At 42.2% G+C, this 142,818-nt stretch overlaps 5 protein-coding genes and 1 long non-coding RNA gene across 10 annotated transcripts; 3 read left to right on the top strand and 3 right to left on the bottom strand.

The window, feature by feature from the left end:
- Positions 1–24,110: 24,110 nt before the first annotated feature.
- LOC142065248 (C-type lectin domain family 2 member B-like) lies at positions 24,111–56,072 on the top strand. 3 transcript variants are annotated; one of them, XR_012663322.1, is made up of 6 exons: positions 24,117–24,397; positions 25,585–25,668; positions 26,358–26,542; positions 27,670–27,770; positions 29,393–30,777; positions 56,009–56,072. XR_012663322.1 is itself a non-coding variant. In XM_075111231.1 (5 exons), exons 1-5 carry the CDS (start codon positions 24,322–24,324, stop codon positions 29,396–29,398), a joined length of 423 nt encoding a protein of 140 aa, XP_074967332.1. In that variant the 5' UTR covers positions 24,111–24,321; the 3' UTR covers positions 29,399–31,571. The 3 variants fall into 3 exon arrangements, 2 of the variants coding, with proteins under 2 accessions (XP_074967332.1, XP_074967320.1); XM_075111231.1 differs by lacking the exon at positions 56,009–56,072 and having other exon boundaries at positions 24,111–24,397; positions 27,670–27,741; positions 29,393–31,571; XM_075111219.1 differs by lacking the exon at positions 56,009–56,072 and having other exon boundaries at positions 29,393–31,571.
- Positions 34,540–47,331, bottom strand: LOC142065240 (natural killer cells antigen CD94-like). Its single transcript, XM_075111205.1, has 7 exons — positions 47,152–47,331; positions 41,115–41,192; positions 39,896–39,994; positions 38,952–39,092; positions 37,805–37,956; positions 36,986–37,098; positions 34,540–35,619 (listed from the first exon to the last, which is right to left on the bottom strand). The coding sequence occupies exons 1-7, from the start codon at positions 47,231–47,233 to the stop codon at positions 35,487–35,489; spliced, it is 798 nt and encodes a 265-aa protein (XP_074967306.1). The 5' UTR covers positions 47,234–47,331; the 3' UTR covers positions 34,540–35,486.
- A 5,059-nt stretch (positions 56,073–61,131) lies between the features above and the next one.
- Positions 61,132–72,616, bottom strand: LOC142052167 (killer cell lectin-like receptor subfamily F member 1). 2 transcript variants are annotated; one of them, XM_075081970.1, is made up of 6 exons: positions 72,488–72,616; positions 66,096–66,194; positions 64,863–64,994; positions 63,685–63,836; positions 62,688–62,803; positions 61,132–62,202 (listed from the first exon to the last, which is right to left on the bottom strand). In XM_075081970.1, the coding sequence occupies exons 1-6, from the start codon at positions 72,549–72,551 to the stop codon at positions 62,073–62,075; spliced, it is 693 nt and encodes a 230-aa protein (XP_074938071.1). In that variant the 5' UTR covers positions 72,552–72,616; the 3' UTR covers positions 61,132–62,072. The 2 variants fall into 2 exon arrangements, with proteins under 2 accessions (XP_074938071.1, XP_074938072.1); XM_075081971.1 differs by lacking the exon at positions 72,488–72,616 and adding an exon at positions 67,039–67,973 and having other exon boundaries at positions 61,916–62,202.
- A 12,526-nt stretch (positions 72,617–85,142) lies between these two features.
- On the bottom strand, positions 85,143–96,109 carry LOC142054793 (uncharacterized). Its single transcript, XM_075087877.1, has 7 exons — positions 96,078–96,109; positions 95,374–96,010; positions 93,535–93,709; positions 92,637–92,690; positions 90,734–90,915; positions 88,533–88,636; positions 85,143–87,619 (listed from the first exon to the last, which is right to left on the bottom strand). The coding sequence occupies exons 1-7, from the start codon at positions 96,107–96,109 to the stop codon at positions 87,514–87,516; spliced, it is 1,290 nt and encodes a 429-aa protein (XP_074943978.1). The 3' UTR covers positions 85,143–87,513.
- On the top strand, positions 95,771–101,616 carry LOC142065230 (C-type lectin domain family 2 member L-like). 2 transcript variants are annotated; one of them, XM_075111183.1, is made up of 5 exons: positions 95,771–95,908; positions 96,106–96,195; positions 96,992–97,155; positions 98,761–98,864; positions 99,796–101,616. In XM_075111183.1, the coding sequence occupies exons 2-5, from the start codon at positions 96,108–96,110 to the stop codon at positions 99,926–99,928; spliced, it is 489 nt and encodes a 162-aa protein (XP_074967284.1). In that variant the 5' UTR covers positions 95,771–95,908; positions 96,106–96,107; the 3' UTR covers positions 99,929–101,616. The 2 variants fall into 2 exon arrangements, with proteins under 2 accessions (XP_074967284.1, XP_074967294.1); XM_075111193.1 differs by having other exon boundaries at positions 95,813–95,986.
- A 10,442-nt stretch (positions 101,617–112,058) lies between these two features.
- LOC142065224 (uncharacterized) lies at positions 112,059–122,229 on the top strand. The gene is made up of 4 exons (XR_012663319.1): positions 112,059–112,194; positions 117,537–117,617; positions 120,263–120,406; positions 121,198–122,229. It is a non-coding gene; the product is annotated as an uncharacterized LOC142065224 (long non-coding RNA).
- Positions 122,230–142,818: the final 20,589 nt, after the last annotated feature.

Below are 142,818 nucleotides of genomic sequence, written 5' to 3'. Positions count from 1 at the left end.
TAGATGTCTCAGTATTATTTCTGGGCTGGGCAGGCCAGCAGTGGCAACAACATGATTGAACATTTGAGACCCGGCAATTTTGGTCTGGGAAGTTGCACAGCCTGTGGTGCCCAGTGATAGCAGTATGTCAGTGCAACCGTCCCAGGTTTCTTTCCCTCTCACAGTAAGTCAGGCCCCTTGCATAACATCCCCTTCCTTTTCCTGTAACTGTATATACCCAACAACTATCATCTGAAAATAACCAATGACCCACTGCAGTTTAGAGAGTCACTGAGGTGTATAAGAGAGAAGGAACATCTTAAGGTAGCCAGAAATCAACCTCATAAAATGTTTTGTGTGGACTAATATTGTCGCCCCTGAAAAGGACAAGTCAGGGATTCATTCTTCTGACAGACCACTGTTGTTCCCCAGCTGCTCTCACTGGAGCTCTCCAGACCAGAAAGAAAGGGGTGCACTGCAGATGGCATCCATCTAAAGACACTGCTGTCCAGAAGGAATGAATTTTGAGACTCCACGCTGGTCTCTGGTGATTCCACTGCTGCTCAGCTCTGCCCACTGCTGCCCTTTTCACTAGTACTCTTTTTTTTTTTTTTTCCCTACCCCACACTCATATACAGCAAGGCAATTCCTTATGGACGTTGTCAAGACTAGACTTGGAGGTGAGCACTTGTCCCATCTGTTTTCTACAACCTACAGTGAAGATTAATTAAAGGGGATGTGGTAAAGAATATGTGCTCAAAAGACAGTAAATCACCTAGCCTTCTCTTTTTAACTCCCCTGCAAGTAAGCCTAGAATGGAGGGTAAATAAAGTTCTCTAGTGGACATTTTCCCCTGTATTAGCCTTTAGCGAGCCCTCTGCTGTGTGCTTGAATGTCTGTACTTTTTGTTTTTTACACTTTTCCCCCCTAAACTTTGTATTGTGGGTGGCTCCTCAGGACTGTGCGTAAGTGTAGCTACCTCAGTAGACGAAGAGTTTTTCCCTTTGCTATTTACACCATAAACATTTGAACCGCAGATACTTTAGTCCTGAAATTCTTTGAGGGTCAAGCGAATATAGAACAGAATCCCTTTTTCTTCCTGCTACAGAAAGATCTTTTTGTCAAGAGAAAAAGGACTGTTGAGACTAAGTGTCCACTACATACTTATCTTGCCAACTACTCAGAGTAGAAATTCTCCAGCATCTAATCTCTTCCCAGTTCTCTTTTATCTGGATGATAATCACTATTCCAGTGCCAGTACCTTTCCTCCACGCAGTAGGAAACAAAACAGGACCCTTTATCCTAGTGCCCTGGTGTGGTCTCTGAGTAGAACTGGAAGTGCTTCTTTGCTACACAAGAAGTGTATTCAGAAGAGAAATAGTGCAAGACTCACTGGAACATCTCTTCAGCAGAGATTTCTCTGTCTCCAAAAGTCTCCAGGAAATGCCTTGTGCACCCCATGAGGGAGATGTAGACTAACTAGAGCTTCACTCAGGAATCACAGCCAACCAGCAGGGGATTCTTTATCAGCAATGCGCTGGCATCACCAGCAATTTGAGACATCTCCAAAAGTTTCTCATCAGCTGATTTGATTTTGTAGTTGTAGGCACAATCAACAAAAGCAGAAAAGGTAGACAAAGTTCTAAAGACCATAATATGGCCTAGGAAAGTTTTATAGGAATCATCAGAGTTCTGGCATAACGAAGCAAATAAGAAGATGGTAATCATCAAATGTAAGCTTCCTAGAAGGCAAGCTGATATCCTGAAGATAATACTGACTGATGAACGAGGTGATACCATAGGTCACCTTGTTAATCATAGATAGATTAACAGATAGAATAATAGATACATAGTTAATCATCCACATAGCCTTTCTGTAGACCTCGATACCTTCACAGACTATCTTCAGCTGGTCAGGCAGTGCCTCACTGAATGTGCCTCCTCTCCACCTTGGAATGACCTGATCATTCACTGCAGGTAGGTCCAGGAGGTATTTCCCATTGTAAAGGGATTGAGGGCTATAAGGAACCATGGTGGCATTTTTCATCTCGTGGCTGTGAGTGCAAATGACCTTGATAACTTTATCTAAAAAGTGGATGCCTCTGGTGTCAATAGAAGTCAAATGGGTGAGGTGCAGTAGCACAAAACAGGGCAGCAACATGATGGGGATCACTGGCTTCCTTTCTAAACAGTCTTGGAAGACAGACAGATTGGCTTCCAGAAGGTATCACCTGCTCTTGACAAATTCAGGTGTGAGGACTAAGACAATTTTCTGGCTATCTTGAATGGCGTCAACCATGTTTTCAATGATTGTTTTAGCTCAAGCCCCTCTCATGACAACAAGCATTGAGATTAGGAATCATGGCCTCTAGGCTCTGGATAAACTTCCTTGCCCAGGCTTAATTGGTGTTACTAAAACTGACAAAGATGATGTGAGTCTCATGGGCTGCCAGTGCAGCTATCTCAGGAAGCACCTGTGGTCCTTGAAGATCTGTCATTCCTGCTCTTGCAGATAATGCAGAACTGGTTTCATTAATACAAGTATCCAAAATGGGTTTAATTTCCTCCTTGAAATCATTCTTTGCTGCAAAAACAAACCATGAAGGCACAAATTATGAATCTTGCACCGTAAAACCAGACAGAAATAAAATGCATAATTTTGCAAACTGTTCTGCCTACCAAAGGCACCATCTTGCCTGTCCATGCTTCTTGGGCTACACTATGCACTTGTGGTTTTTCTTTGTCAGACACACTGATAATGATGACAGGCTCTGAGTTCATGAATTGGGGTATCAAGCATCTGGGTTAGTCCCTGGCTTCAACTCAACTTCCATCACATTGATGAGCACTGATTCATACACACTTTTAATTTAACTCAGTGAAATTGTTTCTGGGAGCAAGTGTTTTTCATCTAGCTAGAATTTTAATTAAATTACTGTAGTAATTATAAGTAACTAAATATTCCATTCAAGCTTTTGCAACAGCAAAGCTCCTTAGTGATACATATTAGTATTATCTACTTGGGATTTAATACTAGGAATGGACAGAATATTGTTCACTGCTTTTGATATTATCAACATGGAAAAGCAAGAAGCAGAGCTAGTACCATAAGTGCAGCAGCCCTCTTCAGACAGCTCTCCACAGACCAGCAGAAATTGTCCTGAACCTTCTCAGATAGGCTGTCTTGGCTTCAGCCTGGCTATGCAAGACAAGAAGAAAGCAACAGATTGCCTTGGAGCCCTTTGTAAGAGCTAGATGTAATCACTGTGGGGGGTTTTGTTCTTGGTGTGAAAATCTCTCCGAAGTGGTCCATCCATCCACACTGGAGAGGCTGTATGGAGAATACACTGACCTTTCCAAAAACCCAAGGTCCAAGATGTCTATTCCCCATGGACAATGAAGGTGTAGTAAGGCTCAGGTACTTTCACTCCATATGGCTCCCTGCCTCACCCAAGGCTTCATTAGTCTTAGAAAATATTACTTTTTGCAATTGCAAGTCTGGCATGCAAAATTTCAAGCAACTTTGCCTTATGATAACATAAAGAAATAAGCAGTGCCAAAGTTGTAAATACCAGCTGTGTCTTTCTAATGCCAAATATTCCATCTCACCCAGCATTGGTAAGTCCAGCACCTGAACAAGCCACGTGGCAGCTTGCTGAGAACTGTATGAGCGGTGCAGGGTGTTCTTCCATGTCTCCGGCCTTCTCACTCCCCTCTTTGCCAGCTGATTGCACTTCAGGCACCCCTGTCCTGCCCTTCCCCTCCTCCACCTCAGAAAGGAATTCGCCTCTGTTAAGCTCACATGAGGACCTGAAACCAAAACTAACCAGAGCTGCCAGCACCAGCAGAGAGACCAGGAGCCCCAGCAACAGCCATCTTTGTTTTCACTACATCTCCCACCACTGCCCTTGGCTGCTGGAAGTGGGGCATCACTTGAGGAGCGGGGCATCATCACTGCTGCATGAAGGAGAGCAGCACAGCAAGGAGGAGGGAAGCATTTACTCACTGCCTGTGAAGAGGTGAAACACGAGCCCCAGTGGCTGCCGGTTTCAGTGATTCTGAATTTCCTGCCAGGAGGATCCAACTGCCCACACTGCTTTTCCTGGTGGAGTGGAGACTAGCTTTGTCAAGCATTGGGGAGGTGGGTTAGGAGGTCCATCCCAGCACTTAGTGGGGCCCCAGGTGGAGTACGTGGAGATGAAGATGTGAGAAGACCAGCCTGGCAAGGCTGTCTCCATCACACTGGGAGGGACCTTGAGGGCCTCAGGACAAGGGATAATTCTTTGTTATGTGACTGGAAGAGGAAGTCATTCCATGCAGCAAGAGACATGCCACCATAGGGTGGAGAAATGGGGACAGGGCAGAGGAGAGAGGGCATATCCCAATGGCTAGGGTAAGGCAGGCCACTGACACTCAGTCACAAGCACCCAGGGTAGTGTAGCCTGAGAGCAGCCACCTTTCAGACAAGCTCTGCAGCCCCCTGTGGGATTGCACACAGCTGCAGCTCTCACTACTGCTAACTGATTTGCTGATAGCCGATGCTTTCTGAACGTTTTCTTTTTTAGTGGTTTTGCTTCAACACTTTTGGCATCACTGATCATTTTAGTAAGAAAAAGAGTTATTACTCCTTATTTAAAAAAAAATCATTATAGATAACAAATACAGATTCTGCACTTACTCTTATTTTCAGAGGGAGTTATATAATTGATACGACTCTAAGACTTAGTGGCAGAAAAATGTGCGTAAGCACGCAGTTATTCAATGCATTGCAATAAATCATACATACAGTATGTACAGTCATGTACAGCAGTTCTACTTTTTGAGGAAAACACTTCTATATTGAAGTGAATTAAATAAATTGAAAGGCTCAATAGAATATAGTGATTTTCCATTTTTAGTTGCCAGAGAAAAATCAGACCTTGGAATATATGCACTTGCTACATAACCGGGCAATGGAGCATCATCACAGAGAAAAAGCACTAAGCAGAAGGGTCACCATTTACTTTTGATAAGCAATTTAACAGGAGATACTAGCACATTTAATTGAAGCCAGAAGCAAATCATCATGCTTTCTCTTTTACTTATTCTTCATTTATCCAAGGTAAAGACTGTCTTTCTGTTTTCTCTCCTTACCAGAAAATGAACGAAAACTGCTGCAAATCTTAGCCTTCCACAGAGCAGATCTTCACAATTTATTCCCATTTTGCTTTTTGTTTACAGCGAGATCCAATTGGAAAATGCATAACAGAAGCTCAGCTGTACCTTCCTAAATACAAAATTGTTCCAGTAGACTCTGCCTCTCTAAGTATGAGATTTGTGACCCAAAAACCACTTCCTTAAAGGGATGCAAGGAACAAACTTCATGTAATCTTCCCACTGGAACATCTCACAGCCTTCTACAAACTGACATTAACTTAAACCATACAGTATATATACAGTAGATATACCCTAATCTTTTCTGTTACATTGGCAGGACATCTCTGCGGACTTGGAAATCACAGAACTTCTTTCTTGAAGTTCAGATGCATTTGGTTCTGTTTGCCTGAACTTGTTTTAAAACAATAGGTGATTCCTGCAAATTCTTCTTTGTTCAATAAGGTGCTGCTGCTGTTCATTCCCCTCAAATGTAATTTCCTGGTTTTCTGCTCACTTACCTTGCACGTAAAGCTAAATGCAATCTGTAACAGTGAGACAACAGGCCCTATGGTAAGAGAAAAAAACCCTCATTTTTCATTTTGCACTCAACAAGACACAAATCACAGCTACTCAGTTTCCCCTGCACACCTTTCTTGCAAGTCCTTTTAGTCACCTGACTCTCCTTTGTGACAGCTACATAGGCTGGGTGGGTAGAGGCTCAAATCAGTAACTCAGGTTGGAAACAAGTTGTACTCTGCACCTGGATCATCAGAGTGCAGCTCCTGCAACAAAATACATACCATGGTATGAGAATGTTCAATGCAGAGGGTCCTGGATTTTGCTCGATCCTTTGGAGGAACACAGAATACCCTATCCAGAACACACAAGCAGTTCAGATGTGTAAGAAGAGAGAGCTGTACTCAGAGAGCTTTCAGAAAAAAGAGACAAAAGTATGTTTTTCCACCCCTACACACACAACATTTTTTTCCCTATCTCATTTTTGGGTGGGTTTGACTTTTTCCTTCTGTTTTGCGCACGGTTCTGGTTTGGCTGCTATTCATCCACTTTCTGCTGTACTTGCTTTCTGTGAGCAGATACAACAGCTTCTGGGCTTTGTAATTTTTTTTTAATAACCTTGCCTTCATTCACTGTTTCCTCCTAAAAATAAAAAACCCTTAGTTGTGATTCTGGCCAAGATTCTCATAGCATTTTTTCCTCCAAGTATACACTGACTGATACAGTCATGTCCAGCCTACCACATAAAATATCTGCCCTTGACTTCCTGTTTTTTACTGCATTTATTTAGCACTTACCACAAAACTCAGAATAATCTGTCTGGCGAAGTCTCACAGCTTCCACCTCCCGTTCTCTCTGTATTTCCTTATTGCTTCTTTCCAATGCTACAGCCATTATGCCTAGGACACTCTTCAGAACATAGAGGATCTTTGCTGATTCACTGACAATAAAAACAATGCACAGGGTCTGCTCAGAGCTTCTGCAAGCAATCCAGCCACCATGTTAACAAGATGAAAATAAAAAAGTTGGACTTAGAAGTTGAATCCAGAACTCCACGGTTTAATGAACAGCCAAACCCCCTGCTGGCTTCACAAGCCCACATGTCACAGCAGTTATACTGCCCAGTACAGAGAGGAAGGACAAACTCAAATACAGCCCTGTGCCACCATGGTTAAATTGCTTTCATGCTGCATGGAATGCATCCTCATAGTGCATCCTATAAATATTCACATGTGGACAGTCCTAGCTTGTGTGGATCTGGACAGTGTTGCCTTGCACATTGCAGAAATACAAGGTCCTGAAGTATCAGAGCATCAGGTCCTTGGCTTCCAGTTTAATCCAGAGCATCTCAGCTCCCTACACAGCACATGAAAAGAACTGGGTGCATTTGAAAAGAATGTGAAATACTTTTTGCTAATCACCAGGAACTATAAAGCATAAGGCTTTACATCAGCTCTTCTCTACAAATTAGATGCATGGGTCGGTAACATGAAAGAAGTAAAATCATCTACTCAAGAGCTAAAGCCTGGGTGTAAGGGTGTTTGGGAAAGAAAGAGAGGTCTGCTAGCTGGTACACATGCACCTTGAAGTTTGGACACACCAAGTAGGCTTGCAGAGCAACCGAATATTCCATAAAAGGTGAGAAAAAATGCTGAAGGCATTACCATGATTGTCAAATTTTAAAATGGTGGGTTTTTTTTTTACTATTAAAATCTTTGAATAAATGGAAGACATACAGCCAAGAGCTCTGACATACTAAGCTTTATCTACTGTAATTCTCTCATCCCCTTACAGTTTAAGAAAACATTTTGTAGAACGTAATCACCAGATTACATGTAGAATGTAATCACCAGAAATCTACTTTGCGCGTCTTTCCTTCTCTCTGTTGAACCTTAATTACTATGTCTCAGGCATAAATAATTTGATAGTGTATATTGCAGTTACACAAAATTGACAAATGTCTTCTGCCCAAGGACAGGGTTTTGAGGGAGGACTAGAAAAATCTTCCTCAGTACTATGCAAAGGAGTGAAACATGAGGAAGGCACAGTATTACCATCTACTTCTGGTGAACCTGGAACTTGGGAGAGGAAAAAAATAAGAATTTGAGTTATAACAGAATGTAGAACTCCAACAGGCTGGAATAAGCACAATTATCACTTTGTCAAGTAAGATAAAAAGTGGAGGACAGAGGGGTTCCCCTCCTATTTTACCCTTCAGTTCCTTGAGATCCTGTGCTGCACAGAAGGAATTGCCTCAATTTGAGGCAACAGGATAGTTTCTTCTTCCCTCTTTTGCCCAGAGGAAGAACTGCAGACAGCAGCCAGGCTATCTGCAGGCTCTGCAAGAGCTATTCAACAAGCCAAGGAAAGGACTCACAGCAATTTAGAGCCTTCTGCAGTTTTACTTCACTTAATTCAGCCTTCCCCAAAATTGCAAAGTTCCCCCGAAGTTGCCACCACGTGACTGTTAATTTTGCTTGCATCCTTCACCTATTTGATCTGCTTAGACTGTAACCACAAGGCCAGGTTTTGCTGTCATTTCCCCAACATGAGGACAAAGTCTTGGCTGACCCCTAGACACCACAGTGCCTGCATTTCTGAATGTTCACATTTAGTGCTTCACTTCCTGTGGCTTCTCTGAGAGCGTCTAAGAGAAGAGCCTTGATCTAGGGTTTGATGGCTTTTTTGATTATATGCAGTTCTTTCTCTCCCACTTGCAGTGTCTGGCTGTGTGTTTCTACCCTTAGCACTCTGCCTCCTTCTCAGAGTGATTTTTTTTTTTTTTTTGTCTTCCTTAATCCCCATTCATCCACTGCTTTCTTTGTCCTCCTGTTTCAAAATACTTCCTTTTGTCCTACGGAAGGAGGCATTTTTCAGGCTTGAACATTTAAACATTTGTCAGGCTTGGGTGGGAAAGCCTGCCTTCCCAACATTTTCATATGGTAACAGAAAACATTTCTGGAAATCAAAGCAAGATTGGAACAGGTTTATGATACACCATCTATTGCTTCCCATTTTCTTCTGCATTACTTAAAGGACAACCTCTAGGACTTCTGTATTATCTTAGACAAGATGAGTTTAATAAAACATCTGAGTTTTAATTTAAGAATGGTGCCCATATTCATTCATCTGATACCACTGACACCTGTCTTGATGCTGGCAGAGCTGCATATGCACAAGTCAGGAGTTGTTTCAGATATACAATGCACACATGCAAACACACCAGTCCTTAGCATCAGCCCTCCATGGCACTCAGAGCAAGCACAGGAGAGGATCAGAAGCATGAAGCAAGTCTCATAAGCTTTTTGCCTAAGCTCACACAACAAGCAATGCAGACAGGAACAAAGTATGATAATACAGACCTCAAGCCTATGGGTCAGTTACAAAGCTACTCTGTATAAAGGAGTAAATGTGCAAACCATCACCCTAAAGATCTGTAAAGATTATTCAGGTTAGTCACTCAAGTAAAAGAAGCACAGATAATCAACTAATCATAATGTCTTTACCTAGATTGTTGCACTTAGTTCATTCTTTTGCTGGTTTTTTTCCCATTTTACCAGAGCGTGATAACCATTTTCTGAGCTAGCCTCCTTGCTTTCAGATGCTTGAAACTCAAAGAGAACAACAAAAGAACAACAAAAACTATCCATTGCCTGCCATGTTAAGGAATAAAATCTTTTTCTCCTGAAGTGCTTCAGAAGTGCTTCAGTGCTGCACATGCACCAGTTTACAGCAAAATAGTGACATGGTGGGTGATATTCATACTGCCCAGGTTTAGACAGCAAACTTGGGTACCTGATTCCTGTTGCTGTCCTTTCCTCCTCTCCATCAGCTCTACAGTAAACCTACTGAAACCAGCTTCTTTACTTCATCATCCCCCAGGACTTCAGCTAAATCAGATGTTTGTAAGTCTGCAAGTTCATATGACTAGAATGTAAGTATGGGCTGAAAGAGTTGGATCTCCTATATTTGAAATTGCTCCTCAGCTAAATATGCATGCTATCAAGGCATACCACCTATTAGCGAAAAGGAGAAACAAGTTCAGTAACTGCATGAAAACAAGTCTTACCAGTGTTTCACCTAAGTAGTTTGTACCACCATCTCCCAGTCCTAACAGTCATTGCCTGATCCCAAACTTGCCATTTTCCACACCAGCACTACAAAGGAGGGATGAGGTGCCGACCACTATAACTGTATCATTCACATCTGATCTTCTGTGCAGTTTTGCACATACGCCTCACCTACAAACAGAAAAGACACACTAAGTCTGCAAGAACCTCAAATATTTAAATGCTCTGCCTAATATAGTATTGCAATTTCCATCCATAGCAATGACAGCTAATAAATACTACTTCTTTGCTAATCTCACCTGATGATACTCTCACATCTGAGGAAGGGGGTGAAGCAGGTGGATGCATCACTTTCTTCTTTGGCACAATGTTCCTAGAGGTGACCTTCTGCCTGCACTTCACACATATCCTGGACCTTTCAGGGATAGCAGTCAGTAATACTGAGCTCTGCCGTCAGTCAGCTGGAAGGAAGTGGGACAGGCATATGAACACTGTCTGTGAGCACACCTACATTAAGAAAAAAACAGAACAAAACAAAGCCAAGAGAGGTGTAAGTAGCCTGGCAAGGCACGGAGGAGTATGGAAACTAAAAATGCTGTGGGATTGCACTGAACAGGGAACACAAAGTCATGAAAACTTCCATGAAAAGTGAAACACACTTTGGGCACATACTCCCTCTGTCCAGCAAATACTGAACAGTATGAAAAGATTCACCTTAGCTTTGTGACACCAGGACCCAGACAATTCCTCCCTTGGATCTGGATGTCCCTTGGTGATCTAGACACAACCTTTTAACATATAGCTCAAGCTATAGCTTAATGCCAGGCAATGACACACCAGCATCATGTTTATTTACCTCTTTTATGCATCAAAACTCAGACCAATACCTGTTTTTGGAATAACCAGTACAAAAAGGAGCTGTAAGAAACCACTCCCAGTTTACATTTAATGAATAGACAGGAAGGTCCTATTGATTCTTTAACACAGGCTTCTTTCCCTTCCCAATTTCCTTACTTAAACAGAGGTTAAAGTGTGAAAGTACACAAAGTGGCTTAGAATAAGGTTTCACAATTGGACATGTGCTAATTTAACAGGTCACTGCTGCCAAAAAGAGGAGATCCTATGCTCTCACCCTATGTCCTCCCCTCTTCTTGTCACATACCTCAAGACAGTTCTCATCCTTATCGAGCTACACGGGGAGTCAATCCAGCTAACCACCTCTGGAAATTAACTCAGAAAAAGCAAGGTGTTTCTTCTCCTGTGTTAGCAAGCTGCATGAGTTTATAGCACAATCAGATGAGTCACAGAAGGATCAGTGGGGGAAGAGACACAATTACACCCAGGTGGCTAGAAAGGGAGTGAGACAAATGCAGGCTGGGCCAAGAATGGATTGAGAGCAGCCCTGGGAGAAGGACTCGTGGTGTTGGTTGATGAGAAGCTCAACATGACCCAGCAATGTGTGCTCACAGCCCAGAAGGCCAACCATATCATGGACTACATCAAAAGAAGCATGACCAGTAGGTTGAGGGAGGTGATCTCCCCATCTACTCCACTCTTGTTAGACCCTACCTAGAGTACTGCATTCAGCTCTGGGACCCCCAACATAAGAAGGACATGGACCAGACGGAACAGGTCCAGAGGAGGGCCACAAAGATGATCAGAGGGGCTGGAGCACCCCTCCTATGAAGACAGACTGAGAGAGTTGAGATTGTTCAGCCTGGAGAAGAGAAGGCTCTGGGGGGACCTTACAGGAGCCTTCCAGTACCTGTAGGGGGCCTACAAGAAAGGTTAAACAGTTGTCCTCCCCCACCATCCTCCTCACTGCATGGCCATACTCTTCTGTCATAAGCACTACTTATTTTCCAACCTGACTCAAATCAGGGAACCAAAACCACTGAAACAGGGCAACAGTTATTTTTCCAGCTACCTCACTCCTATTTTCAGCTGTAGCACCATGTGGCCAAGTATACAGCGAGGCCAGTTCATTGGGGAGGACACTATGGAAGTGCAAATAAGAGAAAGATGACCCTGGGGCTCTATAGCCAGCACTGCTATAGACCCAAAAGCCTAAAAGCTCTATCCACTCTTGCAGAAGTAATTTCTAATACTTTAATGAGACCACAGTCCTGACAGTGCCAGTGATTCACAGAATCATCCCATGGACGACAAGGTCCTATGGCTATTGCCAAAAAATTATGCAGGGGAGTCTACACTAAAGGTACAGGTCAACTACTGAGAGTTTACCAAACTGGAACAACTGAAGTCACACATGAACCTAACTAGGAAATGATGGGAATAATTTTTTGGTTCAACTGCCCGTTTTACAGAAACTGAATGTGTTACAAGTACACAACGAAATTGACCACAACTTTTCAAAGTATTGCAGCATCATCTAAGTCACAAGGTCCTCTGGAGTTCTCTAGTCCAGCCTCTTCAAAGCAGGTCCAGTTACAGCAGTATCCTCAATGTCACATCCAGTCAAGTTTTCAGTATCTCCAAGGATGGACACTCCACAACCTTTCTGAGCATCTGTTCCTTATTATCTTCATCGTGAGACATTTTTTTCCCTTTTATAAAACTGCAATTTCCCATGTTGCAACTTGTGTCCATTGCCTGTTGCCCTTTAACTGTGCTCCTTATGAGAAGAGTCCAAATCTGTCTTCTCCACGGTCTATTACCTAGTTTTAGACAGCCTTCTGAAGTCTAAACAAAACCAGGTCCCAAATCTCACTGTACATCATGTGCTTCAGGCCTCCACCCCTCCACTAGGCTCACTCCAGTATGCCAGCTTCTCTTTTATTCTGGGGCATCCCAGATCAGACACAGTACTCCCAATGTGGTCTCAGAGGGATTGACTAGAGGAGGGCCATCACCTCCCCCACCTGGATGGCTATATTCTTTCTAATGCAGCCCAGTATGTGGTTAGCCTTTTTTGCTTCATGGGCAGTCTGGTGACTCAACTTCAGGAGTGTTGGGTCAGAAGAAACACCTACCTGTTTCAGGTTGAGTCCTCTGGTGACCTTAGTGATCCAATGTGTGTTGTCAAAAGGAACTAACAGCAGAGAGGACAAAGAGCTTTTCAGTCAGGACAGTCAGACAAGCAGACCACAGCAACCAAACATCTGAGATAATCAGATATTAAAGAGATGGGGAAATACCAATTTCAATGTTAATTTATTCAAGAAAGGATTGGAAAAGCTCCCGTTATTGTTTCCTCCTCTACTCAAGGGCTCTCTAAAATACTTATCTCTGCTCATCCTTGCATTTCTGAGACCATGATTAGTTGCTACAATAAATGCAGACTGAGGGTATTCTGTAAAACTAATTTGTAAATCAAAAGCTCCCTGTCCATACCATGCACTTATTTAATACACATTACAGGATAACTTTCTCCCAAAATATTTTGTGCTAGCCAGCTGTAACTGCACAGTAGAGCACAAAGTGTTCCTGCAGCCTTAACTTCCCCTGGTCTCAGGCAGACCCAGCAAACCAAGTACTGTGCAGGACACCATCACTGGGAACTGAGAAGTGACCCAGTAGGCCACACCAGCCCCACCCACATTGCAGTATACCTATCTCAAACACCCAATGCCACACAGGAACAAGGTCCTGAATCAAAAGTGTGCATCGCTGCAATATCTTACCATAAATTACACAGCTCCATTCCATTCAGTGTGGTTTTGCACATTTTTGTTTTGATGGGGTTTGGTGGTTTCCCCAACAACAAAGCCAAGGCAGACCAAAGTCAACCTTGATTCCTCCACCCCCCACTTCCCTCCCTGCCCCAAGGATTACGCAGGTCCTCCCTTGAGTGCAGGCAGCTTCAACTCTGCACGTGCTGCCTGCTGCTGCTGGCTCTCTGCTGCACAGCCAGTCTCACTTCCCAAATACTTCATGTGCTACAAGGTGGGGGTTCTTGGATCTCGGGCTGCAAACAGCGGAAGCAGAGATGAGTCTCCCTCCTCCTACGCAACGTGCTGCAGGAGGAATAGCTAAAAGAAGGAGTGAACCCCAAGAGCATGCTGCAGGCAAGGGTGGTCCCTGGGCTGGGGACAGCAAATGCAGTCTGTGGTGTCCCTTGTAAAGCAGGCAAAGCTCTGATTCCCAGATTAAAACCAGTCTCTATGCAGAGGATTCAGACCTCCAGACAGATACCTTTGGTGAGGTCAGATCACAGTCATTATAATATCATATTTATTGTGCAGATTTTGAGATACTGCAGACCTTTCTTTATAGTTTCAGTAACTTCTGACATACCTGTGAGCTGGCACCTTGTCCCGACCCAAAGGGTTACCCAGCCTGCAGGTGTGTGGAGGTTGTGATCGTGGGTTCACAGGAGTCCATAATACACAAGGATATGGAGGCTTTTATCCTCTAAATTTCACTGGTTGTTTACAGATTACTACAAATACCACACACATCACCACTAACAAGTAAACTACCACAGAAAAGCACCACTAGCAAGTATACCTATGTCTATAAAGCGAATATATATATCTCAAGCTATTATTGCAAATTACTACCAGCAACCAATAATACAGTATCAATCAATAGTATAGCAACAATCAATTTTATAGCAACAATCAGTAACAGCAACAACTGTACTCCAAGAATAATGCAGTGACAGCTACCTTCATGGCCGGGCTCTGAATACCAGCTCCTCAAAGACAGAATCACAGATTCACGGAATGGTAGGGGTTGGAAGGGACCTCTGGAGATCATCTTGTCCAACCCCTCTGCTTGGGCAGGGACACCTACAGCAGGGGGCACAGGAATGCGTCCAGGCGGATTTTGAATGTCTCCAGGGAAGGAAACTCCACAGCATCTCTGGGCAGCCTGTGCCACTGCTCTGTCACCCTCACAGTAAAGAAATTTTTTCTCATATTGAGGTGGAACTTCCTGTGTTCCAACTTCCTGTGTGCCCATTGCCACTTGTCCCGTCATTGGGCACCACTGAAAAGAGCCTAGACCCATTATCCTGACACCTACCCTTTAGATATTTATAGGTGTTGATGTAATCCCCCCTCAGCCTTCTCTTCTCCAGGCTAAACAAACCCAAGTCGCTCAGCCTTTCCTCATAAAGGAGATGCTCCAGTCCCCTGATCATCTTCGTAGCTCTCTGCTGGACTTACTCAAGGAATTCCACATCCTTCTTAAACTGGGGGCCCAGAACTGGACACAGTACTCCAAATGTGGTCTCACTAGGGCAGAGTAGAGGGGCAGGATAACCTCTTTCATTCTGCTGGCCACACTCCTTTTAATGTACCCCAGGATACCGTTGGCCTTCTTGGCCACAAGGGCACATTGCTGGCTCATGGTCACCTTGATGTCCACCGGCACTCCCAGGTCCTTCTCAACAGAGCCACTTTCCAGTAGTTCAGCCCCAAGCCTGTAGTGGTGCATGGGGTTGTTCCTCCCCAGGTGCAGGACCTTGCAAAAATCTCTTTGAAGCTGTGTCTTCACAGTGGCAGAAAATAATATTTTGCCTCATGCATGAGCCCTAATGTAATTGAAAAGTGATGTTTACAGTGGCGATTCCACAGTTGTTTGGTACTGGAAATGTAGCTATAGGCTCACACCTCATTAAGAAATACTGTGTCAGATCTTCTTGGAAATGACCGAAAAATTGCAACATCAGAGTTCATGGTTGCCAGGGTAAAAGGCACAGGCACTGCATTTCAAAATGTTTTATAAACTGTACAGTATTGGTATTTACCATCAACAGTGACAGTATTTTCTTTGTAGCTTTATGCATGGAATCTCTTGCTATAGTTCTAAACCTGGCTGGTACCCATTCAGGACGGGAAGTGTCAGCAACTCTCTCCATGCTGGGGGTTGCTGGCACTCAGTTGCCTCAGGTAGCAGTCAGGGGGGCAAGCCCCACATGTCTACATTGCAGAGTCTGCACTGCCACTGACAAGAATATATCATCTTCTGGCAGAGCCTTCTGCTGCTTCAGGGAGGCTTTTCAAAGCTGATAGCTTCTAGTTTGGTGCAGAGTGCTGCACTGAAATGGCAAGGTGTTAGAAAAGAGGAAAACTCTCAAAGCCATGCAGGTTTTCAAAGAAGAGAAAATGTAGTTGTAAACATCAGCGCTTAAGAAGAGGTTATGCTGAGTAGCTCTGCAGGTGATGAAGACATGGGTCACTTGTACTAGGAGCTGACTTGTCCCTTCTGGTCCCTGGCAGAAAACAGCATCATTCATTACCATTGGCACTTGGGAGTCTATGCAGAAATGAATATGGCTCTAAACTCTTCCATTCCTGGACAAGCTGGCCTTCTGTCAGGAGAAAGGCTGCTGTGGGATCCTGACAAAAAGGGAGCCTGTTTCTGTTCTCTCACCCTATTATGTCTCTGGGGGAGCATCAATGGACAATGTCTGCTGCTCTCAGGGTGCTTTCAAGGTGCAGTGAGGGGAGCCCTGCTTGGTGTTCTACTTTAGTTCTTTACTTTTAACCCTCTGGTCACTGCCCTCACTTTGATTTTGTCCTTTTCTGCAATTTTTCTCTCCATGTTCACTCTTTTTTCTTGCTCCCACACCTTTTTTAAGGCAGCAGGCAGCAGGCAGCATTTATTTTTGTTATGGATGGAAAAACCACCCCTGTGGATGGAAATAAACAGTAGAAATAGTGGCCAGGAAATTAAGGACTGGACCCCCACACTTTCTGCAGTTCAGTAGATGGGGTATGCCGAGTGCTACAGTAGCACGAGCATGCACCTCTGCTCCTAGAGAGCTCATTTCCTGCTACCTACCATCCTCCCTGCACAAGCAAAAGCAGAAGAGCTACTGTCGCTACCACAACCTCACTACAACCACAGGAAGTGCCACACTAGTGCCGCAACCCATGGCTCCATCACCATCTGCACCTTCACAGTGATCTCCCGTCACCCCACACAGTGGGAGTCATGAACCACAATTACACGCTATCACCTTGGCCCACCTGTCACCTACAGAGGGGGGAGCTGTTGCCCCTTTCCATCATACCCCATGTCACATCCAACAAACACTGACAGTGAAAGAAGGAAGGACAAAGTGGAGTCCCTTCCTAGCACATGCTTCACACTGCCCCTGTGCCTTACCCTTCTTGATCCCTTTCCCCTCTCTCTACTCTTTCTTTTTAGCTAAGAAAACAGGATTACTCTGTCCTTACAATGAAGAGATATTATTTTGTACTAGGCAGTTTACTGGCAAACATTTCTTGTTCCTCTCAAGGAACAAGACGTCGCAGGGTAGTACTTGTCTCAGCAGCTTTTCTTCTGCAAGCCATAAAGATACATGTGATGCAGTTGGCTACATGGGCTGCAGAGGAGATAGAGAAAGTGCTGGCATTAACTCCACACTCGCTGGAGAACAGGCCTTCAGACTGCACTGCAATGATATTTCTGTGCATCTGAGGAGTATCACATTTAAAGAAATCATCCATATTCCAGTACAGTTTGCTTTCCACCCCATTCTCTCTTGCTTTAACTTGGTATGTGAGAAAGAGATGGAGGAACAATTTGTTGTCATTTAGTTGCATTTCTTACTTGCCCTCTAACAGTTCTGTTCAATATATTTATCAACAATCTGGATGCAGGAGTTGAATGCACCATTAGCAAGTTTGCTGATGACACCAACTGGGAAGTCCTGTTGACTCACTTGAGCGACATGAGGCCTTGCAGAGGGATCTAGACAGATTGGAGCATTGGGTAATGATTAATGGAATGAAATTTAACAAGAACAAATGCTGGATTCTGCACCTAGGATGGAGTAACGCTGGGCACAAGTATAAACTGGGAGAGGAGTGGCTGGAGACCAGCCCCGCAGAAAGGGACCTGGGGGTGCTGGTTGACAGCAGGCTCTCGATATGAGTCAGCAGCGTGCCCTGGCAGCCAAGACAGCAAACCACATCCTGGCGTGCATCAAACACAGCATAACCAGATGGTTAAAACAGGTGATTACCCCACTGTATTCAGTGCTGTTGTGGCCTCACCTTGAGTGCTGTGGGCAGTTCTGGGCCCCACCATTTAAGAACAACGTGAAGGTCCTTGAACAAGTCCAGAGGAGGGCAACAAAGCTGGTAGAAGGCATGTCCTGTGAGGAACGGCTAAGGACTCTGGGCTTGTCTAGTTTGGAGAAAAGGAGGCTGAGGGGCAACACCAAGCTCTGTACAGCTTCCTGAGGAGGGGAAGTGGAGAAGGAGGTGCTGATCTCTTCTCCCTGGTACCCAGTGGTAGGCTGCATGGAAATGGGTTCAAAGCTGCATCAGGTGAGGTTGAGACTTGATGTTAGGAAACATTTCTATACTGAGAGGTTGGACAAACACTGGAGCAGGCTTTCTAGTGAGGTGGTTGATGCCCCATGCCTGTCAGTGTTGAAGAATTATTTGAACAATGCTCTTAACAACATGCTTTGGCTTTTGGTCAGCCCTGCATTGGTCAGGCAGTTTGACTAGATAATCATCGCAGGTCCCTTCCAAATGAAGTACTATATGCTAACATAGTCTTTTGGATTGCTTTGGAATACTCAAAAAAAAAAAAAAAGGACACAAGAAATGAAAGCAGCTCAAAAAATCATGTCTTTGTTTGCCTCATTCTTGCATTAAAATCAGGAAATGTTTAACATCCTAAGCCAAGAACTTTAAATATCACTAAAATGCCTTTTTATATTAGGAGAGGAAAAAATATTCAAATGACTGGCAGATTGTGACATCACAGTCCTTCAACAACCAATCAACTTTGAGCAACTTGTTCTACAGTTTCCTTTTCATTCAGACATCTGTTTACTGAAATTTATCTCATGACATGAAGGATGACACACAAGACCGTGTCTTCTCCTTTTTTTCTCCTGCCTATAGGTTCTCTATGCAGTCATCAGGATTGCAGCCCTCTACACATTGATTCTTACCCATAAAATGTGGATAACAATCATTTCCCTCTCTGGCCTTATGCAGACCTTTTCTATTTCGACTGCAAGCTCTTCCTGGCAGAGATGATAATCTTCCTGTTGCTTTAAGTATTTACCATATAGAATCTTGCCTAAGACATCAATGTGAAAGAAACAGTTATTCTAGTTTTATAGCTGTCTGGTTTCCAAACCACTGGCAACATTTTCTCCCCACCTCATTAGCCACCCTTATCGAACACAAATATTTTAAATGGAAATAGGTCAAATAGTACTTGTATATGCAATGCACAATTATTTTTCCCCATCTCACTCTGATTTTGAATATTTATGTAATAAGGATACCTTTCAGTTCCATAATATGCCTAATCCATCACCAGACAGAATTTGCTTATGTTGCTAAAATATTTAATATTCATATTGATTTAATATTCTCTGGGGTGGAAGAAGAGAGTACTGACACAGCAAAATTTTCAGACTACCCTGGATTATTTAGGTGATGAAGGATTTTGGCAGATAATGAAGAAATGCAGATGCCTAAACAAGACATGTCAATTGACCCTCAGTGAATAACCATTGACATTTGATGTAAAAAAAAAAAAAAAAAAAAAAAAAAAAGAAGTTAATGTACTATTTATTGCACATGGAAGAAAATTCATAGGGCTCTAGATGATAAATGTATCAATGCAAGGAAAGGACTTCACTGCCAGACAGACATTTCAGTGATTATGTACTGCCAATGTAGATCTGCTGTCAAAACAGCAAGCAGACTTATAGGACATATAAAGAATATGGTAAAGGATAGCACTGGCAATACTACAGTGCTCACAAAAATCAATGGCATATTGGTTTCCTTTTCAGTACATACTCATCATAGCGTGAGATGGTCCGATCTCGCTGCGGACCCATTAGCCCATGCAGGTCTCTTAATGCACTTATACAACATCCATCCCCTGCTTTGGTCCACCAAGGAGAACAGCACTAGTTGCTACAGTACCTTCCAGCACTACAGCAGGCAATGCCGGGAAGAAAAGCTGTTAAACTGATACAAACTAGGAAAAGAAACCTTTCTGAGTGTTATTAAGCATGTCATTCATGACTTTGATGGAAAGTGCTCGGCTCTACTGGCTGCAGCCATGAGACAACTGCACAGGATGCTGAACAGGAAACTGAGTTGAGTAGCTCTGTCAAGCCCTTGTCAGGATGACTCACCACTTCAAAAGTCACAGGTGATCGCTGCGCACTCTTCTTTCGTCTCCTCTTTGGTCGAGAATGGACCTATCAATAGAAGCAATGGAGGGCTCTGGCTGATGATGTAGCTGCATGGTCTCGTTTCAGTTCTGGCCTCCAAGAGCTTCCTGGTGCAGATGCACAGCCTGCAGACATCTTGGGGAGAAACTTCTACGCCTGCTACCCGTATGGGGGACATGATGACACCAAACTCAACCATGAAATCTATGACTAGAATTTTTTAGAACCTTTTTTGGTTTGTGGCTGTGAAGGCTTCAAATGGTGAGTGACTTTTGAAGGTGTTAGATGTGATATTTGCTCTGTGGTGAATCACACATTAGCTATAAAGAAATTCTGCACTTTCCTGGAAGATAACATTTACAGGAAGTACAGCTACTAATAGTTATTATCACATTGAACCAGACCATCGGGTTCTGTAGATAAAGCCAAATAATTTTCTTTATATCATCTGAGCTTCCTACCCTAATCTCCCTGACATGCTTATTTTCGTATTTTTTTTCTGTTTTATTCAGCTTATTAGTGTTAATTGTCTTCATGTCATTATAATTTTGTGGTGCTTTGTCTTCCATGCTCCGACCATCCCTACTTACTTCTGTCCTCCTCCAGCTCATTTTCAGTGTTAAGACTGTCAGTTCTTGAAGTTGGGGCTATGTCTTCTACTACATAACAATGCACAAGTGCCATAAATAAGTAAATAACAATCCTACGGATACTAGCCTTACCAAAAATACAAACAGAGCTGATAATGTAGCTGGTTTCCTTGCTCTTGTGCCTTCTATTCCAAAACATTCCAAAATAATGTTTTGCAAGACTTCTGCAGTGGAATGACTGAGCTTTTTTGGTGTAAAAGACCTAGTTGTCTGACATATGCATCATTCTCAGCCCTGCACTTCATAAAACGCTAGTGCTCCTCAAATACTAACTTCTGCAGTAAATACAATCTGCTAATACCTCTGATAATATTTTCTAAAGGAGACTAATTTTTTAATGTTTAAAACTACTCAGCACACATGATGTCCCATAACCTGCTCAATGTTATTTCTGCTACATTCATCCTTCTTCTTCTTTCATTTTATTGTCTAAAACATGGATATTTCCAGTATTATTTTTACTCATCTGACTAGTTTCAAGTTATACAACAGAAATGTTCACAACTTAAAGATAAGCAAATGCATTTGTCTTTCCAGTCTAACGATTTCACTTTAGGAACTGCAGGAACCTCTCAATATCATCCTGAAAATATATCACCTCAAAAAATAATAGGCAGTAGAGTAGTACAAATTTTATAACTACTAAGAAAGAAATCTGTTTTTGTTCAGCTGAACACAGGACTAATGAAAAATAAACTTCAGGAATATTAAGCAAAAAGCAAATCTTTCAGTACCTTCCTTCTTATTTACTGATAGGATTCCTACAGTACAGAGACATACTGAGGTCAGGAGGCTTTGCAGGACTACAATTGAAACATTACAAATAAGCCATGCTTTTTGCTGCATGAGAGGTACCTATCTATGGATCAGTGGAGTGCTACTAGCTTTAAAACATATAAAAAGGAACACAATGCACTGTAACATTCATTCAGCTCCTTTTCTAAGAAATGGATTGGCCCAGTTCAGAAACTAATACTTGTCTGATATATGTGGACATTACTACAGTTTCCAAAGCACCCCAAAATGTCAGAAGTTAATTTTGTTTGGGGTACAAATACCTCAAGGTTTGACTGAAGATTTTGAACTCAGTAGTGGTTCTCCCCTTGACTGGGGAGGGAGATAGGAATGGACTGACAAGTCAAACAAGATCAAGGTAGGGTAGTCCACCCCAGTCTGTGCAATCACAGCAAGATTGCTAGTAGCATAGGAGCTGTTTAGTGGCAGTCGAGCTCAGGCATCTCTGCAGTACACTGCTGTGGCCACAGCACACATATCATATGTATATATGATATACATATGTATATATATCCTCTACCTCTGAATTTCTGACATGCGGTGTTTTATCCTTGCATAACTTGAATGCAATTCTTTAGAAAAGGTAGAGGTAGCATGTTAGTGAGTGACAAAAGGTAACCAAAGATTATCTGTAGTAGCAGTGAGCAGGGGCTAGAGGCACAGAATCCAACTGTTACTTTTGGTGTCAATCCCGTGAGACTCCTAGTGTTGCAGGGGCTGGGTTTTTTCCAGAGAAAACAAATTATTTTGGAAAATGCCATGCTTTTTACTTGGAATGTTTGCATTTTCTCCCTACATCATGGCAATATTTTGAAGTAATTTTCCAGTGATTCAGTTTGGAAGGTATTTTTGCCTTTTGCTGTTTTCCTTTAAGAAATTCTTATCTTCTTTTTCAGTCTTCATTTTATAAAATGTGGGAACATTTCATGAAACCAAATATGCAGATGAAAGAATAAATATTTGGCCCCTGCAGTGCCTTAAGGAAGACATTTTTCTCCTGCAGAAATAAACATTTCCCTTTTCCAAACAGCTGTTCTCAGCACCCCAACAGTCTCCAGTGATGTCCACAGGAGTTACCTCTGCAGAGGAATTTGCAGACTTACCTTGCTGAGGCCCATGTGCCTCAAGCTGGTAAGGCACATGAAAGGAGAGCCAGCAGCTGAGCGTGGGTTGGACAAGTGCCCCTCTTGCAGTCAGTCTATACACTGCTTTCTGCTCTGGTATGAGGATGAACGAGATCCTCCAAGATCAGCCTGACCACTACACCTAGTGCTCAACTAGTCTATTGGTAGCTGACCTCCCTCACTGAAGCATTAAGCTCAGGTGGTGGGAGCCTGCCAAATCACACATCCTCCACAACAGCAGCAGCCTGCCTGCTCTTCAGGCTGGAGGTGTCTTAGCCAAACCGATCTGGGAAAGTAAAGGTCAAGCGTCTCACCTATAAGCATCTGGGGTTATAACTATGGTAGTTTTGGAGCATCAGCTCATTCACAGCTGAAGATGTTACAGGTTCTCAGGTTTTTTTTGTCAGCCTGGAGAGTGGCCTGCAACTGTCAAAAGTATCTTTTGTATTAGTGGGTGAGTAAATGTGAAAAAGAGTACCCACGAATGCTCTGCGGTTATAAGCCACAGTAACTTATTTTTGACCTCAGTAACAGGCAGGTCTGAATGGCAAGAGAGAAACGCGTGTCTTTGAAGTGAATAAACACTGAATAACCTGTGCTTAGAATAACAGTCATGCACACATTCATATTCCACTATTGCCTTGTATGCAAAATCTCCTCTATATGAAACAGGTATCAAACCTCCCTGATCTCCTAATTCCACACCCACCCACTCTCTGTCTCTCTAGGTTCAGGTCTCCAAAAACTTCTTAAACTGTCTACAGCTTGTGCTGTCTGGACCCATTGCCTCTTCCCTCTCCCTTTCTCCCTCCCCTAGAAACCTTCAGCTCCCTAACTTCCCTGAAGCCACCGTGCTTTAAGCCTTGTTTGTGCATATCTTTTAGCTTCTTCTTCACCCTTCCGCCTTTATCTTTCTTCTCAGGCGTCATCCCGGGCATGCTGGCCTGTCCAGCTCTCCCAGCCCATTGCTCAAATTAACATCTGCTGCAGGCAAAGGCTAAAATCAACTGCAAGTCAATTTATACTTATGGAAGTATAAAGCCTACATGGCTCTTTATTACCTGTAAATATAAACACCTGGAGATAATTTTCAGCAACTGATTACTGCTCAAAATCATTGACAAACAAAGTAATGGGAGACTGCAATGAAAGCATAAAGCGTAACCCTTCATTCTCATGGTTTTCTATGTAAGGCTTCCTCCCCAAGTACAGATGTCTGTCTTGGATAAACTGCCACTGAATTCCTCGTCAGCCTTGCACAGAGCCTGCATGTTGACTTGAAGAGAGCCGTGTTCCTCTGGCGATTTGAACATGCAACGCAGTCGAGATCTGTTGTAAGTAAACCAGTTATTGCGCATAACACACCAGGTGAAATGTCTGTACTGCGTGCCAACCCTTCTGATGTGTATGGCCCTGTCTTACAAGCGATGCTACGACTTCTGATACACCTTCATCCCCACAGCTGGCAAGTCAGAATTGTCAGGCTTTATGCTTTCCTGGGTGAGGCAAATCACTGCCCAGGCATTCCAAAGAGCTCAAGTTTTAAGTAGTCAAAATTTAAATACAAAGGCAGCAAGAGCCTTCTGCCTTTATGTCAGGTCCCTCCGTTGTCCTGAAATCAGCTGATGTCAGATAATCACAGCGAGATGTGGCGGGAGCCAAGTTTTTCTTAAACCATTTCCCATTTCCTTTTTCTATCCCGAAGCGGTAGGGCTGGTACCGATCCCGGGCACTGTCCCTGTGCACCCAGAGGTCCGGCCCCTCCCCGCGCCCCCCGCTGCCGGGGCCGCGGCCGCGGCCGGGTGAAGCGGGCCGGCGCCCGCCGCCTGCCCCCACCCTTCCTACCCCGGGGCCGGCCGCTTCGGCAGTTCCGGCCCCGTGATTTCCCCACCCGGCGGGACGGCCGCTCCGCACCCATGGGACGCGGAGGGGGCGGCGGCGGCCGCGGCGGCCGCAGCGGCTCCCCGGAGCGGGGGCCGGCGTCCCGCAAAGGTGACGGGGCAGAGGGAGCGGGGCCGGGGGAGATGTCACAGGAATGCTGTAGCCGCAGCCGGGGGGTCACCGGGAGACCCCGCCGGCGGCAGGGGCGGAGGGCGGGTGGGCCGTGGCGGGGTGACCCGCCGTGCAGCCCGCGGCCCCGGAGCACGGTCGTCCCCCGGCCCGGGAGCGGAGCCGTGGGGCTGGGAGCGGCGGCTGCTGCCCCGCGGCGTCCCGGGAGCCGCCGGGCCGGTGGAAAACCCCCTGTCCGGGGCGCTCCTCCGGGTGTCCGCCCGGCGCGGAGGGGCCGGTCCGCTGGAGGTCCCGCCGTCGAGAGGCGCCGGCCGCCCGGGACAGCCGTGGGCTGGCGGGGAGGGGGAAGGCGCCGGGCTCCGGGCCGCAAGACCCACCCCAGAAATGCCCCGGGAGGTGCCGGGCGTCGTGTGGGCTGCGGCGTGAGTGGGGCCGGCTGGGAATCAGCCCCGTGCCAGCGTCCCGTGGGGCTCCCATTGTGTGTGGAGGCTAGGTAACCCCACCTGTGTCTTCTGGCGCTTCACAGAGGTAGGAGTCTGCCCAGGCAGACCCCTGTGCGGGCAGCAGAGCGACCACCCGTGAGAGGGGACCCTCCTTTTGTGGCCTTTCAGGGGCACCTCGTCCCTTCCTACTGCCTGCAAAGTTTGACACAAGCCACGGCAAGTTGGTGGGTCCTTCCCACCTCTAAGCCCAGCTCGCTGCTGGCTCCTAGAAGGGAGATGGGAAGAGAAGGAGGCTCTGGAAAGGTGTCATTTTGGGATAAGGCTGCTTGTTCCTCTGGAGTTTTGGGCTCTGGAGCTGATGACTGGTCTCATTTCTCTTATTTGTGCCATGTTTAGGCATCAGGTCAACCTCAACTTACCATCTTCACTCTCATTTGTTCCATGCTCTTTTCTTTCTTTTTCAATCACTTTAGAGTGTCGGGAACTGCTAGAACCACTATTAGGTTAAGTTCTGGATGATGTAATTAGAATTCAGAGTAATTCACGGTTCTTGTTAGCTAAGTAGCTTTGTAATGACAAGCTAAATGTCACACACTTCCCAGTCTTCAGCTCTGTTCCCAGCCTGCTCGCCACGGAGAGCAACTGTTTTTGGAACAGCTTCATGGGTCCTGGGCTCTACTCCCCTTTCAGCTGGTTTTATTTTAAATTCCTGGCTTTTTTTTTTAGGTCTGTTCTCAAATATCTGGTTATGGCGAGGTGTTGCTGGAGTCCTTACTGCTGCTGTAATTTTGATTTTGTGTATTCAGTTTGGTAAGTGTGTAAATAATTTAAAAAGAAAACATGATTAGCTGTAGAAATTACCAGATAAAATATATATTCTGGTCAGAAGTCCCTCAAAACCTCAAAAAGTTTTTTCAGAACTTACCTTATTTCAAAGTTAAATACATGTCTTATGACACAGTGTTTAAAATTGTGGTCAAGTGCTGGAGAAATGACTCTGCTAGTTGCAGTGGCATCAGGGAGTGCTCAGTTTAGTCTTAGTATACATCTGGCATTCAAGTTCATTACCTTACTGTTCATCTTAATCCAAGTTCAAGAAAACAAACAACAAATGGAAGATTGTTCTTTGCAACCAATCTGTAGTCCTTCAAAAAATACACTATAATAAACAAAGCTATTAATTCAGCTGCAAGGAAGCAACACTTGCAAAAACTGTAGTTGTCAGAAATATTAAAGTTGTAGAAGAGTCCTTGGAGGATACTTTCTTATCACCTTCTCAGCTACTTCTACCAGCCTGCCCCGATCATCGCATTAAAGGTAGGTCAGCAACCATAAGGGTTTACAACAGTTTACAGTAGTTTTTTCCGCTGGGCAGAAGTAATAGCACCATGGTTAGACTTAGATGATTTTAGATGATGCAGTCAGAAAGCAAGCTAAAAAGCTCCAGAAACCTTTTCCAGTTGGAAGAAATAGGTAGATTGTTTTTTGTCTTTTTGCAGTAAACCGTTCTTCAGCCAGAGATTTTCCTGTCTGTCCTTTGCTGGAACTCTGTCCATCGGGTTGGCTGTATTTCCAGAAGAAATGCTACTACCTCTCAGAGGGTGAAGCCAACTGGAACTCCAGTCAGAGCCTCTGCTCTTTGCACAATGCTTCCCTCCTGGTGATCGAAAATCATCAGGAACTGGTAAGGGAGCAAATGGGGGGGTCCTTTTTTCACCCCTCTCACTTCTAGGGAGCTGCACAATGAACCAGTGTGTTCCTCCAGCCTCTTAAGCTGAACGGTTTGAAAGCTGATGTAAAGACCATGACAAGTCACAGCTTGCAGAAAGCTGCATGCCTCCTCTCCCTGCAAACAGCAAACATAGTTTTAGCAGTTGATGTTTTAGAAGATGCCCGAGGCTTATCTGAGTTAAGTTAAATGCTGCTCACAGCCATAAATACTCACCTTGAAGGCAACATTAGGGTACCCACTGTTGCATCTCATTTGTCTTTAATTAGACAGCTGTTCTCTCTTAGCAAAATAGGTTGACGACAACCAAGTTGGTAGGTATGTTAGTCTTGACCTTTGGAGTTTGGAGATAGTTATCCTCACCACAGCTTGGAGCATCTTTTTCGGTATTGTACTGCAATGTTAGGAAAGATTCCACCTTGCACAAAGACCTAGGAGAATATATTCCTCCACATCCGTTACATACCTTAGGAGCAGACCTTGATATTTTAAAAGACCCTCTCTCTAGGTCAGGCAGCCCTGTTACAGACACCAGTATAATGGGCATACTGGGTGCAGATGTCAATCCTGTTGCACACACTGTGGCAAGGATCTTCCTTTACATTCTAAAATGTCTCCCACAAATCTTTGCTTGCTGATAATAAAAAGTCAATATGATGAAGACACATCAGTGATGGAGAAACGCATCAGCTGCAAAGGCGTTGATTGTTCTTTGAAACTTTCTTGTGGAGAGGCAGTAAAATGATGCATTTGCAGTTCCAAAGCAGCTCTTAATACTCAGTATTATCCTTGTGTTCTCATAGTTGGCATTTCTGTCACTACAATATCCGAGTGCTGCAGGGATCCTGTCTCAAAACTAATCAAGTTTGATTTCTGATCAAGTTGTAAGTTCTATTTCAGTACATGGATTGCACAAGATACAGATGCTGCAGTACTCTGTAGATTTAATCTTTAATATTGTTTCTTCTGGGAGGAAGGCAAGGTCATTGTCTTGCTTTCTAGCCCTGGATCAAAGACTTTGTATTTTGGTAACTGGACCAAACATGGAAAATTTCTTTTCTCATATGCGTTTATTCCTACAGAGTTTTCTGATGAAGATAACAAAGCAAGACCCTTGGATTGGACTCTGTAAAAGAAATGAAGAGTTCTTTTGGGTAAATGGGAAAGCATTAGACAATAAACTGTAAGTCAACGTTAAGGGTTTTTGCTGGTGATACTGAATTATAGGGGAGTAAGAGAGAATAATGCAGATATAGACAGTGACTTCAGAGAAATATCTTCAATGAAGTTGAAGGGATGACTCTGGAAAGAGCATGGAATACAACAAAGATTTCACATAGCATTGCTAAAACCGTGATGGATAAAAGTTAGGAGATAAATTTTTAATGCCAGGTTCAGAAGCTACATGAGACAGGAGCTCATGGTAAGAGACAGTATAGCAAAGTAAAAGTTAAACCAAGAGACCACCAAGATACCAAAGCAATGGGAGAGGAATGGAAGTAACAATAACACAAAATCCTCATTACAAAATATATTTTGCAAAAGTGCAAACCTGTGGGCAACCTGCGTGAGGTTTATGGCAAAGATATTTGAGAGGCTTCTAAGAGATGGTTTCATACTTCTTATGGCATGTGCCTGCAAAAAAGGCTGCTGGAGGGAAAGGTGAGGCTGTGAATTTGTTACATGAGCTGCTCTGTGATCATGGCTCTATCCTCTGTCCCACTGGTATCAGGTGCGGGGTGGTTTGTTCCTCCCACCAACAGTTGTCCTATCTGCTCAGACTGCTGCTTCTCATTCTGGGGCAGCTGCCAGCAGGAGTCGGTAGAATTACACCAACTGTAATTCTGTTATCATTGAGTGACAGGAATAAGCACTGAGATTTCACAAGTCTGAAATTAACTTAAGAATATTTAAAATTTCCACTTTTTAGGTTGGTTCATCCCCAAGACTCGAGGGATTTAATGTGAGATGCAAGCAGCACGTAGTCATCTCAAATTGAAAATTGCAGTACTTCCCACTCTTGCACCTGCCTTCGATACAAACATCCACTGATGCTTTCATTTTCAGTGTTGAAGGTCTTTACATTCATAGACTTCTGCCTCTCTGCATGCCTCAAACTGCCCTTCCTGTCTTTAGAAGGTGAACACCTTGAAGTCTAAGCTCAGTTTGCTACTAGAGTCGTGTTAATACTGATGGGGATTTGTCCCTTGGCTCCTCGAGAGACCGTACTAGTTTGGTTGGCCTATTCACAGAACGCTGTAACACTTTGAAAACACAGTTGATGAAGGAGACCCTTACCTCTCATATAGGGACACCTACAGTGTGGAAACTTAGGTTTGCTTCCCGTTTTCCACCACCCCCTTAACCATAGTACCATGGTCTGTTCTGAGGAAGAGGGAAATGAGAAAGGCATTTGTTTCACAGCTTCTGCTGGAACATTTTAGCTGAGTAGAAGGATGTGGATATCAGTGGAGCCAGTCTTGATAGCACAGCATCCTTGAGGAGGATGAACCTGAATTCCAATCTCTGCTCTCAGGGTGTATTTCACATTAAGTGACTGCTAGACAAGAGGCAGGAGTGCTGCAAGTGCTAGATTTTGTGTTCTGGGGGCCAGGACCTATTAAAAAAAGATAAACTTCGTGGTGTTCTCTTCAAAGCACAAGCTATCATCCTCCTGCCATGCCTTGCCTGTGGTAAATCAGGCTTTGTACAAAGAGAACCTGTGATCCCTGTAGTTCCCTTTGCTCTATTGCATTATTTGATTGTGGGTGTCAAAGTAATTGTTTCTTTCATTCTCCCTTACAGGTTTGAAGTAAAAGGCTCTGGAAATTGTGCCTATCTTGAGTCAAAAGGAGTTTCGGCCTCTGGATGTTATTTAACCAGGAAGTGGGTCTGTAGCTTGAATGTTAGCTTAGCATGATAAAGGTGGATGAAGGCACCACCCCAGACACTTAAGCTGTGGTTTGATGTCTATGTGGGCTATGTCTGTACTCTGGGATCTGGGAATGTGTCTCAGCTCCTGCTTTGAGGTGAATGACTTTTCTGGTAGCCAGAATTCTCCACCCATGGAGGAAGCATCTGTTTTTTAACAATGTTTTTTAAATGGCTTGGTTCAGCGCCACTTCCTTGCCACGTTTTTCTAGCTACTATGCAGCCTGTAGTTCCCTTTCTTTGTGTCATCAGTATTTCTTCCATTAACTCTTCTCTTGCCGGATCCTAAGCAGCTGCTTTTTCTTTTCCTTTTCGGTGTGCAGTTGGAGGTAATTGTTCTGCTTTTCCCTCAGCCAAGCTCTGTGTGCTGGGTAGGGTTGTGAATTGGGTCCGTCTGAAGGTCTGCCAGTGCCTCTCAGGTACATGGTGATGCAGAAATGAGCACTGTTGTTTTAGACAGGATCACTGCAGATTTTGCTCTCCCGGTTTGACAGGGTGCATCTTGTGTGACTCTGCATTGCATTCAATGTTTTGTTACTGTTGTTTTACATTAATCTTGTTAAATTAGCGTGACAGTATTATGACTGAGATCTATGTAGCTGCACTGCACCTGCAGTTCTCTTTCCCACAGCACTTATATTAGCAAAAAAAAAAAAAAAGTAAGAATAGATATTTATTGACCTGAGGATCTGCACTGATGGGGAAAAGAGTTTGAACTGGAAAAGTATAGGCAAGCTGCAGGCATTAATATTGTAAAGTTAGAAATAGTCCTCAGTGCAAATAGGCAAAATCATGAGTAGAGAATAAGGGAATTAACAGCAAAGGACATTTCTCTCTCATTTTCTCATGTTCTGTGCCTGTCGGAGCATGAGGTTTCTAAGCAAGTGATACGTATCTGGATGGACAATCAGTGTTTTGTTCTCTGTGTGTGTATTATTTTCAGCAGCAACTCCCAGTGCTGTTGGATTGCTGTGAGCCTGAACAGAATTAGGGCAAAATCCTGCTGAACTCTGTCCACTCATGTCTAGCATGAACCCTGAAGATTAAAAGTGACATTTGACCTGGAGGAAGCAAAGCAGCTTATTTTCCTGGAGGGACTATTCCTGTCGGGTTTCTAAAGAAGGAAGAATAGGGAAGTTGCGTGTATAGCAGGGCAAAAGACTTCCCTGTTTGGAATAAAATCGGGAAAATTGGTTTTCTTGTGACCTGGATATGCTATAGAGAGGAAATGACCTCAAGCTGCACCAGGGGAAGTTTAGGTTGGACATTAGGAAAAACTTCTTCAACAAAAGGGTTGTCAAACATTGGAACAGGCTGCCCAGGGAGGTGGTGGAGTCTCCATCCCTGGAGGTATTTAAAAGAAGGGTAGAGGGTATGGTTTAGTGGTGGACTTGGCAGTGATAGGTTAGCGGTTGGACTCAATGATCTTAAGGGTCTTTTCCAACCTTAATGACTCTTTGATTCTATGATTCTATGGACTCTGCGGGACTTCTTGAACGAGCAAGCGCAGCCATTTTTGGAGTAGCCGCTAGAGTGCACTGTAGTTTCAGTGAAGGGAGGATAATCGTGTCTTCTCTTTTTTTGAGAATGTAAAATTGCACCATGTTTGACAGGTTACTTGGAGTGTTGTTGGTTTGTTGGGGTTTTTTGTCCTATTTGTAATTATTTTTGCCTTCACTGTGGTTTTATGCAAATTTAATTCCTGTCTACTTTTGTTCAGTCCTGTTTATGCCTTCATTATCTTCTGTGACAACAGGACTTTAGCAGGACTGTGCAGTATGGATATTGTTAACAAATTATGACTTTAAGATGTCTGTTTATAAATGATCACTAATTTTTCTGAACTACACTTTTTTTTAATTGCTTGTATTCTTTATAGGCACAGGAACAGGACTCTACAGTGCGAATAACCTAATAATCTATGTGTTAATTTATATGTAACTAGGTGGGGTGGTTATCCTGCAAAGTTTTTAAATTAATTAGCTCTAAAGGATATGGTATGTGCAATAGTCCTGAAAAGGTACTCAATAAATATCTTTACAGAGCCTCTGAATTACAGTGGTTTGTGTCTTAATATTGTGCTGTTAAAAGTATTTTTCAGCTCAGGCCCCATTTGGGGAAAAAAAAAATCACTAGACTGAAGCAAAATTATATTTTCAGGTTTTGAATATGAAAAGATCCTTAATCATAACGTTGAGATTGACATGAGACAAGATGTTTGACCCAAAAAAGATTGCATTTCACTTTCTAACACATTTTCAGACTTCAAAATCTGTCAGACTTTTAGCAAAAGCATTTAACTGAAATGCTGAAGTACTTCTCTGGAAATGCTGAGGTGTGCAGTGAAACACAGTACAGTAAGTTTGGAGGGAAACACAGAATTTTTCGCATTTCACTCTTGCAAAATTTCCCAGGTATTTGCATGAGGGGCGTACTTGAAGTAACTTTCACAAATTTAGCAGAAGTTGTAAGGGATAAGACATATTCATGTACCATGCGATGTCTTAGCCTTTCTGAATGAGCTGATTTACCTGAATGTTGCCTTTAACTACAAAATAATGTCACTTATGTTTTTTTCATCAGTGCCATCTATGGATAGAGTCCAAAAATGGGAAATTTTGTTTTTTAAAGGAGGTTTTGAAGAAAATGTGAGCACTTTCTAACTGTGAGTAGGTTATAATGAAAGCTCTCTTGCAATCTGACTCTTAATGGGTGCAATTAGCATCCAGAGTTTGTTGTGCTAAGAAATGAAGGGTCAGGCTGCAAATGCTTTACTCAGAGTGGGGCTTAATGAAGTACTTCACTTTAATGGCCTTTTTTTTTTTAAAACAGTGGAATTTCTCGATATTTAGTGACTACTTAAAATGTAGATAAGAGCTTCAGTAAGGCCCTGCAAAAACATGTTTAATTGCATCAGTAATAGTGAGAATGCTCAAATACTGGATGTACCGTGAATACTGTTAACACTTAAGTGCCACAACCAATTTGAGATAAGCTAGTTCAGGAGTTTTTTCTTGTTAAAGTCTGCATGGCTAGAGAAACATCTGCCATAAAAAACAGCAATTCAGCAGTTGTCTCCAATGCATGGAGAAGGGTATGCTTTAAGTACCCTGAAGTTACCTTTTCTCAGTGGGCAATGTATCTATATGAAATATAGATATATATATGAAATATAGGTATTGTAGATATAGGTAGATCCTACTCATTTCAGACTTTCCTTGCCTTTGCTTCTCTGCTTAGAATAAACAAACCGATCCTCTTCCCCTCACATGTGCTGCACTGAGTCTGGGGGATTTTTTGTTGTTCTTTTAACATGAGAATAACAGTAGTCTTCCAAATGAGTCTTTAGCTGCTGATGCTGCATTTTGTAGGGTAATTCTGTGTTGTTTTTTCATTTGAAATGAAGTCAGCCACACTGAAGGTACAGTTCCCTTTTTAATCTGTAGCCCCGAAGTCCTTTTGAAGAGCCATTGTGCTGTGCCTATGCAACACAGGAGACTGCATCACGTGGATGGTCTCTCTTTCCACAGAAGATCTCTACGCCTTTACAACTCTCACTTATATGCTCCTACTGCCTTCCTGGCATCTCTGTTTGACTATAATGAAGTGAGGTGTCACCCATCAGTGTCTGTAGGTGGAAGGTTGTCAGCCAGCTGGTGCTCACAGTTTGTTCCACAGCTGCAGTCGTGCACGCTGAAGCTGCAGTACTTTACACCAAGAGCTCATGTGCAAGCATGTCTGTTGGTTACTCGTCACAAGTTGCAACACATTAACCACAGCCCTCCGTAGTGACACTGGACATCTGGTGCAGGTATGAGACAACGTACCTAGGAAACTGCTGCTGCCTTTAATTATGTGTATCATAGCAAAGATGACCTAAAGGCTTTACATTTCAAAAGCCACCTTGGACTTGTCTGACTCTGTCATTGCTAATAAGGACTTCAATTCCAGTCTGTACATTTTTTGTTAGAGTAGCACCTTTGATTTTAGCGTTGCCCTTTGTGGGTGCTTCCCTGCCCTCCCACAGCGTCCCCCATATAGCTGGTATAAAAATACATAAAATTATAATAAAACTCTGGGAACTTATAATGTCCCCCTGGCTGGCCCTGAAAGGGCCTTGAGGTCCCTTCTGCTATAAATTATTGCATAATTCTATGAAATGAGATAAGAATTCAGCTGCTTCTGGAACACACAACAGAGTAGAGTTAACTTTAGGGGCATTTGAAGAGGTCCTGCCTGAAATCAAATTATGGTGGTTAAAATGAAAATTTACTTGAGCAACCCTGTCTGTAAGCACAGAGAAGTAGATTTTACACCTTTGCAAGACAGCACTGTGTAAGTATTAGCCTGCCTCAGCTGCTTTGCCCCACAGTCTGAGAATATAAGGCTAGAGTTTAGAAAGGGGACTAACTTTTGATCTCTTTGCATACTAGCTTTTGCATCTGAAGTGTTTGGTAATTTATTCAGTGAAGAAGTTGGTTCAGTTACCAGTTGAATTGTCCAACCTGTCATGTAGGTAGGACTCAGGTGTCCCATCCAGTAGATGGGACAGGGCTGGAGGCAGGTACATCTTTGACAGAGCTCAGGCAGAGGCTGAAGACCGAGAGAGTCTCAGAAGGAGAGGCTGGTGAGAACCCTTAAGGCCTATTAGAGCACTCACAGCCCTGGAAATACCCAAGAGGAGGTACATGATTTGCAAAGAGGAGGAAAACATTTTTATTACATCTCCACTTCCATTGTCCTGTGTTATTTTTTTTAAATTTCCCTGTTTACACATTACTTGCTTTCCTCACTTTTGCAACAAAAGTCACTGGAAATAGGTCTACAATGCTGCAAAGATTTGCTTTGCATTTGGTCACTCTGATTTTAGACACATGCTAGCTACAGATCTAGAGGAGTTACTACCTAAGATGTTTTTAAAAGCTGAAACAAATGGCATGTCTGATTTCTTAAAAATCAATATGTGACATTTGTTAATTTTTTTCAAACATATGAACTTAATAAAGGCACTAAGTCAGACTGCTCTTAGCATTTTTTATTCCAGAAATAGCATGTGTCCATGACATTTGAATGCCCAAGTAATGTATTTACTGAGTGTACCCACAGGCATTAATTTCACCACCCTTTACCTTCTGTACCTCATCATCATACCTTACAGGCAGTACCTGTGGTTCCACGTGAAAGAATTTGCAACATAAAGGGACAAAATATAGGTAGAACAGCAGGCTATCATCTTCATTTCCTTGCACTGCAATGCTGTCCAAGCCCCTTCCCTAGCTAAGGGATTTCTTTCAGATCCCAAGGTTCAGCATCAGAAGAAGATGAGAGCCACCAGCTTATTGACCACAAGTGTTCTGAGTAACTTCGTGCTTGATCTGGTTCTGTATGTCCAGCATCTGTGCAGGTCAGCCCTGAGTAAGTGTAACACACTGTCTAATAAATGCATTTTTCCCAGCCCTCAAGGGGCTTTTGTAAGTCACAATTAGACTGTAAGGAAAAAGCCCACAAACTTCAGAAAACACTGAAATATTAAAACCCAAATAAGAAGTTCCTTCAGCTCAGCAGCAGCTGCCAAAGGGATATGTACAACAGCAGTGGGCTCCAACACACTCTTCAGCACACACAGGGCATCTTTCCTGCACATCACAGTTTGTGTGCACAGTGCTCATCCTCACGAGTACCTCTTCTCCCCTGCCCTTTTCTAGAGACAGCTGCTGCCAACACATGTCCGTGGAAAGGCTCAGCACCCCTGAATCCACACATGCTGACTTGCAGTCCTGTTGCATGACCTTCACACTGACGCCTGGCAACTTCTGAGTTCCCTGTTTGAATCAAAGTCTTAGGGAACACAGAACAACAAAATGCATATTTGTTTGCAAGTCTCATAAAATGATTTACATCACATGTTGTTTTATCAGTAAAATGGGTCTTCTGACAAAAAGCGCTGCCTGTTGTCTGACAATTTGTCTCAGAGCACTAACAAAGTTGCATTCTTCTTACAGATCCACTTCTTTAAAGTCTGGCAGTTATCTACTTGGATCATGTTTTTTCTTCGGTAAACTGCACAGTTCTTGTCAGTCTCTATTCTATTCATAGGTATCCTGGTGAGAGACCAAAAGGAATGCAATAAGTTGTCAGCTTTAAATTCAGTACTAGATAAAAAATATTGATAGTATCTTGAGTGAGGGGTTTGGGTGATGCCCATCCAGTAACCCAAAGAAGCAGAGTTCCTCAACAGTGACATGGAAGTGGGATAGGCACCCACAGCAGAGGCTGCTGGCTGCTGAGGGGTTGATATTCATAGAATCATAGAATCATAGAGTCATTAAGGTTGGAAAAGACCCTTAAGATCATTGAGTCCAACCGCTAACCTATCACTGCCAAGTCCACCACTAAACCATACCCTCTACCCTTCTTTTAAATACCTCCAGGGATGGAGACTCAACCGCCTCTCTGGGCAGCCTGTTCCAATGCCTGACAACCCTTTTGGTGAAGAAGTTTTTCCTAATGTCCAACCTAAACTTCCCCTGGCACAGCTTGAGGCCATTTCCTCTCATCCTATCGCTTGTTACTAGGGAGAAGAGACCGACCCCCACCTCACTACAACCTCCTTTCAGGTAGTTGTAGAGAGCGATAAGGTCTCCCCTCAGCCTCCTCTTCTCCAGACTAAACAACCCCAATTGCCTCAGCTGCTCCTCATAAGACTTGTTCTCTAGACCCTTCACCAACTTTGTTGCCCTTTTCTGGACACGCTCCAGCACCTCGATGTCTTTCTTGTGGTGATGGTCCCAAAACTGCACACAGTACTTGAGGTGTGGCCTCACCAGTGCCGAGTACAGGGGCACGATCACCTCCCTGCTCCTGCTGGCCTCACTATTCCTGATACAAGCCAGGATGCCATTGACCTTCTTGGCCACCTGAGCACACTGCTGGCTCATGTTCAGCTGGCTGTCGACTAACACCCCCAGGTCCTTTTCCTCCAGGAAGCTCTCCAGCCACTCCTCCCCAAGCCTGTAGCATCATGAACATTAGTGTAAGAAGCATGAGAAAACCTCCACATGCAGCCATAATGCTGAACTGTAATGATGAAAGGGAGGGGAAGAACCCCTCAGCTGCACAGATGTCAGCACCCACACTATGTGACAGGCGTCACATTCAGCAGAGGCAATATATATGGTCTGTACACTGAGAGAGTTTTTTGGTAGTGATTTCATGGGAGAGATGTTAATTAATGTCCCTCTGCATTAATACATACACTGTGACTGTGGTTGGTCTTGAAGGCAGAAAACAAATCTGTTTCCAACGTAACCTGGAACTGGCTGTGAAATAGACCCTGAATAAGTGCCTGAAGATGCAGGACTATATCTGTGCTTTGGGAAGTTAGCTTGGATTCAGAGTTGTATTTACATGCAGAGTACTACACCTTAGCTTTTGCTGAAGACACCCTTCCCCCCCACAAATTATCACCTGTTTTCTTTTACTCCAGGATCTTCAACTGAATTCCCTTGTTTCTTTATGTCTTGAATCTTCTGCCCAATCCAGATATATTTGGTGTCTTTTTCTTTATTGTCTATGAATTCCTGTGGAACAAGTAGAAGCATGTTACCCAACAGCAGAGCTTTTCTGCTGTGCTCAGATTGCTGTCCCATCTCATGCACAGCTTTTCAGGTAGTCCCTCATGTGGGGAGCAAGGACAGGGATCCAGCCATGGCGGCAGCCCATTACAACAGCCTATATGCATGTGACCAGCCACAGAGTTTCTGATTCAGGCTGGCACTCAGGCTGACTGGCTTCCTGTCAGCTGTCAAAAAAAAACCCTCAGTGATGCTCCTCACCCAAATGAGTTGGGTTGCAAAGCCTGGTCTTCAAGGTAAAAGACCCATTCCTCAGGGAACAATACGTTTCTCAGAAGAGCCATTCAGTGATACCTTGCTATTCATTTTCCCAAAGGAAAATGAGGAGGTTTGGCTGTCTGAATCTCTGTTTAGTAGTTGGATCAGACCCCTCTTCCCAGAGCCAAGTAGTGGAAATGGGTGGGAAGTCCCCAGCATTTCCTCCTCACACTCATAACTACTCTGGCTTCAACACTTGCATCTCGTGCTTCTCCTCTGTTGACCCTATCCAACCCTATACAGACTCCTGCCCATAGCGGGTCAGATGCTCTGCACTTGATGGGACTCTTGCTTGCCTGCATGTACACCTGACATCTGGGCCATGTTCGCTTGGTGAAATATTTGGCTAAGGCAGATGCCTGTTGCACAATTTTAGGGCTGCTGCAAGACTCACCATCTCAAATTCATCTTCAATGACAAGAAGCTGGGATTTCCTGGCCAGACAGTTTCTCTGGCTGTCATCCCAGCTTACAGCCTCCTCAGAGAAGTAGTAACATCTCCCCTTGTGTAGTTGCCACCCTGGAGGACACAGCTCACATGTTGCTCCTATGGGTGGAGAGAGGGAACCATTAGCTCGTAGCATGACTTGTTCCAGTTGCCTTCTAGCATTTTATGTTCATGTGCCTGCCTGGCTGGTCCAAAAGCAGCCAGTCCCAAGAATGTGTTCGCTTGGTGTGGGGAGAGGTTTGAAGGCTCCAATGCCATTCCTCTCCTCAGCTTCCCACTCCCTTGCCATTGTGCACTTCTGCACTCCCACTGCACATCATCAGGCTCTCCACCGCCCTGTGCACCTGCCCAGTGGAGAGTACCCGGAGGACCTAGAGGGCTATGAAGACACTGTTCCTCCTCCCACACACAGCCCTTGTGAGGAACACACCGTGCAATGTGACATGATGCAGAGTATATGGATCTGAGACATGATGTGACCGGAAAGCACAGCTACTTAATTGACATTCAAACTACATCCATGGAGCTGGAGAAATAACTATGTTAAATAAGGGGAACACTGCTATCCCCAGGTTTACTTCTCATTTCACTCAGAGCATCTGGGAGGAATATCTCCCACATTTTCTGTCTTGGCTTCCTCTAATGTTTCTAAGTAACATCGTTACAATCAATCCTTAGAAAAGCATTAATATTTGCCAACAAATAAGAGTTCCACAATAAAAAGACCAGGAAGGTCTTTCCCTGGCTCTAATAATTCTGCTAAATTACCTCCCACTCTTTGTGAATAATTATTGTCTGGAAAGTGTTCTCCAGGACAAGGGGAGGACATACGATATATGGCATTTCTGACAGCAGCTCCTGGCAGAAAGAAATGCAAAGAAGGTACTGGAAACTATTTATGCTGAAAGAGGAGCAAAACTATTGTCATTAAAATGTTAGTTTAGATCCTGGCATCACTTCTATGCAGGAACACCATGCTCCCTGGGTAGTACCAGTGATTTCCCATAAATTGCAGGGTGTTACAGAAATGGGAACAGAGACAACGGAAGTGTGCACACAACACGTCCTCTATGCTGTGAAAGGACTTTCCTCACCCTGTCCATCTTCACACAGTTCCTCTTTGAGCCATTTCAGGAGCTTGGCCAAGACAGTTTTCTCTGAAGAAATGTGATCACCAGTGCTATTTAGACCATACTGGGACAAACTTTCTGATTTTTCTGCTCTGCCCTTCAAAACTTGAAAAGAAAAGAGTTTATGGTTAACAACAAGGTTGAGGAAATGCAGTCTTTGTGTCCACTGTTATATGTGAATGTGAGGATGCGTGTGTGTGTGTGCATTGGGTGGGTATACAGACTCAGTTACAAGCATACTCAGTGAGTATATCCATGTGGCAAAGGGTGTAGCTGTTGAATAATATGGACAGTCAGGAAAAGCAAATGTTTGTTATTTTTGATATTTGGATATACAAAGAATACACAATATTTTGGTGAGATTTTAAGGAGGGCCGTGAGGGACATGTTTTTTCTGAAGTTTTTCAAGACTGTTTTCTCTTAGGAAATTAATATGTTCTCTGGAACAGCTCTTGTATAACTGGAGTATGTTGTGGATTATGATATTACGAGTACCAGGGAAGTCTGATTAAACGAAATGATCTGAAGTCTGATTTTTATTTGTTCAAATCTACAAAGTAGTTAAGTGAAATGGTCTCAAAGTAGCATCATGGATGCAACTTTTAACTTGTAAGTCAGGAAGACCAAATGTTTTGATTGTCATAATGATTTGAAATCTCCCTCTACAGCCTTCCGGCATCACCGATGACAAGGTAGATTGCAGCAGCTCCCCTTCATCTGTGCTATGTATGTTAAATGACAGGTAGCAGATGTTCCCTTTGGAATGCTACATTTATTTTCCTGTATTTGTGTATGACTTGACACCTTTAATTCAACGCTAAGGGAATTTTTCTTTGGGCCTCACTGTGCTTGTGAGTTTTAACCATGTCTGCAATGAAGAGATGAAGTGGATGGTATGACCTACTCACATTGCTTGGCTAGCACGGCTATGACACCCAGCAGGATGAGCACAAAAACTCCCAGGACCAGCACCACATAGAACCAGGCTGAGTGCCCGTGTCGGCAGCCTAGAGGGAGGCAGGAGGAAGAGCAGCTTAACGTCTTTGCACTAATAGAATTAACACTGCTTTTATGTATGCCAGTTTCTTGCATGCAAACAATCAGAGAAATCATCTGCCTAAAATCAGTCTGCTGTTTGAAGTATGCAGGGACATTTTACTTTTTAAAAATTTGCATCCATTTTGCATACATGGAAGTGAAACCAAAAGATCATTTTGTCAGATAGAGCAAGTGATTTTCAATCAGTCATTCAATTAAGAATTCTCTTTTTCTCCTTTGAATTAATTTTTTCAAGAGTTACCTCCTCCCACCTACCCACCTATGCCCTGCAAGACCCTGCAGAGCAGTTCAGAGAAAGTATCACGGATGTCTGTGGTATGTTCCTCCCCTTTGGTCATGCCCTCCTGTGTTAACATGCCTGTCACATGGCTGAAAGCTAACTTATCTAAATGCACAAAAAAGGCAAAAAATCCCATACTGACACCATAACACCTCTCCAGCCATTCAGCATTCATCAGCTCATGAGGGTGAAACACTCAGGAAGAGGCAGGACCCAAGGAAATTTGGAGTCAAGGTGCCATTTCCACAAGCCACAGAGTTGCACTTTGATCACTGCTCTTTTCCTGACCTTGCCTGTGTGAGATGAGCAACTACCCCATTCTCTGGCTGCCTGAGATGTACTTCGTAAAGTTCCCTTTTAGTTCACAGAGTTATATGGGCCTGACCTTGTCTGGCACATGTTCTTCAGTACAGAGAGGGTGACAATCATCAGTGCAGTAACTGCACATAGACAGCTGGGTATTAGACTACTTTCAAAGCCAAATGTGTCCCTGTGACTGCTCCTGCAGAGACACTTACAGGAGGGTTCCTAAAAAATGTGGAATTTTACTTCCCTTTGCTAAATTTTCAATGTAGGGCACAAAGACATTTTTAAAAGTTATTTTTAAAATCTCTTTCAGTATTATTTTTACAAGGAAAGTATAGTCTGAGAACCCAGCAGAAAAAAAAAACATATGAAATGTCAAATCAGTTCTTTATTGAGGTCTTGATAACAGGTTTTACTGTTGGGTAATAGGAAAGACTAAATCTATAATTAGTAACCAACAACCAAACAAAATAGCACACTACCAGAAGCGGAAGTCTCTGATCTTCTGCTCCCTTTGGGTTTCGGCTTCATGCGCAGCTCAGCGTATGTGATCATGTTTCCTGTAAGGAGTAGGGAAATGCTGACATTTGTGGTTGTGCAAGCCATTAAGTGGAGAAACAATAAAGAATTACACAGAAGACTGAGTCTGTATAAAAATGGGCTTATATTTCCAGAGCTTGATGTTCAGCTTTTTTTTTTTTTTTAAGAAACAACAGGCAAGATGATGACTTATCATTTCCTGCTGCTGTCAGAAAGTAACTGAAAGCATCTTCCATAATCTTTGCTTGAACTACTTGGGTCCTATGTGGCTGGACCAGGAAGCAGACAGACAGACTGAAGGATGGGTAAGACCTGGGTACTACACGTAGCAAACACCCCATTTGTTGCTAAGCCACCTCAGGAGGTATCATAAGGGCTTAAGGGGCATCAGAGCCGTGACCACTTCATGGAGCAGGGAGACCCCAAAGGGGAAACTGCCACTCAGAGAAACGCGTCTGCAGCGAGGTGATTCTTGGGGGCATTCCTGAGTTGTGAATGCATATGCCAGGATATTACATGGTGCCTATAACAACAGAGGAATGGACCTGATGGTTGAAGACATCCCTTTCCAGATGTACATTGACAAAACAAAACAGAAAAGCCATTAAAATAGCATGGTGTGAGATAGATGCACATGGATTCTTTCTGATCACATTTTCAGTTTTGTTCTACCTGGATATTTTGTAGAGCTGCTGGCTAATTTAATGGAAGATTTTTGGACCTTTGGTAGGCTGATCTTCTTTCCATAAAAGGTGAGGTTTTATCCATTGAATAAAGAATAAGCCTCTGTGCTACAGCCCTAGTTTGTGATCACTGGGGCTTTTAAAAAGAAGTAAGCAATTTGTGGTATATAAAATCTCACTGACCAGGAAAAAACTTGGCAGAAGAAGAGACTCTCATTAGGCTAAAATGAGGTAGCATTTGATATGAGAATTGCTGAAGTGTGAAGAGGTTTTAGAGTAAGAAAAATACTGAGGACCTGGTTGGCAAATAAGGTTTATTCGTACACATAAGATGTTCTATGCTTCAGACAACCTGACCTAATACACTTTACTGTTTGCTTTATTACAATTTATTAGTTCAATGAACTACAGAAAATTTGTAAACTATATTTATCAGTATAGATAAGTAACTGTTCTTAAAATTAAATGCTCATAAAAGTTTTTCTTCTTAGAATGTAAATATTTTTCAAAGAAGAGCAGTCAGGATTTTTAGACTTTTAAATGCACTAGCTTGGTAAATGGAGACACTTCTAAAATACATACTAGAGAAAATCTCCTGCTATTACTAAATATTTTCTCTCTCAAATAAAGATCCATTCCTTTAACAAATATCTCTCAGATTTTATGAAAAAAAAATTATTATCCATGGAAATGGAATATTTTAAAAAAAGGATTACTTACAGTGTGTATTGGCACATGGTCATTTGAATGTGAAGTCCTCAGAAGTCAGCAAGCGGTTCTAAAATACCACATAACCTTAATTTTGCCAGATGTTTACACACCCTTACCTAGTTTAGCAGCAAGAAGCTCTGGGTCTAGGTGGAGATCTCTTTCACTTATTAAAACTGAAATTTCACTTCATTTCTATATGCAAATTGTCAAGTGCAGAAAGACACCTCTCTTTACTAGAAGCTTCTACTTGGTGAATGTGCAGACAGGGAGTGTTTCTGGCAGGTCGCCCACTCCAAAGAGTCAGGCTTTACAGCTATCAGGCTCTTTCAATCAACCAGACACCAGGTTGAATGTGAGCCCATGGTGCACCCTCATCATCACAGCTTGTACAAGTTGCCAGCAGAGCTGTCAGGAGAGCCCTGGCCTGCAGAACAGGCGAAGTTTCTGTGCTGCTCCGCTTGCTGTTGCTGCAGCCACACCTGGAATGTTGTATCCAGATGTGGGCCACCCCATTGAGGGGGAATTGGGGGAAGCTGGAGAGGGTCCAGCAGAGGGTGGATAATAAGATGGTCAGGACCTGGAGGGGTCAAGGAGGCTAAGGAGGGAGAAAAAAGCTAAGGGGTAAACTAATAGCAGCCTACAACAACTTGTAGGCTAGTTTGATGATGAAGTTGCGCTCTTCTTAGTTTGTTTTCCTGCTAGAGTAAATGCATTGTATGCAATCATTTATGAACCATAAGCAGGTGACTCTTGAATAAACTGTCCAAGTCTTTTATTAGAAAATGGATTTCCATGCTGTATTTATCCTTGCTTGTATTTTTGGAATACTTTTCTGTTTTTGAACATCTATTTTTGAAGCACATGCACTGTAACAGCATCTGCTAGCCCACCAAAGCATGTGTACAGATAGTACCGCCTACTAACTCTTCCTCAACATGCCCTGCTAGAGCCTCCAAGAATTGCCTTGTCCTTGTCACTCCAGCACCTGAGTGACAGCTGGAGTCCAACTGGTTGTGTAACTTGGCACTGACTTTCCTGTAGGAATGGGATCACAGCAAATCCATTTCAATCATTTTTCTGGATGCAGCCTCCCAAACTTAGGGCTGCAGACATTTTTTATTGCTACATTGTGTTAAATTTTATTTAACACAGTATGTCCAGTCTATCAGTTTATCCCAATAGTTTTCAATGACTGAGCTTTCCTTATCATTCAGCTGCAAACTTTTACATTCTTTCCAACTGTATGTGCCACCAGTGATTTTTATATCTTTTTCTGTATCTTCACAAAATACATTTAATAGACTTTGAGATAAGAAAAGTATTTGGGAGAACTCCAAGAAACTCTGCATAATTTGATGAAACCAAATCTCACAGATAATGAAAAACAAAAACAAAAAAAAAGAGGCGAGCACTGGATCTGTAAAGGGACTTTCACTCTCAAATCCAAATTTAACATATTTAAAACACCTACTCAACTACTGCAGAACCTTGGCAATAGTTCAGTTCCCTACATGTTTACCTTTCGTGTGCACCAAATCTTGCCAGCAGCTATACTTTAGCAGAACAAGTTAGCTATGCCCCTCACCCATGTTGGTTTTTTAGTATCTACCCCAGTAAATTGCATCTAATGATCTGAAACTTGCACTAAATGCAGCCAGGAGGAGGTGGGCACATTCCACTTCACCATAGCCGAGTGACTTGAAGTCTTGCCTAAAGTCTGGGAATCTGCCACTTGGAGCATTCATCTGTCAGATTTGCAGTGGTGATTAAACCCAGCTCTCCGTTCTCTGTGGTGAGAGTTTTAACCATGCAGTGCTTTCCCTCATGCCCATCTCAAAGCTACATTTTTTTCTGCAAGATAGGTAGACATCCCTGGCCAAGAGCAAGATCAGCATGAAATCTGGCAAAGGGAGAGATGTGGGTGCTGGCCATACTCCAGTGGACATTTCAACGTGTCACAGAGTCGGGATAGTGTCAAAGGGAGAGCTTGTGATGCTTGCCGCGGAAAGTCCCATCACCTTCGAGCTGAGACCCTCACTTTGAGAATCAGCTTCAAATTTCTGCTCTGAACTGGAGGAAGCATTGAAACTTCTTCATGCAGGGTGTGATAACAAGCGGGACCTGCGGTAAGCATGTTTGTTATGCAGAAGCTGTCCTGTCTGAAGCAGCCTTGAGCCCAGACCAGGTAGAAGAGTGCTTCTAGCTTGCAGAGAAGGATTTAAATCCCAGAAACAGCTGACTAAGCAGCACCTTGTGTCATTGCTCTATCCTATTACCTAGTTTGGACAGTTCCTAGCTCACCACGCTAGGATCCCAGACTCTACTCCGTTAGCTGTAAAGAAATGCTGGGCATCTCAGCGTTCCACCACGCAGGTTCCACTGTGCAGTGCGGAACCTCAACACTAATCATTGTTATACTTACACTGAGCTTAAGCCTGTTTCGTGAACATTACTCAATGTGCCTGTCACCTTTCAGGTTTTTTTTCAAATTTCCTACCAATTTTTTAAAAATTACAGAAATAATTCTGTGGAAAAAATGTGTTTCTCCCATTCTTCCTATGGTAAAAGTGAGTCTTTTGGTTTTGAAGAAAAGAACACTCACCAGCTGGATGAGTATGTGTGAATTTCAGTCAAAGCATTAAACTTCAAGAAAGGAACAAGCAACTGAAATTGTTCATTTGAGTTTTTAAAACATGATAATATGGCTCAAGTTCTTGTCTATTTTAGTAGCAATAAAACCTGTTAGTATATGTTAATGATGAGTGCAAAGAAATAATTGTTATCAGGGAAATATTTCTGGCATGTTCTAAACTGATATGAGGTCCAATAGTGCTTAATACTATTTAGCGCTTTTTGCATTTGTGTCAAAGTAAGTAGAAGAATAATTGCTAATAAAATCTGAAAATAGTAAACATTAACAAAACAATACATAAAGACAGCCATAATGACAGATCTCTAAGTTCAAGACCAGTCAAATAAAATGTGTTTGAATATGACCAGATATGAGGATGGGGGAAGGTGATAATGGAAGTTATAAATAGTGAAGGAAAAATTATTTAAGAGATTTTTGTCTCTGTATAACTGAGACTTGTGCATACTGGGTGCATCTCTGGTGCATCTCCATATTTTTTAAAGGAAATGGAAACACTGGAGAATGAACAGAAAAACATCCACTAAAACAATTAGAGTTCTTTGGAGAGTTAGACTGAAAGATTTAAAGGCAAAAGGACACTGAGAAATTACTTTATTACTGTGGTCAGTAACTTCATGTGAGAAAATATTGAGTGCTAAAATCTATTCGACAAAGATTTAACAAGAACCATCTAGAGATTAATGAGAACTTTCATTGGAAATTAAAGCCAGGCCTATTCAAATTCAAGCTTGTCCTTTAGACAGCATGATCAAGGGACATTTTTTGATGTCTTCAAATAAAGATTTGATGCTCTTTGCAAACAAATTATATCACCTTAGAAATGGGGTAAAAGTCTAGGCAAAATCTGTGTTTTGTGTTGTACAGGTTACAGTAATACAAACAACATCTGTGGATGCATGAACATACAGTGTAAGGTAGTATTTTCTGTTAGATATATAAGAAAGTGAACTCATTTTGATTTTTTAGATAAAGGTTTTGTGAAAATATTTTTTAAAATCTTTTTTCCGTCATTTAAGTACATGCATTCAGAGCATCATCATCATTATTAATCTACATTGTAAGTAGAACATCTTCAAAAAGTTCTCATTACACAACGTAGTTTCCTTAAGTAATTAAATACTTTAATGAACCTTGAAAGCACAAAAATATCATCTTACTCTGACCACAAGCATTTCCTATTTGCTCATAGTGAGAAGTTGTCATTCATATTAGCTGTGATCCTGAATTTTGCCAAATGTTTTCATGAATGAATTACATTTTTTCCAAATAGTGGAAATTTTATTTCTTAAAAAATATGATTTAAATAACTTCCTTACTGTGAATATTGACTTAAACCTTTGTGTTTTGTTACAGACATATGAAGCAATCCCAGATTGATAATGTGGTTCTGGGAAATTCACTACTGGATAATCAAAGAGGAAGAGCAGGAGGGTTTTAGAGTCATTCAGTACTTCCTTCAGTGGTAGTGACTGCACTTTTGACTGCCACTAGTTTTCTGATCTACTAGTTAATTTACTGCTCCTTTTCCATGAAGACATAATAAAATGCATTGATCTGACTTTTTGACTAGGCAGGAATTTGATGGAGCATAGTCTAACAGGTTTTTTATCATAGCGTGCATATTAAAAAAAAAAAGATTTTGCTCATTATTCAAAAATGAACAATTTTTGTTTCTCATTGTACTTAAAACAAGGGGCCAGAACTGAGACACTACTCTGTGGCAGCACTGACTTAAGAGTAGCTTTTCTGATTTGTACTTCATGAGGATCTCTTCCACCATTTGCAACCTCTCACCCTCCCCATGACTTCTACATGCAGCATTGTATAACATTCTTCTAGCCTTATCCACTGGCAATTTTAAAAATGAAAGAGAGAGAGAGACAGCAAATGAGAGAAAACAGTGTACGTCCAAGAGCTGATTAGCTGTTTTACCTGGAACTGATGTCTGAGAAGGAACGTGTGGTCTTTCCATGGGTAGCATTGCCACATCCACATATGTGATATCACCTGCCATCGATGAGCAAGTCCTCTGACTTATGGAAAGAGCTGGTTTAATACGTTGGGTTGCATCCTGTATTAGCTTTGCCTGCCTCCAGAAGTATACATATGCCGTGCTATGGCTCTGAGAAAGTGTGAGAAACATAAAAGGAAGGAAGTACTTCTTTCAATACAGCTTCAAAGCCTATTTCAGCCACCATTCTGCCTCTGCTTGTGTGATCTCTTGCCCTTCAGAATACAGGAGAAAATGAAGTTTAAAAAACATTCTTTTTATTAATATAAAATTTTTTGGGGGGGCCAAAGCAGAGCAAAGGTTCTAAGGAGTACCCAAAAATGGACTTACACAGGTACAAAACTTTGCTGGTTCTCATGAGAATAGCTAAAGCAGAATGATCTGTGTTGTGGATGTATTCTGCTCATGTGCATGATCTTACATAGCCTATTCACCCAAAAGGAAGATAAACAAGATATATATAAGATGTTTGGGGGCTAATGTAAATGCAATCATACTTAGAGCTATAAAAATGTAACTCAAATTATAACCTGCTCCATCCACCAAGTACTATAATGGTTTAACAACTGAATTTAGATTATATTAATGATTTAAATATTATTATTATCAAAAAATGAAAGAAATGTAACCCAAAATAAAATTAAAAATACTATGGTCAATGCCATTTAAAAGAATATTTCAATACTTTAACAGTAGTTACGAGGACCAGAGCTGCTGTTCCTAAGTTGCTTGAGCTATCCCTTGCTTGAACCAGCAATTCCACAGGCAGAAAGCCTGAGCTGCCTTTAACTCCTTGTTCATGACTCATATGTTTACTGCAGGATATTTTGATGACAGTAGTTTTGTCTTTTATTTTGGCAAAAAAGAAAAAATCCCAAAGAAAAGCCCCACAGATTTGAATTGAAACTTCTAAAACCTAAAAACACATTTCAGAACACACAAAGTCCTGCATGTTCACAGTTCTGACATTTCCTGCTGAGAGCTATGTTATTGGTTTTGTGCTTTATTGCCACTTAGAAAATTCCTTTAGAGTTTGACACAGATAGGCTTTACAAACCTACACGGGTCAATTGAAAATAGTGCTTTTATCCTGTGATATAATCTATTCGCCTTTTCTGTTACATTCAATGGGACGTACAACACTGTAGATTAAATTTAAGAAGTTTGTTTTTGTGATCTTATGTTACTGATCTTTTCCCTTCCTACTTTCAATGTTGGTAACGGTGGTAAGTGCAGAAACAAAAAGGTTTAGGGAAAAAAATGAACCTTTGATAGTCATGGAACAGATTACTCAGACTTGCCACTCAGGTACAATTTCTATACAACATATCTAAATCATTGTTGCTCCATCAGCCACAAAGTGATCAGTACGCAGATGTGGATACTGTTAACTGGATACTGACACAGTTTGTTTCATGGCAACCTACGTACCAAATGACTGGTCCTAATATGAAACAAAGCATTTATCCTCTGATTGAATCAGTTTCCATTGCTTCCCCCTGAACTTCTCAATATCCTCTACAGCAGGTTATTTAGGCTCTGAAACGGGAAAAAAAACCAAAAACAAAAACAAACCACCAACAAAGAAAAAACCAACCACAAACCAAACCCCACTTTCCTTATTTGGGATTTTTTTAAACTTTAGTCCATAAAGAAGAGCTAGAAGGCCAGATAGGTTGCCTGAATTCTCAGTCTCCCCATCACTGCACATACACCTAAGCAGTCTTTTCTCACATCACTCCCTCCTAAATGATTCAAAACCATCAAGATGTAATCATGTATAGTCAGTTGATGTAAGCGCGCGGGTCTTTCTGACCCAGTGGAAAAAACCAGTGTTTCTATTTTAAGGGAACATGTCTCTCTCTCCTCTCCTCTCCTCTGAAAAACACATTTTCATACACAAAAGTAACATCATAAATGCACAGTGCAGACCAGGCAATTACATCCTCTGTGACCTACCAGATTTTCACTTGCCTGAAGAAAAAGGCAAATGCACAGAGTTATTTTCCAGAGCAAACTTACAAAACAGCCATAAGCGGTTCTCATTTTGGATTTGAAGTCTACATGCTGTGCTCGCTGTTAGTGCTGATAATGAAAAAGGAAGGTGGATCTTACTTTCTAGAAGGAATAGGTGAGTAGAAGTCTTTGCAAACCATTTTTCTTTAATTCTTTCTATCCTACTGGAAAACTATGATTTTTTTCTTATTTTTAGAAAGGATATTGCACTGCTACAGAATTTTCATTTGAGAAGTAGTTTCTTTAGGGTTAATACTTTTAGCTCTGTAAGTATTTTCATTATTTTATTTGCTTTCATCTTAAATTCTAATTTTATTTATGAGTATCCAGATGTGGGTCTGACCTGTCAGTGCCAATAGCACTTTCAGAAGAAAAAATCCAGGCTGTTGTAGGAAAAGGACATAGAACCAAGAGATATATCTGTTAGCAAAGTCTCATTGCTCATAAAGATGATAGAAAAACCCCTCTTTCCTGCCCATGTGCCTGGGGTTGGCAGTTCCACACAGATCAACAAGTGTGCTCATTCGCTCCAGGGCTAAGCAGCATTGCCAGCCTGCATATCGCAGGATCATGGAGTCATTTGGGGAGGAAGGGACCTTGAATGCCTCAAGTCCAACCCGTGCTCAAAGCAGGGCTAATTCCACAACTAGATCAGGTTGCTCAGGGCTTTGTCCAGGCAGGTTTTAGAAATATCAACAGAGATCCCATGGCCTCCCTGGGCATCTGTTGCAGTGCTGCACCACTCTCATGATGGAAAAAATTTTTTCCTTCTGCCTGGTCACAGTCTCTGGGCTGCAACTTGTACCTGTTGCTTCTTGTACTTTCACTGTGCCCCTTTGAGAAGAGACTGCCTCTGGCTTCTCCATAACCCTCTTCTTGTAGGTTATCTAACAGAACATTGCAGACAAGATAACAGGCTAATGTTAAATTTAATAAAGCAAGACTCTTTCACTATATACCATGTGTCTAAAAAGAAATTGTTGATATTTCTTGTAAATTCTGTGAAACAGAATTCTTCTGCTTTGTTTAGACAGCTGCATTTTTATCATATGAATATCTCCAGAATCTGAACACACTTTTTGCATCTGACAACACACTGCTGTCTACTGGTGCATTTTGCAGAATAAATGCTTCAGAAGCAGAGCCTGTTCAGCCTAGACATTCCGCCATTGTCATCTTTTCACATCTAATCATTCAGTTGTCATGGTCGTCTTGGTTTGTTACTCCTGGGGAAAATAGTTGCTCAAATATCAAAATGCTTCTTCACAGGCCTAGGTCACAGTTGTAAGCTGGGTTGTGTATCCATGTGGCCTTTCCCCAGGACCCACCATCACCTCATGTCTTTTGACTTCACCAGATAAAGCCTTGCTTCACCCTCTTCTTTTCTACCAGCCACCCAATTAATATGCTTAGCTTTACAGAACACGAATGCTGATGAGGCCAGTAAAACTACAGGGCTTGCTGTACATTAGTCAGCCACATGTCGGGGAGCAGGGGAGGAGTGATTTGGTGGCCTTGAGTTTTCAGACTGTTTGCCAGAGCACAGAGATATCTGGCAGTTCAGACTTCCTTGCAGCATGTGCTGCCTCAGGGAAAGATGGTGGGGTGGCTGTCTAGGATTCCTCTGCACATCATTTAGAGTTTGGCAGCCTGGAGCTTCAGTGGCTCTGTTGAGATAGGCAAATGACTACAAACTCACACTCTTCCCCACCTTGACATGTGCTACTGATTGCACATAGACATATTCTCCACTTCTAACCATCATGCACGAGTAATGCCGCTTAGTAATGTTCTGGTGTTAGCACAGTTACCATTTCCAGTCATGTACAGACTAACTGTGATAACAACTTCAGATCCTGCCACTCCTGTGGATGTGGCAGCATGTCCTTTGTTGCGTGCAAAGGCAAAAGCAGACTGAAAACAGCAACGTGGGCTGCAAAGCAGAATTCAGCACCCTCTGCGACAGAACAGGCAGCTCAGCCCAGGGCTCCAGCTGCCTTGTGGTGCATGTTTTGAAGAACTTGAACTTCTGCTCTGACAATAAAATGGACCTGGAAAGGTCCATTTCAGGAAGTGGAAACTTCCTGAAGGCTGAGCTGCAACACAGAGACTTCCAGCCTAAATTGAGTGAATCCCATGAGTGCATCTCCAGTTTGGGTTTCAATTCTAAACACTGTGTCACAGCAGAGCCTGCATGTACAATGCAGTGCAAAAGCAGCACCCAGAAGGCATGATCAGAGCTAGGGCTACAACCAAAGACACTTCCTGCCATAAATGAAAGTCTGTGTATTGTTATCCCACACTGCAGCAAAAAAGATGTAATCTAAACAGAGCAAACCCATGAATTTACCAAGAAAATTAAAAAAAAAAAAAAAAGAAAAAATACAGCTCAGTGAACCAGCAGTGCCTGCAGATTGCAAGCTAAATATTTTCAAGGTGGGACTTGGAGTAGGTGGGAAGCAAACAGGGTTAGAAGTCTGTGAGATGGGTTTCTTCCCTGTGAAAGGTTTGGGGGTTTTTCTGTGGCATGTCAACTCTTTTTGAATTTCAGGTTAGTTCCCAAAGATGTTGCAGTGGAGATCATTTATTCTGAGTGCCATGTATTCCCTTGGATGTATTTTTCAATGCTAAGCAGTGGTGGGGTGAATATGTGGGTGGAAGAATGTGCTCCATCTCCTTAGTAGTTTGGTGATGGCATGTCAGGAAGGAGCTAGTGAACACCCCTTCCAGCACACTGCCGTATTGCCTTCTCTCCTTTCCTGCACTTTCACACACTGAGTTAGGTTTTTTCAAAGGATTGAAGCAATGAGCCTGCTGGGACCAATTCCCAGTAGGTACAGGTACTTGATGATGTTATAAGGTATGTTCTGGTCTTCTGGAACCTGCATATCTGTGACTTGGAGAATGACTGGTGGGGAAAAAGTGGTGTATCTCTCTGCAGACTGTACATCTACACAACAGCATCTAGTGTTTTGGACAACAGCGGATGCATCTGCAAGATGAGACATAGCAAAGGTGCTGGTACAGTTGCAGAATCCTCTGGCATGACTGCAGCACTGTGGTTGAGCGAGCATGTCCTAGTTCAATGCAAATACACTCTAAAACAGCATGCTGGATATGTCCTTACAGCACAGTGCAGCACTGCACCACATGGACTTACAGGTTGAAGTCTATTTTTTTAGGCCTTCCATAATGTGCTGTATTCATCTGTACTGACATAGCCTGCCTTTCTTCAGGCTGAGTAGACCTCCTGTGTCTTACCCCATGTATGAGCAAGTGTTACCTTTTGGGTAGAATTTTGACCTGTGGGTCTGAGAGCACTTCGCAAAGAAATGCATGTCACTATTCCCAGGATGCAGTTGGAAGGGCAAAAAGTAAAAGGCTGGCCCAAGCTCATCAAGTAGGCCAGTGGCAGAGGCTGGAAGACTGCTCAGCACTCCTGTCCTTCTGCCCAGCACCCTTTTCAGCAGGCCAGGGTGATTATCAATGCATCATGTATTTGCAGGTTGTTGCTTCACAGATTTTAAGACCTGAATCCAGATACATGAGCTTCCTTCTTTCCATGTATTCCAGAGCTCTTTCTGTAAGTGCACTTATATGTAGAGTTAGACATTCCTTGGCTACTAATGTATTTATTTACTGTGACAGTACTTTTTGGCAGTAATTTTCTTTCTGCCTATGAAATTGGAAGCAAAGCTGTTGTAAAAGCCTGATTGCCTATAAATTGTTGCACTGAATGAACAAAAGGTGGCTAGATCACACGTCTTACCATTCTTCCAGAAGATGTTCTTCCAGAAAATGTTTGCAAACATTTTAGGTTTGCCGCTGAGCTACATTTAAGTTAATATTCCCAGTATCTGCAGACGATAGGGACAAATGTATCTATAAGCAGTAACAGCATTGTTGAATCACAATACAGGTACTGTGTCAGTGGTATATATGCTAACCTTCCCCAGACCGCAGCAATGAGCAAGCCTGTATGGGAGCATCTCACCTAAGTCTAGTGATCTGAGTTAAGCCTTGGTTAGATTAACTGTCATGCTGCCTCCTGGAGTTAAGTGAAAGCACCTAGGCAGTCTAGGAGGAAATTTACCACATTCTAACTTGGTGTCTGAGATAAGGAGCCCCCTGGAGCTGCCTCTCTCTCCATCAGTTACAAAGAGAGTATCAGCTTGCAATATAAATTAAAAAATAGGGCAGGTGAGCATTTCCCCCCTCCGCAAGTATCTCTGGATGTGCTGAAATTGTTAGAGCAGAGACCTGGAACTGAGATGAGATCTGACTGAGATCTCATTGTAATAGGATGGTTCTGCACCAGCAAATCAGGAAATGGGCTATTAGAGTTTAAAATCTCTTAGAGAGAGTATAAAAGTATATATACATATATAATACATATATATAATAGCTATTACGACTAGAACAAACACTGGAACACAAAAAGGCTTGTAACTGGATATCTGAACACAGAAAACAAGCACCATATTCCATGCAGTAAAACATGCTGAGCAATAAATAAGCAGTGTGGCCCCATGGCAAAGAAAGATGCCTGCATAAGGAAGGGCTGCACTGGCAAGAAAGAGAATAGCTATCACATGCTTTTTTCACTTTGTTCAACATAATCATGAAGCCACAGCTGGAGTACTGTGTCTCCTTTTCAGCATCCTATTTCAAGAGAGATGGTGACTATCTGTTGCAAACCCAGTGGTGAGCCACTAAGGGGGTGCCAGAATCAGGGTCCAGGCAGCCTTAGAGAGGGAAGATTAAGGGGAAGAGGGTCTAGTTGGCCACTGTCCACCAGTTAATGGAGAGTGGGGTATACAGAAGTTGGAGCCAGACTCTTCTCAGATGGGCAAAACAGGAATGGGCACAAGTTGCAGTGCTGCAGAAGGAACAATTTCTTCCTTCATGAGAGTGGTGCAGCACTGGAACAGGTGCCCAGAGAGGCCATGTGATCACTGTCCTTGGCTAAAACCCACAGGGACAAGAGAGCTGCCCTGAGTGAGGTTGGACTAGAGACTTCTTCCCCAATTTTTGTCATGGTTTTATGATATTTTTTTATTTCTCCAGAAGTTCAAAGGAGCACAGAGGCATTTGGTCAACATCAGACCAGCCCCAAAAGGGCTCTCCAGACCTTACTTACTTACTATGCATTTTTCAGCCCAGTTTAGGGAACAAATGTGAGTACAGCAGGCACTTCCTTCCTCAAAACTTCTAGTGCTCTCTAGCGTTATTTCTTTACAACTACAAGTACGCAACATCTTTACATTTTTCCCCAGGAGGCAGAAACACACATATGAATGAATTTTTGTTGAATGTATAATTCCAGGATTCAAAAGCTAATTCTTTCCGTTACAGCTCTGTAGAGCACCAGTGCTTGCTCATCCTGGGAAGCTAAGGGATTTCTTCCCAGCTTTCACCTGAGTAATTCTGTGGGAACTGGACATTGTGCTTTAGCCTTTATCAAAATTTTTATAAGGACTATCTAAGAATCCATCAAGGAGTCCTCTTTTATAAGGTTTAGAAGAAATTCATTGCATTTTTCATAACATGCTGTATATATTTTAAATATTTTTTTTGTCTAAAAAACTGAAACAGCTTAAACCCCAGAATATAAATGGTGACCAAAACACCTTGAAGAAGAGGAATATAATGCGTGGCCTTACTACATGCAATGTGAGGTAGTGGCCCAGTTCTCAGCTGCAGGGAGTCAAAGTCAGTGGAAATACAATGTACCACCTGGGATGGCACAGAACAGGGAGGAGAGGCTGAACTCAGCCCCTGGAGAAGTTTCAGCAGTGAAATGTGGATCTTGATTGGTTTTCTACACAAGGCTAACTGCCTACAAAAACATCATGTAAAACTTTGCAGAGGAACAAACTAACAGACTAACAGTTTAGTATGAACTAGAGGGCTGACTGCAAGGCTTCTGGGGCTAGAAATTGATGACTAGGGAGAAAGTACATGGTGTTTCACAGGGAAGAGCAGCTCACAATACTAAAGCCCTGAAGAATCAGGACTCCTTAGCCTGGCTTTGTAGTTTCAGCATAAAAATCTAGTGGTCAGAGGGATCTCAATTATCTGATGTGTATGGGAAAGCTGTTTCATATTCTTCTGGTTTACTGTGCACAGGCAAACTGGTTGCATTTCTGTTTGAAATGCTGTGTACATAATGTGATTAAAAGTCTATAATAGGAAAAAACCATACCCCAACGTGATAATCTTTGATTTATTTGTTATTTAGCTTGTTTATTTTGCACCTTTAACAGTAGTATTTCATTAGCTACATGAAATTTTTTGTTGAAAGGCAACCAAAGAGGGTGTTGGTTGACATCCACTTGAACATGAGCTGGCAGTGTGGTCAGGCGGCCAAGAAGGTCAATAGCATCCTGGCTTGCATCAGGAATAGTGTGGCCAGCAGGAGCAGGGAGGTGATCGTGCCCCTGTACTCGGCACTGGTGAGGCCACACCTCAAGTACTGTGTGCAGTTTTGGGACCATCGCCACAAGAAGGACATCAAGGTGCTGGAGCATGTCCAGAGAAGGGCAACAAAGTTGGTGAAGGGTCTAGAGAACAAGTCTTATGAGGAGCAGCTGAGGCAATTGGGGTTGTTTAGTCTGGAGAAGAGGAGGCTGAGGGGAGACCTTATCGCTCTCTACAACTACCTGAAAGGAGGTTGTAGCGAGGTGGGGGTCGGTCTCTTCTCCCTAGTAACAAGCAATAGGATGAGAGGAAATGGCTTCAAGCTGTGCCGGGGAAGTTTAGGTTGGACATTAGGAAAAACTTCTTCACCAAAAGGGTTGTCAGGCATTGGAACAGGCTGCCCAGAGAGGTGGTGGAGTCTCCATCCCTGGAGGTATTTAAAAGAAGGGTAGATGTGGTGCTTGTGGGTATGGTGTAGTGGTGGACTTGGCAGTGATAGGTTAACAGTTGGATTTGGTGATCTTAAGGGTCTTTTCCAACCTTAACAATTCTATAATTCTATAATATTTCCTTCTAGCTACAGCAAGTTTATTTAGCACATTTCATTGTACATCTGTGTGCCTGCTGGGCTCCAGCAAAATTAGCCCAGCAGTGAAAGGAAAGAAGCTGCTAAGCTCTCCAGGCTTGGCTAGATATCCTGATACAACTACTTTTTTCACTTTGCAAGTATACCAGTCAGTTGACACTACACTTAAAAATACTGATTAATTTGTATTTCACGGGAAAACCTGAATGGCATTGAGGAGGTTAAAGCACATGATGTAGAAATAGCAAGTGCGAGCATTTGGATTACAATTCTCCATGCATCTTTGGATGAACCACTTTCAGTTGACATCCATACAATAATAAGATTACATCCACAGGAAAGGCCTATTCATTGTTCTGCAGAAACACTGTGAGACAACATGGAAAAGAACCACAAGGCAGCTCTTTAGCCCAGTAAATATGATTTTCACATTGCTAGGAAAAGTGAGAGGCTTTGATCCATCCATGCAGGATCTGTCTGCATTTCTCTTAGCCTGAGATGATTTCAGCTTGTTTTAGCTGTGACAGCAGTTGTCTAGCAGCCAGAGAACGATTGCATAACTTGGTTTTAGTTAGCTCTGTGAATACCACATATGGTAAAGGTGAAGCTGACCTATGCTGTTATTTAGTAACAAATATTAACCCCATAGACTGAGGCCACAGAGGCTATTGTATATCTTTAACTAAGACAGTTGAACAAACATAGTCAAACTTTAGTTGGGACCAGTGAGGAAAGAGCAACTAAGACTATGTTAGCAACCAAAGAAACATAACTCCAGATTGAGCCAACAATGAGGAAGAAAAAAATTATCTCCTCCAACAACATTCCTCTCCTGAGAAACGTCTTGGTGGACATCAGCCAGTGGCAACCCCTCTCCCTATTCTTGTCATGGAAGACAGGTCCCAGAGACATAAGACTCGCAGGGCATTACAATGTTGTACAAAATTCTACTAGGAAGTATAAGTCAGCAATTTTGATGTAATATTAATGAGGTTTTTTCTGATAATTTTAACTGTACAGTTTTACTGTAATTGGACTATTAAGTTGTTTGTTATGTTCTGATTAGACTGTTATAACTTCAGCTAGCCAAACAATGACTTCTTGGCTTTGTATATAAAGTGTGCCATTCCTTTTTGACTGTAATAAGACGCTGAGTGTAACAAAAACTGTGAGCAGCTTTTGTGTAAAAGCCTGTCTGTGGATGGCAGCCTCCAGTGATCACAGAAGACCAGGAATGCAGCTAACGTGTGTTCCTGGCCAGCTCCATTTTATAAGAACTGTGGGAGTTGGGGAACAGGGGGTTGCTCGAGCCCTCAGAGCCCAATTTGCATGACACAGATACTGACCAAGAGCTTACAAACTTTAAAGGCTTAACACCAAAAGTTTCCTGTGAAGACATGAAGTGAGACAGCACAGGGGCAATGTGGTCAGTGACACAGAGGCCAGGTCAGGAAATCCAGCCTTCAACACTAAAGGCAAGAAATTAAATTCTGAAATAGAATCATAGAAGCATTACGGTTGAGAAAGACCTCTAGGATCATCAAGTCCAACCGTCAACCAAACACCACCATGCCTCCTAAACTGTGCCCTGAAGTGCCACATCTACACTTTTTTTGAACACCTCTGGGGATGGTGACTCCACCACCTCTCTGGGCAGCCTGTTCCAATGCCTGACCACTCTTTCAGTAAAGATGTTTTTCCTAACAGCCAATCTAAACCTCCCCTGATGCAGCTGGAAGCTGTTTCCTCTTGTTCTGTCACTAGTGGCCTGGGAGAAGAGACCAACACCCACCTCACTACAACTCCTCTCAGGTAGTTGTAGAGAGCCATAAGGTCTCCCCTCAGCCTCCTCTTCTCCAGACTAAACAACCCCGGTTCCCTCAACCGCTCCTCGTAAGACCTGCTCTCCACACACTTCACCAGCTTTGTTGCCCTTCTCTGAACATGCCCCAGCAACTCAATGTCCTTCCTGTAGTGAGGGGCCCAAAACGGAACACAATATTCAAGGTGTGGTCTCACCAGTGCCAAGTACAGGGGCACGATCACTTCCCTGCTGGCCACACTATTCCTGATACAAGCCAGGATGCTGTTCGCATAAGCTAGGATGCTAGTGGTCTGCTGAGTTAAAACACTGAGAAAGTAAAACTCTAGAAGGAACTGAACCTGTAAAGTAATGCTGTGTGCAGCGCGAGATGACACAGCTCTTGCCAAAGAACCCTCTCGTGATGATTCCAGCTTAGGGGATAGAGGTTAATTGTTTGATCAAGACAGTGACCCCGCCACAGAGAAACATAAGGCTAAAAGTCCACATGCTCCTGATGCTGAAGTGCTGCCACTGTTCAAAGTGCATCCTGTACCACCCATCACTACCTGGGTACTGTAAAAAGCAGATATGGACAAGAAGAAGGAAAAGAAGGAGAAGTACACTACCACTGTCAAACTGAGTTGTTAGGGAAGAAACAATTATTATTGCTCATCCTATCCTGGAACAGTTAAAAGTCTTGGCCTCAACAGCAGATTCTTTAAACAAAAAAAAAACCAAGTATATTAAATGGCTTCTTAAGTTAGATGCTAATACTTGTTTAACCATGACTGATCAAGAGAATTGCTCTTGAGACTATGCTACAGCTTCTGGGTGGACTGATGGAAGAATTTATATAAAACAATGATCATTGCAAGTGGATACATTGTGTTGTATTATACATATTAGCACAAGCCAAATGTAAGACTTTGGCATGGAAAAAGGTGTCAGCCTCTGCCCACAGTCTTCTAAACATTAGAGGCAGACAAGCCCCAAATTGTGACCAGGCTGCTGCATTTGAACAGTTGTGTGTGGCCTAGGCCCAGGACATTAAACACAGCTGTAAAGCAGGGAAGGGATCTTAAGCAGAACTTAGACAACATTGGGATCCACCCAAGACAAGTAATTCTAGCAGTTGTGCTGGGAAGAGTCTGAAGGAGTATGGCTGTCCATTACCACCTGCCCCATTGAAAAAAAGAGCTCTGCAATAGAGAACCAGCTGAAAAACAGAGAGAAGCTTTAGTTTTTGAAGCCATTGTAAAAACATAAAAAGCCAGAGATATGGTCAAGAATAGAACAGAGAAAATCACTATCACATTAGACTCAGAACAGATTATTATAATAATGTGAATTATAAGGCCCCTAATTGGTGATACTTGCATTGAAGGGGTGGTTAAACTAAAGAAAAGGCCCACGCTTGACATAGAAGAATCTAGCTTGTGCAAGAAAAAGTGAATCAGACTGAGCAGTGAGGTCAAACATGACTTGGGCAGAATCAGCCATAGGGATCCAGCATGCAAGGAGAATCATAAGAAATTACAAAAGGGGTTAATACCACACTGGAATTAGTCCAGCCCATAACATCTGCTAACAGTGGACTGCAGCAGTGGACCTGGGAAAAGAAAGTAAGTGTGAAGCAGGGTGTTAATAGGTGTGCCCAATGTTGTATGGACATTGTGTGTGGAAAAGCAAGGAATGATAAAAAAAAAGTAGCACAGAAGAAAAAGTAATCTGTTTCAGCCCTAAGTGTACGGCTACTTATAGGTTGCACTGATTTGGTTTAGCTGGTTTTGCTTTCTTTCTATTGTTGTATATGTTTATATGAAACTGAAAAGATATAATACTGGGGGTTTTTAGTCAATTTCCATGGCTGAAGTTAAAATCAAGACCACTACTGAATCACAGAATGGTAGGGGTTGGAAGGGACCTCTGGAGATCATCTTGTCCAACCCCTCTGCTTGGGCAGGGACACCTACAGCAGGGGGCACAGGAATGCGTCCAGGCGGATTTTGAATGTCTCCAGGGAAGGAAACTCCACAGCCTCCCTGGGCAGCCTGTGCCACCGCACTGTCACCCTCACAGTAAAGAAATTTTTTCTCATATTGAGGTGGAACTTCCTGTGTTCCAACTTCCTGTGTGCCCATTGCCACTTGTCCCGTCATTGGGCACCACTGAAAAGAGCCTAGACCCATTATCCTGACACCTACCCTTTAGATATTTATAGGTGTTGATGTAATCCCCCCTCAGCCTTCTCTTCTCCAGGCTAAACAAACCCAAGTCGCTCAGCCTTTCCTCATAAAGGAGATGCTCCAGTCCCCTGATCATCTTCGTAGCTCTCTGCTGGACTTACTCAAGCAGTTCCACATCCTTCTTAAACTGAGGGCCCAGAACTGGACACAGTACTCCAAATGTGGTCTCACTAGGGCAGAGTAGAGGGGCAGGATAACCTCTTTCATTCTGCTGGCCACACTCCTTTTAATGTACCCCAGGATACCGTTGGCCTTCTTGGCCACAAGGGCACATTGCTGGCTCATGGTCAGCTTGTTGTCCACCGGCACTCCCAGGCCCTTCTCAACAGAGCCACTTTCCAGTAGTTCAGCCCCCAGCCTGTAGTGGTGCATGGGGTTGTTCCTCCCCAGGTGCAGGACCTTGCCCTTGCTCTTGTTGAATTTCATCAGGTTCCCCTCAGCCCAGCTCTCCAGCCTGTCCAGGTCTCGCCAAATGGCAGCACAGCCTTCTGGTGTATCAGCCACTCCTCCCAGCTTGGTATCATCAGCGAACTTGCTGAGGTTACACTCTATGTCATCATCCAGGTCATTGATGAGTATGTTGAACAGGACTGGACCCAGCACAGAACCCTGGGGAATACCACTAGTGACAGGCCTCCATCCAGACTCTGCCCCATTGATCACGACCCTCTAAACTCTGTTGTTGAGTCAGTTCTTAATCCACCTCACTCATCCAACCCACTACATTCATCTATGAATAATGGGGGAAAAATGGAACCAATTGGAAGGTGTTCTCATCTCTCATCTCCAGGCGAGGGAAACCCCATTTCTCTCCAATAATAACAGTGATCATGATCACTAATATATGATGTTTGTATATGTAACATAAACGTACATGGATGTGTATAGAAATAAATACAATGGTAAATTGTATTTTAGAAGAATGCATGCTATTACATGTACATTTGCAATGTTGGGACTGGGAAGACTGCATGTTTGTGTAGTGCTATATATGATGCCAGAGATATAAAACAGCTATGTAAAAGTGGATGCTTCTGGGCTACACAAAAAACAGACCATGATGGAAACCAGGAGTTCCTCAGTTATGGGGATAGAAAGAAGTACCTATGAGTATGACGTACAACCATGTACCAATTTTATGAAAAAGTTTTTTTGGTATCAAGGATCTAGCCAGATAATGTTAGAAATGTATAACACCATTGCAACTTTGTGTTCATCAGGTGTCCACAAATTATTGTAAATTATCTCACTGTGTATAATTTATCTGATAATAGATGTGTATGTAAAGTAAGTTCTGCTGAGGGATGTGGTTTTAATTACATCATACCTATAGAAGCAACACCCATCTCACAGGTATCCTTGCAATTTTATGCTCTGTTAGGCTCAATGCCTTTAGGAATTGTCAATTGTCAATTTAGGAATTCCCCAGCAATTGTCAAAAATTTTTCAAACAAAAAAACTCAAAAAACCTGTGGCTTACACAACTCTTAAACTCTATAAGCTATTTAAAGTTAGTAAGCTGCTTATTGTAATAGTTCTAAGGGGCAGTATATAAGCATGCAGAAAGACACATAGATTTTATACCTTCATCCTGAAAAGAGAGACACAAGCCTGAAATCTCCCTGAATTTTAATCACAAGTAGTATCACAATGCATGAGTTCACCACAATTCTGGTCAACAGTTTCCCCTTAATTTTAATTCAGGTATCCTATACACTGTAAAGTGATGTAAACCTTTGAAGACCCTATTCACTTTCACTTTCCAATATTTTAGGTACCCAGAAGGACTGCACTCTTCTTGCAAACCCACTTGTATAGGGATTGGCAATTATCAGCATACATTTCTGTCAATTTATAGGCAGCACATTTTTCTTCTTTCTTCCTTCCTTTTATTGTAAAACTGCAAGAGCCAAAAACACACAGATATGAAGATCATCGAAAAAATTAGTTTGCGTACACAAAGAGTGAAACCATGTCTTTATGCTGTCATTCTTTTGATTCCCTGACGTGCAGACAGGTTTTATGTGTTAGTAAGCTTCACCCTTTCTCTGTTTTTCTCTATCATGGAATCATATAATTTTATGATTCTGTGGTTATGCAGCTGGAAGTAAGAAGCTTACACAGCATAAGCATCTCCTGATAAAATTAGTTCCTTTTCAGACACCTGCCAAGGAATTCCACTTTTCAATTGCATGTTTTGATCAGAATTCTCTACTGAGAAAAATCAGAATAGGCTGAGCTGTCTATATATGTCTACATAACTGGAGTATGGGCCCTGATATCTTACTACTCCTTTCTCACAGTCTAATTGCTCAACAGTCCAGGCACAGCAAGTGGAAAAGACGTCACGGAAGCCAGCACAGGTTCACTCCAAAATGAACATACCTGTGCCCTGGATGTTTGGGATCACTGAGCCATACCCATCTTCCTTCCTCCTCATCAAAGCTTAATCCAGTCCAAATAAAGCCAATGTCTTTATCCTTCAGTTTGTTCAAGAAATCCTAGAGAGAGGTATGTCTTTGAACTCTCATGATAATGACACTTCATAAAGCTCCAGCACCAGTAATGTATAGTGGTAATTAATATTTTAAAAGCAGCAAGGCTTTCATGCCCAAAGAGTCCAGAGAATGTTCGCAAGAAATTGAGAAGGAAAAAAACCACATGGAAATTAGTTCAGATTCTCAACTACACCCAGTACTGTGGCTATTGATGGTAACTGGAGCAACTAAGGAGCTAACCTTTGGCTCCTTGGTGGGCCCAGGCCCATTCCACTAGCACATTTTAGATGAGGATCAGGCTGATCTGAAGCTATCTCCTCTTTTTCCCCCCTACAATGAAGGGAGGTGATCATTTTGCCGGATCACCCTCCTGGATGATCTAGAAGTGACTGTCTGAACTGGTTCACTTTTAAGCCAAATCAGTAACACAAAAGAGACACTCTACAGATTAGGGTTTGGTCCACAGAGCTGTTCTTTCTAATGCCACAGACCTGGTACTGACATTTTAAAATGTACAAAGTATAGAGAAACAGCCCCATCCCTTGAAAGAATGGCAATAGCCTTTATGACAGCTAAGTTCTGAACAGGTTTGATTTGGAATAAAACATGCAAGGATCCTTCAAATACCAGCTGCTTCTTGTTGGAGATAATCTCTAGACATACCATTGCATTTATTTAAATAAAACATAGGCTACTGGTCTTTTTGACACAAATGTTTCTATTCTGCAGAAGCCAACCATGAGTGCACTTACCGCTGACAATGTCTTTTATGAGCATATCTGAATTAGAAAAGACTTCTAAAAATGCATGGGAAGCTGTAGTTCGATACATGGATTCACAAAGTAAAAAGAAAATTTAAACCACAGAGTGCCTTATAAGCTTACCATTTCAGTCTCATCCTCTATAATCAGGAGCTTAGATTTTTTTCCTGAGCAATACTGTCTACTATTCTCCCAGGTGTCACGAGTTTCTGAGTAGAAATAACATTTCCCACAATGCAGCTTCCAGCCAGTGGGGCAAAGTTCACATCTGGAGTCTGTGAAGAGTTTGGGGTGAAGAGATTTTGTCACTTTTTTTTTTTACAGCTGGTATCAACTCCTGCTTTTTATGGGGCTTTTGAATAAGAGAGTAAGAAACTTTAAACCAGGGTTGGGGCAGAAATTGTGATGGCATCGCTCGGTTTAAGAAAGCACATTGTCCTTGTCATTCTTTAATTAGGGATTTCTCTGTGCCTTTAAATATTTTAGAACTCTGGAGAGGTGGGTTTGTTCAGCCTTGAGAAAAGGAGGCTTAGAGGTGATCTCATCACTATGTACCAGTACTTAAGGGGCAGCTACAAAGAAGATGGAGACTCCCTTTCTACAAGGCGTCACATGGAGAGGACAAGGGGGAATGGACTCAAGTTGGTCTTGGGGAGATTCTGATTGGATATGAGGGGAAAATTTCTCACAGTGAGAACAGTCAACCATTGGAATAGTGTCCCCAGGAAAGTGATTGACTCGGCCACATTTGACGCTTTTAAGATTCGGCTGGACAGGGTGCTGGGCCATCTTGTCTAGACTGTGTTCTTCCTAGAAAGGTTGGACTAGATGATCCCTGAGGTCCCTTCCAACCTGTGATTCAGTGATTCTGTGATAATCATACTAAACATTTTACATAATAATTGAGGTAAAAGCCACAGACAAAATCCCAGCTCTGTTGAAATCATTGGGAGTAGTATAGTTCAGTGGCATGCATGGAGAAATAACAAAGACCTTCAGTAACACTGCTGCACTTTTATCTTTTGCTTGAACTAAAATTTTGAGGGATGGAACTCTAAAATAGATTACTTTATACACCTTTACCAAGATAAACGTGCTTATTCCGGTATCTAAAGATCAATTCCTTTGTGCAGGTGTTTTTATATTTATAGGTATTATAAATAATAAATAATTTATATTTAAAATTTAAATAATAAATATTTACATTTATAGTTATTTTTATTTATAAATATTAATATTTTATATTAATCTTTTCAAGAGCTTCTAACCATTTATTCTACTATGAGTGAGACTTTCCTTACCATTTGTATGCATGCATAAGCTTTCCTTTAATGTAGTCAGTAAGCTGTTTTCACGAAGATCTTCCTCAAAGATACTGTCACTTTCAGAAAGATTTTCTCCGGGCTTCCACACATCACTTGATAACAAGTCACCTGGACAAAAATCTCCAGCATTTTAATGTCAAGCTCACAAGTGAACTGTATAGAAACCCCATAGTATTTTTCCACAGATAACAATAGTAGCTTTAAGTGGAACTCAGATTGCTCATTTGTCCTTCCAGCTCTCCTGTAAATGGTAGGCAGAGAGTTGAGCACCCAAATCATACACGTTAAACACGTACTTGAGGTGACTGACTTCACAAAGACAGTCATTATTTCCATGCTTTTGACAACAGGGTATGCAACAGTTGTCTTTCAAATAACATGATTGTACCTTTTCCAGTTCCTGAAATTTGTATTGGGCTTATTTCAGAAAAGAATGGGTTGATGTGAGAGGGCAGGACTTGCATCTAGAGAAAGGCAGAACATCTGACTCTGCAGCATACTTATGCCCAGAAGTGCTTCTCAATTCTCATTTTCTCCTGGGTTCTCAAGTGATTTTGATGTGCAAGGTGATTTTGATGTCCAGAAGCAGGCTGGACATTGGGACTACCAGGCCAAGATTTTCTAAAGAAGGAAACTAAAATTAGATTCCTGATCAATATTCAGGTGCTTGTTGACAGCAACCTTAAAGCTTGTTCAACTTGTTTGACAGTGCTCAGTGCTGGCAGTGACCCAGTGCTTATGCACAAATTCTGTGGACAATGGAAAGGCCACTTTTATAAACTTAAAGGTACACACATTTTTATATCATCACTAAAAGAGTTTTTCTAAACTGATGGGTGGATGGATTCTTTGTCTAGAAACCTTTGTGATCCGTTCTGTTTTGGAAAAGAAGAGGAGGGACTCTCAGACTGGGGGATGGAAAATTGAAAAATAATCCAGCCCTCTTCATACACCCCAAACATGCAAAATTCCTCTGAAAATCATGGACCTTCTGCAGATACACACCCCCAGAAATGTTGGTGACTCCCTCCCACTTTCATCAGAAACACAATAGTAGAAAGCATGAGTGGTCTTGTCACCTTACCAAAACAGTTTGTTTGCAAAACTTGTTTAAGTTAAGGATTAATACCTGTCAATTTCACTGACAGTTAATAAAGCAAAGCATTCAGTGACAAGAATTAAAATAAAACATTTCACTTGGTCACTCACATTGATGAATTAATGTGATCACAGCTCCCAGAAATACAACGTTCATAAATCCTGAGAGAGCAGCAAGGTACCGCAAGCCTGAAGAATTAGAGGGAAGTTCTGCAAGAAATAAGAGAGTTTTACAAACACAGCATGAGATGCTACCCAGGACATAAATCTGGGTTTCTCTAGGCATCTTTCAGACAAAACGTCCAACACTGTCACTTTGCGATGTGCTTTTCACAGTTGCCTTTTCCCTTTTAGTTGCCTCCTGCATATCAAGTGGTTGTTGCATCTAATAAACTTTCATTTATGAAAACTTTCTGGGAGCTTGAATTTTCTTATGCTGTCTTCACTGTTTGCAACTTCATTTTGAGTGGCACAGCTACTGAACAGTTTCTGCTTCTTTGTGGCAGGTGGATGTCACTTGCAGATACCATGAAGACTGTTAGATGTCACAGCAAGCATTTAACAAAGGTTGCTACAAAAACCCCACAAATTTAGTGAAAGAGGAAGACCTGAATTTTCTAACAGTTGCAAAGAAAGAGATGTATATAACAAGTAAGAAGAAAAATGAGGTTGTAGGGCTACAAATACCAACACTATCAATCAAGAAAGGACCAGTAGCTTTTCTGAAAATTAGTAGTTAGTCCTGTAACTCAAGGATGAACTAGTTTTATCACCTGTACACTGGAAGCCAAGTCAAAGGCCTTTAGAAAAGTCAACAATATAACTTGACCTTTTTTTTTTTTATTGAGGCTTTGATGTTCAGACAATCCAAACTGGAAAATTACTACAAAATGTTTAAAAAGTTAAGTAGCTGTGCATTAAACAGGGCTTCTCTTGCTGATGTGACACCCATCTGCAAAAAGGGGTGGAAGGAGGACCTGGGGAATTACAGGCGTGTCAGCCTGACCTCAGTACCACGGAAGATGACAGAACCATCCATCTTGAGTGCACTCACCAGGCATGTGCAGGACAACCAGGGGATCAGGCCCAGCCAGCATGGCTTCAGGAAAAGCAGGTCCTGCCTGACCAAACTGATCTCCTTCTATGACCAGGTGACCCACCTAGCGGATGAGGGAAAGGCTGTGGATATTGTCTACCTGGACTTCAGTAAAGCATTTCACATGGTCTCCCACAGCATTCTCCTAGAGAAGTTGGTGGCTCATGGCTAGGACAGGTGTACTCTTCTCTGGGTAAAACACTGGCAGGATGGCCGAGCCCAGAGAGTTGTGGTGAATGGAGCCAAATCCAGTCGGCAGCCAGTTGCGAGTAGGGTTCCCCAGGGCTCAGTGTTGGGGCCAGTCCTGTTTAATATCTTTATCAATGATCTGAATGAGGGGATCAAGTGCACCCTCAGTACATTTGCAGATGACACCAAGACGGGTAGGAGTGTCCATCTGCTTGAGGGTAAGAAATCTCTGCAGAGACACCTGGACAGGCTGCATCAATGGGCTGAGGCCAATTGAATGAGGTTTAACAGGGCCAAGTGCTGGGTCTTGCACTTCAGTCACAAGAACTCCATGCAACTCTACAGGCTTGGGGAAAAGTGGCTGGAAAGATGCCTGGCGGAGAAGGACCTGGGGGTGCTGGCCAACAGCCAGCTGAACATGAGCCAGCAGTGTGCCCAGGTGGCCAAGAAGGCCAACAGCATCCTGGCTTGTGTCAGGAATAGTGTGGCTATGTGCTGGTTTTGGCTGAGAAGGAGTTAATTCTCCTCACCGTGGGGGGGCTACCTTTCCAGCTTCCCTCGCTCTGCCTGCGGCAGGGGGCTGGGAGGGGCGGGGCCACGGCCAGGGCAGCTGACCCCGACTGGACAATGGCATATGCATTTCATACCACGTGACACCATGACCAGTATATTAAGGGGGGGACAGGTTGCATCTCGGGAGCGGTGCAGTGTTGGGTTGGTGGGTGGCTGTGTCGCATGTGGTTTGTTTTGGTGGTTCGTTCCCCTCCTTCCCCCCCAGGGATTTTGCGCCTCTCGTTGTTCTCCTTTACATTGCATTTCTGTTGTTGTTTCTTTTAATTTTAAATATTAAACTGTTCTTATCCCAACCCATGGGCGTTACCCTTCTGATTCTCTCCCCATCTACTGGTGGGGGAGTGAGCGAGTGACAGTGTGGGGCTGAGCTGTCGGCTAAACCACAACAGGCAGCAGGAGCAGGGAAGTGATCATGCCCCTGTACTTGGCACTGGTGAGACCACACCTTGAATATTGTGTTCCGTTTTGGGCCCCTCACTACAGGAAGGACATTGAGTTGCTGGGGCATGTTCAGAGAAGGGCAACAAAGCTGGTGAAGTGTGTGGAGAGCAGGTCTTACGAGGAGCGGTTGAGGGAACCGGGGTTGTTTAGTCTGGAGAAGAGGAGGCTGAGGGGAGACCTTATGGCTCTCTACAACTACCTGAGAGGAGTTGTAGTGAGGTGGGTGTTGGTTTCTTCTCCCAGGCCACTAGCGACAGAACAAGAGGAAACAGCTTCCAGCTGCATCAGGGGAGGTTTAGATTGGCTGTTAGGAAAAACATCTTTACTGAAAGAGTGGTCAGGCATTGGAACAGGCTGCCCAGAGAGGTGGTGGAGTCACCATCCCCAGAGGTGTTCAAAAAAAGTGTAGATGTGGCACTTCAGGGCACAGTTTAGGAGGCATGGTGGTGTTTGGTTGACGGTTGGACTTGATGATCCTAGAGGTCTTTCTCAACCGTAATGCTTCTATGATTCTATTTCAGAATTTAATTTCTTGCCTTTAGTGTTGAAGGCTGGATTTCCTGACCTGGCCTCTGTGTCACTGACCACATTGCCCCTGTGCTGTCTCACTTCATGTCTTCACAGGAAACTTTTGGTGTTAAGCCTTTAAAGTTTGTAAGCTCTTGGTCAGTATCTGTGTCATGCAAATTGGGCTCTGAGGGCTTGAGCAACCCCCTGTTGCCCAACTCCCACAGTTCTTATAAAATGGAGCTGGCCAGGAACACACGTTAGCTGCATTCCTGGTCTTCTGTGATCACTGGAGGCTGCCATCCACAGACAGGATTTACACAAAAGCTGCTCACAGTTTTTGTTACACTCAGCGTCTTATTACAGTCAAAAAGGAATGGCACACTTTATATACAAAGCCAAGAAGTCATTGTTTGGCTAGCTGAAGTTATAACAGTCTAATCAGAACATAACAAACAACTTAATAGTCCAATTACAGTAAAACTGCACAGTTAAAATTATCAGAAAAAACCTCATTAATATTACATCAAAATTGCTGACCTATACCTCCTAGTATAGTTATGTTTGGCATTAATTCTTGGAGGACTGTCACACTCCTGCCGTGCCACTTCCCAGTGAAACCTGCTGTTTTGTTTGCTCACTCACTCACTGTATTTCAGGATTTCTGCATATTTTGACATAGAATCACAGAACAATGTAGGCGGGAAGGAATCTCAGGAGGCCATCTGCTCTAGACTCCTGCTTAAGGTGGCCCATGTTAGAGCAGGTTTCCCAAAGCCTTGTCCAGCCAATTTCTAAATATCCCCAAGGATGAGGGTTCCACGGCCTTTCCAGGCTCTTGTCCTAATGTTTGATCACCACCACGATATGAAAAATTTTCTTATATCAAGTTGTAATTTTCCATGTTCCAACTTGTGTCTTTGAATGTGTACCTTCACAAAGAGTTTGGTTTTGTCTACACCCTCCCATTCAGTAGTTAAGGAGAGGAGTAAGACTCCCTTCAGCCTTTTTTCTTAGGGCTGCATAAAGCCGATTATCTGAGCCTCTTCTGCTGTGTCACTTCACCAGCTCAACAACTATCTCAGGAGCCCTCCGCTGGACTTGTTCCAGCAGGTTGTCAGTGTGCTTTTGGAAGGGGTAGTTATATAGTTACTGTAGGCTGAAATACAGCAAAGATCTTTAAAATAACTGAGGCATAAAAGATGTTCTATGATGCCTCAAATGATTGCTTGGAAGAAGGAGGAGAATAGTTGGAAGTCGACCAGCTATGCAGAAATTTTTTTTTCCTAGCTTTCTAACATCAGCATTTGCAGGAAAATGTGCATGTTCATCTAGAGCAAGATGCAATACCCTGTTCTCTGCATCCAAACTTAACTTCATAGGAAAAAAAGATTTTACATGCAAACTTCCCTTGAGTTGGGGCCCAGGAATGAAGTCAGAGAATAACAGAAGGATGATTTTCCATTTTGTGGAAACAGCCATTTCTGGAAGAGAAAACAGGATGCCAGTATGGTGTACCCTGTGGAGAACTTGTTCTGTAACTAGTAAAGAAGATCAGGAAGTTGCCCATGGAAGTATCCTTCAAAAGCCATTACATTTCAAATGCTGGTGGTCCAGATCAGATGAAAATCAGCTGTTTGAAAAGTTCTCTGCTTCTACACTATTATTTAAAAAAGGTAATGCCTGGGGCTGTATTTCAAATCACAAAACAACTTGAACCTTTTGGCATATGATAAACTCATTTCCACTAATGTTTTCGCTTCACGTCTGGCTTCCAACTGTCATTGTTTTGCACAGAGGTCAAACATTGGTTTTCTTCATTTGTCTATTTAGTTATACCTACTTGGGAAATGCTGTATCTGACTAGTCATTTTTAACTATTCAAACAGCCAATCTCCACTGTTTTTTATATTGCCACCTTATTTAGATGGCAGATATATATAAACAGAATGCAGTACTTTTTGCTGGCTATGCAACATATTATGGTTAAGCATCTGTGTGGATTTGCCTTCTTCCTTTGGGTATTATGCAGTGATTTTGACATAAAAAGGCAGTCAGGGTATCTGAGGTCTAATCTTAACTCTGCCATGATTTGCACAATGCCTAGACTGCAGGCAAAACAGTAACAGTGACTTGTGTAAATACTCAGATTAGCGGTCAGCTATCCAGAATGATCTCTGGTAGCAGCAATATTGCAGACCTGACAACACAGCCTAGGCTAACAGCTCAGCATTTGCCCAACTTCTCAAGACAGCTCTGCAGCTTGCACCACTGGCAAGACTGGATAGGACTGGAAGGGGGAAGGGGAGCTCTGCATTGTTGTCTTCCTTCTGTACTACACACTAGATTTTGCCAATGAGGCATTGCAACCATTTCTAACCACTCCAGTGAATACACTCCTGTATTCCATATGTATATTGTGCTGCCATGACTAGACTGCGTCTGGTCTAAAGCTAGCTCATGCACCTTTCACTACAAGCAGAGACTCAGCTCGCAGTGCACTGTTTGACAAGCTAAATGAAAGCACAGTTCTCTTCAGTTGCTTACCTGAAGTCTTTCTGCTGCCCTGTCCTGCCATGCTACCCAAACATGCAGGTAGACAATGATGCTAGAGCATTTTAAACCTGGAGTTGTCACTGTGCTCTGCATGTTTGTGGTCACATACTATTCTGTGTATGTGACACATATGCCTTGTCTGACTTTCTGTTCCTTTTAAATAGAAATATTCAATCTACTCCATTGCAGCAATGTTTTTGTGCACTTTGAAGAATATTTTAAAGAACATTGAAAATTCTTAGTTAAATAAATAGTAGCTTTTATGATCACTTTTCTGATTTTTTTTCTCAATTTTGTTGGTTCTGTGCTTTTACTGCAGCTGGGAACAGGCTTTTAGCTAAGTTGTCATAATAGCCAAGCTGGCACAATTTATGTCAATAAAATTGCACACAATTTATCCTACCATACTGAGTAACTGAAGTTGACTCTTGCTTTTTTTCTATTAAAAATTGTTCTTACATAAATGTGCAGCCAGGATTTCTCAGGAAGGAACTGATCATCATAGCTAGTTAACTGTCTGGAAACTGGATGTCTAATTTCTCTGAGGACTTGGTATTTTATGACCTGAGAAGTTCTTCCCTAGGACACTTAAAAGAAATAAAGGTTAGCAAGAGTGAACTTGAAAGCCTTCCAGCATATATCTTTGTACTTTCTCCCTTGCCACTTCTGGTGCTTTTGACAAAATCCCAGAAGTGATTGGAAAAGCTTACTGGTCAGTAAGTTACAGTTTTCATTCAAATTATTCTTAAATCCTTCTTAGCTGTGATTCCTGAAAACAAAACAAAGCAAAACAAAACCACCCAACTAAAGACCCTGTAGAAAACTTAAATGGCTAATGAGCTATTAACCACTGCCAAACTTGCTGACAGCTACTGCCTCATGTTTTCCTCATATGCCTTTATCTCCTAGTCTCCATTTGTAGTGGGACAGGCAGCACCAGTGTTCCAAGCCTGGTGGCACTATCACTACTGTATTTTATCTACTATCAATCATATTCTCTGTATACTGCCATATATCATTGCCAACTTTAGTAGAACCAACTAAAATTTTGGAAGATTTGTGGTTTTTTATGATAACTCAAATGAGATTTGTTACTTACAGAACAAATCTGAAGGCATGCCATAAACGTTTATATGCCTACCTGCATTGGAGCTTTTCTTCCTTGTTTTGAAATAAAGTTCTGTGTAACCCTCTTCATTCTTCATCTCAAGGTTTTTTTATCATGTCCTCCTATTGAGGACTGTCTGTTAGTGCCAAACTAGGTTATGAGAAATGCTTCAAAACTTAGCAAGTGTGATAAACAGGAAGGGGACAGCAAATAGCCATTCGTGCTTTTCTCTGAAGCCATGCAGTAGCAGGACTATGAAAAGGAACTTAAGAATATAAACTGTGCTTCTCTTTTTCACTTCCTCCGTCTTTCTCTGGCAAACCTCAGACCCTTCTAACAGATACTTCTACACTGCATTTTCTCCAATGTAGTATCAGTCCTCAAATGCAGTTTTTCAGTGCACACATACTCTTGCACATGAGAGAATAGATTTGAGCCCCTCATGCCCACTTCACTGGATTGATAGACTTTTCTCATTTACTTTATTTTAAAATCAGCTGTGTCAACTTCTGTGTTTTTCTCAAGTGCTGAGAATTGTTCTTGCTTTACCAAAAGAAGATCATGTGAGTATGTCTCATTAAATAGTTGGAAAGGGCATTTAAACACATGTATTGATCCTTGGTTCTGCTTTGTGCCTGTCCACTTGAGCAACTGTTCATAGATTTGAGCAACTTAATGCCTTTCTTTAAATAGGGACTGAAGCAGATCTGTTCAAACATCATAGTTTGCAATGTTCCTGTCATCCTGTCACACTTCAAAAGGACAAGCCTGGGCTTTTTGTATCAGCAAGTTGTTTAGTTTTAAATTACTGTGCAAGGTCTCTTCCAAGTTGGGGACTTTAGCAAGTTGTTGGTGCTCTTTAAAGTGCTAGTTTGGAATATTTCTTTCTGGAAATTGAGGATTCAGTAAAATGTAGAATTTTTTTTTCCTCTGAAATGCTTGTAATGATTTCTGGCTGTTGCAAAATCACCAGGTTTTACCCAAGTTTTTCTTTGGGTCAGGACTACATCCTGGCTTTACCTTTAATGGGTCCATATAGAGTCTAGTGGTGATACATCATGGGAGACATAGATCATCAAGTCATTAGCTGTAGTATGCAATTAAATACTTAGAGTCCTAAACACTTATCTTAGTTTGGAGGAATATAAAAGCATCCAGTGCACTAGACAGAAATTATTCACTGATTCCATAAACGAAACCTCTCTGATTATTAGGAATGGTCATTTAAGCTTGGAAACCAAAGTAACTTTACCTCAGCTTTTATATTGTGGTTCGTACCTGAAAGCCAGGGTCAAGCTGTATACAGTACAATTGCATACCGCAAAAAAAAGCCATTTCCAGAAAAGTCTGTCAAACACAGACATACTACCTGCGGTTGATAGATCAGTAGGAAACAAAAGGTACTGAGTGACCAACAAATATATCCTCTATTTCCACAAAGAAGTGGTAGTACTTCCCATGCAGTGTCACAATGCTAAATAATTCTGTATCCGATGCAGACAAACTCTTGCAGTGTTGCCAGATTTCTGAATAATTTTCTTGGAAGATGCTTGGAGGACACTGTTTGAATATGGAGTTTTTTAACTCCATTTCTAGAAACTCTGTTTCTAGAACAGCTTTTGAATGATTTACATGCTCTCAGATATAGCTTTTCTGTTCACCAGATGTACCAGCTGGTCTAATAAAAGATACGACCACTCCAGACAAGTCTTGTTTCACTTAGCATGCTTAGGTTCTTCTGTATCCAGCCCCACAGCACATATATGGGACTTACTTACATTAAAGTAAACAGAAACAACAGAGACACTACAGGTTCACAACTTGAATATATTTCTTTATATGATGCTTTCATTTTTTTTCCCATCATGGTTGCAGGAGCTGTTCCGTGATGTTTTTAAATGCATAGTTTTAACCACATTGCAATTACATACACATATCAGTAATTTTTAACCTGAAGCTTTTTGGGAACTCATGTCTTTGACACTGTTTGCTACAACATTCTCCTAGAGAAGTTGGCAGCTCATGGCTAGGACAGGTGTACTCTTCTCTGGGTAAAACACTGGCAGGATGGCCGAGCCCAGAGAGTTGTGGTGAATGGAGCCAAATCCAGTCGGCAGCCAGTCGCGAGTAGGGTTCCCCAGGGCTCAGTGTTGGGGCCAGTCCTGTTTAATATCTTTATCAATGATCTGAATGAGGGGATCAAGTGCACCCTCAGTACATTTGCAGATGACACCAAGACGGGTAGGAGTGTCCATCTGCTTGAGGGTAAGAAATCTCTGCAGAGACACCTGGACAGGCTGCATCAATGGGCTGAGGCCAATTGAATGAGGTTTAACAGGGCCAAGTGCTGGGTCTTGCACTTCAGTCACAAGAACTCCATGCAACTCTACAGGCTTGGGGAAAAGTGGCTGGAAAGATGCCTGGCGGAGAAGGACCTGGGGGTGCTGGCCAACAGCCAGCTGAACATGAGCCAGCAGTGTGCCCAGGTGGCCAAGAAGGCCAACAGCATCCTGGCTTGTATCAGGAATAGTGTGGCCAGCAGGAGCAGGGAAGTGATCGTGCCCCTGTACTTGGCACTGGTGAGGCCGCACCTTGAATATTGTGTTCCGTTTTGGGCCCCTCACTACAGGAAGGACATTGAGTTGCTGGGGCATGTTCAGAGAAGGGCAACAAAGCTGGTGAAGTGTGTGGAGAGCAGGTCTTACGAGGAGCGGTTGAGGGAACCGGGGTTGTTTAGTCTGGAGAAAAGGAGGCTGAGGGGAGACCTTATGGCTCTCTACAATTACCTGAAAGGAGTTGTAGTGAGGTGGGTGTTGGTCTCTTCTCCCAGGCCACTAGCGACAGAACAAGAGGAAACAGCTTCCAGCTGCATCAGGGGAGGTTTAGATTGGCTGTTAGGAAAAACATCTTTACTGAAAGAGTGGTCAGGCATTGGAACAGGCTGCCCAGAGAGGTGGTGGAGTCACCATCCCCAGAGGTGTTCAAAAAAGGTGCCCAAGGGCACCATCAGCCTTGCCTGTCCCTGTCCCTGTCCATGTCCTCCGGGCTCCCCGAAACTGCCTACAGCCCAGGACTCTATGTCCTCCCTCCAGCACTCTCACTGCCTGCCCAAGGCCCAGGACCCCATTTCAGCTCCCCAGGGCCAGCAGCTCCTGCCCCAGAGACACCAGAGGAGGCCCAGTCTTCAGCTCCCCACAGCCATGTCCTGCCCAGCCATAGGATCCACCAAGCTGGGCACCCCCGCAGGCCCACGTCATAGCCTCAGAGAGGTGCCCCATGGCTGGGGTTGGTCTGCTTCAGTGCCCCCGGTTGCCTTCCTCCCACCTGGGGCAGTTGGATGGGCCTGGGCTGCCAGGCCCTTCTCTACCACCACCACTCCTGGCCACTGAGCCCTCTGCAGCACCCTGACACAAGGGACATTGTGCTAGCAATGGCACTCTTTAACGGATCGTATTTGATTATTATTGCCTTGAGTGCAGGTGCCCAGGTGCTGGCAGCAGGGGCTGCAGGGTGGCCCCTGTGAGGAGCAGCCGGGGCTGCCCCATGCCAGACACAGCCAGTTCCAGTTGGCTGCAACCCACCCACCGCAGGGCACAGCTGAGCCCCTCAGCCAAGATGGTCACACCTCTGGGAAAACATGTTTAAGGAAGGGCAAAAATGCCACACAGGCAGAGGAGTGAGGGAAAAAGTGTGAGAAACAGCCCTGTAAGCACCAAGTTGAGAGCAGGAGGAGGTGCTCCAGGTACCCAAGTATAGATTCCCCTGCAGCCCATGGAGAGACCACACTGAAGCAGGTATTTCCCTGCAACCGCTGGAGAGGACCCATGCCATAGCAGACATCCACGCTGCAGCCCATGGAAGGCCCCACGCTGAAGCAGATTCTCCTGACAGGAACTGTGGGCCATGGAGGACCCATGCTGGAGCAGGTCTATCCTGAAGCATTGCAGCCAGTGGAAGGGCCTACACTGGAGCAGGAGAACAGCGTGAGGAGGAAGGAACAACAGATAGCAGCTGTTATGGACTGACCCCATAATCCGCTGTTCCCCATCCCACTGCATCACTTGGGGTAGTGGGTGGTTGGGGTAGTAGAGTCAGGAATAAAGCAATGAAGTTGAGTCTGGGAAGAGGGAGCAGGAGGAAGGTGTTGCTTTAATCTTTTTGTCTTCACTTCTCGCTATCCAAATCTATTTTAATTTGCAATAAATTACATTAACTTTCCCCAGGTCAAGTCTGTTTTGTCCATGATGGTAACTGGTAAGTTATCTCTCTGCCTTTATCATGACCCACAAGCATTTTCACCTTATTTTCTCCCCTGTCCTGTTGACGTGCAGGAATAAGAGAGCACCTCGGGTGGTGTCTGGCAGTTATCCAAGGTCAATCCACCACAACCATCTTACCAGTCTATATTATTTTCCTTTTTTCTTTTTTTCTTGTATGTTTGCTAAGCTATGTAAAGCTCTAGTAAATCAAAGGCAGTGGATCCTGTGGTTGTCTCAGAAAGCTCGTATAAAGGACCACCCATGGAAGTAATGACAGAAACTGATTCCTAGATGGATTACCCTACTACATGGGAACAAACCAGTTTTAAAAAGTCGTGTATCTGGTAAATACACTCTTCAAATATTATAGTCTTTTTCTTCACTTGTGCTAAATCCCCTTTACACTCTCAAATTAGTTTTTAAAAGTTTGGAGTAGAAGTGAAAATATATTCATATATCCACACTAAAGATTGCAGAAAACCCACCCAAAGAAAGGAAAAACAGTCTTTCAGGCTAAAAAGAATAACACCCCCCCAAAAAAAACCTAACCTAGCAACTGATGCATATATACGGTACACATCCAATAACAATACAGCCAATTAACATGCATACTAAAACCTATGTACAGCAAAACATTAATCTTTGAACAGCCCTTCTTGTTACAGTATTTTCAAGGTTCTGGTTTTTTGACATCATTCTGTCAGGGATGGGATTATTATTAATTTTGTGTACTGAAGCACTGCAGTCCTGGAACAGTAAGTACCATACAAATGTATGACAAGATGGTGATTTTACCTTGTCAAAGCTTATTAGCTACTTCTACAAAAACATATGCCAAGTAGATGGATACAGAAGGAAAATGGAGGAGAATGCAGGACACAAGAAGGGTAAATCAATAATGTTGTGCATGATAGGTGGTGATCTCATAGCTGTACCTGCTAAGCTATTAACAGGGGTTTAGTTCCACACTATCAGAAGGCAGTTTTGGGAAAGTACCAGAGGAAAGTCAAGGAGCAAGACATTTACAGGCAGTGTCTCCCAGCTGTAGCAGATGCTGGAGGGAAAAAACACAGAGGTGTTTATTAAATAAGTTAGTAAGTTCAGTTAAACTCAAGGTTGTTCACAGGTCGGCAGTAGAACTTGACACCAGTGTTGCAGGGATGAATGTAAGAGACAGTCACACAAGCCTTGGAAATGTAAACGACTGTCTCAGCAGAAGGATGAAGCATGCAACTTGGCCCCAAACACCAAGACAGGGAGCAATCCAGGAAAACATAGGCATGCTTATATTTAAACTGGAATTTTTTGAGTATGTGTGTACTTACAGTTGATGTGCATAGTATTTTACAAGATCACAGACCTAGTCATTCTTATTTTTGCACTTTCAGAGAACTGGCTTCATCTTTCTTTCATCCTGCTTCTTGTTTCTCAAACAGACTTCACACTTCATTTCAGCAGAAATAAAACTTCAAAGACACTTGCATGCATATGTAAAATGCTATATAATTTCATTTTCTTTTGTGAAGTCCAATATATGCTTCTAACAGAAAACAAGAGCTTTTAATTTGAATTCTGGGAAAGGCAAACAGGCATCCTTTCTTGGCAACATGGTTTTGTGAATCCAAGTCAAAAACACTCAGTTTTTTCTTTATTTTGGAAGGATATTTATTTTGTTTCATCTCTTGATTAAATATACTTCAAAATTATAATCTTTTACTGTAATGATGGATCCAGAGGATGCTGCCAGAGCTAAACAACCAGGCAAGAAAGGCTACGAACAGCAAGAAGTCAGCCTTTTTGGTAGGTGTTGAAATGAAGCAAAAGGAGTGGACAATAAATTCTATAAAGTTGAATATGAAAATACAGTCAAGCAAAACAAGAAACTCAGAAGCAGTTTCCAGAAACATAAAAATAATGAAACCCCACTTCTTCAGGAGCAGGGAACCTGCCAAAAGTTCTGTAAGGCAATAGATGATCAGCTTATAGGTAAATGCATGCAGTAGTGGGGGGAAATAAATCAGTGCTTTTTTGCACGTGTTTGCTGTGGAGGAACTTGGGGAGGTTCCCATACTAGAATATACTTCATGCGTGATACATTAGAGGCTGTGTCTCAGTTCAGAAGGTCAGTGCAAGACCATTTGCAAAATGGTCCAAAACCCACTGCATACACCATCTTCTAAAATGAAAAGTTATAGACCTGGAGACAAGCATCAGCCAAGGGAGAACAGGGACATGGGTTGTCTAGACTGCAGCTCCCAAAGAGTGACCAGGGAGATCAAGCAGATATCCTTTGACATCAAACTGAAGAGCAAACCACTTTGACCTTGGGATACGAATGACTTCTTGATTTGTATCAATGAAATTTCAGCACTGATTGTGAAAGAATTATTTTATTCGTCAGAACGTTTCTTCTTCATCAGAAGGTTTTGAGGTGATTGATGTCTGTTATTGCAGCTCTTAGAGACCAGAACATCAATATACTCAGAGTCAGTGTTGCCATTATATCTAAAAGGAATAAGAATAAACAAATGGGCATGTTGCATAGTATACTGAGAAAAAAATTATATCCTCTTATGTTGTGAATAGGCTTAGGCTGATTAGAATTAAGATTCTCAGCAAAACGTCACTGTTTAGCTTTTTGTATTTTCGAAAATAAATATTAATGAGGTTTTAATGATTAGGTTTATAGTAGCGCAGAATTTTCTGTTTATAATTACCAATAGAGTATTTCTGTGTAATGAGACAATGTAACCAGTCACAGTTTTTTCAGAAAAAAATTAAGGGAGAAAATGTTACCTGCACTACTTATTCAGCTTGCAGAAAGCAGTGTGCAATTATGTAAAAGTACTCCTACACCCGAAAGATCTGCATTAAGGCTTTGAGGTCCAGCTTAGTTCTGAATTTTCCAATCTTCTATGTGCAAATTTCTCAACAGTGGCTAGTATTCTTTTTATGTTTTCGTACATTTTCATAGTTTTTGTAACAGAAGCAAACCCTTCAAGCCCTGTCCCCTTCCATACAACTCCTCCAAGAAACCATGAGAGATCCTTCCCCTGAATGTTGTCAGGTCTGATTGTTCTGCATGTCAGCCTCTAGTATAGGCATCTAGTAGCACTGACCTCAGCCTGGAATTAAAATGCTCCTTCATTCATTATTAAAATTATCACAAATGACAGAATAGAAATGCTTATGCTCGAACAATATGTGGTTGCACACTAAAACGTTACTACAATATACTGACATTTCATTGAAAGAGGAGTTTTCCCAGCACAGAAATTCTCAGCAAACCCAAGGTTTGCTACTTAGCAAGTTTGCTGTATAACGTTTTGTGTTTCATTAATTGCCTTACTGAGTTAGGGCCTAAGAGATTGCTCCTATGCAAAACTATTCAGACAAAGCCAGTCTCTGTACTGTTGTTTTGAGGCTATTATCTTACACTGCAGATTTCTTTGAAGAGAAAGGTGTTTCTTCTCATTTTGGCAACAGTTAACACAATGAACAGATGCACTGTTCCTGTGTTTACAAAGAGGGCTGAAGCATCAGTTCCATGATGGGACATGACTTCTTGTAATTTATACACTTCCCTCTCCTAAATACTGACTGCAGACTGTTAAATCTCTGTATTTCTTTTCAGCTGGGGAGGTGAGATTCCTGATGTGATTCTGGGGGTTGAGGCCACTGTCAGATGTCATAGAATAATCGAGTCATAGAATAGTTTGGGTTGGAAAGGACTGTTAAAGGTCACCTAGTTCAACCCCCCTGCAGTGAGCAGGGATATCTCCAACCAGATCAGGTTGCTCAGAGCCCAGTCCCACCTGACCTTGAATGTTTCCAGGGACTGGGCATCTACCACCTCTCTGGGCAACCTCTGCCAGTGTTCTATTACCCTCATTGTAGAAAATGTCATCTTTGTATTCTAAATCTACCCTCTTTTAGTTTAAAACCATTACCCCTTGCCCTATAGCAACAGGCCCTGCTAAAACGTTTGTCCCCATCTTTTTGTAAGCCCCCTTTAAGTACCAGAAGGCTGCAATAAGGTCTCCCCGGAGCCTTCTCTTCTCCATGTCCCTCTGCTCTTGATGTTTTTAAAGAGAGGGAGCCTTGTCCGCCTCATGTGGTGTTTTGTACAGTTGAGCAGCCTACAGAGAGAAGGCAGCTCAGCACACGAACAAAGCTTCTTCAGGTCCAGCTTTGGATAAAGTGCTAACAAGACAGATCTTTCTTACTTTTTCCTCACCAGACTACATATTTTCTTTGTAGCTATGTTGGAAACTAAGAACAGACCCGCTGTGGTAGCTGGACTGGCAGGCTTCACGAATAGCCTGAAGCCCAAAGCAGGCTCGGTGTTTCCACAGTATGCATGTGAATTCAGGCTGCCTACATTTCCCAGTTCTGCTCTGTGGCAGATTACCGTCGGGTCTTTATGGGAAGTATGAGAAGTATGGGAAGTTTGAGATGACATTGTCATGTGATAGGAAAGACAGGGAAGACACAAAAGTGCAGCTATGAATGGGGCATTTACCTGAGCCCTGAAGTAACAGGCACAGCTGAGGCTTTCTCTTCTCTAGTGGCTGGGGAGCTCCACAATGTCTTTGGCTTGAGCAAGGAAGCAGCACAGACAGTGAGTAAATTTAAAATTGAGGAAAGCTCTGCCACAGTGCTCACACTGGTGGCCTTCTACAGCTGTCTCTCAGATCAGTAGGAACTGTAGATGTTTTGCAATGCTGGGAAGAGCTGGGAACTGATGATCACAAGCTCCACTGTTACTTTGAGTAAATCCTTTTGACATCGTATTTCTTTCTCCTAGCTATAAAGCCAGACTCCGATTTCTAGACGTTATAATATTCTGTTAGGTCAATGATGTCTCCAATAAACTATAAAAATGCTATGAAAAACCTGAACCACAAGAACTCAGAGTTTCTGATTACACAACTGATGGAGACTTTTTGCAATGTTTGGACTTTATATCTGAGAAGTATCTCTGCATGCCTAAAACCAACTATGGTGCTATCACTCAGATGTCTTGAGAAAATAAACTCATTTAATTCTGGAACATAATAACATTTATTTTTGTAAATATTTGAACGGTATTGTGAACATTGTTACAGTGCAACATGTAGTAAAACCACATTTCTCAAAGTTCCACTTCAAAATATGTTTCATGTAAATGAAGATTAAAATTCCTGTAAGTGGCATTAAAACCATGTAAAGAAGCAGGAAGCTACCTAGAGATTTTATGATATAGATCAAAGGATAGTAAAGGTGCTTTAATAGAATGTAGATACATACAGTCAGAAGAAAAATGAGAGCAAACAAATTTTGCAAATGTTTCAAATTACTAGTTCCCGGAGCAGTTCTTATTAGGTTACAGATGCTTTTCTGGCCTTGTTCAAAGTTCAAGTTCAAAACCATTCTTGTCTGCTAGCACTATGATCACAAGCAGATCTTGTCACAAGAAGCCAGAGGCTGACACCCTCTTTTTCCATAAAGACCCTTACTCTGCCTTTGGATTGCGTCTGCAGTTTCCATCTTAATTTTGCTTTCTGCAAAGCAGCCTGGAGTAACGTGTTATGTTTCTTAAGCAACTCTTTAAAAAGCTGTTTCTTCCTGGCAAACACGGCCACATTTAGTAGCCTTGCTCTTACTGGTGGATGATTTTAAGAAAAACAGTGCAAATAGTGTCTGAGGAAGCTTTTAGTTGACCTGATTTGAATTACCAGCAAATACCATTGTGGTTTCAGCAACCTTTAAGTCTCCGAGTAATATGAAAATGGTTGCTGCAGGAAGTGGAGGTAGTATCTACATACAGGCAGTTTTCATTCTCTCCTTGCCAGGCCTGAGATGAGCACTGCCTGTCGGAGCCACTGCCTTCCAGCTGTATCTGGGCTGGCTGGCAGATGCATTGGTACAAAGTTGGAGGTGAAGCCTTGAGAATCAGAGTTAGAAATGTCTGCGGTCTTGATAAATCACCCATCTCTCCTCTATGCTCAGACTTTCCATTCGCAGCATCTACCATGTTAGCACAAGTTCTTTAACCTGCAATTTATTACCACTTGGTGTTCTGTTACAGCAGGAACCCCTGCAAAGGGATTAGGAAGCTGGGGAATCAGACCCCAGGAGTAGGTCTCATGTGTGTTTGCTCCAGCACTAAATGTTATGCTGCCCCCAGGGGACTCTCAGGGGAGCCCCAGGGATGCCCCAGGGGTATTGGGTCAACAAGGGAAGGAAGAAAAGCTCTCTGTGGGTGTCAATAACCCTCAGCCCTTACACAGGGGGAAAAACTGCAGATGCATTTTTCAGAACCCTGCCCCAGCAGCCACATCGTTGTGTAATGCAATGAGACAGCCTAGCTGCCTGGCTGCTGTGGTGCTGCACGAGAGACAGTTTCTGCTTCACCACCTCTTTTCCCCCTCTTTGAACTGTAGGGGCTGTGAGTCCTGGGGATCCACCTTCTCAGGATGGCTGTGATGTTCACCCTGTTCAGGTCTGAGAACATCAAAACTCAGAAGTTGTGTGCAGCTTTGTATGCCGCAGTCACTGCAGTTTCTGAACTAAAGCCTCTAGATTTGGTGCAACCCTATAATCACACTTTCTAGAGTTTTCAGTTAGTGCTAGCAGAAACAGGATTATTGCATATGACATAACAGTTGCCAGATAAACTAAACATAGTGGTTACTACCAGGATTTCAGTGAGACAGAACAGTTTTCCAGAAAGTGGGGGTTCATCAGACAACAGAGTTATATTTATCTCACTTAACATTAGAAGTGCCAGTAAAAGTAGGCATGTAGCCTAGTTTTTATGTCTAAGCTTCCTCTATTAGCAGTAGTGAGAAGCCAGACCCTCCAGGGACTACATATCCCATACTAAAATACCTGGCATGAATTTTCCATCAGAGCCTCTCAAATTTTAGGTGGCTAGGCAGGGCAGCTGCTCACCAGCAAAATCCATTGCTATACGCCATAGTATGTTCCACTCTGTTTCCATTCCTCTGTTTCTCCTAACTCTGCCTCCTGCTGATTCCTTTGTCCCCTTTCCCTGCTCAGGGTGTCCCTGCTGCTCCTCACACTTCAGAGCCCACTGGACCACAGGGTGGCACTGATGGTTTCATGGAGGTGTCTGTGTACATCACTTCAAACTCACTGAATAAGACCATCTCTTTCCAGGACAGGCTCAACTCCATATGCACATGGATTGTACAGGACATTCATCTTCATGGCTTCAGCCTCCTTGGCCCTAATGGGATTTGCCAGGGGACTGAATTATGGGAAAATGACTGATATGTCGTTTTTCCTTTCATTAATCCAAGAAAAATCAAGCCCAACTAATGCCACAAGAAAACTGAGACAACTGTATTTCATCAGCTTCCCAGCCACCTCAGCAGACAGATAAAATTAAACCTCATTATTCATTATTTTTTCTTCACATCTGCTCTCCTTTCCCTAATTTGAGTTTATAACTGCAGTGAATCAACAAGGTTATTCCACTTGTAAGTCCTTTGAACCAGCCTGTCTGAATGTCAAGGTTATAGCCATATGGCCTCTATCTCCATTCCCACTCCTTCTTTTACCTGGTTATAGAAGGAAATAGATACCTAACAGTTGTTCTTCGTCTACTCCAAGGAGAAAGTAGCTGCTCCTACAGTCTAATTCTGAACTGTTAGTTGGTTGGACCATACTGCATAAACCAATGTTTTTCCTTCCCTCTTCCCACCACTCAGGTAGCTGATGTCTCCTCTCATACCCAAACTACAAATCATTTTTTCCTACTTTCCAGAAGCAGTCCAGTTTTCTGCCTTTACACCTGTTGGACCTAAGGTTCTGATGAGGCAGACTACAGAAAGCTCAGAAATTTACAATATAGATAGGGTACAAATTATAAGGTAGGATATAGTATATACAGGGTTCAGAATATACCAGTATCATACAATTTAAGAATCTTGGATGCTTAAGCAGTCATCTCCCTCTATTTTCTTTCCCAGTCTAAGTATTAATACTTTTCTGGAAGTGCCATTACTTCCATTTGACGCTGAGAATTTATAATTCACATGGTGAAAATGCCCTTGTTCTGTGACAAAGACATTTTTTTCCTGTTTCAGCAGCACATCAACTTTGATTCTGATTGAAAAAAAACTCAGTTCAGTGAGCATTTGTAACCTGCAAAGTTGGTGTCTTTGGGAAGTGCCAGTGATTTTGCAGCGGATCATGACCTCTGTTCATCTTCCTGTAACTGGTAGAGGTGGAATTTCTTTCGATAACTCTGGATTCATATACTCCCACTGCCATATTACTCTTTCTAATGACAGTATAGTACTGTACCTGCGTTGTGGTTTAGCCCCAGTCAGCAACTACGCACCACACGGACACTCACTCCCCCACCCCAGTGGGATGGGGGGCAGAATTGGAAGGGCCAAAGTAAGAAAACTTGTGGGTTGAGGTAAGAACAGTTTAAGAATTAAAGAGTAATAGTAATAACAACAACAATAATATAATGACAAAGAAAATAACAAGAGAGAAAAGGAGAGGTGAAACCTCAGGGGGATGGGAAAAAAACAAACAACGCGACCGCTGACTGCTACCAGTCCCTGAGTTGCAATCGCTGCTTCCCCTCCCCGCCCAACTCCCCCCAGTTAATATACTGGGCATGACATCATATGAAATGAAATATCCCTTTGGTCTGTTTGGATCAGCTGTCTTGGCTGTGCCCCCTCCCAGCTTCTTATGCACCTGGCAGAGCATGACAGGCTGAAAAGTCCTTGACTAGTACAAGCACCACCCATCAAACACATCAGTGTGTTATCAATACTATTCTCATACTAAGTCCAAAACACAACACTATACCAGCTACATTGAAGAAAATTAACTCTACTCCAGCCAAAACCATGACAACCTGCCACTTAAAGATGCTGCAGAATGCATGCATGTTGTAGAGATTCCTCTTTCACCAAATAGAAGAGGGCCTGTAATTTTGGAGAGGGAAAATTCAAATGTGGGCAAAAAAATTAGGATCTTGTCTTGATGTCCAGCAACCTCTGAATACAAATTATTTGGAGACTGAAACTTAATTTGAATGACTGCAGGCTTTGAGACTGATATGTCTCCAAAGTGTCTTTTGTTTTTTAGGTTTACCGTGCATGGTTGGAAAACAGCTGAAACTGCAAGAAGGAATGGATCTGTTTAACAAGTTCTTACGCAACTTACAAATGAGAAAAATGACAAGTCTGCTGAACTTCAAGGAATCCCACATGACTAGTCATTTAAGCCTTCTCATCTCTATTTAGGAATGTTTAAATCAGTTTAAATGTTTAAATCAGTTGTTGCAATGTTTCTTTATTGAACACAGGCTTGTGTAAGACTGTCGCTCGCTATGTCAGTCACTCTTGGATAATTCCCTCCCTTTGCAGCTTTCTGTGTACATGCATTATATGTCCTCAGTACCTGATCCTGAACACTTATGTCAGAAAAACAAGAGTCTGTGTGCAACACGCCAGTTGCTTGTATTGCCTGAAAGCTGCTGATCTCAAGTCAAAGATTTCTTTTAACAATAAAAATCATCCCTGAAAACTGTCAACACGAGGAAGGCCTTTTGTAACGGAAAATAGCTTAGTTCAACCTAGACAAACACAAAACAAAATCTGTAGTGAGTACAGTGAGCTATTAAAATCTTGAGCACTCAAGTGCAATTTATTCAGTGCAGTTCCGGTTATCTTTTTGTCTCAAAATCCCAGAGGGAATGTCTAAGAGCAGCTAAGAGTCCCAAACTGTCTTATACCTCCGCCTCCCCCTCCTCTCTCAAACAGCACCTTCCCAGGAACTCAGTAAGGGAGCTTTCCACATTTCAAGTACCTGAAAGTCATTATATTCTCCTTAGTATTCTGTTTGTATCAAAATAAATTTACATAGGTCATAATGACTTGCACAGCTGTTGAAATGCAGAGTATGAGTTCAGACTTCATTTGCACCAGTGTAAAGCAGGGATAACCTCAGTGCAGTTGGCTGTGGAAGCATTTCGGTGTAAAGCTGGCATCAGTGGGACCTGATTCAGGACTAGTGCCCCTACACATAGCATCCCAAAAAGTAATTCAGTGGCACAGCCTGCCACCTTTAGCACCACATATATGTTCGTCATTTTACAGAAAATTCTTACCAGGCTGCTACATCATTTATGGTTTGATTTTATAATGTTAAGGGTCTTTTCCAACCTAAATGATTCTATGATTCTATGGCTCTATCATCATTAGCAGGTAAAATGCAAGCGGTAGAGAAATGCACAACCCGCTCCTGATGTCCTTTCAGTAACCAGCCAACAGACGGCTCCAACAGAAATCCCAAGAGATCTCGCTGAGGCAAGTTACTGCCCCCAGCTATCTGCTCTACCTGTCTGCTGGAGATTCCTGCAACATAGCACAAATGTGAAAAGCTAATGGAGACCCCTCACACCCACACCAGGAATGGAGCAGCTGAGGGGTTGTGCTGACAATGCATAGGAAGCTTCAGCAGAGGGGCACCAGCAAACAGTTGCAGCTCTCATGTCCCAGACTGCCACAGCCATCTGCGCAGAACGCTTTTTTCCTGTACTTTATGATCAGTAAATGCCACACTTTTGCTCCAGTGGCAGGAGATTTACTGCACACATAGGACAGAAGACCTTGAAGTACATTTTGGAAGCTGAGACAAATCCTCTTCTCCCTGCTTTAGGTTTAGAGAGGCTGCATAGCTGCAGCAGGCCTACCATCTATGCAAAGTGACTGCACAATGGATATCTCTTAATGTCAATATGAGATGGAGATCTAAGTCATCCCTTTAAGGAAGTTGGACACAGATCCAGCGCCTGGGCAAAGAGCATGCTGATGTAGAAATAGTGAAGGCATCCAAGTAGGCACACTCAGAGTGATTCCGTATCTGGAACCTGAAAAATACAGGAAGAAAACAGTGATTACTAAAAAATTTCTACTACTGAGCCAAATATTTTAGCCTGCTGTAAAGCAAAACTTCTGCTGAAGTAGTTTCCAGTTGACTTTGGTCCCTTGTGATACCGTAGTTTCAGCTGCTAAAAGCAAGATAAGTGATAAGTCATGCTAGAAATGCCTGTTTAACTCATGCAATGTTGCATGACCCTCCGTTTCTATCAACAATCCATACCAGGTATCACACAATAACAGGAGGAAAGAAAAAAGACAGCTTAGGATACATCCTGCCTAGAATTACTGAGGTGATAAATGCTCTGGAAAGCAAGACAAGGGGAACTGCTGTTTGATGGGCCTGATGCAGGGCTGTTGTAGCCCACACATTTTCTAATATAAATAGGGGGAAAATCTGGGTTGTCTGCAGGTTGTGACAAACTCACTAAAGCAGCTATGATTTTTCTTATGAAGCTGCTTCATCCATCTGAAGATGATTATTCCCTCATACCCGTCTGTCCCTTCATTCTCTTTCATCCATAAAAAATGTACGTGTATTTGCTAGATATTGTGTATTTCAGAAGACAAGCACAAAGGATCACATTGGAAACCAAGAATTCTGAAGATCTGAAAAGAGACTGAAATGTCTATGCTATATACTGAAAAATATGTACAAATTAAGGTAAATAGGGATGATCAATAACATTATCTTTATGTACTAACCTACTAAAACACCCTTCTTGAATCAGAAACTTCTCTACATTGATGCTACTGGAGTTAGATCAGTAATAAATGCAAAGAGTTCCTTTTCAAAGTCATAAACCACAGGAAAATAAACAATCCTGACAGAAATAACTTTGTGGTTTAAACCCTAATTCTACATTTTCTCAAGTAGGTGTTAGACAATCAAAAGGAACTTACGAGTCCATCTTCAAGGCAACACCATTATCCCAGTAGAAGCTTTCACCTTTCCTGCGCAATCCAATCCAGGAGCCATCTACTTTCACATGCTTAGCTAAAGACTGCTAAAAAAAAAAAAAAAAAAAGTATTTTTGTCAACATGAGCTCTCACAATGAGAAGCAAATCCCTCCTGTGATTTTTGAGGAGTAGTCCATCACTCTTCTCATCTAGAACACTTTCATAAGCATTTCATTCAGAGTTAAGAGCCTAATTCTGCCTTTAAATTGACTCTTATGGTTATCATAAACTTCAGCAAAGTTATTAAATTCTATACCCTTGAAAATTACTACTATTCACTATACCCAGACACCATGTGTTGGTTGTGTCTGTCTATATATGTTTATCAATCTCTACATATGCAACTTGGTCTAGGTAGGCTGGTACATACAGGTGTTTCCTGCATTTCAGATGGGCATATGGGAACTCCTCCCCTTCCCAATTATTATTTAAATAATTTAAATTTAAAGTTTATCATCTGTGGATGTACAGATAAAAAAAGAGTAAAAGACGGTTCACTGCTCCAGAAGTTTGCAACAACCTGTACCAAATACAGCAAAGAATAATGGAAGATAACAGAAACAGCACTTGCAATAGGTTAATATTACAGAACTCCCTGCAACAAGATATCATCAGACTCAGTGAACTTACAAATTATATAAATATTAGCTGTCAGCATGGACTCTACTGGACATGGAAAGAGTGAACTCTTACACTCCTCCACTCTCCCCTAGCAACTTCAGGTCAATACAGGTCAGAAGTAACTGTCTCCATAGGGTCCCAATGCCATTTCTAGAGTTTTTGGTGTATCTTCTTCTGGTGTGGCTCATGCTACCCAGTGCTGGACACCAGACAACACATACCACAGAGCACGAATCCAATTCCGGTAGGCCAATATCTGCTTTTCTTTCATAATCTGGGTTTACAGTTTGTAGGTATAAGATTCTTAAGCAGCAGCTTATATAACACCAATTTCTGCCTAGCCAATTATCAGCTGAATATCACAGATACTGAATTAGAAGTGAAGTTTTCAGATGCATTAGGAAGAGAGGCATTTACAAATTCGGTAATAGGTGATCACTCACATGGCAGCAATTCAGAAGGGGCTTGTGGAGAGGGGACAAGCTGGCAAATACAGTTGGAATTATTGGCAAAAAAGGGGTCTGATAATGGGATAAAATGAGAGGCCACATTCAGTAAGGGACTCACATGCAAAGTAAGAACTAGACTCTGCACCTTTTTCATTGTTGAAAGTCTTCTCGCTGTAAAAATATTTATTAGCTCATGTCAAATGTGACTTAATCTGCATAATTTCACTGAGGTTTCCTCCATTTCAGTATCTGCTACACCACTAATATGTACCAGCTAACCAGAAAAGTAGCCTTTTGACCTTTATGCAACAATCACAGTAACAATAAAGCTCAAATGTCAATCTATCTAAAAACTAACTTTATGATAAAACTAGTTTCTCATTGACAGCACTGAAAAGACAGCAGATCTGTAAAAGCATGTTACGGTTTTAGCAGCATGTGGTAGTTAAGATGCCACTAGCATTCACTGACTCAATGCAACTGGACCATAATACAGGCAAAAAGTATTTTACAAACTTAATAGCATGAGAAAATGTCCAAATGAGCTTCAGCAGGGGTATATTCCCACCACCAGTATAAGCATACATCTCTAAGAGGCATTAAGGCATATCTAAAAGCAGATGCAAGGCAATAAAGACAGATAACTTCCAGTATGCTGAGAAATTATTTTAAATGTTTGGTTTCTTATAGAAACCAAAGTATCTATTTATTTGTCTGTACTGAGAGTTGAACAGATTCATACCTGTTTTGAAGATGAAGGCCCATAGGAAAGAAAAGTAAAACTAGGCAGACTAATTCATAACGAAGAGCTTTTCATAGTTATTCAAGGCAAATCCAAGCACCAAAGCAGTGTGGGGCTGCTGATACCACTGCTGCACTTGCTGCAGCCAGCCAGCTACTTACAGTGACAAAGCAGGTACTTTTCCACTACCTGAATTCACACAGCTTACTTACTTTATAAAGATTTAAAGGATAAGTATTGCATAACCAAAAAAAAAAAAAAAGCTTTGTCAAGGAAAGAGAGAGATATGGAAGTTGTGTTCTGTTTTGTTGTTGGTTTTTTTTCCACTTACCATTTCTTCCTGGTTTTCAAAAAAAGCTAGAAAGGATTCATTCTCAGCACAGAAGGCCCAACTATATGTCCAGTTCTTTTCCTCCTCTGAGATGAAATAACATTTCTTTCTGTAACCTATCCACTCGCTGGGGCACTGTTCAGGATGGAATTTTTTATCATACGGTATCCCAAGTTTTAAAACTACAAAGGAAAAGAGAATAAAATTTCTACCTGGTAAAATCTTAGCATTAATCAGCATAACTCAACATAAAATGTAGATTTTTTGGAAAGCCAATGCCACACTAGAAACCAGAAGAGAAGCCAAAAGAAGGGCAAGGGTCCTGACCTTCCCTGCCTTTCAGGCACTGTCTTTGGCTAAGAAATGTGAAGTTGGGGGCTGCAGCCTAATTATTACAATCAGTAGAAAATAAGTAGGGTTTGGAAAACACTCCTGAATTTTAGAGAATTAGAGGCATTGACAATTAGCAATTTATACTGAATACATTTTCAATCCAGCAACAGGGTACTAAACCTCATACTGTTAATTTATTGATTTAATTCATTTGAAGTAATGAAGTTGCTTGAATATCTGCAACTGTTGAGATATTTCACAAAGACAAGTTGCTTTGATTTTGTATCGGACCTTTAAGTGTCAGACAAATCTGTGTGAAGGTAAGGGAATTAGGTGTTGATATGATGCTAATGAAATTTGTCTGCTAATGAAGAGGTAAAAATGATTATTATTGGGAGATAATGGTTTGGAGAACAGTTCATCAGAGCTCACCCAGTGTAAAAAGTGTATTTTCTGGGTCACCCTGCTAGTATCGAATCCAGACCTTCTGGACCCAAGGTGCATTTTTCCACTGCTTAAGCTTGGAGATGGCTAATATTGAAATGAAAGTAACCAGCTGTTAGGTGAGAGCTGGAAGTGAACTGACCTCCCAAACTCTGCAGCCTGCTGTTGCCATGCTTGCTCTCTTTTCCTTTCTAATCATTTACTCTCTTTGCTATATATAATTGGAGACCCCTTAGCAAGTCACCTGTGAGCACTGCCCTCACCCCCTCCAAGAAAATATGACTGATTCCTTTTAAACAAAAGCCTAACAAAGCAAAGGAAAATCAAAAGGGACAGATGTCACTATTGTTCTCCATTTGTTTCCATGTATGTGCAGAAGCCCTCACTACTATACCTCCATCAAGATACATGTGCACCCAGGGACTTGGATACCTCTGGTAATACCACAGGCAGCACAGCCTTTGCTCCCCTAGAAGACTTCTGCATGGGACAGCGGGAGCATATCCAGCCTCCACCGTGCCAGCGGGAGGTAGCACTGACTACTTCTTAAAAAAACAGCGTGCAACACGAATGGATTTTTAAAAACACAAAGGCAGAATGATCCCCAAAGACTATTTGTGGAAAAAGTTAAGCTAGCTGTATTACGTAGTTGTCTTCCACGTATGACAATAAAGGAGCCCTCTAGACCAGATATATGAACAGCCTACACAATAAGTCTGGAGTCTATGCCTGGAGATGCAATGCTGACTTAGTGCTCTAACTGGTATAATCAGGTAAGTTACTGGCAACAAGCACAGACAAAACATGCATACACCACATGCGTGGCCAGGCAAGAAACTACACTCTTAAAGAGTAGTAAGGATGCAGCAAACAGGAAAAAAAAAAATTACCACTGAATCATCTCTACTTTTTCTGTAAGGAGAACTCCCTCTCCTTTTAAATTCTGTCTGGAGGTCATTCAACCTTATACCGACATCAAAATGACTGAAATAGTGACAGAAGACCCAGGTTTTGTGACTCCGCAGGCACTAAAGAGTACTAATGTTGGTGCACTTGACCGCTGTGATCCTGGAGCCCTGTAGTCAGAGGAAACATGTCTCAAATAGAAAATGTTCCAAAAGCTTACCAAATCCAATGATGACCACCACCACAAGTCCAAAAGATAGGCCTAGGCAACAAACTGCAAAAGAAGAACATTAATGGTTTTGTATATATGAGCACCTAGGCTCAGACTGAATTTCAGTATTAAGCGAGACAGCAGCAGGATAGCCTTTCATTTAAGCTCCAAGTATGTAAATACACAGGACTACTGAAGTCAATAAAGGCACCCTGAATTGACATTTATGTAACTGGACAGTTCGATAAAATGGCCAACTATCACCTAATTCGCATTTTTTTTAATCTGTATACACCCTAAAGTCTTCCACAGATGTGCAGATCTCTGTGTAGCAAATTTAAGCCTCCTAGTCCCAGGTTCATCATCTTGTCTATGTTTGGCAGACCTCTTAGCAATAACCTCTGGAAGCCAAGAACTCACAGATCATCACTAACTCCAGTCAAGCTACACCCACATTTGGAAAACAGGAGAATGTTCTCACGCAATTCAAACATTAAAGGTTGAGGTTCAGAGTATGGCTGCAGTCTTGAATCAAATGTATTTTCTCTTTTTCACAAGCAAATTCACACACAAATTTCAATGCAGATGTGCAAGCTTGTCTGTTGCAAAGGCACAAACTATTTTCTCTAATGAGGTTTGGCTTCACTTCCCACAACTTATCCAAGAGTTATGTCACGCAGGTAAACTACCACACGGAAAAATGCCCATTTTCACATAAACTGATCAAACATAAACAGTTCACACCTGGAACAAACATAACAGTTATCCCAATTTTTGTGATGACAGCTTTGCCTAGAGCTAAACTCCCAGGTTTTGTCTTGTCCAAGCCAGGGGACCTAGAACTAGATTTGGAGCTAGACTTCAGACTTCGGGCTGGAAGCTGTCTTACCAAAGAAAAATATCTTACATTTTGACTGCCAAAACCGCTGTTTCCAGTGCCTCCATGTCCTCCACACCCATGAACTAGCTGCCACTTTTTGTTTGGCGTCTTGTTTGACATTAGTGGGGTCTATGATCACAACAGGTCCTTGTGCCAACAAGGTGGTCTCAGCCTCCTGTTCATCTTTAGATGCCATCCGCAGCTGGGAAACAAGGGAAGAAGTTATATTTAATGAGTGCTTCCCCTACTGTCTATAAACGAGTGGAAATTGTAGAAATCCCAAAGCTGCCTTAGTTATTGCCTGTTCCTGAGGGGATGAGGGCAGGGTGGATGGAGAATGAGGAAACAAACAGAAAATAAGGAGCTTGTGCAACATACCTGAGGCCCACCAAAACGAGATATCCTCCTTCCCAGGAAGGGGTGTGATGGGGAACGAGGACTGCGATGGAAGGAAATGGAAGGACACAGCAGATGAGAACAACGTGATAGGGAAGGGATGGGGCATATGAAGGCAAGATGGAAAGGCCACAAAAACCAGAGTAGTTTTGTTTGCGTGCGAAAAGTTTGGGCAATTTCCCAAGTGTGAGGGAACCTGGTCTGCAGCAAGAAGTTCACAGTACCCTTTTGTGCTCACTCCAGTGAGTTATATTTTCCTCACAGTTTTCCTTAAATCCCACTTTCAATTACATAAATTTAACAGAAAAAATAATCCAGAAAAGAATATGCAGCTATAAACATTATTGTGTAAGTGCAGAAATGTCAATTCATCTTCATGAGTTAGGTTATAATGGGGGGGAGGGAACCCCACTCCTCTTTAGAAAAGGCTTCCACCTCTTTACTTTCATAACTGTTGTTATTATTTATGTTAGCTGGCACATGCCTAAGAGGACTCCTCAAGGTCATAACAGTAATAAGCTGCCTAAATATCTCTAAGAATCAGACTCCACTTGTGCTTGCTCTATCCTGCAAAAGCAGACAGAAACTAAGACTTGGAATTACATCTCCAATAAGGTGCTCTTTCCCCAAAGACTTCCAATTGCCCTGAACACATTCCCAAAACACTTTGTCCATTTTAGTGTCTGGTATTCCTTTAGTGTCTAGTATTCATTGTTCGGTACGTGAATGTATGTTTGCTCATGGCTGGAGCTCTTGCCTCCAGCAAGCACGCTACGCTTCCTTACTGTACTGAAAAACCACCGGTTTTGACTCCAGCCACAGAGGACTTTCTCCTGAACCTTCCTGCCTACACTAGGGAAAAAGCCTATTCCCCACCCTTGTCTTTTGGAACGGTAACAGTGAGCGACACAGCCTGCTGGGGTACAAGTGAGCGACCGCCCCCTCTAACACAAGGCATTTCCTGAAGGCAGATGCTGGCAAAAGCGTTTCAAAGAACCTTAGGAAGATTGAAGAAAAACACACACCCTAAAGGCCAGCAATTTTTCATTGAGCCACAAAAAAATATTTCAATTTCTGCGAGCTTATTTAACAATGAAACTTGCTCTCATTCTTTTGCAACAAACTTTTCCTTGGAAGGAAGCACCAGCAGAGGCGCGGATCTGGGCAACAACCGGAAGCCAAACGCCGAGATTCAGGCCGCCCCGCCACTTCCACAAAAAAGCACGTTTTCCTCCTCTTTAGGCCTAATTTTCCCCCTCTTCGGTCCTACCTTTCCTTCGGCTTCGGCTCCGGCGGGGGGGTGCACACGGGCCCCCGGCCCGGGCCGCGGCAGGACCGGCACGGCCGGGGCGGGGGGGAGCGAAGTGGCAGCCCCCGCGGGCGCGAAACCGGCCTCCGGCCGCCGCCAGCCCGCCTCGGCCCCCGTTGGGCCCTTCCCCACCCCGCTGCCCGGGTCCCGCCGCCCCTTACCCGGTGTCCCGGGGCGCCCCCGGGGCGGCGTCCCGGGGCCGCGCGCGCCCGCTCCCCTCCGCTTCGTTCCGCCCCGCTCCGTCGCAACGAAAGCGAAAGAGCTCGGCGCCTTCCGCCCGGGCGGCGATGCAGCAGGCGGGCAGCAGCGGGGTTCTTCTCTCCCCGTCGTGGCTCCGGGACGAGGTGCGGCGGCTGCGGCGGCTCCGGCGGCGGCTGTCCCTGTGCTCCGGCCCCGCTGCTGGCCCGGAGGCTGCCCCGGGACGCGGCCCCGGAGACCCGGCCGTCGGTGCTGCCGCCGGGGCCGGTGCCGGTGCCGAACGCAAAGCGGCTGCTCGGGGCGGCGGCGGTTCCTCGCGGAGGCAAAGCGGGGCCGGGTGAGTCAGACGGGACGGGATGGGACGGGAGCTGCGGCGAGGCGCCGGGAGGAGTGGGGCGGGCCGGGGAGCCAGCGGGCTCTCCCCTCCCCGGGTGATACCGTGGGCATGAAGCACTTGGGGGAATGGACTGTATTCCCAGAGCGTTTCTGTAGGATTTGGTAATTTTAATACCTTTGAAAATCTGGTCGGCGGGTTTTAGACGCACTGGAGCTCTGCAGTACGCCGCCGTTTCAGGCGTAGGTGCAAGTGTTTGGAAAAATCTTAATGAAGTTAACGTATCTGCATGGGCTCTCTTAACCCGACAATTAAATTCCTTTATTCCCTGACGTGCATTCGTATTTCTTTCTCTCCGTAGACATGCGTTCATATCTCTCCTTCTGGAAAAGAATTGTGGGACTTGTCATTGCTGTTGCTGTGATTTTACTCATAATAAGGATTACCATAAGTGAGTGCATTTATTTTTTAAAAACTAGCCCTGGCGAGAGAAGTTCAGTACTTCTGTCTTTCATTATGCTGCCTCTTCATTGCTGAGGGGTAAGAGGTATTTCCACTGGTTTTCGGCTCTCCCCAACACTGTCATGACTGCTGTTAAGAGAGATAAGAACGGGAAAGAAGAAAGTGAAACTAAATTGCGTTATGGCTTGTCCTTAGGTAGTTGGTTCTGGTAGCGTTAAACTGACAATTTTTAAAATTTTCTTCAGGATTTAATTGTTCTGCAGCATGGCAAAATGCTGAGGAATGACAAAGCTGTAAGGAGAGTTAGGGAGGCAGTACTGACTTCTTGACTTGACTTGGCTCCAGCCTGCAGAGTTATTTTTACAGCTGAGTACATTGAACCAGAAGCTGTTTAAGGTAAAATTTTAGCTGCTTCACTGTAGATAACGAGTGTGTGTCTTTGCACTCTTTGTCAAAGACGGCCCCTGACCTTCACGCCCATGGTGTCTCTGGTGTAGCTGGAGCTTTGCACTTGCACATGCTGGAGTCTGCTGAAACATGGCCAGTGTGTGAGCATGTAATCAGGGATTATGGGACACAGCTGGTATAATGGGAAAAAACTAAGACTGAGCAGAATCCTTCAACTGTATTGTGTTCACCCATCTCCTGCTTAATTCCGTGCGAGTCGCAGATATGGTTAAGATGGAGGAAGCAGGTCCAGAATTTGTGAATGTGTATACGATTGTATTTTAAACACATAATGATGAGTAAATGTTGTTCTCTTCATTTCTTCATTTGAACAAAAGATACACTTAAATTACCGCACCTGGAGCCGTGCCCTGATGACTGGCTGTACTACAAGAAGAAGTGTTACTATCATTCAGAAGCCGTGGCAGACTGGAAGTCCAGTCAGAAGTCCTGCTCTGACTACGGAGCTTCGCTTGCCGTGATTGACAGCCACCAAGAGCTGGTAAGGTGTCCAGTGCCTTGAATTCAATGTTATGTCTAATGCCCTTACAGCTTCTGTAACTCCGTCACTTGTTCCCTTGTATAGCTTGAAACCCAGTGTACTGCAGGGCAGATTTGTTCGTTGCAAGTTGGTACAACCTACAGACTTTCTCAATGTGATGTGGTCTGTCCACTAAAATCCACTGTAGAAATTCTGTTGTTACCTTAGAGGCTATTTCAGAAATTTAAAAGGCAAACTATGTATAAATTAAAAGTAAAGTCTGAAAGAATATAAAAATGGAGCTGTGACTCCTAATTATTAATAAAGAAGGTGATGGTTTTTTTGAACTGGCAATTTATGTGCACGCTTAAAGTTAGGCAGTTCATCTCATCCTCTCCCCTCACACCCTCTTGATGTTCATTCCCTCTCCAGGGTACCCAAAAGTATAGTCAACAGCAATTCCCGCGCTAAATATAACCTCTAAACTAATTTTGAGTTTAAATTTTGAGTTTACAGACCACTGATACACATGTATGTGTTTTATCTCCTTGATACTCTTCAAGGACACAGTTGTTTCAAAGGGTGCTTTCTTCAGCATAACAAATGGTTTAGCAGCCAAATAAGGAACAGAAATGTGTTGTTAGTTCTGTGCAAAGTAGTCAATTTCTCTGTTTCCACAAAAGGCAAAGACTGGCTGCGGTTATAGGACGCTGGGACCCATGGTACTGAAAGTACCCGGTTCATGCAGCAGGTTCTACCTGTGTTTTTTGTTGTTTTCAAACCATTTTTCCTTTTACTATGTTCTTTAAATCTCCTGTAGCATCCTACCAATTCAGGGTGTTCTGTATGGCTGAGAAAAACAAAACAAAATAGCACTATAGCAAACGTGTTTTTAGAGACAACCATAGGATCATAAAGAAAGAGTTGAGAAAGTCTTTGTTTTATTCATACTGCAGATGGTAAACTACATGTGTGCCCTCGAATGTTCCGGAATTTGGGTTTAGGTAGTCCCAATTGAATTTACAGTCAGGAATATAAGGAGCAGGAAAACAGAACGAACTCACACACTTATGATGCGATTAGTGTCAAGAGTAAAAGCGTGAAATTTGGGAAGTTGGGTGATTTTAAATGTGTGTCTTAAATTTTATAGAGATGCAACATAACTCACATTGAAGGAATTACAGTGATATAACGCAGTCAAGGTAACCTGTACCTAGTCGGGCACTGTGTCCCTGCTAAATACGTGGCCTTGTATTGAAATGTTATTCTTCTGGTGATACGGTGAAACCATTGTACTAGTGTGTAATGTGATATGGTATGTCTGATGGCATACGTGGATGTTTTTGATGACAGGGTGGGACAGGGTGTAGGTGAATGGTCAGTAACACTCTGCATGACTACCAGCTAAATAGCTGGGACCTCACTGACTATTAGTAATGGATCTAGGGCTTCCTTTAGTATTTCATTTTAATAAATTTAGCAGTAAAACATCAGTGACCTGTGGAAAAAAAAAAGTCCACCATTGCATATTCTGCGATGCAGTTTATGTCTGCAGTTTTTATGCAGAAAGCCATATAATAATCATAAAAATAATCTAATAATGTAATTTTTTTCTGTTTTGTCTAGAACTTTATAATGTATCGAATGCGCATAACAGACTTCTGGATTGGGCTGCGCAGGAGAGGAAGCAAAATCTTCTGGGTGAATGGAAAGTCATTTGACACAAACTTGTGAGTTTTTTCAGTCACACTGTGCGGGAGGAGAGTCGGTAGCTTTTTTGTCCAAGAAGAAAAGTTATTCTGTGTTACCTATTCTACTGCAGATAAACTGGGGTACCTTACCAAATGAGGGCTGTCATATGGCTATAAAAGTTCTTATACTATGCTAATAAAACTAGTTATGTCCCCAGAGAAGCGAGGAAGGGGCATTGTTGCCTGCTTTTTCATGTGGTTGCATAGCGGCTGTTAGGTTATGCTGAGAGTAACTTGTTTCTGTACAATCCCTCTATATGAAATGGATAACATTTGCCTTATTAGGAAGAATTACTGATGTTAGACATTATAAATTGTTTGAATTAGCTTGCCCTGTTTGTCTTGCATGGTTTAACACTCAGCCAGTGTAGACAGGACCTCCTAAGACCAACTGAGGTGCTGAGGACCACACTGGAAGGTCACTGGACTGGGTGGTTGTGCCTCAGAAGGCATTGCTTTTGGCCACTTTGTATCCCAGAGACTGGCTTTCTTTGCAGCCACATCCTGTGTATTCTCCAGACGCTCAGCAAAATTGGTGGGAAGAGGTGGCAGGGCCCACTCTGTAGTGGAGGGGTACTGCTGCCGTGGGTCCCTCTGGGATCCTCTCTCTCCTGCTCTGGAGAATTGTGCTTTTTGTGCTCACAACATGTTGTAGACTCTGAAGTACAAGTACATGTGGTACACCTCTGTGGGGATCAAAGCAGCTTGCTTTAATAGAAGGTGCATCAGAGCACCACCACGTGTTTCACATGCACGTGAATTCTGATCCTTGCAGTGAGAAGCAGGGCTCATTTTAAATCATTCTCTAGTTTGTCCTCTGCAACTTTAAGACCCAGTTTTACAAAGAATAAGAAATAGGTCTTCTAACTTTTAAACCATAGTTCTGCTCTAATTTTTTTTCTCTTTTTAGATTTCATGTCAATATAACAAATGATGGAGACTGTGTCCATATAGATTCAGCCTTCGTCTCTACCAGAAGGTGCTCCTCAGTCAGGAACTGGCTTTGCACGATTGGTCAGTTTAATCCCAAGACAAGCTCTTAATAGCGAGCAGCTGTTTGTGCAAATATAGAGACTTTCTCCATGGGAAGCTGGAATTCAGAATACTCAAAGTCCTTGCTGTAAGACGTCCACAGGGGCAAGAGGTGCTGTGGCAAGGATCATGTCCAAAATTCTCCAGGAGAAGCAAGACAGGGAGTTATAATGACTTCATGAGAAAGAGGTAATCAGTTAAAAAGTGGCAGTACCAAGAGGAAATGATGATACAATGGCTGTTGCAAAGAACAGAAGTTCCTCGGTAATACGGTTTCGTTGTTGAAACTGCTGAAGGACATGGCAATGGATGCTTCTCTTGCGAACTCTTCACAATTGCAAAACATAATGTTTTAGGGCAGCTAAAAACATTGTTAGATGGACATGAAGGTCGTATTGAAAATGCCATTCATAGTGAACCAAGGGATGTGTTTTTTCCTCTCTCCTGTGAAACTCAGTAATTCTTTGTCTGAGAACTTTCAGTTTGTCTTTGTGGTAAATGGGTGAGATTTCATAAGGTGTTTTGATTTCCCACTCCTCCTTTTTCCATGGGGTTTTCAAATGTGATTGGTATGTAATGTCCAAGGATATAAATGGGAGCTTTGTAAACCTGGAAGGCAGATAATGACTAGGTCTTCTAGCGAACGGCACTGCTGTTACAGGGCATATAGGGTGGGACAGATTACAAATATTCTTCTTTATCCCTCTGGACTGATCTGGAAACATGACTGCTGTTGCCCAGAACTTCACTGAATATGTGGCTGCAATAGGAAAGCTCCCAGACTGAATCATGCACAACTGTCATTTTGGGACAAAGTTGTGGATTTAGAAGGGGGGAGACACGTATATCTAGTGTGGAAAGGGGTCTAGGACACCTTAAGGTGAGGTGCTGTGGTGTTGATCTGTTTGCCTGTGCAGGGGGGAAAAAGGCTTTTATTGTCTCCGGCACAGCTATTTTATCAAGTGAGTTGTGTGGGCAAGGATAGTTTGACAGTCCATGGAATAGAAGCACTAGAGCTAAATAGCATGGCACCCTGGGTTAATCTGTTTGAATTATTGGTATGATGCCCTGAAAATGGGCAGTGGGAGCATGGGAGGCTCACCTGGAAGATATGTGGTTGGTTGCTGTCTGGTCACTCTTAGGTTCGTCAGACAGTAGTCAGTAGTACAATGACTACTTCCCAAGATACATGATTAACAAAGGGTGGTTACTGTCTTTAAAAATGTGTAACCGGAAGAAAGGCCTTTTGAGCTAGGAAAATATTCTAGTGTGGAAACAATACCAAATTAAGCTCAGAGAAGCTCACAGAGAAGATTTAAGAGTCTGTCATATTGATCTTCAAAGAAATGGGAAGAAGAAACTGCAAATTGCTATAAACATGCTTGATATATATCCAGAAGAGGTACTCCTTTGGAGGGAAAGAAATAGGTGAGACAAGAAACTGGAACAGAGTGTTCAATATATCCTCATTCCCCATGGTAGTTCCCCAAGAAAGCACAAGAACAGAAGAGGCAGCACCTTGTAAGGAATTGTGGACAGGGTTCAGATGGCCAGGGTAGGAACCTATTTCCCAGCATATGTCAAAAGTCCAGTTTAAAAAGTCATCATGAAGTGCTAGATGCGGTGAGAAGTCCATTTTGCTGCCTCTGTAAATTGTCTTGTAAATATGCCAATAAATGCTTCAGAGGTTGCTCCCTGCGATGCTTTGTGTATCTGTTTTTGGTTGAGCTTGCTCTTCTGCTTTAGGTTTGTGGTGGCCTGTTACAATCCACTGTTGGCTTGAACAGTTTGGCAGAGGTTAAACCCCCTTGCTTTCCAACCACCTCAGATAATTCTGGGAGGTTGGGGGTGGCTGAGCTTAACTTCTGATTAACTCCAACGTGTTATCGTGACTAGGTTCCTTTTACATTCTCAGAAATAGAATTAAGACTCAAAACAGAGTCAAGTACCAAGTCACTTTATTTGGCCAGAAATAGATACAGGAGAGAAAAGCAAAGAAAGAGAGAAAAAGGTGAAAAAGGGAATGGGAGGGAGGGAGAGAGTGGGACTGTTGCAATAGCTATCACCATGGATCTGTGGCAGCTTGTCCAGTCCGGGGGCGGGGAGTCCAGATGTCCAATGCATCTTTGAAGCTGGTGGAGGGGAGGATGTTCCATAACATGCCCCGGTCATCTCTACTGGTTTCCCCTTTTATAAGGTTGCTCTCTTGCATAGTCAGTAACTGTTCTGCATACCCACGCCTCCCACTCGGCAGTGGGGCGCATGCCCAGTACTGTCACTAGAGGGTGCTTGAAAGTTCTAGAGGGTCCGAGCACCCACCCCACTCCCATCTGTTGCCAGTCGGCCTTGGGCCTGGGCATATGCGTGGAGGAGGAGTACTCCGAGATAATGGGGCACACGTTGCTGTCGGGTCCACCTTGGTGATTAAACTGTTCTGCTTAGCTGCCGTAGCGATCAGGCTTTGTTAGAGAAACTTGCCTGCCAACAATGTTGAGACAAGTTTCTAGTCCCTGACATGGCCCAAGACTGCTTTGTTTAGCCTATGATACCTGCTTCCTTAGGCATGTTCAGCTGCTGTCAGTAGGTGGGCTCAGAATATTTTTCAACACTGAAATTCACAAACTCTGTAGGACCATGACGCCATCTGTGAATGGGCCTGACTGACTCTGAAGGGTCACCCAAGGGGTGACTCATCCTCCCATGCCACAGCCCAGGAGCTCAGGACCACATTTCAACTCAACCAATCCATTGATTTCCTGGCTTTACCTTAGACCTGCCCTGATGATCTGGATGCTTGGCTGAGCCAGGCTACTGACTGCATCTTCCCTGCTTGCACTAAAAGTCTCATATGGTAGCTAAATTACAGCTAATTGCTAATAGCTTTAAGAAAGCAAAAATCCATGTGAACTTCCCCTTGTTTTAAGCTTGTTTTGTCGTGGAAAACTTTCCCTAGTGATGTGAGTTTCCCAAGTGAAGTTGGGTGAGAAACATAGTAACAGAGTCATACAAGAAGTGATTTTGTAACGGATGAATTGCTGAATGACATTTCCTTTTAAGCTTTCAATCAGAGTAGCAACCCACAAAACCAGAAGTTGAAAGTAAGACTTGGATAAATATAATTTCCTGGATTATTTAACCACTGTGGTTAAAATCGAAATGGGCTGGATGGGTACTTTATATCTTGCTCTACTAGGTTATAAACTTCTTGCATAGTGAGCTCTCTGGCAGGCAGATCATTTTTCAGTGCACAGAACACAACATACTTGTCTTTGATCAGTTAATACAGTAGTAATTAGATTGGTTATAACAATTAAATTACATGCATTTTCAAAAAAGGTTTCCCAGTTCACCAAGTAATATTTTCCAGCTCCCAAAGTATGAAATTCCCGTTCTTCCCCTGTGCTTTCCTACCACACTTGGACAAGCTGTGAATATTGTCAGTTCCCAAAGGATTCATGTTATCTCTCATTCTGTAACTGATGGAAAAGTAAAGATTTTAATTCAAAAGAATTTACTAGTACAGGCAAATAAACCCAGATGGTGAGAAATACTCAGTAGTTGGAAGTTTTGCACAGTGCTGAACTCCAGGGGAAGAGCAGAAGTTCATGGGAGCTTAATTTCCTGCCCTGAAAATCTGTGGCCTCTTCCAACAGCAAGTCTAAATTAAAGTCAGTCCCTGTTTCAGCAGAACTAGGTTGCAAGTTCTGCAAGTTGAAGGCTTCACTGAAAACCCTTGAACTCTTCTGGATGCAGCTGTGGCTGCCCTACTACCTTCTCATGGAAAGGAGAGTAAAAAATACACTTTTAAAAATAATGCATAGATTGAATTTTAAGGCAAGTATCTCAATCTTGTTTAAAATGCTGTTCTGTCTTAAAATTTAGATAGTTACTCAAAATAAGTGGGCAAAAATACCAAAATATGACAGAAGAAAGTTCTACCTCTACAGAACGTTTTATTTAACCTGAGTTTTTTCCCAGTTTTTCATCTCAATGAGGCCCTCTCCTTCCCCCTTCTCCCCCGCCAAGATTTATATTTTGTTTCTGCCAAAACATGATCTCGCATCATGTTAAGGCCAGGTCTACACTGGTATAGATACTGTTGTATTTCGTCATGCCTGGCATAACTTTGTCTCAGGTGAGTCAAACGGGAGACTCATACTCCTCGTGACCATTCCCTGAGTCAGGCTGGCTGGAATCCTCCTCTCCATCATCCCCAGACAGGCTGGTCCCTGCTTCTGCACAGCTGTTTCCACACTAACCTCTTCATCAATTGCTTCCAGTCACTTCTGCTTCCTTTTCCAGACTGCCAGGCTGTGGGGAGGGAAAAGAGGCTTAAGCATCAGTGATGATGAGGAGGAAGAGGTCAGAGGAACTGAACAAATCTGCACAGTTCAACAGGGAAGGGTTACAGAAAGGGTACTGTGAAAGGCTTGATGAGGGACTTGGTGCTTCCAATTGAGATGGAGAAAGGTTTGTACTTCAGACATGATGGATATGCAAGGTGACCTTTAAGAAGTTTGCGTTGCACTCATGACACAGCTGCCAAGGTAGCATCCCATGTATGCTCACCATTCACTGTGAAAAGGAAAGAAGCCATTAATTACCAGCCATTAAAACCAGTGACCCTAAGTAGTCCCCCTAGCTGCCTGTGGCTGCTCAGCCCAGTGTCAGGCAATTCACAGCTGGAGATGTGGTGGATTGAGGGATAGTCTCTCTGCAGTGGCTACCCTGGTTGAGTTGAAACCTCCTGAATATTCATCAATTAATCCATAGGGGTAAATCTGGAGAAGCTCTGCCCCTCCAGCTGGTCTCGGGCAGATCAGTACAGGAAACCTATTCCCTCTGGTGGCTTCGTACTGCACAGCCCTGGCCATGAAGCGATATATATGGATCCTGACAGTGCCTTCATATGGTTCAGGTGCCCTGCACAGCTGAACAAGGCTGCACAGTGTGCATTTGCCTGGCTGAAATCTGGACGCTGATCACCAGCTATGGTTTGCACAGCATACGCTGTGTCCCTTGCTGTGGCTTGCCTCCCTCCTCAGGAGATGAGGTGATGTACTAATGCAGAAAGGCAAATTTGCTGTGTATATCTTGAACAACTGAAGTAGAATAAATGTGTAATTCAGACAAATGAGGTTTCCCCCCTTCCATGATTTGGGGTCCCCAAAGGACTTGATCAGACCAAGGATGTCATATCCAGGGCAGACCTTAGAGCAGGGGACAGAGGGAGGAAACTGGTTGCTCAGTTGGTTCATTGTCTTTAACTCTTTTGTGCATGGTTTTCCCAATACCACAGGAAATTAGCCAGCATTAGCAAAGGCGGGAATTTACAGGGAAATGTAGGAGAAGTTGTCTTTCTCAGAAAATTAACTTTTGGTGTTTCCTAGCATTTATGGAATGCCTATATCTAAGTGCTTTCTTCTAAGCTATTGGAGCCATTCACACTTTTTTGATCAAAACAGGAGGATAGCAACCCCTGAAACAATAGGGGGCTTTATTCATTGTAGAATTACAGTTTTTATCTCCTTTAGTTCCTTAATATGTAAATGATACTCTTTCAAAATTATACAATCAAAAATAAGCTATCCAAGCTTGCAAATGATAGCTTAGGTGAACTGAGCAAGGGATGGATCAGAATTCAACATTTTGTCTTTTTAATCCCATATCCAAAGTAAGAAAGCATGGAATAAGAATAAAAATAAGAATAATAAACTGCTATGATGTTTCAGGCAAGAGTAACACAGCATTATTAGAGTTTTCAGTGTGTCTATTCAAAATTTCATTAATTTATTTTCCTAGGAATTTTGTCTGAAGTACCACTGCTTCTAGTAGTATTTCGCAACAGTTCTGAGTTGTTTTAGTGCATCATAAAACCTGTAAAATCAAGGCTCTTTAAACGTGTTGTACAAAGTACTGCATTACTTTGTGGCAGAAGGCAGCTGATTTTTAATTTCAACCCAGTGTCATGTCCTTGACGTAAGTGCCATTTATGATATACACTGTGCAATACATGCACACTACTCCACTCAGACTTAGGAACATCTTAAAATTGTTGGGGAATGAGAGGCTGGAGAGCAGCTCTGCAGAGAGGGACCTGGGGGTTCTGGTCAATGGCAAGTTGAACATGAGCCAACAGTGTGCCCTGGCAGCCAAGAGGGCCAACTGTGTCCTGGGGTGCATCAAGCACTGCATTGCAGCCGGTCGAGGGAGGGGATTGTCCCACTTTACTCTGCACTGGTGCAGCCTCACCTCGAGCACTGTGTGCAGTTTTGGGTGCCACAGTACATTAAGGATATAAAGCTAAAGGAGAGTGTCCAGAGGAGGGCCACAAAGTTGGTGAAGGGTTTAGAGGAGAAACCGTACAAGGAGTGGCTAAAGTCACTTGGTTTGTTCAGTCTGGAGAAGAGGAGACTGAGGGGAGACTTCATCACGGTCTACAGCTTCCTCACAAGGGGAGGAGGAGGGGCAGGCACTGATCTCTTCTCTCTGGTGACCAATGACAGGACCTGAGGAAATGGCAGGAAGACGTGCCAGAGGAGGTTTAGGTTGGATATTAGGAAAAGGTTCCTCACCCAGAAGGTGGTGGAGCACGGGAACAGGCTCCCCAGGGAGGCAGTCAGTGCCAAGCCTGATGATATTCAAGCAGCATTTGGACAACGCCCTCAGAGACATGGTGTGAATTTGGGGTTGTCCTGTGCAGGGACAGGAGTTGGACTTGATCCCTTCCAACTCAGCACATTCTGTGATTCTATGAGTTTGCTTGTAAATGTTTGAAATAAGGTTGTCACAGGCAGTCTTCCCTGAACCTTTCTCCTGATAACTACAGAAGGAAACAGTATTGTGTCTGTAGTCTCACAAAAAGATTGGGAATTCACTCAAAATATACTCTCCACACCCAGGCTGTTGTTGTGCTTACTAAAAAAAAAATAAAAACAAGAACAACAGGAGCTGGTACTTTAGACACCAGAAAGGACTATCGTGGTTTAACCCCAGGCGGCAACTAAGCACCACACAGCCACTTGCTTAGTCCCCCCACCAGTGGGGTGGGGAGAGAATTGGAAGGGTAAAAGTGAGAAAATCTGTGGGTTGTCATAAAGGCAGTTTAATAGGTAAAGCAAAAGCTGCACACACAAGCAAAGCAAAACAAGGAATTAATTCACTGCTTCCCATCGGCAGGCAGGTATTCAGCCATCTCCAGGAAAACAGGGCTCCATCACGTGTAACAGTTACTTGGAAACACAAACACCATCATTTCGAATGTCCCCCCTTCCTTCTTCTTCCCCCAGCTTTATATGCTGAGCATGACGTCATATAGTATGGGATATCACTGGTCAGTTTGGGTCAGCTGTCCCAGCTGTGTTCCCTCCCAGCTTCTTGTGCACCCACAGCCTGCTCGCTGCTGGGGTAGGGTGAGAAGCAGAAAAGGCCTTGACTCTGTGTGAGCACTGCTCAGCAGTAACTAAAATATCCCTGCATTATCAACGTTGTATTCAGCACAAATCCAAAACACAGCCCCATACTATCTACTATGAAGAAAATTAACTGTATCCCAGCCAAAACCAGCACAAGAACTAAACTGAGAAAGGTTCATGCATTAACACATCCCTTGCCTCTGGTGACTATGAAAAGAATGAATTTTACCTCAATATGTTGCAGTAAAACATTGTACCTGGTCTTAAGTCTTTTCCCTAAGTATGGGTGGAGACAAAATCAAGCTGCAGACAATCTAATAAATAATAGTAAAAAAACTTTACAGTACCTCTGAATGCATTCTTAAGAGATATATTAGTCAGAAGCAATAATAAAAGTATTTCCCTATTCCCTTTGTAGGAAAACATATAATTTTTAAGGGAAATGGTAGCTAATTATAAGATGGTAGGGCCTCCACCCTCCTGAAAATACAGGATTTATTTCCCAGGCATACTAAGTTTGCATCTGCCACTTCACACGGATTGATAAAAAAGAAAAAAAGGATAATAAAAGGACTATATTAAATTATTGGCTGTTATTTGGCTTGTTCAGCTCTAGTAATCTCTTCGTCTTATGCTCAAAAGTTGAAAACTTAAAGTGATTCAGTGCCTTATATCCATGGAGATTTATGTAAGTTATGTAGTTGGTTTGGATATAAGTCATATGAATTTATTCTCCATAGTAAAAAGTTCAAAACCATGAAAAAATAATTTAAAAAACAATAAAAAGAAAAGGTTGAGAAAGGCTTTCCATAGATCATTCAGTTCCTACCCTGCCCCAGTGCAGGAACAACTACCCGCTATTATCTATTTCGGCGGGGTGAAATACCCACTATTATCTATTTCGGGGAAGTTGTTTCTTTAGCATAAAGCAGGGGGTTTCCTTTAACTACGAGTTGTAGCGGAGCTTCAGGTCATGTGACAGAGTAGGCTTAGATGCAAAAACTCAAGAAATCTTAGGTGGATAGGCAGTTGCTGCCCTTGGGAGGCAGCTGCTTGGAGCTAGACATTTCTTCCCTCCAAGCTTTGCCAGCTGCTCCTATTGAAGTCCGGTCACTCAACACCACCTTTGTGGTCTGTTTAGCCAAAGATCTTGAGATATGCGCCATGGTCTTTCATACCCTCCTCCACCTCTGCTACCATTGTCACTAATCATAGGCTATGGTTATTGCATGGTTGTCCGCAATACTGGCTCCCTTTTTCCCCCACACTCCTGTCCTCCCATCAGGACTGGTTTAAACTGCTTAAGCTTATCCTCCAGTTACAGGGGTGCAGTTATATCCCAGTATCTCTAAAATACTTTACTGTGTTGGTCGCTCTTCACTAGGAAGAGCTTACTGCTGTCTTCTGTGCTTTGTGAATTTGTAGCCAATACTCTCATCCTCTCCTTTTTTTATCTTCCAGGCTTCTTCCTCCTTCACACTCTAGCTATCTCTGACAAGCTATTTTCTGCAATACATACTCTTAAAAAAGGCTACACAAGCATATGAAATTTTCTTCAGTTTAAATGGAATATAATTTCTGATATATTTTATGGTGGATAGCAGAGCCATCTAGCGACTATTTTGTGTTATTAGTCCGTGCAAAGGATTAACATAAGAGAGCAAAAGACCTCTTCCAAACCCTTGAAATATCCTTCTAGTGATAGGTACATCTTTACATGCTCTCCCCAAATTCTGACAACATAATTTTGTCAGTTCTGTGCAACTAGTAATACACAGGATGGAAAACAGTGATCAAACATCACTCTCTTCCGTGCTTCCAGATCCTCTATTCTCTTTTCCCTAGGTGCCTTCAAAGGCCTTGAACCCCACAGTAAATAAATCCAGAGTAAAGCTAGTAAAGCCAGTTTAACTTTGCATTGCTTGTACTGAAGGCACAGTTTAGTGCCTGAGTGCCCATAGAAATGCCTTCCTTGTATTATTTTGCTGAAGTAAAGAATCTGCCTCAGAGCATCTTGGCTGCAAAGTCAGGCAGCAAATGTCTTTTTCAACTGAAGCATCACTCCCTGCTAAGGGATGGGGAGAATGTTGGAACTGAAGGGGAAGGGTGTTGGAACTGGAAGGGGGTTGGAACCAGATGATGTTTAAGGTCCCTTCCAACCCAAACCAATCTATGATTCTACAATTCTATGTTCCTTTGGCCAGAAATGCTTTAATGCTGAGATCTTCTGCTTGCTCATTTGGGTGCCTAAATGTAAGCTGTTTACTTACTCTACATTCCAGTCAGTAGAGAGAAGTAGGTACCTCCAGGGTCCTACCATCTTATCCTAAAAGGTCACAGGAATGGTCCCTGAATGTCTCCCAACAGGACAGACTAGGCGAAGGAGGCACCAGGGGGAGGTATGTCCTCTGTTTCCGCAGTGTTCGGAGCTGCTGCTGAAGGGCAGGACCTGGCTCCAAGGTCCTCCACCACATGTCATCCCAGGTGTGTAAAATAATGCAGGCCAACCTGATGGTGCTTGCCTCCCTTGCCAGAAACCTCCTCTCTGCAAAGAAAGACTGTCCTGAATCATGAACGTGAACCAGGCTGCTCATGATGGTCCAGAGCTACTAAAAATGCCCTTAGGAAGAAAATTCTTCCATTCCCTACAGACTGCTCAAGGATGGCATGATGTCAAATGCAAACTCACCTGCAATCATCCTATTGCATGAACCAAATGCTGCAACACTCCTAAGCAATGACGTGCTATTACATAGACGGAGCAAGAACAGAGGTCATGTCTTTGCTGTGAGTGCTGACCAGAGCTTGTAGTTTTGGGCAGTGCATAGCACCCAGATAAGGAGCATGGTGGCACAGCAGTTGTTAATGTGGTACACACATGGCACAGGTGAGTTGTTAGTGTGGTACATGCTGGAGAGGCCTGTGGGATACAGTTATACCAACTAATACACAGTGTGCCTACATACTGGTGCCTCCAGAGTGGCTGTCCTCTAATGGTGTATGCATGCCTAGGGTGCTAGCAGGCAGCTGGAGGCCTGGTCTGGGGTCAAGGGCTCGTTCTTTGCACTGTTAATAAAGAGGTTTAAAACCTCTGCGTTACCATGACATTAAACAGGAATTAGTGATTAATTTACACATGTATTTAATGTATATATATTTATTGAGGCACATGTACAACAGTTTCCTAAAGATCCTTCAAACAAAAAGTAGTTGCATTATGTCCCAGTGCTGTTGTTATGCTGTCCCCATAGCATACATACATCTCATCTAGGGATGTTCAGTTTCTTCTTTTTGTCTCTGAAATGGCTATTTTTCCAGCTTGATCCTTTTTTAAATTTTTTTTCCTCTTTCTGAGAAATCATCTCTATGACTATCATTGTTTTTCCAGTATGAACTTGACAGCTTTCAGCAAGTCCTCCAGTGTATTTACCTAAATCATTGGAGTAGAATTAAAAAACAATACACTTTGCCTTAACTTTTCCTGTTTTTCAGTTCAAAGCATATGGTTTAGTAGGCTGCATAAAGAGCTTGGCCTTAACAGATAAGACAGACAGCAGCACATCATCTCACCTCAAACCTTTCCCTGGAAGCAGAGGGAATTATACAGAGCCTTTTAGTTACCAGGATTGTGCCAGCCCATTCTCAGAACTTAATTATTTAAGCTGAAAAAGCCAAAATGTTGTTCGTCTTCCATGGCTGGTCCCAAGAAGGCAAAATATTGCACTTCTTGACTTACCACCACGGTAACTACATTGACTTCATCTCGAACTAACATGTTTACTAGAGAAAAAAAAAAAAGCAGCATGTTGTCTGCCTTTAATGAGAACATTTGATGACCAACATGCAGAGCAGTCACAGGTCAGACTCAGCCCTGGTTTAATCTTAAACTTAATATTGCCTCTGGGCTGTGAGGATTAGCATGTGGTCTACAGCTATTTAAAGAGCAGAAATTGCTCTGGAAGAAGAATTCAAAGTTTTGGCATAATTTTAAGTTACCATAAAACCAAAAACTTTAGAAATTTCTATGTGGAGGAAGATCTGAAGAAAAAGGAAAGTTGGCCTAATAGCAACATTTTGTTTAAAATCCAAGTCTAAAAATTACTTTTATTCAGTATGAAATAAATAAAAAAATAATTTAAAACACATTAAAAAAATTATCTCAGAAGTCTTGAAATGAGATGTTTCAGCAACGTCAGATATTCTCTCATCATTGCTTTCTGGTTTCAACCCTAAAATAATGAAGTTTAGGAGGAAGTGATCTGATAATCACAAACCAAAGCAATCCAATAATCATGTTCTGTGTTTTCTGTTGATATGCGTTTTAGTGTCCTGTTGGTTTGAGGAGGTTATGTACATACTTGGCATGTTGCCAGCTTAGATTCCAAATGAAAATTATCTGTGGGTTGAAGGTTGATAAAAATCGCAACTATACTGTTTTTAATAAAACATATTAAATAGAACATACTAAGTAGAACATATTAAATATTATAAACAAATCTGATAAATAAATAACTAAAATAGAATAAAATAAAATAAATAACTAAATAGAACGTACACCAACAGAAGGGGCTAAGGATTAAGAACTGTTTATCGAAAGCTACAAGGTAGGAATTTACATTTGAAAAAAAGAAATAAGTATCAAGTTTCCTTCCGTTTTTCAAACATCTAATCATTTCTTTTGACCTAATGTGGTGTGATGGGGGGGGAGGCCAGAAAGGATGTCATACAGGGTACTACTTCTTCAATGAGTCCATTTTGATTGCAGATCTGAAAGCACCTTTTCAAAATGGCAAGTGAGGTGGTTTATGCAGAGGTATCGCCCAAGGAAAGAGTGCATTTTACTTCACACACTTCAGATACAGGTAAAAAATGGTCATTTTAATATTACTTACTTTTCCTTTGCTCAGTGACATATTCTTAAAAACTTTGATTCTTTCTTAAATCAAAGCATTCATAAAAAGCTGAAGTCATGTTGAAAGCATTTTTATAACTATTAATATCCAACTCTGTTTTTTATATATCTATTTGCTTGGCAACTTCATGTTTATTAATAGAAGGAATACTGAATTCTAGCAGAAGTAAAGAATGACCTTTAAAATCCCATTCTGGATTTCATAGTATGGCTGAAATGTGCTGTTTCTGAAACACACTAATGATCAGACATTGAAAATATTAATAGGTGTTATTGGAAACTCATTGGCACGTGCATTGGCAGCGCACAGATGACACTGAATGGACTTCTTTCTCCTGCAGAACATTTACATTTTATATTTTAAATTGATTCATTTTCTTAGACAACAGAAATATTTTTAAACTGTTAAACATTAGGTCTGTTTATCTTTTCTTTCTCTTTCTTTCTTTCTTTCTTTCTTTCTTTCTTTCTTTCTTTCTTTCTTTCTTTCTTTCTTTCTTTCTTTCTCTTTTCTCTGTGTCTCATTCTTTCTCTTTGAAAAGTTCTATGTTGAGAAAAATACAAGTCAAGAATCAATAGAGGTTTCTATAATTTTGAAAACTGTTAGTGTTACAATTTCTGTATGACCTACCGATGCCTTCAGCTATAAAACTGCGTTACTTTAAAAATGTATTTTCAAGAAAAAAAGTGCAAAATATATCCATTAATGGATATAAGTAGGAAATAATTCATGTTTTTAAAATAAAAGTGTCAAGTTATATTTTCTAGATTCTGATCAAAAAATAGATCTTTGCTAGTTATAACACAATTAAGCATGGAAAACTTATTTAAAATTATAACATGCAGAGGTCACAGCATGAAAGAAAAATATGTCCTGAATACACTAGCAAATATTCTATATAAATAAGTTTTGTAGATTCACTCCTTGGGACACAGTACTAAAAGCATCTGTAAGACTATTATGTCTTTGACTTTCATGTGTTAACTCACTTTGCCCCTTAGATAGTGTGATCAGTTCACAGTAGAAGATTTGTGTTGCCAGGACGATCTTTGGCACCCCAGTGTAGAACTACCCCATAAGTACTTATTGGGGATGCAGACATGTGCCCAGTACAACCATCTGTACAAAAAGTTTCAAAATTTGAGAGCATAAAAGTTTGTTCCACCTAATTTTCTTTTGTTTTCTCACCTGAGACTATCCTTTAAATTTCCAGTTGTATATTATAGTTTTAAGTGCTTTCACAAAGCTTTTAATACACTTTGATGAATTATGCTTAGAAATTGCTGCTCTAAGTTATTCTGAGAGCCCTCTAACCCAATAACATACTTCTGAAAATTGCCAGTGTGCGGTGCTTGGAAGGACAGTGCCTAAATATTTTGATGGCCGATTATGGGGCTAACTAAGTAACCAAATTTCAGGCAAAATGTTTTTTCTTGAGCCTTAGAGTATGACAGCATGTGGTTTACCCTGTCATAATCTTTTTGAAAAATCTTTTAAATTGTAATACCAATATTCTTGTCACTTCTGTGAATCTTGCATCCCTTTTGGTGTCCTAATAAATGCTTTATTTTAATAACATCCTAAAACAATTACTTTTATAGGCTGATTCTAATATCTGGCATGAAGAAATACTTTAAATCAATATTGAATTTGCCATCTATTAATATCGTCAGTGCATCTTAGAGAGATATAGTGAAAAACACCTATTAAATTTTTTGTATGTTCTTATAAATATATAAATTTCCATTATACATTCTTACAACCTCTAAAATTTCTGCATGTGCTCCATTGCTTTCATAGTTGAGAGCATGAGTGCAGGAAACTGTGGTCCTCATCACAGTGAGTTCAGAGCAGTTGAGTTAGCTATGACCCACCTGCCTGAAAAAGCTCAAAGGAAGCAGTTGTTGTCTTACTCCATGCGTATTTTACATTAAATGACTGATACAGCAAGATTTGGAAAAGGCCAAAGTTGCCCCTGTGAGACAGGAGTAATAGTCTAGATCAACAAAGAAAAGGGTTTCATACTGCCCTGCCTCTGAGTATTTTCTGAGTTACAAACTTCAGACATTGTGCTGTCTTATCTGATTGCACAGCTCTAAGTTTGGTCTGCTTCCCCATGGCCACAATGCCCATTCCCTCCTACTCCGCACCCTGCTTCTCCCCTCCTCGCCTGCACTGAGTCCTTCAGTTTTGCATGTGGTGGATAGAACACATGGTCCATGTTCCTGGAATTGTCCTACATTTTGCACTGCTAAAGTTTGCATTTGTTTGTCTTCCCCATGGCACTTCAGAGAAAAATATGTTTGGTTTCTTTCTTAAGAAAATCCCCATCTTATTTCATACATTATCAGCAAGAAAATTTGATGTAAGTAGCTCCTGGGAAATGGGGCAAAACATGCAAAGCAGGCAACCTTACAAGACGGTGTGTTGCAGTTGATATAAAAATACAGCTTCCTTCCTTCCTTCCGCTGTCACACCTACCAAAAGCTGCTAGGGTCGGTCAGGCGTGTCCTGCCACTAGCCACTTTCCTTCTCCCTCCTACTCTGAGAGTTCATGTGCAGATTTAATACTGCAAGATGGAGGAGAAACTGTGTCATAGGGCAGTTTGCCATCTTTTAACACCTGCAGTCATCTTCCTACTTACACCTCTTCCCATGGTTTTTCTGATTGTACAATATTGCTGATTTGGGCCAATAGTCCTGTAGAGACCCTCTGGGCAGTGAGATGTCTTCTGGGTGTACCTTTAAGTATTTGAATTTGAAAGCACTGCCTACGTGATGCAGCTTGACTACATAATAGAGGTCAAGTACCTAAACATCTTTGCCTTCCTTGAGCTTTATATCTAGCACTGGCCACTGAACTAAATAGCCGAGTATGCACTGCTTTTATAGTGATAGTGAAACAGATCTCTTCTGTTATGCAGATGGCCAGTGTAAGCATCCATGCATAATAACAGACAAGTGTAGGCAGGCAAGGCCTCCAAAGATAAGGACAGCAGTGCTTAGCTCTTGGTGTTAAAGCAAAACATTCTCAGAAACCCATCCCTGTTCCTGCAAAAATTAATGGCTGCTGCTGAAAATCCTGTTGCCAATTCCTATTTCAGCCCAGCTTGCATTATTATTAGCGAATCCACCCAGGTGATGAAGCACTCCTGATAGTGCAGCAGATAGGAATTCTCCCCTATGGAGGCTGGGAAGGCAATCCCACAGCTTTGGGGAAATCCACACTGACATTTTTTATGCTCTCCATTCTTTATAAAAATCTCGTAATACATGGTGAAAACCTTTTTTTTAATGGTTGCAACCATGAGTGTCACAACCATGCTAGTGGCTACCAGGTCGTGTGAGGATTTTCTTCTGACTGACCACCAGATACAGAATGGGGAGATTTTCAGCAGCACACACACACACACACACACCCCTCCCACACCTCCCCAGTATGTACGCTGGTCTCTACCATGTCACATTTGAAAGTCTAATGTGAGACAGTGCTGTAGTCAGTGCTGGAGTGCTTGCCACAGGTTCCATGTATTGCAAGAGGCAATCCTTTTGCATGTCTCCCGGTAATAGAAAAGCCGTGCTTTATTTTGCCTGAATGTGCTCTGTCTCAAGGCCATTCTTTCAGTGTAGCCATGTCTTAGTCTGGTATAATTTATGTAGGCTGGTATCTCCAAGGAGTCTGGAGATGCTAGGTAGTTTCTGAATGAATGGGTGCATGCTCTGAGGCACAAGCATCTGGCAAAGACTTCTTCATGTGTGGAAAGGCAGTCAGATCAAGTGTAAGGATAGAGAGGAGCGCTTTTTTTTCCCCCCCCCCAAAATAAATCCTAAAAACAGATATCTGAGAACAAGGATGGTCTGGGAAGGTCTTTATCCTGATGAGCAGCTGACAAATGGGAAAAGTTGGGAAGGAGAATGACAAGTAGCACTTGGAAGAAACAGAGAAGAAAGCAGTGACTGGAGGAAGATCAGTTGTTCCCTGTGGTTTCTAGATCTCATTGCAACAAACAGCATAAACATTCACAGTGAAAGACCGGCTCCGGTGCTTTGGTTCGTGAACAGGGGGTTTCCAAGCCCAGAGGAATGGGTGTACCGTGTCAGCAGAGATGAAGGCTGATGCAATTTGAGCGGCCTGCCAGCTCTGCATCGAATATGGAAAACTTCCCTTGCAAATGGTTCTTGGTCATGGAAAGCATCTGTCCAGGGCATTGATGTGTGGGAGGAGAGGACCTCCTCTTCTAGCAAATGAGAATGGTCATAAATTAACAAGGCAATAAAGATTCAGATAAGCCTATTTTTAAGTCTTCTTTCCCCAAGTTTCTGTCTTCTGTGAGTAACAATGCAGAGGGAGGGGGAAAACCTGCTTTTGGACTATTCTGGCTGACAATTAACTGCAGACAGGATTTCCTTTCCCTTTTTTGTAGAGAAAGTTGAATTAATGGTTTGTACTGAAAATCTGCACTCTGTCTGCAATGGTGCTTACCAACCTTTCATTAAAACCCTCATTTAAATACTTGGAAGGATGATCTTGAGGAAGAAAACTCTGTTGATGAAATGAAAATACTGTGTTTATATTTTGCATGTTTTATATTTGGCGGTTTACTCTGAATTGTTAAAAATTACATTTAATTCATAAGTGATTGAAAAATAGCTTGTCCCTCCTTTATGCACATGCAGTACAGCTTAGCTTTGTTCCAATAGGAACTGTGCTCCTCTTTGTGAAAAAAAACCAGTAGAAAACAGGCATATTGTGTACCCATGTACAAGATCTGAATTCAACAGGAAGTTTATTGAGAAAAAACTCATTATATATATAAAACACTATACTATAGAAAAAAATAATTTAGCTAAAAAGTTGCCATTGATTAACTTCTGCTTAAAGACAGACAACAGAATGTGTACATGTACGTATAAGATATGGAATAATAAAAAAAATAGAATTAATAATAAAGTAGTTCAGTGTGTGATAACCTATAGTCACCTAGAGGGTTTATTTTTACTTTTCTATAATTTAGTAACTGAATAACTTTTTTTTAATATTTCTTTGAAAAACTGCGCAACATGATCATTATTTGCATGAACTCTTCTAGTAATTTCTTTTTGGCCCATTCATTCAGTGATGTGCAAATCTTATCAGAAACAAAAAAAAAAACCCACAAACTCTTTTCCATGTTCTTGCTCTTCCCGTTTCCTCAGAGAAGGTCTGGTGGTGCAGGGTCCTGGATGCAATGAGAATGGCAAGGGCTGGTCTTGGGCAGGTTCTCTAACTGAAGCACTTTTTGCCTTTACAGGTGATTCAACCACATACGCTGAGGTGAATGTGAAATGGAGATCTGACAGACCTGACAGCACACGCAAGACCACACATACAGGTACTGCAGTACACTTCTCATTTTCTCAATATATTTTTATCCTCTTCTAATACTATCATAATTACATATTTACATATAGTAGAGGAGTTGCTTAGGGCTAGGTGCCCAAAGAGAGGTTGATATGATCTAGGCAAATTAAAAGAGCTTCAAAACCTTTCCCAGCTGCTTGTTTCCCTGGGGGTGCCTGAAGGCTGCTGGTGATAGTGTTTTCACAGTTAGCAGGTAGAGTCACAAGCCCCCAGGTTTGCTTTAGGCTAAACTTTTTGTCCCTCAGTCCCAGCTAAGCCTGTGAGGAGTCACCCATCAGTACTCCTTGCCTCTGAGACCCAGCCTAGCAAGCTTTTGTCTTATTTCTGTGCTGCCAGCATAGATTGCACCTGGGAGCAAAGGGTGGCCCCAGGATCCATTGATGGAGGCAGATTTGTGTCCATGCTCCTGGGTGCAAGCATCTCTGGAGCAATCAGGCTGCATCTGCACAGCATAGCCCTGGCCCCACCTTCTTTGGGCCCTGTGAGAGTTGTTTGGTTGTGGCACTTTGATTCATAAATTTAAAAGGCTGTGTTACGCCTTGCCAAAGTAGCTTTTTTCTTTTTTTATAGCATGGCACAGAAAACACTGCAATAAGCTGCTGGGGATGTAATAAGGGGTCTAATGTAGGCTGCAGGAATGTCCACTGGGGATGCTGCTGGCGATCATTTCTGGGCAGAGGGAGTAAAATTTGGCACTGTCCATGTCTGAGCTGTTGGAAGGGAATGGTTCTCTGAAATACAACCAGCTTTCTTCCAGAGAAGGATCCCTGAGGGATGCACGCAACATGTCGTTAAAATTTACTCTGCAGTAGAGACACTCACAAACTCTTCTGTTCTTTTTAGCAACAATTTCCATGTATTGTTTTTCATTTCCAAATGCATTTAGGGTGAATGAACAGGTCAGCAATAGTATTTAAAGCACAGAAACAGAGCTATTTTTAGAAAGTGATGGCTAGGGAGCAAAGATTAGGTTTTGAACAGTTATCTGACAAGTTCAGATAACTCATGTCTCTCTTTTCTTAAGTGAAAATTTTAAGATACAGTAAACTATTTTCTCAAACTGTAACCAACCTTGAAAGTAAAATTTGTTTTGCAAAGTGAAATAATATACTGGATATGAGGCAACTCTCTTGTATGAGGCAAAAATGAAGAACAGAAGAAAATATTGTATTTGTGCAATGCATAAAAACAATTAAGATATTTATAGAAAAAATGTTAGCTGCTGAAGATGCTAAGTGAGAATAAATGTTTCCATTTGTGCGTTAATTTGGCCTTACCACAAAGAAAAAGAAACTGAAAGTTTCAGATGGTCTTTCTGATTAAAACTGGCAGTTGAGCAGGCCAGACAGTGGGCCAAGTGGAGATCTCTGTCCTGCTGTTACAAAGGCAAAACCAATTTACTGGCTTCATTTAAATGTCCTCTGATTTTATGCCAGTGAGACCAGGACCGGACTGCAGCATGAAAAGTATTGTCAGTAATGCAGTTTTGGTGTATTGCCATTGACCCATCTGTTTGTTGGCTGCCTTTTTATACCCCAGGCCTCACTTCTTCCCTTCCTTTCTCTGGTTCTGCCTACACTGTCCACATTTTCAGGTTTTCAGAATTTTGTTCCGGGAACATCAAAATCCATATATGCTCTACATACGGATAAATGCTATAGGTGAGCTCTGTCCCTTCACATTCTTCACTGAAACCTTAAAACCACAGACACAGATCAGCCTGGAATGTGTTAAGGAGAGGGGATCAAAAGAACACAGAGATCCTGGACAGGATTACAGTTGGAGCAGAAAATTATGAAAGCAGGGATTTAACAACTACTTAAACATATATTTCTTTGTCATGCTTAAAAAGGATGACAATCTAGAAAAAGAGTCTCTAGAATTTCAAATTACCTATAAAAGCTTTTTTAAAATCCTGTATGTGAACTTCAGGATTTCCTTGTGGGTCTTCAATTGTATAACCTCAGAAAAATAACCCACGATAGCATGACCATTGCAAGCAATTCTCCAAGGGAAAGGCAGGGTGTATTCCTGAGTGAGAAGCACTGGCAGCACTGTGTGGGCGCTGCCGGCAAACTGCATGGCAAAGTGTTGGCACAGCAGCGTTGGCAAAGCTGTGCGCTGCCACAGGCGGTGAGATGCAACATTTTTAGGCATCTTCTCAACAGCTTTGATGATAAAAACTGGGACTGGCCAAGAAAAGGGCTCTTCTGACCCTGAAAATGTGATTTCACATATAAACATACATATATACAGGTTTATATGCATATAAACCTGTATAAATATATAAAAGTTTTATTTTCAATTAATAACTAAAATGTTAGGACCCACAACTTTGCAGTTTTCAAGCACATGATTTATGGTTAAGAAAAGAATTTCCAAAACAAGGTTTAGCTGAAAAAAAACCCCAGTGTTTTCAATTGCATTTGCACAACACCAAGGATATCCTCATAAAGTTGCTGTTCACTTTCCACAGGTACTAGATCTATAGCACACACAGCAACACATTCCTGCTGAAGGCCTAGCTAAAATGATTTTGCGTACTCCCATAACTGAGAACAAAAGTTGACTTGCTTCTACCTGTGGTGATACTCCTCTCCCTTGTCCCTTTGGCAGTGACCTGCTTGGAGAGCTCACACTGGTGTTATGTTGCTGCCGCCCTGTACTTCACTGCAGTGATTCTGCTCATCACTGTCATCCTCTTAGCCGTGAAATGTCACCACCTCTGATGCAGACCCTGCCGTCCTGCTGAGGTACAGGGTAAGCCATTTTTAGCCATGTTTGTATTTTCACACAATGTATTTGCATTTCTCCGAGGAGGTGCAAGGAAGCATCCCAAAACAAATGCTAAAGTCGCTCACAGTCACACTAGATAACATCCAGCTCCTTGCTGCTGATGCATACTGCATTTTATGGAGCACACTGCTTTTAATGGAGCACATCTAAATACCCAGCAGCTTTGACAGAATCGCCTGCCAGAGTATTGGCCTCTGCTGCTTTTACTCCGAGAAAATTCATCACTTAATCACAGGTGTCTCCCAGCCATGTAGTGGAATAACCCCACAAGCCTGCCGTAACAAGAAACAAGCACATGGCTGGGTGCAGTTGGATGTGATTCCCATAGCCACTATCTGGGCCAGGACTGACCGTGACCTGGTGAAGTGACAGGAGACAGGCAAGCGGGATTTGAAGGAAACCAGGAGAACAGTTTTCCAATTCGGACTAGGAATAGCAGTGAACAGTCTCCAGAGGAAACCTTCCCATCCACACCTAGCGCTTCTTGTAGAGCTACAAAGCATGTTTAATCACTCCTCCGGGTCACCCTCTCTGGAAGCCATCACTGGCCATGCTGAAGACCAGAACTAGTGCCCATGTCACTGAGCAGCTCACTAGCCATATGTGCACTACAACCCCTCCATTCTGAGACACGGCACATCTTGCCAGCATCCTTGTAGCATATGGGTGCCGTCTCTACTCACAGGACACTCACAGCAAGTTGAACGTCGGTAAGATACTTTACTTCTATTAGCTTTTGTCTCTTTTATTCTCAGATAACTCGGTGCAGGAAGGCTGAGCTTCTTCAACAAAACAAGGCATAATGCTCGTTTACTTTTACATTATTTTCTCTGAAGAGACCTTCATGAAAGAAGATGTGCCATCAGTCTGATCACTCTTCAGCTAAATTTTCCAGGATCTCCATTAAACATCTAACCTCTCCATATATGGACAAACATATAGTATTACTTTTATATGGAATTTTATTAGTCCTGTAATACCAGCAACCATCCAATTACATCAGTGCATGTACCAAGCTCAAGCTGCTGCATCAAAAGTTGGCCCTGGGTCTTGTCTAGACAGCACCCATGATCAGGTGTGCTGGTTTGAGACATCACTTTTAATTCACACCTGACTTGATTTTGCAATATAGACAAGCTTTTTTATTCCATATATGCAAGTGCAGAAATTCATGTATAAAACAGAGAATGTGAAAAGTTGCACTGACTCTTTTATGAAGCCCAGGTTTGGATGTGATTTTTCTTCTCCTGAGCACCTTTAGTGGAATTTGTATGAAAGGGATATTGAAGGTGCAAGAAACTATATTAATTTAGCAGAGAAGTCTCAGTCTCATCCCCCCATTGCCTTGAATAAAATTATTCTGATCTACTTATCCAGAAAAGTATCTCACAGAGATACAATACCTTGTTTCTGTCTTGGCGTAGTAATTAATTTTGTATTTGTTTTGGGATTTTTTTTAATCCAAATGCTTCAGTTAAATCACAGTCCTCCACTGGAACTAAGCCACCTCAGGTTCAAAGGCATTTGTTTGTAATTATTATTTTGCTGTCTGTTTTTATATTATTTCCAGTTCTCATCAGTTATGTTATAACTCCTTTGGGGCAGGCTGATACCAATGATTTGCAGACCTGGACTAGGACGTGTCTGTATAGCAATTATTTCAAGAATTGTTCCCTGTATCTAAGCTTATCATAAGCTACTTAAGCCATATTGTTTCTGTTGATCATGCACCACATTTTTATAGTATATGCATCAGAAATCAATAAAGATATTCAGTAAAGCACATGACATGCTGGTGTTAGTTCTTATGTTAGTCAGACCAGAAGAAAAATAACACTTAGTATTTGTATGAATGTAACACCTCTGAGCTGTTACCATGCAGCAGGATGCTGCTCTGGTAAGCAGAGTCTAAAGACAGAACCCCTGCCCCACAGAGCAGAGCACCAAAGGAATAGTAGAAAAAATTACTACATTTTTCTTGAAATCATCCTTTAATTTGCCAGGTGCTCTGGGATAAATCCAGGTCTTCAAATACCAGTGGAGAAAGAAATGTTCAAAAACCAGAGATAATAAAAGACGAGGTTGCAGGTGACATTTTGACCTGAAATGGACCTGCATATTCTTGTCATTCACTAACCTGGTCTGATTTTATCTGGAAGATTCGTAAGATAGTTGTCATTCACATCAGACTCTCAGACAACCCCTACAACCAAATGAAATTGCCAGTCAAAATTAATTACCTCCAGCTTTCTTTAGGAACAAGAAAAAATCCACAGCCCTTGAGAGCTAAAGTGATGTGGTTTTGCATATATAACTTGTTCAATAACAGCAGGTTATTGAAAAGGGACACGCAGCAGCAGGGGTCATTAGTTCCTGGCATACAGGCCCTACCAAGCAGAAAGTCTTCATTTCAGAACAAGGAGCTGAACGCACATCCACCCAGATGCTGCATATACAAATATAGCAAAGGGAAAGGCATTTCAGGACCATTTAGAAATCATCACTGATTATAAGCCCAACAGGGATTCGTGCAAATAACCAAGTCTCCAGTTGCTGCAGGCAGATATCTAGGAATCTCAGTGGCAGGTCCTACCATCTGAAAGGCAACCATTTGCATTGTGTAGACAACTGGATAAGAAGCACGCATAGACTGCCTGGTAACTCTGACAGAGGGAAAGTACTCTGGTTAAAATGAGATGACGTTAACTAAAACTGAGTTGACTGTTTTTTTCTGGTTACTGAGAATATGGCACGCTGGCCTGTGGTTTTGGCAATACGCTATAGCATTTAAGGCAAGTTTAACAACTTCGGTCTGAGTTTCATGCTTGGCAAGCAGAGAATATAACTGTGTTCACTGAATTTGGGGGACTCTGTCCATGTTTATGATCTATTTAGTGTCTCTGAAATGTTGATGGGAAATATTTCCTAGCTGAGGGCTCTTGGCAGACAGAAAGCTATGGATGATGGATGGGCAGGTGTGCAGCAAGTTCTTGCAGATCCCTGCTGGGCTCTAGTTACTTCTTGGCTGGTGGAGCTGCACCAGATGATCAGCTCTGTGCTTTGTCAGCCTGGTTGCTCTCAGGGACAGCCTCCAATGGTTTCTCATCCTAACAATAATAAGGACATGGGCGAATGACTCTCTCCTTGCATCTGTTTCATGCTCACACCCTCCTGCTCTCAAACATAAAGGCAAAGTCCTTCTTAGACACAGTTTGAAAGGAAAATGGCTTATTTGTTACTGAATTGTTCAAACAAGGTTGCCTGGTCATTGGTTATGTAATACCTATTATGCATGACATCTAAAAAATCATATGTGACTGTAAATCCAGCACTAGGAAGTTGTCTCTCTCCTTTCTTTCTGTCCCTTTCCTTTTCCCTGGAGCTTCCTCAATTCCTTATATTGAATTTTTTCTCCCTCTGGCTTCAGGCACATGCTGGAGCTATGAGTGACACTCAGTCCTGCTGTTCTGGCTTGGCTTTTTTTCCTCTGGCCTTTCAGCCATTCTCTCAGCTCTTGCTGATAAGCACCATCCCTTTAATTTGTTGACACAGTAATGCATGGGTAAAGACCAAGAGAGATAATTGAAAGAATTCAAACAGGCCATCAAAAGGATGGCCTTGATTAAATTGCACAGGCTAGAGAAAACATTTTAGGTCCTTGATAGTTAATTCTGAAATGCCTTTTTTTTTGCTACAGTAAGGTTCACTAGGGAGGAGGACTTTCTTCAAACACATCCAGAGCTCTTCCCCTCTAGTCTCTGCCTGCCACAGGGGCTTCTTTCAAGGAAGCAATAACATTGGATCATCATGGTGTTAAATTTCTGGTCCATTCAAATGAGCTTCCTTTGTTTTTACAGAGGACAAGCTGGGGACCAGTTCTGTGAGTGTATATGTCCTTCAACAGTCCATCTGATCTTTTTTTCCCTTTTTCCTAATTGAAATAAGCTGTACTTACTAACCCCTACACCTAGGGGTGCAAGTTCAAGATGATCCTCCTTTGCAAATAAAGCATGCGCTGTCTTGTATGTTACTGTACTCCTCAGGGGGTGGGAGAAGAGAGACGGTCTTCTAGTGCTTTTAGGTCTAATGCTTCAAATTGTGCTTTTGACACAAGGGTGAGGAAAACCAACACATGCCTTTAGATCCCATGGATGTGCCAGAGGATGATAAAGTAAACGAGAATGTTATATGATTTTGTTAATCTTCATTCAATAATCCCAAATTAATTAGGAGCTGAACAGAGTATCAAAGAAGAGAACAGTGTGATGGAGAGAAATATCACCTAATTTTGTATGTTGTAGGCACTTATGCATGAATGCTTACATTCCCCTTTGCTTCTCTTTGGGGATCTAATGTCTTGGAATCCAGGAAACCAAATAGGGACCTTAGTGGAGAAGGAAGCAGGGAATCTAGTTTACAAATGGTCAATTGGGCTGCCAACTCAGCGGGCAACCTTGTAGTAAGTTAAAACTGCTCCTTCCTATTCCTTTCTTATACCCTTTCCCCAGTTATCTACCAAAAGATAGACTGGGAAGGCCAAAATGTCCTCTGCTCAACTCTTTCCCCCATTGACCCATTAGGATATTTGGAATTTGGCAAAAGACTGGGTAGTTCCCATAGCCAGCTACTCCTCAGCCATAAATACCCTACCCCAGAGGTTTTGTGAGGGTGTAAGATAAGAGCTATGCAGGAAAGATAAACTGTGCTTTGTGAGAAATTCCCTCATTACAGTCTTCAGTTTTGCTTCAGGGAAAATGAAGCACTGAATGATTACATTTTATGCTAAAAAGCATTTTGGACAAAAATGCTTTCGGATTCCTCAAAAGACTTATTTTCACTACATATTAAGATGTGTTTTTATTTTAACTTGTCTCTATGCTTATATTTTAGTTCTCTACTAGAATACTGAAAGGTAAGACCACACGAGACCCTGTAAGACCACCCAAGAGAGTCCAGCCCTCTGTGTAGTAAAGAGAGCTCTGCATGAATGTACACCACAAGCAGCACCCTTCTAGCTATGGTATCAAGTAGTATTTGTATTGCAGTTCTGTATCTAATCTATTTATCTTGGTTAACTCTAAAATACATAACTAAACTTCACTGTGCAATAACATTTTTCAGTCATTGTATCTTTTCTCTCCCCCTCTCTAGTGTATTACAAAAATGCACCACAGTGGAAGTAAAGGCCATTTTCCCACCATTTCATTTATATGAAAGGAAAATTCAAGCCTTGACATGAAAAGCATTTGCCCCCATGAAGAGAAACCCATAAAGCATTAGTAAAAGAGTGCTGTGGAGATTGCTAAATTCCTCATATCTGTGGTGATTTTCTTCACCATTTCTTAGGGTGCAAATGACCATGGAGAATGACCATGTAATAACAGAACTATTTTCAGCTTTTCTCTCTGCACGTGTCAGAGTGACAATCTAGAGTGACTAATTGTCAACAGCTTTTAATCTGTGCTTACCCTACAGAGTCTGCAAAGCTGGAATAGGGTGATCTGGAGGCTACTATATTTTGTGCCTCATCCTAAGGGTGGTTTACAGAATGACAGTTACCCTTGTGCTCAGATCCTGATGATGGTGAGACATGTCACTAAGGGTAGAAACTTGGACAGAGGGACTTCTGTTGTTGTTGAAAATTGATGAAAATAACACAACTCAGCCCAATTCTTGGAGCTCTAGACGGATTTGCAGGGGAAGCAGCTGAAGCTTCCATGATTTATTTGCAATTTAATCTGCAGTAACTGAAGAAGCCTGGAGCCTTTCTGTAGCATGGAAGGAGTAGAACACCTGAGACAAAGTGGAAGGGTGACCTGAGAGATAATGTACAATAATTACAACGTTTCAAGAATGTCCACACTATTGAACGTTCTCCAAAATAAACCCTACTGATAGACAATGTAACAAACACAAGACACGTTAAAAGCTGTGAAGATGCTAAAACAGCTGTTGAAGCCTTCTCTTGTCCAGAGATTGCATACCATTCTTGCCCAAACCTCCTTTACCTCCTGGCATAAAAATCACACCAAAAAAAGAGAAAATTATTATTAAAATTTAACCATGAAGCACCCCCTTCATTAGGAAATCTCAGAAGGGTTCCTGAACATGTTGTGCTTCTGAACATGACTCATGGGTTAAGACTGAAGCTCAATTTTCTTGATTCTTTTGCCCTCAAAGCCTTATATATCTCACTTGCAGGATTATTTTTGCTGTCTGCCAGCATAAAATATCTTTTTAACCTTCATCAAAAGATGGTCTGCCCAGCTCCCAAACTCCTTAAGATCAGTGCAGCTAAGGACAACAACTGTCTGCCTTGCTTCCACATCCTGAGCTCCCCCAAACCTTCTGTTTCTGTAGTGTTATCCTGAAAAGTGGGTTCATTCGCCTGGTGTGCAAAATGCCAAACCACACATGGAGCGGATGTATTTTATTCAAGTAATTTTTGTGCAAAGACTGGTGCTAGGTGGTAACCCACAAAGCTAGCTCCCCTCACTGAGAAACAAGTCATTTATAGAGTTAAATATGTCAATCACAGCTAATATTCGCATGCCTCAGCTAATAATTGATTAATTTCTTTCTCGCTTGGATGTGACAGTACAGATCACTTTTAATTTACCACGCATACTCACAGATTAAGGGACTTACTTGGGGGGGGGCGGTTCCTGGCCTACGGACCCGATTTTTAGTATTATAACAAGGATAGTTCCCCTATTGGGCACTTTGTTTTAGTTCTTATCTACATCCCAATTAGTTGTTCTCCTTGACTATACACTTTATCACCCCGTTCTCAGCAGCTTCTGAAGTGGGATGTTTGTTTTGATCAGTCTCTCAGCTCTCCTCAAGGATATAGTCATAAAACAAGTGCTTCTCTATCTCTCAGTCTCCATCTCTGGCCCTCACCTTCTGTTTTGCCAGGCTCGCATATTTCATTGTTATGTCTTTAGCAAACAGTTCCAAAAATTCCACTTCCTTAGAGATATCAGTCGTGTTAGGCACTTCTTCGGCCTCCCAGTGGCCATACTTCAGGTTCCTGCAAAACTGCTGTCCCTGGCTGGCTGTGCTGTCTCTAACTGCAGGCTCCAACGTTACCCAGCTTGAAGGCTTGATTCAGCAGTAGAAGTAACTCTCAGACCCTTGAGAGTTACTCCAATTGCAGTAGGAGCTGGGTTAGTGCTTACCAGCTTGCCCCCTTCCTTCTCTGTTTAGATGTGACAGTGGTTAGAGTTTTCTCAGCCCTGGCTGTTCAGAGAGGCTGTTATTCAAAGGCAGTTGGAAATTTAAGAACGAATTTCCACAATTCAGTGGAAAACACAAACTTAAGAAATCTGCCTTGAAGTACCACCTTTTACATCATGTTCTTGAAGATACATCCTTATATACATTCAGTCTAAAAAACATATTTCTGAGCTGATTTCAGTGTATGCTTTAATTCTGGACTTTTAGTTCTTTCCTGATAACAATGGTCAAACTGCTCCACAGCCTTTTATCCAGACCTCGTGTAACTCAAAGGCAAAATGTTGACTTCTCTTTTTTACAGGATCAGCCCCCGTGCTCATTTATTTTTGCTTGAATAGAAAGCCAGCTAATAAACAGCAAATAAGAAAACACAGCCCATAAAACTGAAATGGAGAAACACCCTAACACCCAACCTGAGATGGTAGGAAATGCAGTTGAGGCAGAATGGCAGACATCTGAGTCCAGAACGATGTATAGAACTCAACCCTGATGTCAGAGCACATCTGGCTGCATGTTCTCTCCTTGGTCACCAATTCCTTTTAGCAAATGCATGTCCCTTAATAACTAACATTACAGAAATACATAAGGAGACATGAGGTTTGTCCTGAGGTTTCAGGATATTTCATAGTCCCCTGGCCTAAGAGTACAGACTTGCACAAAAGTCTTTTCATCTTCCCTTGCTTCTTATTTTAGATCTCAGTGGTAACTTGAGTTGAGACAGTCATGCAGCACCAAGAAAGATAAAAGTCCTGCACAACTATATAAAATGTGTTGTCATTAAGAAGGGAGTAACAAATGGCGAGCCCAACCTGACTACTACAACATGAGGATGTTGTGAATACTAAAATGAGACACTTCGTCTTTCAACTCAGAAATGCAACTGGTGAGCACAGCTCATATTATTGCATGAGCAGAAAGGAGTGGAATAGGTGAGGAGTCCATACCTGACCAATTACGTGGTGTAATCTGCAGGATCAGCAGGTGTAATAAAATCCCCTTCATTTGTCAGATTTTACGGAGAAGACAGTTTGTGGCATATCTGTTTTACAGATCTTGCTACTTATGCTCTTTATTTCCAGACTTACGCTAGACCTCCCCTCTTCAGGGTAAAGATACAGATCATAAAGTCAGAATCTAGTACAAGACACAGGCAAAAGGATGAGACTGGATGTTTAGCAAGTGGAAGGCAAGAGTGTGGGAATATTAGATGGGCAATAGAAGAAAGCGCAAAGTAAGGATAACACAAAGTAATCAGAGAGGTCAGAACTACAGGAGAAGAGGGACAATAGGTGACTGGTCAATAAGCACAGCAAGAAGGTGGTAGATAATTAAGAAAGATCTAGTTACCCGAGAAGTGGTTTCAGCGAGGAAGGACACTGGGGTTAATAAAGATGCATTTCTACTATGTTTAATTCTCCCTTCATACTTCCAGTTCCTTTTTCCTTAGAGGCAATTCCTTTCTTTTTTTCCCTGCTTCCTCTCTGGGACTGCATCAGTTACATGACAGAAAAGCTGGGGGTCAAGGACACCATATTTGCTGAGAGTCTCATCTAGAAACACTAGATTGCTCACCTTTCATTCTCTGCAGCGCACACTGGCTGAAGCCCATGTTCCCCCTTACACAGGCTGTGCTGAGCACGCTGTGGTATCCCACAACAGAGCTCGCACAGGGTCTATCAGGTTCCAGTTTGAAGCCATATTCCACAGATACTGCTGTTTACTAGAGTCTCCTTATTTTGGATTTCCATTAAACACTTCTTCAGAACTTCTGTGTTGTCAATACATCACGAGGGTTTGGGGGTTTGTTTCTTTTCCTAAGAGTTGAACAAAAAGGCCTTGTAGACTGTTACAGAGCATGAAGAAGAGACACTTTCTCGTAAGCAAAGAAACCGAGGCCAGGCTCGGGATCACAGTAAATCTGCCTTGAGGTCTTCCAGTATCACATCAAAAATAGCCTTACTTTGTGCTGTTTGAAACCTATTACAAATATTGAAGGCTCTATTTTGTACCCCCAGGCTTGGTGGCAGATCAGTCATTATCTAAGCTTTCATAGCTGGAAAAAAGCACTGGCTTAAATGCTGTCTCCGGTTGATTCTTCAGAAATATGACCTTGTGCATGACTCTGAACTGCTCCCTAACCCTGCAGGGCCTGAGTCTGGTATTAACGACCACACAATTACCACCTCACCCTGTCCAGACCAGGAAAATGTGTCTTCTAAAGAATAACTAGCCTTTCATTAAGGCATTTTAATCACCCATAGCATCCCATGCAGGCAGTCCATCACATTTTAAAACTTCTTATGCTGTTAAGATAAGTCGACTCCCTGATGAGGAGAATTAGAGGGTAGCCCTCTGAAGGTGCTCACCTGTGTGGATACATGGATGTCTAATAGGGGGTCACATCACACTTCAGCAGATGACTCCTGAGATGTTCACAGTTTGGGAAGACAGTCATAGAATCATGGAATATCTATGAGCAATTCCCTTGAATTCAGTGGGGCTGCTCATAAACGTAAAGGCAGAAAGGATCAAATCTGGATGATCTAGACAGGCTTTTTAAAAGGAATGGAAAGGAAGCCTATAATTGTGGTGTGATGAAGGCTGACTTCTTCCTCTTTCTCTAGAAAATAACAAAAAAGCTAGTTTTATTTCAGGCCAATATAATAATGTGCAAAAGAATTACTAAAAATAACCATCCAGAAAACTTCACATGTCCTCCCAAGCTGGGTTTATAAGAAAAGGTATTAAATTCTGATAGATGAGTTTACAGTATGGAAAAAAAACCCCGAACAAACAAGAGAAAAAAAACCACACCCAAAAAACCCTATCGGCACTTTCAGGTATGCTGGCCCTTCTTCGGGCCTGGCACAGAAGCTGGAGATATCAAAGCCGAGACTAAGCTGAGCGCAGCTTGCTTGAGCCGCATCAACCGAGTGGGTCACCAGCGCTGCGGGGACCATGAAGCGGCGGGAGCGGAGCACCTGCCCCCGGGCTACGCTTTTGCAAACTCGTCAACGGCGAAAGACCGGGAGTTTCCAAAACTGCCCGTCCCAACGCGGGCAGGCGGCCGCGGCGCGCCCCGCCTGTCCCCCCGCCCCCCGCCCCGGCCCTCTCTTGAAAGGGCGTCGGGGCCGCGCTTCCCAGCGCGCTTCCGCCGCGGGCAGCCCCCCACCATGCCGAGGGAAGCCCTGCTGCTCCTGGCCTGGCTGGCCCCGCTGCTGGCCTTCCCCACCGCGGCACCAGGTAACCGGGGACCGTCCCCGCCGGGTGGGCTGGGCTGGAGTGGTGCCGCTGGCGGCTCCGGGGGACCCCGGTCAGCGTGCCGAGGGGTACCCGCCCGCCATTTGGGTGGGCGCAGGCTGGCGCGTACCCAGCAGCCTCGCCGGTGCGTGTGCCGGCGGCAAGGCAAGGGCGCGCAGCCCATCCGGCGTGATGGGGTTTGCTCGGGTAGAGCATCTTCCCCCAGGCAGCCCTATTTGGAGGGGTCTCTCAGTCTTTACGCCATGATTTTGCTCAGGGCTCTTCCCTGCCATCCCCATCTTCGCGGGTTTGCTACAGGCTGTGGGCTGCTGTGCTCCGTCTTGCTCCCCGCCCAGCTGAGATAAATGTTGCAAAAGCCGAATCCTGTTTTCTAAGATGAAATCTCGGGAGTTTTCTCTAGCGCACGTATCAGGTGCCGAAAGCAGCTCTGAGCAAGGTCAGGCTGGACGTTGCTCGGAGCAGCCTGATCTGGTTAAAGATGCCCCAGCTCGCTGCAGAGGCGTTGGACTAGGTGACCTTTAAAGGTCCCTTCCAACCTAAACCATTTTGTGATTCCATGATAGCACAAGTGCAGTGCGGAGACCCGAGATGCTGTCGGGAAGCAGTGATGGAAAATTCAGCTGTCTCATCGCTGTATATGCCTGCAATCTGTAGAGATCAAAAATAGCTCGTAGAGGGTCTTTCATGACAGTGGAGGGTGCTGGGTTACTCAGATACATGCTCTTTGCTGTGGGAATCAAAACTTCAAGAAAGTGTTTCATGTCCTTCGAGCATACATGAGATAATTATTTCCCCCAGATGTCACAGCTTCTTACCTGGACGTCACAGCCACAGAAGCTACTGGTAAGTTTTTTTCTCCCCTGTAACCTGTAACAAACTACAGAAGGAATGGACACCCAGACCAGGACCCCCTAGGGAGCCATACAGAGGGGTGGTTTTATGTACAGCGATGTGTGCTGGCTCACATGATCCCTTACAAAGGGGTTTTAAGCAGTGTAAGCTTCCTACTATGAAAATTAACCTTAAAAATGGGGACAACTGGTAATTAGAATGCTTTCTAGCATATGTCAGCCCCTAAGTCATATATTTGAGTGAGTTTGGACGGATATTATTGATGGAAAGTTCAGAACTGATTCTTAACAGAAGAAAAAATTTCTTTAAAAAAAAAAAGGGATGCAGCTCCCTCTCTGATCCTTGCTTGCTTTTAATCCAGGCTACTCACGTGCCCTTAATATATTTATCAACACCCATTTTGCACATGGGTGCTGGCACACACAAAGGCTTTATATCTTGCCAAGAGTCACACAGGAATTTAGTGACAAAACAGGCACTGGAACTTAATTCTCCCAAATTCTACACCAGAGCGCTAACCAATGTCCATCTGCTCTGTAAAGCCCGTAGGAATTGAAACAAATAATAATTACTGAAGTCAGCAGATAAGACCTTGACTGAATAGAAGGATCCTACTTGCTGAGGAAGATGGGAATAATGATACATAGCCAGACATAAATTCATAAAATACAATTTTACATTTTTAATATATGGAACTTTTACTACAGAAATATTCCAAGTACATTACAGTCTGTATGTTAATTGTGGCAAGTGAAAAGTGGCTTCCTGCCTTAATTATTTCAGTCTGATCCCCAAACAGAGTATCTGAGGCCAACAACCATTTTTCTTTTAAATGTTGGCCATAATGTTTTTGCACTACTATGTGAGCATTCATGGATGACTTCTAACAGAAGCCTGCTGGGCAGGATGGGCACCAATGCAAAGAATTCTTGGTTCTACAGCAACCCTTGTTCTTTATGCCTAGACCCATGCAAGGAGTTTCTTGACTTCTTTTCCTTTCTAGGTCTTCCTTGGGCTTCACTACCTTTTATTTGACATTGAAATTGGCTCCAGGTCTCAACTGCATCTCATGAGTGCCGTGGGCAGCTGTCTGCATTCCTTCATACATAGTAGAAGGAACAGCCTAGATATGGGTCCAGCCTTGTTTTACTTTGTTTAGGTTTTAAATTAGATCAGATTAGTATCCAGTGTAGTTAAAAGTCTTTAAAAATGCCCAAGAGGAGCAACACAATATTCTATAAATTGGATATGTAAGAGATTTGATTGCATATGGTTTGATCCTTCTGTGGTCTTTGCAGGATCGTTTGATGTAATGTAAAATGTAGATCAAGAGACTTGAGTAATGTAAATTACACTAATTTCCAGAGGAATTCTGTCACTAGAAACTAACTTTTAAGAAATACGTTCATAGGCAGAATTCCCCTCTGTTCATTTAATCTTATTTAGTACTCACCACACATGACGAGAGTATGAAATGTCTGATAGATGTAGTGAAGATAAACTTAATTTTCTTCCCAAAGTGTTGCCAAGTGTTGTTGAGTCTTTCTCTTTGTTCCACCAGGCTTCACCCAACCTTTTACTGAGGAAGGAATAACAAAGGTATTTGGTGAGTTTCCACCTAAATGGCAACACTATTTAATTTCCTACAAACATTGGATCCCATCAAAGGGTGCTAATGCCTCTAAAATATCCTAGAGTTAGTGATATTAAAGGAAAAGCACAGCTATGAAATGATGCATCTTCTCCTTTCCTTAATGTTTGGAAAAAGAACATTAAAATCTTGCACTTAGGAATAATTAATTTCCACTATCAAAAAAGTGAGTTTTTGAATAAAATACTTTTTTTCCAGTTTTCCAACATGTATTACAGGTTTTTAATGAGTTAGTTTTGTTTATCCTGCATTTCAGCTCTTACGTAGAAGAAATAAGTACAGAAAAAAAGGAGTGAGTCCATACCTGCGCTGTCCCAGATCTCTAAGAAATGCAGTAGTTCAATTCCTAACCTGTAATGTATTCATTAATAGCAATATGCATTTCTCTGGTAATGCTGCCTCTACTTCTTTTTTTCGAAGAAAATTTTGCATTACCCTCTGGTATTTTGCTACAGGCAATTACATGACTTTTTCCTTCGTTTTAATCTAACCATACTCTGCATCTTCTGTACTGTCAGGGAATTTGTTCTTTTAGAGATGACATTGTTAGGGTACAGCTGCTGACCTGGACATTGCTCATTTTTTTTGGAAATAAGACATTTCTATCAAAGATTTTCTTTAAATCTACACAGGAAAAGAAAAAGGAGCTTCCTGTAGCTGTGTCTCTAACTATTATGTTCACGGTCAATGACTACGTTACAGAAATTGTCAGGAAAAAACAAAGTATAAGGAAATATACAAAAATATTTGCAAGCATTTAAAAAAATCTTTAGAACAACAGGGAGAAGTCTTTTTGTGAAGTCTGGGTCTCTTTCTTTCGTACTTCACTTTTCGACTAGCACTGGCAAGTGCACAAGCCTAGAAAGACTGTAACTAATTTGTCTGCTTTAATTAGCTAACTAAATGTCCCCTTTCAAAATGAAGACTCAGCTGGAAAGGCAACAGGTAAATTAGCGTCATCCTTCTTTTCTTCAAAACCCTTCTTAACCTTAATATCTGTTTTCTCTACCTGATCAATCATTAGAAGGCAAACTTTTTTTTTTCCCCCAAAAAAGTGTAAGCCTATGTAAATATTTATTTCATGTTAATTTTTTTCTTTTGGTGTGCTGCACAAGACCCTTCTGTTTTCAGAGGTGGCTACCTGTTAGCCACCATCTGTGACTGATACTTTGAAGCTCTTGATTGATTCTTGGAGCATCAGCAGCAACCCCAGCTTTCCTTTTGCATTTTTTTTTTCCCCATTTGGATCAGCTCTCTGGACTGGGCTCACAGCACAGTGTCTCAGATAATTCAGTTATCACAGCTGAAAGATGAACATTTTCTGGTACAGAACAAGAAGGAGCCAAAGCTCATTGTGGAGGTAACAGCTTGCACAACTGGCATTGCTGCCACAATACCAGCGATGCAGCGGAGCATCTCTTAGATGTCATATTTTCCCAGTAGCCCAGATGTTTTGACCTTGCTCCAGGGGCATGCAGCCCAGCAGCTGGCCACATGTGCCTAAGGGTTTGTAGGTGTTGGAGAGCAGCTATTAGAGCATGGCTTGCCTGAATGTACTCTCTTGTATTCATTGCTGCAGGTGAAGTGACGACTAGTGAAGGCAGAGGCAGGAGGAGTGAACACAGTAAGTTAGTCTTGCTACTTTTAAAGTACCTAACTCTTGTTACTGTGATATATATATATATCCTTGTGATTCCTGCATGAAAGGCTGTAGCCCCCATCGTATGGGAGGTTGCAGGGGCCACAGAGCGTCTAAGACCCAGACTGTTAAAGGTGTGTAAATTTTGCTTTGGGACCCCAAGCTGTGTTTTCGTACCAGAAAACTGTGGGAAAGCAAGCTTCAACTCAAGTCACCAATTAATGTTCTTCACATTGCTTTCTGTCTTTACCACCAGAGTCCTCTGTGCTAATTTTGAAGGCCTTATTCCTACTAAATCATCTTTCTTTAATAATATTGCCAGTATCCCTCCAGTTTTGACTTACACTCCCTTTGCCATGCCAGATGTGTCCTCCCTCCACATATTCCTTACTGTGGACTTCTCTGCCACTGGTTATCATCTTCTTTCTTTTCAACATCTGATTAAAAAAGAACCCCAAGAAGGCACCATATTCCAGATTAAATAGCTCAGGCATATTATTAAGCTTAGCAAATCGACATGCCAACAAAAACAGCTCTGAATTCAGCTTTTCCATGACCCTGGTGCTTCAGTGGTAGCTCTTCTGCTTTGTAGAATTCATGTTTATCTACGTTCTCATGCAACCTGCACCAACTTGCTCATCTAGCCCTTGACTGTGGCTCTCCTGCCCTTGTTCTTGCATTTGTGCTTGTGTAGCACAACCTGAAAACCTTTTTCATGTCCTGGATCCGCAGTCCAGGGGAAATCCAAAGCATTCACAGATCATCAGCATGCTCACAGCTTCTTTTGCTTGCTGTGGGAAGCAAGTGTCTTCTGGTGGCATCTGGAGGAGACTACCTGGAGCACAGCTTCCCTGTCACATCACTCAACACTTCTGAAGCTGGCCAAAAGTGTTGAGAAATCTAAGGGGTTTAGCTCCTGCCAGCAATATTACTTATGTACTTATGTTCTACTTTATGGTAGCAGGTAAAATATTTAATACTCTTTCCTTGGTAGTATGGATTTCAAGAGGGGTTGGGGTGATGGGGAGAAAAAGAGGCGGGTGGATTAGGATCCCATTGTCTTCCTCTTTCTCTTCTGCATCTGGCTTGAGTGGTTCTTCCACAAAACACGACTTGAACCTTGGTGCATTTCTCATGGGCTGAGGTTTCTTCTAAAGCCTTTGGAGATCTTTGCCTTTTAAAATATGACAACATTATTTTTAATAATTACTTTTTTTTTTTTATAGTTGAATATGACTCTATCACTGAAGAAGACTACATGACTGGTATGCCCAGGGAGCTCCGTATCTTTCACCCTCTGCCTGCAAATATCTTCAGCCAACAGCCTCACAGCTACCCTCTCTCACATGCACCTTGGATTCCTACAGTGTGTGGTGGCCTGTAGAAAAGAAGGAAAATATTGTGGTCACTGTCTGGATACTGGCTTCTTAGCCTGTTCTTTTTTGAAGTGTAATGAGAGGCAGAAGGACTGAGGGTTTTTATTGTTTCTGAATTTTTTCATCATCCTAAAAGTATTAAAAGCTTTGTGTCTGGTCTCCTAGTTTAGTCAGAAAATTTCTTGGAGGTCTCAGAGAGGAGGTAGTTATTTCTAGTATGCTATATTATTCTGGAAATAGGAGACAGCCATTTTCTTTTTCCTGCTGCAAATATGTTATGGAAGTGAAATAAGTGTAAGCAGAACCCCAAACACCTGTTTAACCATAGCCAAGTATCCTTCTAATTTGGCACATTTTTCATTTTTTTGTCTGTTGTATTGCCAGTATTTTACTAATTCTTGTTCTTGTCATAGATTCTTCAAGCCTGCAGCAGAAACAAGCTATGTATATAAAACATAAACAAAGGGAAAAAGTACCCGTGGGCACTTATTTTTAAGAAGGCAAAACCAGCACAGTCCACCATTTTACATATGAGATAAACAGCCAGCTTTGGATGAAAAACTCACCGGCTACCAGTTACTGACATTGCTGGGAGGGTGTGCAGGAAATTCAGCTAGTTTACTACTTCTGCTTCCTCCGCTTAGTGCAGCCAGCACTATGTTACCCTGCAGTGGCAATTTACAAAGAGTTCTGCTGGAAGGGATGCAAAACATACATTTCCATTGAGTACTGATTTCTCTTTTTCTGTAGGCAAACCCAGCATCATCTCCACTGAGCTATATGTGCAAAGGAGAACATGTAAGAAGTTTCTTCTTTATTATTATTTGGCTTATAAACGGTAAAGTTTGTGTCTTTACTACACCATGTGAAAAATTTATTTTTCAGGCACACTCTAAAGAACTATAAGCATGAAAATGCTGGAGAGAGTGCTTGTGATTGTGGGGACTTTCTTATATCCACAGAAATTTATTTATTCTGAGGGAGTATCAAGCAGTAGGTTTTGCCTCAATAGCTTAGTAAAGATATTCATGAGGCCTGTAACTCTTTTCTGAAGAAAATATGGCAAGGATAGGTATTTTTGCTGTGATATTAAAAAATAGCACCTAATAAAGTAACTCCATGGCTCGTAATGAGTGTACCCAGTATTCTGGTAATGTAGATAATAAGCAGTTGTCTTAATATCGTGTATGGAGGCCTCCTGGCTGGGCCAGGATTCTGATCTAAATTCAGGACAAGGGAAACCATCCATAAAGCATCAACAATATAGGTGTGGGTTGTCTCCAGAGAATAAACAAATGTTGTAAGGGGTGTGGCCAATATACAGCAATCACAGGATTCCTGATTTTACCATTATAGGATATCATAGCTGCATCTTCCTCCTGCCATGCAAACAAAGCCTAGCTGGAGAGGCATCAGGTCCTGTGTGGCAGTGGCAGGTGGTCCATGCAGTGTGCCACTTACAAACACTGCATCGCTTCTGGATCACATCCTTTTGGGTAATTCATATCCTGTTTGGAAGCAGAAAGAATTTTTGTAGAGTGATTTGTTACAAAGAACTGTCTTTACTGGTTTTGTTTTTTTGCTTGTCTTTTGTTTTTTAACATCATTTCCTTATGCCAGCAGTTGAGCACAGCATCAGTTTGAATGAAGGATCTGTGATTGAGGACCCACGTAAGTTTTTATTTCTGTTGTTCTTTTTTATTTTCTGCTCCTCTACAGTGAAAATCCTGCTCTTCTTTTTATACAGATGTTCCCTTAACTGTATTCTTCAGGGTCTTGATTGATTTGGAGATCCTAGATCTTCATGATGTAGACACAGAATTCTGTTGCCTAATTTAAAACAAAAGAGACAACTTTCTCCCACCTCTAGAAGTTTATGAAGTTGTGTGTGCACAAGGAAGGGCAGAAGTTGTTATCCTGAGTTTATATCTAGGTCCTGGCTCATTAGTGACTGGGCTCAGTCTGCCACATCTGTTTGGACATGTCTAGATTGGATCAAATTCTTTATTTTTAAAATGTAGGGATTTGTCTGCTTCTGAGGGTGGTTTGTTTGGATGGAAAGAAAAGCATAAGGTGTCTTTGGGTAGATTAAAATTACCTAGGAATTGCTTGTTGCATGGCTGCTTTTTTAGGTAATAAACCCTTTTAATTGAAAAGGCAGTCTGGGCTCTTCCAGAGCATCCTATTTTTGCACTTCCCCTTCAGTGTTCTTGTGCAACCACCCTGATCTGTACCAATCCCCTCAGGCTTTGCTGTGTCCTGCTTGGCAGATCAAGGCATGGGGCTGTATTGTTACCTTCACTGGATGTGTGTAGCAGGGTAATATCCAGCAGCGTGACCTTTCTGATGTCTTGTTACAGAGGGATCCATCTATGGAGAGCAAAATGCCAGAGGAAGAGATCAGCCTTGTAAGTGAACACTTTTTGTAGGCATCCAAACTATGCATTTTATCTGCACATCTTTAAAAAAAGATCCTTGTTATGAGACAGTAAGACAAAAGGGGTTAGCAGATACCCATAGTATCACCTAACAGATGGATCAGTCCCTTAGGGTTACATCATGCTGGAACAGTTGAGAGCTGAGCTACCTCAGGACCTCATGATTTGATACCTAACTCTTTTCTTCTCCCATATAGAAAGAGATGTGCAGAGTGAAGAAACCTGGTCATCAGCTGGAGATTTCAGCTTCATCACAGGAACACTTGATTCTTAAAGTACAGAATTTGTTTTGTAGAGTGTGAATCCTTTTGTAAAATTTGCTTTGAATCCAATTTGTGTTGTTGGAATCTGGATTGCAATAAATCAGTATCAGTGTTTGCCCTGGCATTCTGTAGTGCCTTAATTTTATTCTTTAGTAAGAAGACCAAGCGATAGTTTTCTATCTGTTTGGTTGGGCTTAGAGGTCAAGTTCCCTGCAAGCAGAAAAAGGTGCTGTGTCCACATCCTTGCTAGGTGTGATAACAATGTGTTATGGGCTGGAAATATTTCTGCTGGTTCTTGAAGAGTGACAAAATGGACCATATAAAGCCCCACATTTTAAATATAAAATAAACTAGCAAGAACAAAACAAAGATCACTTTTGAAAGCTCTGTGGAAAACCTTGAGGAAAACTGCTTCATTTTTTAGCCTGTCTCAACATTCTTTTCCTGGCCGGCTTGGCAAGTCAAAGCTGAATGGGTATGGAAAGCTACGGCTCTGGTTGAAGCAGCACAGTTGGCTTCTTGCATACCACCCAAACAGTGACCGCTTCATCTCCCCAGACCCACACTAAATGTGTTGGGACCCTGAAGAACATTGTGTGACCGGTCTTCTTTAGTGCCCCATCTGACTTAGTTTCCTAGTATGGCTTGCTTTTCTTTGTTACCAATCCCTAGCTGCCATCCCAGGCTGAAGGCTATGTGAGGAGGAACTGAATTGTGGTTCTAGATAGCAAAAACGACTAGAAGAGATTATGCACAAGAGAAAGCCTTTGGGGCTGTAGGCTGCAAAAGTAGGTGTTTTGAGCCATGAGAGAATTTAATCCTCTTTAGGAGTAGCAACAGAAGAGGAATGGGTAGGCAGATAGAGTTTGGAGGAGGATAGTAAATCTTTTAAGATAACAAGATGCTACACCACATGGTGGTCTGGTGGCTGTGACTTAAGTCTGTCACAAGTTCTCTGACAGATCTGTTGGCTTTGTTTTTTGGATGTGTAAATCACCAAAAATGCCCCCTGAATCCGTGATGTAAGCATTTCTAAAACACAGAGCATGTGAAAGCCTGAGTCTCACCGTCCCTCTGTAAAAGGAGCAGCAAACTTCTGTACAACTTCACTGTCATCAATTTGGATAGTCTTTAATTAAATCTTATAAAAAACCTCGTTTGTTTGAGGTTCTTCTCTGCTTTGAGTTGGTGATGACATTCCTCGTTTAGGGCTGCATTGTCACTCAGCTGGTCCATATCTTATCAGTGGCAATGTACTTTTGCTGTACAGCAGGCTGTCTATGAGGGCAGATAGTACATCAACCTACCCTGTTGGTATGCTCTCTCACTTAGTGGCCAAAAGTAGGTATGATGGGAAGAAAATAAGGCCGGGGCAATTACGCACTGATACTACCTATGGTCCTACCTCCCAGCTCTCAGCAATCTGTAATAAGTGACTTTCCATACCAAGATTAGCGTATTGGTGTCTACTAATCCTCCAAGGAATTTCAGGGATTTATCTAATTCTCTTGTGTGAATGCAAGTTTTGGGGTTGTACAACATCCTGTAACCGCGTGTTTGACAATTTAACAACATGGGAAAAGTTCCTGCTTTTGTTTATTTTGGCCCTGCCACCTGATGAATTAATATATGCTAGAACTGCTATCCAGAAATGTCCTATACTATCCCTACAATACAAGTGGGTTTAGACCTGTATCTTTTTTCCAGCTGGCCACAGCTAGTTCAGAGCTGAGCAGTGATTGATGATTGGTTTTTTTCATGTGCGTCTCTGCATTTTTCAACAAAGAATGGATAAATATCTGCTGTTTTATTGTCTGGTTACTTAGAATTTCTCAACTCTCCACAGTCTGCTTTTGTTTTGATGATCCTAAAGAATTCAGTATCAGTAGATTTTGCACCCTCCCCGTACCCATTTTTCACAATCGTTCATGAATATGTAAAACACAACCAGCTATAGTAAAGTTTCTTTTAGGGCATAAATGGTCACCGTCATCTTTTGTGAAAGTGAAAATTTATTTCTCCTCTTTATTCTTAACTAGACAATACAGAAATTGACCTTTTTCAGCATTTTTCTTCTCTTTGGGGCACTCTTTCCTTGTAAACATTTTAAAACATCCAAAAATGCTATGTAAATGAGATCACCCTTGCCTATATACAGAGTTCCAGCACATTGACAAGCCATGATTGCCCTTGTTAAAAGTCCACATTAGCTCTTCTCCCTACATTATTTAAAATTCTCATCAACTAATGCTCCTGTTGCCTCCATCAAAAAAAGTTCTGCTGTAGGAGCGTCCTTAACCTTCTCCACAATACAGTCCAGGAGTTTCTTTTTTGTTTGTTTGGTTGGTTTCTTTGTTTTGTTTCGTTTTTTGTTTTGTTGCCATGCTTTTGTCTTTCTTTGAATGTTTCCTTTAAAAAAGCATAATCAAGTGGACCCACATTCCCTCAGGTAGGATTCCTGACTCTTAAGCCTAAAAAAAAAATAAAAATCACGTACTTCCTATGCCATGGGGAAGGTTTTCCTGAATTTTTCTCCCTCCAGAACTCAATTGTGTTTTTGTAACCTGTTTGCCAAACTATGTGTTCTTTTCTACTTTGTTTGCTTGGACAGGTTTTAAACTTTTTTGCAGGATTAGTTATTAATATTATTATAATTATTATAATTGCTTATTTCTACTTTACTGGGGTGCTTGGCCTTCCATACTTTTGAAAGGAAAAAATTAGGAGAGACTCATTTTGAAATATTTTCCTTGAGTCTTGCCCTGATTGCTTTTTAAAAACATCCATGCTGCTTTTCAAGTATTTAGTAACTTTAGTTGATGGTATTAATTTCACTGTACCTCCTGTATGCAGCTTTTCCTGAAAGTCAACATCAATGTAGAGGATTATGGAGCGATGCTTAATTTGAGTACACTATGGTCGTTATTCCAGAGCAGCTCTTCAGTGATGATAGTTTATTTGAACGATGTCCTGTGCCTTTCTCAAAGTTGCAGACGTTTTTCTCCATCTTGTGGCTTCCATGACGCATTGCAAGAAGCAGCCATTAGGGTGTCTGAAATGTCACTCCCAGCTCTGTGTTCCACTGTGGCATTTACGCATTCGACATGGGAGTACTTGAAGAATCGCATTTTACTGCAGCTATGCCAAAGACTGCTCAGAATGTCTATGGTTTTTTCACTGATGTAAACTTGGATTTGTTCTCCCAAGGCTGACAGCATTATTGACATTTGTTATTGTAATTGTAAATCTCACTTTCTTTGAGTGGCAAAAAATATTTGGAACTGGGGTTCCTGTCTTTATTAGTATTTTTGCTAGGTTGATCTTTCTCTTTACTTGAAATCTGTTGCTATCACCTTTGTTAATAAATTAGAAACATAAACAGATTTTAAAATAATCATGCACTGTACTAATCTCTTTCTCAGTGCCCTGAGGCTGAACTGCAAATTCTAAAGATTTTTCAGTCAACTTTCAAATAACTATTGTTAGTTAAGGCTGATACATGCTGTATCATTGCCTGTCAAAAAAAAAAAAAAGCAATGAAAAATCAGGTCAGATACCCCTCAGCCTCTGGGAGAAGTGGCTGAGTAGCAAATGGTTCTATAATCATTTCAGGCAAAAGAGAGTTTCTAGGGACAATAAAGTGGCACTTTGTTGAGA

This window comes from Phalacrocorax aristotelis, chromosome 1 (genome assembly GCF_949628215.1).
Source record: "Phalacrocorax aristotelis chromosome 1, bGulAri2.1, whole genome shotgun sequence".
Taxonomy (NCBI): Eukaryota; Metazoa; Chordata; class Aves; order Suliformes; family Phalacrocoracidae; genus Phalacrocorax; species Phalacrocorax aristotelis.
This window is presented reverse-complemented; position numbering and strand designations above follow the sequence as displayed.

What these genes read in the sequence shown, in the direction of transcription:
- LOC142065248 (XM_075111219.1), top strand. Translation starts at nt 24,322, where the DNA reads ATGGGACGCGGAGGGGGCGGCGGCGGCCGCGGCGGCCGCAGCGGCTCC. An exon ending in GGGGCCGGCGTCCCGCAAAG is followed by an intron (nt 24,398 to 25,584) that starts GTGACGGGGCAG and finishes TTTTTTTTTTAG; the next exon opens with GTCTGTTCTCAAATATCTGG. An exon ending in AAAGCATTAGACAATAAACT is followed by an intron (nt 27,771 to 29,392) that starts GTAAGTCAACGT and finishes TCTCCCTTACAG; the next exon opens with GTTTGAAGTAAAAGGCTCTG.
- LOC142065240 (XM_075111205.1), bottom strand. Translation starts at nt 47,233, where the DNA reads ATGGCAGGTGATATCACATATGTGGATGTGGCAATGCTACCCATGGAA. An exon ending in ATCAGAGACTTCCGCTTCTG is followed by an intron (nt 39,995 to 41,114) that starts GTAGTGTGCTAT and finishes GCCTCCCTCTAG; the next exon opens with GCTGCCGACACGGGCACTCA. An exon ending in TTGAAGATGAATTTGAGATG is followed by an intron (nt 37,099 to 37,804) that starts GTGAGTCTTGCA and finishes CTTGTTCCACAG; the next exon opens with GAATTCATAGACAATAAAGA.
- LOC142052167 (XM_075081970.1), bottom strand. Translation starts at nt 72,551, where the DNA reads ATGAAGAATGAAGAGGGTTACACAGAACTTTATTTCAAAACAAGGAAG. An exon ending in CTTATGCATGCATACAAATG is followed by an intron (nt 63,837 to 64,862) that starts GTAAGGAAAGTC and finishes AACTCTTCACAG; the next exon opens with ACTCCAGATGTGAACTTTGC. An exon ending in CCCAAACATCCAGGGCACAG is followed by an intron (nt 62,203 to 62,687) that starts GTATGTTCATTT and finishes TGGCTCTTGCAG; the next exon opens with TTTTACAATAAAAGGAAGGA.
- LOC142065230 (XM_075111183.1), top strand. Translation starts at nt 96,108, where the DNA reads ATGCGTTCATATCTCTCCTTCTGGAAAAGAATTGTGGGACTTGTCATT. An exon ending in CATAATAAGGATTACCATAA is followed by an intron (nt 96,196 to 96,991) that starts GTGAGTGCATTT and finishes TTTGAACAAAAG; the next exon opens with ATACACTTAAATTACCGCAC. An exon ending in AAGTCATTTGACACAAACTT is followed by an intron (nt 98,865 to 99,795) that starts GTGAGTTTTTTC and finishes TTCTCTTTTTAG; the next exon opens with ATTTCATGTCAATATAACAA.
- LOC142054793 (XM_075087877.1), bottom strand. Translation starts at nt 96,109, where the DNA reads ATGTCTACGGAGAGAAAGAAATACGAATGCAC. An exon ending in GGTGGTCATCATTGGATTTG is followed by an intron (nt 90,916 to 92,636) that starts GTAAGCTTTTGG and finishes TTTCCTTTGTAG; the next exon opens with TTTTAAAACTTGGGATACCG. An exon ending in TTGAAAACCAGGAAGAAATG is followed by an intron (nt 88,637 to 90,733) that starts GTAAGTGGAAAA and finishes TTTTTTTTTTAG; the next exon opens with CAGTCTTTAGCTAAGCATGT.